Source organism: Hakea prostrata, chromosome 6 (genome assembly GCF_041222555.1).
Source record: "Hakea prostrata isolate BN-2017 chromosome 6, UWA_Hpros_2, whole genome shotgun sequence".
NCBI lineage: Eukaryota > Viridiplantae > Streptophyta > Magnoliopsida > Proteales > Proteaceae > Hakea > Hakea prostrata.
In genome coordinates, this window is record NC_142605.1 from 27396266 (window position 1) to 27512923 (window position 116658).

Consider the following 116658-nt stretch of genomic DNA (forward strand, 5'->3'; position numbering starts at 1 on the left):
TTAAATTTCAAATATTCAAATGTAAGTAGGTGGCATTAAAATGAGGTGCACTGATACTCTTGACTATGACAACTTCAGCGAAGACAACGTATGAGATATCAAGGTGCATTAAGTTTACATATATATATAACATAGAAAGTAATATTTGAGAAGAGAAAATAAGAAATATTTTTGTTTTACTGATGTACCTGACATGAAAAAAATATATCCTCTCTCCTCCCTTTTTGCAGTGATCGATGGATGCCGCTAGCTTTACAAAGAGCTGTCATACCGAACCCTCTTCCAATTCACAAACAATTTGTTAATTAATGTACCATCAAATTTTAATTGAATGACATTTGTTTTAGAATTTCTCTTCTTAAAGTTTTCCTTCTAAAGTCATGCAATTTTAACCCGAACATCTCCTAAAATGTCCAGGAGTGGCAATATGAATTTTTCCTACAGCTAACCATGTAGCAGGTTATTTAGATCTCAGAAATGTATGGTTGAGTTTCTTCTCTCCGCATTCTTGAGCAAATTAAATAACTCTACAAGTCATCTATTTTTGTTTAATGTGTTTGCTTTGGAAAGTTCCTAACATCCCAAATTTTACTAAGTTAGGAATGTGAAGAAAACAAGTGGTCTACAACCTTTTAAAAGGGTTAGGCTTGGAGGGTTGAGATCCCTTGGGGAAGGGTAAAGCCATTGTCCACAGTCCTACAGAAATCCCCACTTAACCCCATTCTCTAAATCTATATAAATTCAAGCACCCCATTCCTTTCCATGCAACCCAATCGAGCTCATTTCGTTCTCCATTTCATTTTTCCATGACACATCCTATTCTGTTGCTTAGTCTTCTGTTACTAGCAAACTTCAGCGTAAGAATGATAGTTTTTTCTGTTTGTTTCAAGTTGGTCATTGTTTTTCTTAATATATCTTTCTTATTTGGTTTTTATTTTTATTTGTTTTCTCATGAAATGATAGGTTTTTCAAGCTGAAGATGCGTTCTTACAGTACTGGGAGGAGCATATTGCTCTTCCACACCCTCCAGATTGGATGGCTGCAAAAGCTTCTCCATTAAGCCTCCATCAGACAACAATGTTTATGAAGCTTATAGAACAAAATGAACTGTCTTCTCACCTGTCTTCGTTTTGTAGACAGGCTAATGTTGCTTGTTCTACAAATGCAGTAATAAAGAATGCAATGATTAATACAACCCTACCACCATTAGCACCATTTAGTGGTGAAAAAAACAAGTATGATGACCTTCCAAATGAAATTCCCTTAACAATTGCTAGCCAGGGGGGTTTGCCATATTTTCGACTGTCAATGGTAAAAGAGAACGGTTCCATGCAAATTGCTGATCTAAGAGACTATGTATCATATAAATCATTCTTGCCACGGATTCTAGCATCAAAAATCCCATTTTATTTTTCCCATATTGAAGATTTAAAGAAGCTTTTTGGTGTGGTAGATGAATCAAACATGGATAATTATATTAAACGCAGCCTTGAAATTTGTGAGATGAGTCCAACACAAGGCGAGCAAAGAATTTGTGTTACCTCTGCTGAAGATCTCATCGATTTTGTTGTCGACAAGTTTGGCCACCATGTAAACATATGGAGTACTAAGAATATTGAAGGATCTCGTGAGAATGTCACAATTGGAGCTTTGAAACTTATCCATGAAAATCTCTCTCAACCACCAGCTTTATGTCATAGCATACCATTCTTATTTCAGATCTACTATTGTCATGTTTTACCAAAAGTAAAAGTATATATGGTTGATATACATACTAGAAAGAAAATGAATCATGTAATCATGGCATGCCACTATGATACCTCAACTTGGACTCCAAACCATCTTGCTTTTAAGTTGCTGGGTTTTGGTCCAGGCCTTATTGAAGTTTGCCATTGGATAAACGAAAATGGAATTATCTGGACAAAGATATTCTAGATTGGGCAGCTTTTCCAAATTTTTTTTTTGGGGAGTTACACTGTCATGTTCAATTAAGGTTAAATAAAAACATTTTTTCTTGCTTATTATGTCTTTTAAGCTTCAATATAATTCTATTATTCAACTTCCTAGGAAAAAGGATGACAATGAACTTAGTTTATATATATATATATATATATATATATATATATATATATATATATATATATATATATATATTCCTACCATAGAATGATTTCTATTATGTATATCCACTCCCTTATATTTCATCTTACATATTAATTCGTCTGATAATAATATGTTGACTGATGATTCAACTTTGAATTTTGAAAAACCCATACCATTTTTACTTTGAAAAATCCTTTAACTTCAGATTTTTTTCAGAATAAAAAAGCTGCATAGTATGTTTCTTCTTCCTAAATTGCATGTTAGTACGTGGCCCTCCCGCTGAGGAGATTATTATAGCACCATCTTCTTTTAAATGTCAGAATTGTTCCTTCTAATTTTTCACTAATATTCCACATTCAAGGCATAAAACTAACTTCTGTTTTTTTTCCGAGGTGAACTTCTGTGCTATGATTAGTTTATATATATGTAAGAAAGAAAATAACAAAAAACTTTAGAAAACTTTTTTTTTTTTAAAGAAAAAAAAAACCTACTTTTCAAGAAGATTGACTTAGATTATGATCTTACTTTTAACAGCTGAAATTGCATGTGTCCTAAGGCATTTTAATTTTTAAATGAGAATCAAAACTGGGGTTAAAAATATGTCATTTTAAACGAAAGTGATAATTGTCGCTAATGATATCTATCCGTCTCAACGGGAACGTTAGGGTTTCGCACCTCTACCTAGCGGCCGAAAGTGTTGCTAACACTTCCGTTTCGTCGCCAAAGAAAATCGGGAAGAGGGCGACTCAGTCCCAAGATTCTCGAGTAAGATTCCGAAAATTGAGAACGCAGAAATACATAAAAAAAAAACATGCATGAAGGAGGAGTAGCATCATCCATAAGACTAATCCTTGGAAAGCGCTTTGAAGAGGATAATGAGGACCCTTCACCTTCCTTTTTCTCAGGAAGACAGTAGTTATGAGAACATTCATAAGCAACCATTTCGTTTTCATGGTTAATATAAGTAAATTAAGCTCCCTTGTAATGGATAAGGTGTTTTTCATATGCCGGGGTAGGTTACGTTGGATACTGACCCCTTACTCTTCTATTTATCAGGAAGTCATGAGTTAATGAATGCCTATTTGAACACTCATGTTGCAGCTTCCCCTCTCAAGTTTCTTTACCACCATATACACCATCATTTTCGTTGCATGAAGAGGTGTTTGAAGAAGTTAAAACGTTTAAATACCATACAATAACAAGAGATAACTTGAAGCCTAACTTTTTCTGCAAGGTGCCTCTCTCTCTCTCTCTCTCTCTCTCTCTCTCTCTCTCTCTCTCTCTCTCTCTCTCTCTCTCTCTCTCTCTCTCTCTCTCTCTCTCTCTCTCTCTCTCTCTCTCTCTCTCTCTCTCTCTCTCTCTCTCTCTCTCTCTCTCTCTCTCTCTCTCTCTCTCTCTCTCTCTCTCTCTCTCTCACACACACACACACATGGTTGGCTTTACTGTCTATTGATTTCAGGCGGGTAACGGTTAACCCATAGTTATCATTGAATTGTCGATATTGATTTTGTTGGTTGAGCATGCATTTGTGATGAGGATAAAATAACACCAAACCGGGTTCAATCATGGTCAGGTCAAGAAACCTAGTTGAGACCGGTCCAAACTCCAGAGTTTGAACCAATGAGTAACGTAAGAGCGAAGGAGCCTTAACGGTTACTAGAGACGTGATCCTGTGAAATTCGGGATACACAATCAGGCCATGAAAGGAAACTACCATTAACTCCGAAAGAATGGTAAAAACCCTAAAATCAAACGGCTACGAAGGAAGGATCATGAACTAATCCAATGGTCAAGAACAAGAGGTAAACTCTATATAAACTAAAGGTTCACACACAACTGAGGTATCTGAATCATTACCCTCCATTGTCGCTTTTAATTAAAGCTCTGCAACTAACCAAAGCTCTATGGTGATCCATTACTGACTTAGGCCTCGGAGGTGGCCACCCGACGGTGCAGTCGGGCCACATCTAACTCTATTTTGCAAGCCAGCGTGGAAGGATTTGAAGGTTAAGTGGTTTTTGGACGCATCATTCGGCACCGTCTGTGAAAAATGCTTCAAAAGGCCATAGTAGACACCAAATCTACGATTCTAAAGAATCATAATCAAAACCTTCATCCTCCTCCAAGAGAAAACCCACCTGAGGATAGCCGTGTTCATGAAGAAGAAGAGATAGCCAAAGAAGTTCATCTGAATGACGAGAATAACAAAGTTTGAATGGTTCCAGTCATTCAGGAACAGATGAATCAGATGCAAATCCAATTTTAGGAGATGTAGCAGATGCTTCAAACGGTGGCCAGATGCCTGGGAGCTCCAAGACACCCTAACCTCCATGAACGGGAGGAAGCCCAAGGATGAGCACAAAGGGCTGAGGTAAGAAATTCTCCAGCCAAGGGCGTTCTCCTTGGAGAAATAGACAACAGACTGAGGGCCAGAATTTCCAGTAGGAAAGAAACCCAGGACAACAGGGGTACGAGAAGAGAGATTGGGGATAAGAAGGACTGGAGAGTTGCCTAGAAGATATGGTCAAGAGGTTCGGGATCATGAACAAGGGAACCAAACTGGAAATCTTACTAGGCTCAAACGTAGAGTGTGAACGCACACTATGACATAAGCAGAATTATTGAAACCTTCCAATATACCTCGCAAAAACCTAGGCATCACAGGGAAAAACAGCCATCTAAGAAAAATTAATTAAAAAAAATTTGAATAACACATATTCATATGGTGATTGTTGCAGTGAATGAGAATGGAGAAAATTGGAGCTGGGTCAAAGGCTATTAGCCTATTTAGGACGAGTATTGCTCAAAAAAAAAAAAAGGGTTAGTACTTGATGAAGCTACTGTCTCAGTGGATACTGCACCCGATCATCTAATTTAACAGTCTATTAGGCAACACTTCTCAGAATCCACTATCATAACAATCGCACATAGAATAACATCTATTCTGGACATCAATCCTTGATAATGGCTAGTAGCTGATAAAAAGTAGAAAACCAAAAAAAAGGATTCAGCTGAGTTTTGCAATGTGACGTCTCATCCTTTTTCTTGTACATTTTTAATTAGAACGACTTTTTTTTTTCCCTTTTGTGTAATACAAGTCTTGTATTGGAATATGATTTCCCATCCAAATTATTAGAGAACAAGTCTTCATCATTTATACTCAACGATGCAACTCTTTAATTTAAAGAACTGTTTGATTTTTGAAAATTTAAATGTAAGGAACTTGAACTATTTGCTATCATTTCCTTACTTTTCTCTACCATCAATATTTTCTAGAATGACATCTTAACCGTGTTTTCTATTTCTAAATTTTTGTGACCAATCTAGCTAGGATTAAGCTTGGCCTATTAAAGTTTTCTTTCCATGGTCGTACATTTTAATTCAAAATTATCAAAAAAAGTTCCTGAAGTGGAAAATTTTGAATTGTTCATATAGCTAACTATATTGAGAGGTTATTATCATCTAAAATATGTATGGTTGAGCTTCCTCATTGAAAAGAAAATTTCCGTTAATAAATTAAACTACAATGACAAACTTACTTACTTTCTTTTTTACTAGCATCCCAATTTTTAGGTAGGGATGTGGAAATTTAAAAATCAGTGATCCTGAAACCTTTGAAAAAGGAAGCTTGGTCCAATGTGCTTTCTCTAGTAGTATTTTCTTATTTCTTGCAAGTGCATTTTTGGGTGAGTAATACTTGTTGATTTCTTTATTTTGGCTTATGTGTAATTCTTTTTCCTTTTGGTAAAAGGCTTATGTGTATTAGGTCATTGCTTTATGGTGTAATTGTAAAACTGATGAAACTAATTAGATGTTAATGGAGAATATTTGGATTCAATTCCACGCCCTTTTATTTCTTAGTAGTATAACATTTTTCTCTATATAAATCCAAATACCAACCCCATTCCATTCCATGCAATAAATCACTCTCATTGCATTCTTCATTTCATTTCTCCATGACGAGTCATATTGTGTTGCTTGGTCTTGTGATGGTTGCTTACTTCAGTGTAAGTGAAGTGTTTATTTTCCTTATGTTATTATTCTCAACTTGTTTAATGATTTTCTTTTCTTCTTCTTTTTTCCCCATTTATCATCTTATTTGGTTGTTCATTTTCCCCTGTGAAACTATAGGTTTCTCAAGCTGAAAATGCGTTCTCACAATATTGGGAAGAGCATATTGCTTCACATCCTCCGCATTGGATGGCTGCAAAAGCTTCTCCATTAAACCCCCATGAGGTGACAATGTTTGTGAAACTTATAGAAAAGAATGAATTGGAGTTGCACCTACCATTGTTTTGTAACTTGGCTAATATTGCTTGTTCTACGAATGCATTGATGAAGAATAAGATAGTCGACACGACCCTACCACCAATAGCCCCATTTTTCGGTGAGAAAAATAAATATCATGACGAACCAAATGAAACACCCTTGTCAATAGATAGCCAAAGGGACTTGTCTTATTTTCGACAATCAATGGTGAAAGAGGGTGGTTTCATGCACATTGCTGATTTACGGGACCACGTATCATATAAATCATTCTTGCCACGGCCTTTGGCATCAAAAATTCCATTTTCATTTGCCCATGTTGAAGAATTGAAGAAGCTTTTTGGTGTGGTGGATGAAAAAATGGATGATTATATTAAACGCAGCCTCAAGATATGTGAGATGAATCAAACCCAAGGCGAGCAAAGAACCTGTGTGACTTCTGTAGAGGATCTCATTGATTTTGTTGTCGATAAGCTAGGGCACCACCTAAACACATGGAGTACTAAAAACGTTGAAGGATCTTATGAGAATGTCACGGTTGGAGCTGTGAAACTTGTTCATGGAAACTTCTCTGAACCACCAGCCTTATGTCATAGTATACCATTCTTATTTCAGATCTACTATTGTCATATTTTACCTAAAGTGAAGGTATATGCAGTTGATATACATGCTAGGAAGAAAGTGAATCATGTAATCATGGCATGCCACTATGATACATCAACTTGGTCTCCAAATCATCTTGCCTTTAAGTTGTTGGGTTTTGGTCCAGGCCTAATTGAAGTTTGTCATTGGATAAATGAGAATGGAGTGGTTTGGACAAAGGTTCCCTAGGCTATGCAACATTGTAAAGTTCTATTTTCCTTGGATTTCTTGTTTGTGTTACGTTGTACTGCTTAAATTAAGTTATTCAAATGCTAGATAACTTTTTTTTTTTTTTTTGGGGTAGATATATTTCTTCCTTATTATTCCTCTCAAGTTTCAATATAATTTTATCACTTACACCTTGCACTTTCGCTGAATCTAACGAGGCTCAGGTGCGGAGCCTTCCACTGTGGACCTCCCTGTAGTCCCAAAGCAGAGGAGAGAGTTTGTTTATTTAATCATCCACCAAATTGATAACAAATTTATATTGAAGAAAAACCAACTTAACCCTACCAAATTGAATGCCTACTACAAGAACAATTCTCTACCATCTAAGAAAGAGACTCTTACATGCATTCTCGCAAGTTGCAACCACATCCTTGCCCTATACATCTCCAAGATCACATATATGTTAGTACCTCTTCACCTGCAGAACCCACAGAGCTTGCCTCACCTTTGAGAACATCATGAAACTCCATGGGTTTTGAAACTGCAAACAGTAGGTCACCTGAACCATCCCTGCAAATGTACGCAACACTACTGCTCCTTGTGTCTGGGCTAAAACCAGCATTGCAGTTGCACTTCATATGACCAGAAACCGGCTTTTGTAAAACGGCAACCTGATTCACTTAATGAATACACCTGCAAAGAACTAAAGTAAAGCTGAATTTTGCTGCTGCAATGGTTTCCTCTGATCTCCAAGTAGGCAGAACAATGACTAAATCATTGCATGCATGCAAGCCTGAGAAACCAACATATAAAGGTTCGAATCAAACAAAGTGCTCGATACTAGAGGAATCTTTCTGTAGTTTCATTTAGTTTAAGTTTTGAAGTAATTTGATTTTCCTTATTTCTCTCATCTGTCGTAACTACCTGGCTGTTGTAAGTACTTGAAACCACACACCACTTCTACACGTACGTTAGGTGTTATAGAAGTTCATATAAAGACAAATACTCCTCACAAGAACTCGATTTAGCAGCCTTTCAACTGAAATTTCAAAATTTTATTTTTCCAGGAATAATTTCAAGCTCAAAATCCAAATCTACAACTGTGAATCCTGCAGGGTTGTTGAATTAACACAAATGCCACTGCTGAACCAAACAGCCCGTGCATGGTTACAAGCCAACTGAATATGGGAAGGTGCTTCCGAGGCTCCACAGAGAATACAGGCTGAGTCAGTGTGTTATTGTTTCCCCATCAGCATTTTCAGCGAAAACATACGGTAATAAAGGCGATGAAAAAGCGTGGCTAATGTGCTACTTATAGTCGCTAAAGGAAAATCTCGCAACCACCTCTTTTTTTATGGGGCTGGGGAGTATTACGTTTACCATTAGGGAGACTTTAACCTTGAATTCTTCATTAAGAAGTGTTACCAACCAACAATCCAATGGCTTGATGATCAAACCATTGAATTTTTTTTTTTTTATTATCTTTTGTCCAAAAAAAAACATTGGATTTCAGGAGATAGTTTAATGCATGGGCTGAGTTACATTGGGGCCACGGAGGTCATGCATAAAAATGGGAAATGCCCTACACCTGCAAAATGCCTTACCTCTGAGTGCGGATTTACGTAATTGAAAGTAACCAATTAGGTTTACAATGAAACCTAAAAATCGATCATTGATCCAATTTGAGTACCTTTATAAGATAGACCTCAACAAAAAACTGAAGATTAATGGCCACAAGTGATTTAGTTCAGTGATTCCTTCCTATCAAATTATTGACTCTAGAAATATGGTAATATGAAAAGACAAAACAAATTGTTTGAAGCACCAACAGAACCAATAGCCCCCCCTTGTTCTAGCAGTGGTAATTCTAAAGATCCTCTGGGGGGAAATTAGAGATGTCTCCTACTTTACCCTTAAATGTGGAAGTATCAACATAATTTCATAGTCATTCAGTCTGAATGCTCCCCCCCCCCCCCCTCCCTCATTTTTTTAAAATTTTCTTCTATAGTCATCTTTCCATGTGTGAAGTATCAACAGTTAATTCTTGAACCCCCCCCCCCCCCCCCAAATTTTTTAAAAATTCCCCCACTCCCTTGCCAAAAATTAGAAATTTCTCCTCTGAACCTCTTTTCATATATGAAATATCAATACTTAGCTCCCAACTGGAGAAAAGTTTTAACAATAAAAATAATAAATAGAAAATTCTTTGTGTTATGTGTGAAATATGGGCATTGGTCCCTCGCTCCATAGTTAAATTTTGTCTCCAACCCCTGATTTAATGCATAGGTAAAATCCTACTATTCACGTGATTTTCATTCAATGACCCAAAGGACAGCGAGCACTACAATCTTCCAGACGCACTCGATAGGATTAGAAATCCATAAGATAAATCCTTGGAAAGCGCTTTGAAGAGGATAGTTAGGACCCTTCACCTCCCGTTTTCTCAGGAAGGCAATAGTTACGAGACCAAGTCATAAACATCCATTTCCTTCATCACTTCATGGCTAATATAAGTAAAGCTCCCGTGTTACTCTCCTATTTCTCAGGGAGTCATCGGTTAATGAATGCCTATTTGACCACTCATCTTAAGTTGCATCAGGTGGTGTACAGAAACAAGAGAAAACTAGAAGCTTTCTTTCTCGTCAAGGTGCCCCTCTCTCCTATTAGTTTAGCTTCCAGAGAATTCAGAGAAGGCTGGTTTTGTTGTCTATAGGCGGTTTTATCCATATTTATCATTGAATTGTCTATATATTGATTTCGTTAATTGAGCATAGATCTAATTAGACAAACTAATCATTTGTTTACTTCTTGGTTTGTATGCAAAACTTATGGATTCTTTTTCTCTTTATGCATCTTTCATGTAATTTTTGTTCTTCATTGATTCACAGGTTCAACTACATCTAAGGACAATTTGACACTCCCAACATTGGATCAAAATTTTTTGCAACATATAAGATGGAAATTGGAAGGCATCTAGATGCTAGAGTTTTCGAAACATTTTGGGAACTACAATGGTTGAAGATGTGATAAATTTATTTTGTACTGGAACTATCTAAACTCACACCAAATTACGAATCAAAGAAGAGCAACTTTGCAAACATGGATGCTTTTGAAGAATCTAAGAATCATATCTTGATATTCGTTGCACAGCCTTCTACAACCATTTTCCTACATGGGTTTTCAGCTTCTTCACACTTGATATTTTTACTAATTCTATCTATTTCCTGGGTTTGCAAGAGACGCACGATAATTACTCTTGAAAATTCAAATAATACAAAGTCCTTATATTATTTGTCAGTCATTGCATCTTCTGTGGGTCTTTCTTTCTGCGGACTTCTCCTATCTGTATTAAACTACCTGCAGGGGTATAGACATGGTTGGTCTAATCTAGAGCTTGTTGCCCAATTAGATTTTTCATTTAGAGCTCTCACTTGGTTTTTAATCTCTACTTACTTACACTATCAAGTTTCTCATTCAAGTGACCATAAGTTCCCCATTCTAGTCAGGAATTGGTGGGCTTTCTACTTCCTAATGTCTTGCTCTTATCTTGTTATACATCTCGATTTACATTGGAAGCTCTCATACTTACAGTTCATACTATGGATTTCGGATGTTGTATCCATCAATATTGGGTTGTGCCTTTGTTATGGTTGGTTGTTTCGTAAGGGTCACCAAGGTGATTTTTTTAATCTCTCAGAGCCTCTTCTGCAAACTGAGTATGATAGAAAAGATAGTGATGATGGACAAGAATCAAGGGTTGCTGGAGAGAGTGCATATGCAAATGCAAGTCTCCTTAGTATATTCACTTTCACTTGGATGGGGCCTTTGCTTGCAGTTGGCTATAAAAAAACAATAGACCTTGAAGATATCCCTCAGCTTCCCAATTATAATAGTGCTCATATGGTCTTTGCTCGTTTTAGAAACAAGCTCAAATGTGATGGTAGCGATAGTGGTGATGTTACTCAAGTAAGCACACTCAAGCTAATGAAGGCCTTAGTTCTCTCAACATGGAAAGAAATTTTATGGACGGGCCTATTCTCTATTATAAGCACATTGGCTTCTTATATTGGACCATACCTTATTGGCACATTTGTCCAATATCTCAATAGCCCTGACCAAATAAAGTATAAATGCTACATGTTAGTGTTTATTTTCTTTCTTTCAAAGCTCGTAAAGTGTCTTTCCCAGAGGCATTTGCATTTTCAGCTGCGAGTCATGGGACATAGTACCCGTGCTGCATTGTTCACAATAATTTTTAAGAAAAGTCTCAAGCTTTCAAATTTATCAAAGCAAGGGCATACTAGTGGGGAGAACATCAATCTGATGAGCGTTGATGTGCAAAGGATTGGCTTTTTCAGTTGGTACTTGCATGATATATGGAGGGTGCCTCTTCAAATTATTTTAGCAATGTTAATCTTGTATAAAAATCTTGGGAATGCTTCAGTTGTAGCTTTGGTTGCCACAATGATTTTGATGTTAGCAAATTTTCCACTAGGAAAACTAGAGGGGAAATTTCAAAGAGAATTGATGGATTCAAAGGACCAAAGGATGAATGTGACGTCTGAGGCTTTGAGAAATATAAGGATTTTGAAGCTTCAAGGTTGGGAAATGAAGTTTTTGGCTAAAATAATTGAGCTTAGAAAGTTTGAAGCAAGATGGTTAAAAAGGTTACTATATACATCAGCTGTGACTGGTTTTTTGAAGTTATGTACTCCTCTATTTGTATCTATGGTTACTTTTGGGTTTTGTGTGTTTATGGGAACTCCATTAGAGTCGGGGAAGATTCTATCTGCACTTGCGACATTTGACATACTACAATGGCCCATATATAATCTCCCAGACACAATATCTACTATTGTTCAAACTAGAGTTTCCCTTGATAGAATAGCCTCATTCCTCTGTCTTGATTATATTAATCCGAATATGGTTCAAAAACTCCCAAAAAATTGTAGTGACATCGTAGTTGAGATCATCGATGGAAATTTCTCCTGGGATATTTGTTCATCAAATCCCACCTTAAAAGATCTTAATTTACGAGTATACCAAGGTATGAAAGTGGCTATTTGTGGTTCTGTTGGATCAGGCAAGTCAAGTCTACTTTCATGCATATTGGGGGAAATGCCAAAGCTATCTGGAATTATTAAGTTGAACGGCACGAAGGCTTATGTTGCACAATCACCTTGGATACAAAGTTGTAAGATAATAGACAATATATTGTTTGGTAAGGAAATGGACAAGGAAAGATATGAAATGGTTCTTGAAGCATGTTCAATGAATAAGGACTTAGGATTATTTGCATTTGGGGACCAAACTCTTGTAGGAGACAGAGGAGTCAATTTGAGTGGTGGACAAAAGCAAAGAATCCAAATTGCACGTGCTTTGTACCATGATGCTGATATCTATCTACTGGATGATCCTTTTAGTGCAATAGATGCTCATACAGGGACTCATTTATATAAGGTAATTTATGTTTAACCTTCACTTATGATGCTTTCATTCTTTAAATTACAACTATTTTAGTACAAATTGGATTGATTTATAATTAGCGTAAGAGAATGGAATTTGTGATTCTTTAACAAAAAAATTATGCACAAATGTCATTTAAAAATGCATGCTCTTGTAGAAAACCTCTAGTTCAATGTTAGGTATTATTCTACGATGCAAATTATAGTAGTATGTATAACTATTTGGTTCTTTTGAGTAAATATAATCTTTTGTAAGCGGCTAATGTGAATTTATGAACTTTTGTGGCAGGAATGTTTATTGAAACTATTGAGTTCAAAAACAGTAATCTATGTTACACATCAATTAGAATTTTTAACTTCTGCTGATCTTATTCTGGTGAGAATATTCCAACCTTTTCTTTCCAAACATTAAATGCTGTAACCTAGTTTGAGAATGATTATTTATCTCATCTTATTTGGTAGGTTATGAAAGATGGTAGGGTTACTCAATCTGGAAAGTTCAAAGAAATTCTCAGTGAAGGCAGTGACTTTATGAAGTTAATGTATCCACACAAGGATGCATTGGCAAAACTTAATTTTATTGAGCCTAAAGACAATCTAGTTAATGGTGAAGATACCGGTAATACATTATGCAACGAGAGTTCAATTCAAGATGACGAGAAAATAGAAGCCAACGATGACAAAACAAGAGAACCTGTAGAACCACAAGGACAACTTGTCCAAGAAGAAAAGAGGGAAAAGGGTGAAGTTGGTCTTTCATTTTATTGGAAGTATATTACTATTGCTTATAAAGGAGTTTTTGCACCATTAATAGTGATGGCACAAATTCTTTCTCAATTTCTTCAAGTAATTAGTAGTTATTGGATGGTGTCAGTGACTCCTGATTCAGATGATATGAAGCCTTATATTAGTGGATCCACTATCATCATTGTTTTTGTGTCTTTGACACTTGGAGGCTCTTTTTTCGCACTTATAAGGTCTATGCTTATTGTTACCATTGGATACAAGACATCCACTCTACTCTTCAACAAAATGCATTCATCTATTTTCCGTGCTCCCTTGTCATTTTTCGATTCAACTCCGAATGGGCGAATTTTAAATCGGGTTAGTTTCATCTTGTTGATTCTTGAGTTTAAGTGATTTTAGTTGACCAAGATAATGTTTGTTTAAATTTTTTTTTTTTTTTTTTATGTGCAGGCATCTATAGACCAAAGTGCAGTTGATACATATATTCCACATCAATTTGAAGAAGTTCTCATCTCATTCATATCATTCTTGACACATATAGCTGTCATGTCACAAGTTTCATGGCAAATGTTAATAGTTTTTATTCCTATGACTATGACATGCATCTGGTACCAGGTTATTCTCTAATTACTTCGACTATTCATAATTACATGAACTTCCAAAAAATTTTCACTATGCTTAGCAAGTTGGTTCAAGCTTGCTTTAATTCTTGAGTTATGAAAACTTAGAACTGATTTGGTGGAGGACAAACTTAGTCATAGGCGTAAAGTAGTACTTTGAAACTTTTTCCTCATGAATGCATAAGGAATATATGTAAAATTCATTTCATGTATACTAAAGTTAAAATTGTAAATCTTCTGCTTTCATGGTTCTTTCGAAAAAATGGCTACTAGTAAGCATGAAGTGAAACAAAAGTAGCATGAAAATTGGATGCAACTTCATTGGTTGATTTTTATATGTGAGAGTTTCTCATCTTAAACCAAGTAGCTATAACTAGGTTGTGCTACATTGGCTTTCTTCTTTAATACTAAAATTACATTCATGTACTTTTAATGATAGTAAATGTTAGGTTTATCCTAAGCAATATATGGGCTTGGATTAATTACTGAGGTTAATAATTGATAATGGTCTCAACACATAGGGCCAATGCACTGCTATTAGGTTTGAGATGGGACAAACCGGTCCATTGTGGAAATGGACTAGGGTTTGGGATTACTATTATAAATAGCTATAATGGAGTCCCTCCAATCTCTCAAGTTCTTTTGTTCTCTCTCCACAAGAAAGAGATACAGTAGAAAGACAAGGAGATTGGAGTTGGCTTCGTCACTCTGCAAATTTAGAGATTCAAGGTTTGCATCAATCTTCTTCAATATACGTCTGGTGTAACGTATGCCTAATACTTCCTAACATATTATATTGCATTTTAGTTCTTGCATGGTTTTATTATTGTTTAGGGTTTTGAGGAAAATCCTATAAGTTCTAACAATTGGTATCCGAGCTTTCCCTGCAAAACTAAAATCGATCATTCGTATTTGGATTGGATCCAATGGGAGAATCCAGGGTTTAATTGAAATACTAAATCATTGTGAAACTAGATTCCATCATTTTGATTTTTCATTGGGAACCAAATGGGAGGATTGTTAATCCGTGACTTTTTTTTTTTTTTAGTATCTTGGTTTTTTCGTGAAGTTTTTAATGATATGGGATGATGAGACCTTGAATCTTGGCCTGTGTGGGTGTTTTAGGTTCGTTTTTGTAGAAAACAAATTTTTTCCTTCGTCCAGACGAAGCGCCGTGTTGTTCGAAGTGGAAGTCCATTTGGCCTTAGTTGAACCCCACCCCGTCTGGTCAAAATAGACTAGACGAACATCCATCTGATCATAGAGGACCGGACGGATTTTCCGTCGAGCACAAAGGACCGGGAGGGACGTCCTTCCTGGCCATAGACCCCCCCCCCCACCCCAAAAAAAAAAAAAAAAAAAAGGGAGAGGAAGAAAGAAAATTTTAATTGTGTATTAAACCCCTTAGCTGGTTGTGCTTTATATTAATATATTGTTCATATTTTCATTTTTTGACTACAAATTTTGGATGGAAATAATAAGAGGAATGTAATCTACCAAAATAACATCTCCTCCTTCTTATTGTTTGCCGTAGTAGTCAAAGTTTGGTGACATTTGCTCAAAGATGATGTCATCTAAGTGATATTGATATATGCACTCAAGTGGTAATGAATAATAATTTAAGGAATTTCATTTATCCAAAGGCAATGAGATTTTCGAAAATTATTGTTGCATTCAATTTTTTAAAAGATGGGTTAATACATTATTATGTTTTGGGAAGCATAATTTATAATTTTCTTATCACCCAAAGGTGAAAGGAATTTTCGAAAATTATTGTTATCCGGCGGTATTTGCAAGTTACATGTGAAACCTTGTATATTCTAACCCAAAGGTTGAAATATTACTTGGTCAGCTCATATTGGCTAAGGTTTCTGTCTTTAGCATGTTTGATATGGTGTGATTTCATAAATTTCTTATCACCCAAAGGTGAAGGAATTTTAGAAAGTCATTGCTATCCCGCGGTATTTGCAAGATTACATGTGAGGCCTAGTATATTTTAACCCAAAGGTTAAAATATTACTTGGTCGGCTCATGTTGGCTAAAGTTTTTGTCTTTAGCACGTTTGGTATGATGTGATTTTCATACATATATATCTGAGGGTGGCGTGTGATTCTCATAATATGATCATGATATAATTGTTTGAATGTTTGCTCTCACTTATGTTGCTCATTTGAACTTTTTTCTCCCCTTAAGAAGTATGCTCAAGCTAATGCTTTAGCTTCCATCCCTACTCTTTTTGGGAAAAACTATAAAAGATGGGTAGATGAAATAAATGCTACACTTGGATTGCTTGACTATGATGTGGCTCTTAAAGAGCCAAAGCCTGTTGATCTTTCTGCTGCAAGTACACTTGAGGAAAAGCTAAAGCATAAAGAATGGGTGACAACCAACAATAAAAGTTTAATTATAATGAAAAAGTCAATCCCTGAGCCAATCCTTGACATTGTAGAGATGAAGGACACTGCAATAGAATATCTTGCAGAGATAAGAGTAGTGTTTGAGTTATCACAAAAGGGTGAGAAAGGATAACTGATGTCCAAGCTGATTTCATCTACATTTCATGGTACGGGAAGTGTTAGAGAATATCTTCTAGAGATGTGTTCTACTACAAATAAATTAAAAGATTTTTGGACAACAATTGATGATGAATTTCTAGTTCATTTTACTATCAAATCTCTTGTTGAGTCATACGCTATGTTTAGAACTTTGCTCAATGCGCAAACAAAGGAAAAGACCATGAAAGATCTCATTTCCATGTGTGCTCAAGAAGAAAGCGACAAGAAAATGACAAGAATCAAGACTATAAATCTGATTGAAGACAACAATGCATCTGCTAGTGGGTTTCATAACTAAACAAAATTCTTTCAAGAAAAACAAGTATCATCCATATAACAAGGAAAAGAAGAATCATGGTAATATTACGTGTTACTGGTGTGATCAAAAGAGACATTTTAAGAGACTGTAATGCACGTAAATCTTGGCTTGAGAAGAAAGACACTAAGGATGGAAAGAAAGAGTAATCTAGGAGATGAAGCATTTTTCTCTCAGTAGTTCTTATATTTTGATTATTGAACTTATACACTCATATCACTATTATTTGGTAGTTTGATTGATCTTATGATTTGTTCTTGATTAAATTTATGCTTGTTTAGTGGGAGAACTCAGTAGGAGTTAATGAATTGATATGATGAAGGAATTATTTTTCTTATGGATGATCTGATGCATGCATGCATTTAATTGTACTTCATTGTTATAATGTTTTGGAAATGGTAATTTTACCGTTGTCCAAATGTGGTTTTAGTCATAATTGACAGATTGACTATTGACCAAGGCCTTTGGCCTAAATGTGTGTTGGCCTTGAATGTGATGGTGTTCAAGGCAACCCATGAATATAACGATTCAGGGGTATGACAAAGGATCAACAAGGAATAACATTCTTTATGTGATCACAATTGTTGAATATTCTTTGTTCATCTCATTTTTGTTCATCTCATTTCAAATTAGTTAGTAAGTAAATTTTTGTTGTGACTGATAGAAAGAAATATGTCGTATAATGAGACATATATTCTACTATTGTCCGACATTAGTGAACTTGTTAACTGGATTAAGGATTAATGGCAAATTTTGTGACTGCAGTTCCATTGGCACATCAATTTATCGTAACAGAGTAATTAATCTAGCCCAAGTGGGAGATTGTTAGGTTTATCCTAAGCAATATATGGGCTTGGATTAATTACTGGGGTTAATAATTGATAGGGGGTCTCAACACATTGGGCCGATGCATTGTCATTAAGTTTGAGATGGGTCAAACCAGTCCATTATGGAAGTGGACTAGGATTTGGGATTACTATTATAAATAATTATGATGGAGTCCCTCCAATCTCTCAAATTCTTTTGTTATCTTCTCTCTCCACAACAAAGAGGTACAGTAAAAAGACGAGGAGATTGGAGAAGGCTTCGTCACTCGGCAGATTTAGAGATTCAAGGTTTGCATCAATCTTCTTCAATATACGTCTAGTATAAAGTATGCCTAATACTTCCTAATATATTATATCGCATTCTAGTTCTTGCATGGTTTTTATTATTGTTCAAGGTTTTGAGGAAAACCCCAGAAGTTCTAATAGTAAAAAGCCCATAACCCTTTAGCATCATCCATAAATTTATATTTAACAAAAAAATTTTGGATATGAGCTAATATGTTTCTCAATAAATTTAAAATTTGATAGCATGTTGGTTAAAAAGAAACAGAAAAAACCAAGAAATTTTTTTTATATAATTATGTTCATGTTAAGTAACCAGTGTATCTAAGTTTATTGAGGATCAAATGTCAGGATATGACACAAAAGTACTTAACCCAATGAAATCTTGATAAACTAAAATATTATAACCATTCCAGAGGAAAAGGCCAAAATAACTAAATTCCAATGCTATATTTTCTTATTTTCTTAATAAAATATATTTATAACGTACTTTTTACATTGTACTAACTTTTTGTTTACGACTTTGTTCTTCTAGCAATACTACATATCTACAGCACGAGAACTAACACGGCTTGCTGGAGTACATCAGTCTCCAATTATTCAATATTTTGCTGAATCTAGTTTGGGTTCATCAACAATCAGATGTTTCAATCAAGAAGAGAGGTTTATGAATACGTATCTCAAACTGGTGGATGGGTATTTTCAAACTAAATTTTATTTGTCCGGTGCAATGGAATGGCTATGCTTCCGTATGGATATGTTAGCATCCATCACGTATGTTGCTTGTATGATTTTCTTGATCTCAATGCTAAAGGGAGTACTCAATCCAAGTAAAATTTTAAACTTCAAATCTTATAAAATCTTTGTTGACGATATTCATAATTGATTACTCACATAAATCACAATTTCAAATTTATTTGTTTTGTTTTTCTCTCTTTGAAGGTTTTGTAGGCTTAGCAGTTTCATATGGACTTTCTTTTAGTATGCATGGAGTCATATGGGATCTTAGCAGTCTGGAGAAACAAATCATATCTGTTGAGAGAATGCTACAATATGTGTGTATCCCTAGTGAACCCCCTCTGATAATTGAAGAAAATAGACCGACTCTTGAATGGCCATCTCAAGGAAAAGTTGATATTATTGATTTACAGGCACTCCTTCAAATTGCCTATTAATATTCTCTTCTTATAGAATAAACTTTTAGAATCCTAATGTTATCATATGGTTTTTCTCTTGGATATTGTTAAGCTTAATGATATGAATTATTAAATACATTTGTAGGTACGGTATGCCCCGCACCTTCCTCTTATCTTGAGAGGTCTTACATGTACTTTTCTTGGCGGCATGAAGATTGGCATTGTTGGGAGAACGGGAAGCGGTAAATCAACACTCATACAAACTCTTTTTCGTATGCTTGAACCTGTAGCTGGTCAAATTTCAATAGATGGTATCGATATCTCCAGTATTGGCATTCATGATTTGAGGTCAAGACTGAGTATCATCCCACAAGAACCAATAATGTTTGAGGGGACTATAAGAAGCAATCTTGACCCTCTTGATGAATACACTGATAAAGAGATCTGGGAGGTGAGGATACTTCTCGATCATTTGATTAATATTCTTTAATCAATTATAAAGATAGAATGAAAATAATCTTCTAACTTTTTATTGACAAGGAGATTGCTAACTGGAGGGATTATAGAAGGTAGTTGCATCAATATCATCATGAAGCTGGAATACTTAGCCTATTTCTCCAAGTAGTTCTTGATCCATAGAATTACGAAGAGTTTTTGAAACAATGTTACTTATACAGTATTGATTCGCACACAAAACAAACAGCATGCAATTCATAAGGGATAGAAACTTCAAATTCATTCCTCCTCTTATGGAAACCTCTCCAATAAAATATAAAATCATTTGATTAGTGCATTGGAACAGCTTATGCCAATTTCATGTGACACCCCCTTGCTTAACCAGATGATTTTCTTTAAAAGAAAAATCATTTCATCTTTGATAATCATTCAATGTTATCTTAAAAAATAATTGAGCAACATGGCAAGTTGACATGGAATTTTTGTGGTTTTAGGCATTAGACAAATGCCATCTTGGTGATGAAGTTAGAAAAAATGAGAAAAAGCTTTATTCAACAGGTTGGTTTGTATTTGATTTTTCTTTTAAACAGTATGTAAGAAAAGTTAATGCAAAAAAACTTAAATTTTTATGGTGACTATTGCAGTAATTGAGAATGGAGAAAATTGGAGCATGGGTCAAAGGCAGTTAGCCTGTTTGGGGCGGGTATTGCTCAAAAGAAATAAAGTGTTAGTACTTGATGAAGCTACTGCATCAGTAGATACTGCGACTGATCATCTAATTCAAAAATCTATTAGGCAACACTTCTCAGGATCTACTATCATCACAATTGCACATAGGATAACATCAATTCTTGATATTGATAAAGTTCTCCTTCTTGATAATGGTTAGTAGCTTAGAATTACAAGTACAACAATTGGACAACAGATTCAACAGAGTTTCATAGTGTGGCATCCATTGTCTGTCTTGTTCTTTTCTGATTGGATTGACATGTTTTATTTTGTTTTACAGGTCTTGTGATAGAATATGATTCCCCATCCAAATTACTAGAGATTAAATCCTCATCATTTGGGAAGCTTGTTAAGGAGTATATTCAAAGATGTAGCTCTTAAAATAAAGAATTATTATGATTTTTGAATATTTAAATGTAATGGGATTGTACTAAACCGAAATGCCTTAATATTTTGTGTGTGGGTTTTGGTGCAACGATAAGATTACTCATTTGTGACTAGGCGATCATACATTCATCTTTGGAAACAACCAGTTTTTGAGACAGTATTTCCTCAATCACATTTTTGTTGTCTTTTCTATTTTTAAATTGTTGTGACCAATCTAGCTACGATCAAACTCGGCCTCTAAACGTTTTCCTTTCATAGTTGTGCATTTTAACTCAAAAATCTCAGAAAGAAAAAGAGAGAGAGAGAAGAGGGGGACACTAAACTACCTAAAGTGGCAATTTTTGAATTGTTCGTATAGCTAACCATATGGGAGGTTATTATCATCTAAAAAATGTGTGGTTGAGTTTCTTCACAAAAAAAGAGATCTTTCATTATTAAATTAAACCACACGATAAACTTTTGCTAATTTGTATTAGGTTACAGCTTGAGTGGGACATGAAACTAATTAAATGTCAATGAAGAAGAGTTGGATTCTATCCCTGCGCTTTTATTTCTTATCAGTATAACTCTTTCTATATAGATTCAAACACCAACCCTATTCCTTTTTCCATGTAACAAATTACGTTCATCAATTTTTTATTTCAATTCTCCATGGCAAATCCTATTATGTTGCTTGCTCTTGTGATGGTAGCATACTTCAGTGTAAGTGAAATGTTTCTTTTGCTTATCTACCCATTCTCAACTTGTTAAATATTTTTCTTCATTTATCATCTTAATTTTTTTCCCCACGAAATTATAGGTATCTCAATCTGAAAATGCATTCTCACAATATTGGGAAGAGCATATTGTTTCACATCCTCCACATTGGATAGCCGCAAAAGCAACTCCATTAAGCCCTCAGCAGGTGACAATGTTTGTGAAACTTATAGAAAAGAATGAATTGGAGACCCACCTATCATTGTTTTGTGACTTGGCAAATATTGCTTGTTCTACAAATGCATTGGTGAAGAATATGATAGTCGATAAAAACCTACCACCAATAGCCCCATTTTACGGTGAGAAAAATAAATATGATGACGAACCAAATGAAACACCCTTGTCAGTAGATAGCCAAAGGGACTTGTCTTATTTTCGACAATCCATGGTGAAACAGGGTGGTTTCATGCCCATTGCTGATCTAAGGGACCACATATCATATAAATCATTCTTGCCACGGCCTTTGGCATCAAAAATCCCATTTTCATATGCCCACTTTGAAGAATTGAAGAAGCTTTTTAGTGTGGTGGATGAAAAAATGGATGATTATATTAAACGCAGCCTCAAGATATGTGAGATGAATCAAACCCAAGGTGAGCAAAGAACCTGTGTGACTTCTGCTGAGGATCTCATTGATTTTGTTGTTGATAAGCTAGGGCACCACATAAACACATGGAGTACTAAAAACGTTGAAGGATCTTATGAGAATGTCACAGTTGGAGCTGTGAAACTTGTTCACGGAAACCTCTCTGAACCACCAGCCTTATGTCATAGTATTCCATTCTTATTTCAAGTATATTATTGCCATGTCTTTTCCAATGTAAAAATATATGCAGTTGATATACATGCTAGGAAAAAAGTGAATCATGTGATCATGGCATGCCACTATGATACTACAGCTTGGAGTCCAAACCATATTGCTTTTAAATTGCTGGGTTTTGGTCCAGGCCTTATTGAAGTTTGTCACTGGATAAATGAAAATGGAATTGTCTGGACAAAGAAACACTAGGTTATGCAGCTTTCCAAACTTTAGTTTGTCTTAGTTTCTTTTTTGTGTCACATTATACTGCATAACTAAATACTATCATATACTTCTTGCTTATTTATTATGCGTTTCAATGTTTGAACATAATTTCGCTATTCAAATCGTCCACCTAAAACATGACAACTTAAATTTATAAATAAATAACTAACCAGCTGATCAACCCTATCCAATTGAATGCCAACTACAAGATCAATTCTACAGTATAAAAGGAAGGCTAGACTGATGCATAGAAATTACGAGAAAAAGTGACTCTTAGAATATGCACTCTTTGCATGTTGCAACAACCACGTCTTGCCCAAGTCATTAGGTCTCTGAATCATCCCAGAAACTGTATGCAACACCTCTGCTAGCTCTTAGTGTCTGGGCTAAAAAACCAGCAGCATCGCAGTTGCACTTCACATGACCAGAAATCTGTGATTCACCGAATGCAAAGAGGAACAACCCTGAGGAAATACACCAGCAAAGAAGTCAGTTATAGGCGAACTTTGCTGCTGCAATGATTTACTCTCTTCTCCAAGTACTGCACATTACCATGCAGCACTGAAGTCGAACCGCCAAACAAAGACTATTATCATTGTATGCATGCAGGCCTGGGAAAGGGAAACCAACATATATAAAGGTTCCAAATGAAACAAGAGCTCGATACTCATTCTTGCCCAGCGCTTGGAAACATTTCCAACTCAAAATCCAAATCTACAACTGTGAAATCCTGCGGAGCTGTTGAATTAACAGCAATACCACTGCTGAACCAAACAGCCCGTGCATGGTTACAACCGAGTAGAACGTGGAAAACTGTTCCCAATGCTCATAACGAAAACAAGCTGAGTCAGTGTTACTGGTTTTGCCACGGGCATAGGCAATATAGCCACACGCTAGCCAATTTGCCCCCCAAAAAAAGGGTTCCGGCATTGATGCTCTCCGTTGGTATAGACTTTAGGGCTGACCTATCAAACTGGATATGGCTAATTCCTCAACATGTTTCCCTCGCTAAATATAGAATATATCCAAAGAAATTACGCTGACATCTCTCGAGTTATCCCATTAGTCCCCTGTCATTAGTTTCAGGAGTAATGCTAGAAGGTTATTATAACACTCTCCCTCTCCCAAACAAGCAAGTGATTGCAAACCAGCCTGTTGAGTCAAAATTTTTATTACTATGTTAATGTATTTATTTAGAATAAATAAATTACATACATACATCTAGACTTTATATATCATTACGTTTATATCTCCTATCTTTCAGATTAGCATATATTATATTTTCCAAATTCCTTTGTTGCCCTCATTTAACCACAAACTCATTTCAATATGACCTTTAGGAAAAGAAAATAAATGAAGAGGGGAACCTATTTATATCCTTGGAGGACTACACCAATTTATTTTTCAGTGAATATTCAATTTTTTCTGGATAATAAAAAAAAAATCAATTAAGGGTAAATATATATATTTAACTAATAAAACTAAAGGGGTTACGCATATGGGGTGTTTGTAATACAGACAAATTTTAGGAATGTAAATATCAATTTATAAACACAAAAATATATAATTTGTTCTATTATTTATTATGTTGAACAACTAAAGAAAATAAATTTTATTGGGACTAGAAAGAAATATAAAAGAAACCAAAACAGGAATTTGTTTATTACTCAGATAACATAAGCAGCAATAACACTTGCATGGATAATTATCAAATCTTCAAATATTGCTCAAGGTAGAGTCTTTGTCCAGAGTCTCCAGACTACTCCATTCTCAACAATCCAATGACATACCTCAATTAAGCCTGGACCAAAACTCAGCAGCTTAAAAGTAACATGGTTTGGATTCCAGGTTGATGTGCCATAGTGGTACACCATGATTGCATTATTCACTTTCTTCTTGGCATGAATATCAACTACAAATAATTTTAGTTTTGGTAGAACATGACAATAATAGACCTGAAATAGTAACGGCTTACTATGACATAAGACTATTTGTTCATGAAGATTTTCATCGATGAGTTTTATAGCTCAAATTGTGGCAGTCTCGTATGATCCTTCAATGCTCTCGGTACCCCATGCACATACTTGGTGCCCTAATTTCTCAGTGACAAAATCAATGAGATTGTCAATAGAAGTTGCACAAGTTCTTTGTTCACCTCTAATAGCAGGCATTTCGCACACATCAAGACTATGTTGAATATACTTATCCATTTCTGATTTATCCATGACACCAAAAAGCTTCTTCGAATTCTCAACTTGAGCTAGGGAAAATGGGATTTTGACTGCCAAAGATTGCGGCAAGAATGAAACATATGCAATTGAATCTCTTAGACCAGGAACAGCTATCACACTACCTCTTTCACCATTAACTCTTGAAAATATGGCAAACCCCCTTGGCTCAAAACTGACAAGGGTGTTTCCTTTGGGTCTTCATCATATTTCTCTTCATAACTGTTCCAGTGGGCTATTGGTGTTACGATTGTAATCATTTTTCATGTTCTTCGCCAATGTATTTGTAGAGCAAGCAGCATTAGCCTGCTCACAAAATAACCTTAGGTGGGAAACTAATTATTTTTTCTCTATAAGTTCGCCAAACATTGCATCTTGATGAAGGCTTAGCAGAGAAGCCTTAGCAGTGAGAATGTGGAGGGTGTGAAAGACTAATGTGCTCTTCCCAATATTGCGAGAAGGTATTTTCAGCTTAATACCCCTGCAAGCTGATTTAAAAGACCATTTCTCATATAAATCATTTTTGCCTCGTCCTTTGGCATCAAAAATCCCATCTTCATTTTCTCATGTTGAAGAATTGAAGAAATTTCTGGCATGGTGGATGAAAAGATGGATGATTATATTGAACGTAGCCTCAAGATATGTGAGATGAGTCAAACTCAAGGCTAGCAAAAATCATGTGTGAATTTTGTTAGGGCCTGTTTGGTTACATGAATCCAGAGATTTCAAATCTCTAGATTCATGAATCTAAGAATTATACCCGTTTGGTTGTAAAAATCTCTAGATTCATGAGATCTGGAGATTCACCTTTTTACACTAAAAACGTGAATCTCTAGATTTATGGGTAAGGGGTGAAATCCAGAGATTTCAAAAAAGTTATACATTTGCACATTCACAAAAATCACGTCGATTAAATAGTTTTTTAGGATGAATCCACAGATTTCATTCCACAACCAAACATCTAATTTTTTAAATTATAACTCCATAGATTTGAAATTTATAGATTTGAAATCTCTAGATGTTTGAAATCTCCAGACTCATGTAACCAAACAGGCCCTTAAGGATCTCATTGATTTTGTTGTCGATAAGTTAGGCCACCGTCTAAAACATATGAAGTACTAAAAATGTTGAAGGATCTTATGAGAATGTCACAATTGGAGCTGTGGAACTTATCCATGGAAAACTCTCCAAACCACCAGCCTTATGTCATAGTATACCATTCTTAATTCAAATCTACTATTGACATATTTTACCTAAAGTGAAAGTATATGTAATTGATATACATGCTAGGAAGAAAGTGAATCATGTAATCATGGTATGCCACTATGATATTATCGACTTGGTCTCCAAATCATCTTGCCTTGCCTTTAAGTTGTTGGGTTTTGGTCTAGGTCTAATTGAAGTTTGTCATTGAATAAATGAATATGTAGTGGTCCGGACAAAGGTTCCCTAGGCTATGCAACATTGCAAAGTTCTATTTTTCATGGATTTCTTGTTTGTGTTACTTTGTACTGCTTAAATTAAGGTATTTGAAGGTTAAATAACATATTTTTCTTGCTTTTTTTTTTTTTTTTTCTTTTTCGGGTAGAAATTTTTCTTGTTTATTATGTCTTTCAAGTTGTATATAATTTTATTATTCAATCATCCACCAAAAGGACAACAAATTTATATCAAAGGAAAACCAGTTTAACCCTACCAAATTGAATGCTTACTACAAGAACAATTCTCTACCATCTACGGAAGGGAAAACTGATGGATAAAATTTGAAGAGAGATAGAGACTCTTACATACATTCTAGCAAGTTGTAACCACATCCTTTGCCCTATACATCTCCAAGATCACATAGATGTTAGAACCCCTTCACCTGCAGAACCCACAGAGCTTGCCTCACCTTCGAGAACATCATGAAACACCATGGGTTTTGAAACTGCAAACAGTAGGTCACCTGAGCCATCCCTGCAAATGTACGCAACACCACTGCTCCTTGTGTCTGAGCTAAAACCAGCATTGCAGTTGCACTTCACATGACCAGAAACCTGTTTTTGTAAATCAGCAACCTGATTCACCTAATGAATACACCTGCAAAGAACTCAGTTAAAGCTGAATTTTGCTGCTGTAATAGTTTCCTCTGATCTCCAAGAAGGCAGAACAAAGACTAAATCATTGAATGCATGCAAGCCTGTGAAGCCAACATATAAGGGTTCGAATCAAACAAGTGCTCGATACTAAAGGACTCTTTTTGGAGTTTCATTTAGTTTAAGTTTTGAATTAATTTGATTTTCCTAATTTCTCTCATCTGTTGTAACTACCTGGCTGTTGTAACCACACACCACTTTTACAAATGCTCCCCACAATAATTTGATTTAGCAGCCTCTCAACTGAAATTTCAAAAAAAAAAAAAATTTAAATTCCACGAATAATTTCAAACTCAAAATCGAAATCTATAACTGTGAATCCTGCAGAGTTGTTGAATTAACACAAATGCCACTGCCGAACCGAACAGCCTGTGCATGGTTACAACCGAACTGAATATGGTAACGTGCTTCCGAGGCTCCACAGACAATACAGGCTGAGTCAGTGTTATTGTCTCACTGTAAAAAATGCGAGAAAAAAGCGTCCCTAATGCGTAACTTATAGTTGCTAAAGGAAAATCTCGCAACCACCTTTTATTTTGAAACCATTGGATTTCTTAAAGGGGTGGGGAGTATTACAGTTGCCATAAGGGAGACTCCAACGTCAAAGTTTTTAGTAAGAAAGTGTTACCAACCGAATAATCAAATGTCTTGATGGTCAAACCATTGGATTTTTTTTTCTTCTGTCCGAAAAAACATTGGTTTTCAAGTTAAAGTTTTATGCAAGGCTGAGTTACATTATGGCCACGGGGCCATGCATGGAAAAGGGAAATGTTCTATGACTGCAACATGCCTACTTTTGAGTGTGGTTTGAACTATTAATTTATGTACTTGGAAGTTATCAATTAGGTTTAGGATGAAACTTAGAAATTGATCATTGATCATTGATTCAATTTGAGTACCTCTATGAGATAGTAGACCTCAACAGAAAACTGAACAGTAACGGCAGCAAGTGATTGAAGTAGTTCCTCCTATCAAATTATTGACTCTAGACATATGGTAATATGGAGAAAACAAAACAAAATGTTTGAAGCGACAGAACCCCAAAAGCACCTGTTGTTTCAAAGAAATGACAGTTTACTCACATTTCCTTTGATGGTCAAACGAGAATTAAAAGCTAAGCAGTGGTAATTCTAAAGATCCCCTAGGGGGAGAAATTGAGACGTCTCCAACGTTACCCGTAATGTAAAGTATGACGTGATTTCATAAAGTCATTCGGTTTGAATACTACCCACTCCAACCCCCACCCCCCATTTTTAAAAAAAATTCCTATGGTCATGTTTCTATGTGTGAAATATCAGCACTTGATCCACCTACTCCAAATTTTTTTGAAAATTCCTCCTCCCTTCCCAAAATTTAGAAACTTCCCCTAACCCTATCTTCATACCTGTAATATTAGTACTTGGCCCCTGAATCGAGAAAAGTTTTAACAATAAAAATAATAGATAAAAAATTCATTGCATTACATGGGCATTGGCCATCCCATATTAAATTTTGGCTCCACCCCCTGATTTTATGCAAGGTAAAATCCAACTATCGACGTGGTTTTCATTCAGTGACCCAAAGGACAGGGAGCAAAAGTCTTCCAGACGCAAACGATAGGATTAGAAATCCATAAGACAATCCTTGGAAAGCGCTTTGAAGAGGACCGTTAGGACCCTTCACCTTCCGTTTTCTCAGGAAGGCAGTAGTTACGAGACCAAGTCATAAGCCTCCATTTCCTTCATGGCTAATTTAAGTAAAGCTCCCGAATAATGGATAAGGTGCTTCTCATGATGTTGGGTTAGGCTATATTGGATACTGACCCCATACTCTGCTATTTCTCAGGGAGTCATCATTTAATGAATGTCTATTTGACCACTCATCTTGAACCTTCCCCTCTTAAGTAGCATCAATTGGTGTACAGAAACAAGAGATAACTTGAAGCTTCTCTTTTTCGTCAAGGTGCCTCTCTCTCTTTCCTATTAGTTTAGTTTCCAAAGAATTCAGAAAAGTCAGATTAGTTATATTGTCTATTGATTGCAGGTGGTTTATCCATATTTATCATTTAATTGTCTGTATTGATTTCGTTAATCTAGCATAGATCTAATTAGACTAACTAATTATTTGTTATGGATTCACTGGCTCTTTATGCATCTTTCATATAGTTTATGTTCTTTCTTGATTTACAGGTTCAACTACATCTAAGGACAATATTGACACTCCCAACGTTGGATCAAAATATTTTGCAACGTAGAAGTTAGAAATTTGAAGACATAGATGCTAGAGTTTTCGAAACATTTTGCGAAATGGGGCTTCAGAACTGTCTAAACTAACGCCAAATTATAAATCAAAGAAAACCAATTTTGCAAAAACATGAATGCTCTTGAAGAATCAAAAAATCTTTTTTTCATATTCTTTGGGCAGGCTTCTACAACCATTTTCCTGCATGGGTTTTCGGCTTCTTCACACTTGATCTTCTTATTAATTCTATCTATTTCATGGGTTTACAAGAGACGTCGCAGGATGATTACTCTTGAAAATTCAAAATCAATTTTGAATGATACAAAGTCCTTCTACTATTGGTTAGTCATTGCATCTTGTGTGGGTCTATCTTTCTGTGCTCTTCTCTTATGTGTATTAAACTACTTCTATGGATATAGACATGGTTGGTCTAATCTAAACCTTGTAGCCCAATTAGATTTCACATTGAGAACATTCACTTGGTTTTTTATCTCTACTTACGTACACTATCAAATTTCTCACTCAAGTGATCGTAAGTTCCCCATTCTAAGTAAGGAACTGGTGGGGTTTCTACTTCCTGATGTCTTGCTCTTATCTTGTTATACATCTCGATTTACATTGGAAACATTCATCCTTACGGTTGATACTATGGGTTTCCGATATTGTGTCCATCAACACTGGGTTCTTCTTTTGTTATGGTTGGTTCTATCGTAAGGGTCAAGAAGGTGATTTTTTTAATCTCTCGGAGCCTCTTTTGCAAACTGAGTATGATACAAAAGATAGTGATGATGGACAAGTATCAAGGGTTGCTAGAGAGAGTGCATATGCAAATGCAAGTCTTCTTAGTATATTTACTTTCACTTGGATGGGCCCTTTGCTTGCACTTGGGTATAAAAAGACAATTGACCTGGAAGATGTCCCACAGCTTCCCAATTGTAACAGTGCTCATGTGGTCTTCGCTCGGTTTGGAAACAAACTTGAATATGATGGTAGTGACAGTGGTGACGTTACTCAAGTAAGCACACTAAAGCTAATGAAGGCTTTAGTTCTCTCGACATGGAGAGAAATTCTATCGACAGCCCTATTCTATATTATAAGCACATTTGCTTCTTATGTTGGACCCTACCTTATTGACACTTTTGTCCAATATCTCAGTAGCCCTCATCAAATAAAGTATAAGTGCCATATGTTACTGTTTATTTTCTTTCTCTCAAAGCTCATAAAATGTCTATCACAAAGACATTTGCACTTCCAATTGAGAGTTATGGGAAACAATGCTCGTGCTGCCTTGTCCACAATAATTTTTAAGAAAAGTCTCAAGCTTTCAAACTTAGCAAAGCAAGGCCATACTAGTGGGGAGAACATCAATTTGATGAGCGTTGATGTACAGAGGATTGGCTTTTTCAGTTGGTACTTGCACGATATATGGAGGGTGCCTCTTCAAGTTACTTTAGCATTGTTAATTTTGTATAAAAATCTCGGGCATGGTTCACTTGTAGCTTTGGTTGCCACAATAATTTTGATGTTGGCAAATTTTCCACTAGGAAAACTAGAGGGAAAATTTCAAAGGGAATTCATGGATTCAAAAGATCAAAGGATGAACGCGATGTCTGAGGCTTTGAGGAATATACGGATTTTGAAACTCCAAGGTTGGGAAATGAAGTTCTTTGCTAAGATAATTGAGCTTAGAAAGTTTGAAACAAGATGGCTAAAAAGGTTACTTTATACGTCTGCTCTGACTGGCTTTTTGAACTTGTGTACTCCCCTATTTGTATCCATGGTTACTTTTGGGTTTTGTGTATTTATGGGAACTCCATTAGAGTCGGGGAAGATTCTATCTGCACTTGCGACATTCGATATATTACAATGGCCTATATATAATCTCCCAGACACAATATCCACTATTGTTCAGACTAAAGTTTCCCTTGATAGGATAGCCTCATTCCTTTGTCTTGATTATATTAATCCAGATGTAGTACAAAACCTTCCAAGAAATTGTAATGATATTGTAGTTGAGATAGTTGATGGAAATTTCTCTTGGGATATCTATTCATCAAATCTCACATTGAAAGATCTTAATTTTCAAGTATACCGTGGTATGAAAGTGGCTATTTGTGGTTCTATTGGGTCAGGCAAATCAAGTCTACTTTCATGCATATTAGGGGAAGTGCCAAAGGTATCTGGAGCTATTAAGTTGAATGGCATGAAGGCTTATGTTGCACAATCACCTTGGATACAAAGTGGTAAAATAATAGACAATATTTTGTTTGGTAAGAAGATGGACAAGGAAAGGTATGAGATGATTCTTAAAGCATGTTCAATGAACAAGGACGTAGAATTATTTGCTTTTGGGGACCAAACTATTATAGGAGATAGAGGAGTCAACTTGAGTGGTGGGCAAAAGCAACGAATCCAGGTTGCACGTGCTATGTACCATGATGCTGATATTTATCTACTAGATGATCCTTTTAGTGCAACAGATGCTCATACAGGAACTCATTTATTTAAGGTAACTTCTCTTTACCCTTCGCTACTAAAGCTTTCATTTGTTATATTATAATGTTTTTAGTAGAAATTGGGTTTACTTAAAATTAAGGTGGGACAATGGAGCTGTGGTTTTTTTTTTTTTTTTTTTAACAAAGAAATGCACAAATATGATATTTAAAATGAATGTTCTTATAGAAAACCTCTATTTTGATTTTGTATTGTTACACACAACACAAAATTTGGTTTTCTTACTATCAAAAAAAAAACCTATTCGGTTTTCTCGAGCAGGTAGAATACTTTTTTTAGTGCCTAATTGATGTGGATATTTGAACTTTTGTGGCAGGAATGTATATTGAACATATTGAGTTCGAAAACAGTGATCTATGTTACACACCAGTTAGAATTTTTAACTTCTGCTGATCTAATTTTGGTGAGAATATTCTAGCCTCTTTTTTTTCTTTTTTCTTTTGTTTCCCTTAACAATAAATCCTCCAACATAGTTTGAGAGTAGCTATTTTATGTTATCTTATTTGGCAGGTTATGAAAGATGGTAGGATTACTCAGTCTGGAAAGTACGAAGAACTTCTTAGTATGGGAAGTGACTTTATGGAGTTAATGTCTCCACACAAGGATGCGTTGGCAAAACTTAATTTTATTGAACATAAAGATTTGGATAACTTAGTTAATGGTGAGGAAGATAATTACAATATGTTATGCAATGAGAAGTCTATTCAAGAAGATGAGAAAATTGAATCCAACAATGACGAAACAAAAAAAGTAGCAGAACCACAAGGACAACTTGTCCAAGAAGAAGAGAGGGAAAAGGGTGAAGTTAGCCTTTCATTTTATTGGAAGTATATTACTATGGCTTACAAAGGGGGTTTTGTACCACTAATACTGATAGCACAAATTATCTTTCAATTTCTTCGAGTAATTAGTAGTTATTGGATGGTGTCAGTTGCTCCTGATTCAGAGGATATGGAGCCATATATTAGTGGATCCACAATCATTTTTGTTTATGTTTCTTTGACACTTGGAGGCACTATTTTTGCACTTATAAGGTCTATGCTCATAGTTACCATTGGATACAAGACATCCACTCTACTGTTCAACAAAATGCATATGTCTGTCTTCCGTGCCCCCTTATCATTTTTTGATTCTACCCCGAGTGGGAGGATTCTAAATCGGGTTAGTTTGATCTTAATTGCTCTTGGGATTAAATGATTTTATTTAACCAAGATACAATATTAATTATTTTCAAAAACAAATTTCCATGCAGGCATCTCTAGACCAAAGTGCAGTTGACACATCTATTCCACATCAAATTGAAGAAGTTCTCATTTCATTTATTGCACTTTTGGCACATACAGCTGTATGTCACAAGTTTCATGGCAAATGTTAATAGTTTTTGTTCCTATGACTATGACATGCTTTTGGTATCAGGTTACTCTCTAACTTCTTAGACTATCCAAAATTACATGAAATTCTAGTATTTTTTTTTTTCTTCCATATTTAATAAAGATTAAATATAAGTCGATTCAAGCTTGCTGTAATTTCCGAATTATGATAAATAAATATTGATTTGGTAGAGGACAGATTTATTCTTGGGCGTAAAGTAGTGGTTTAAAGTTATTTTTTCCTTGTGAATTTATAAAGAGTATATGTAAAAATTTTCAGGTATGCTACTGTATAGTTGTTAAGAAAAAGGATATGAGCTGATGGGTTTCTTGATAAATTTAAAACTTGCAAACATGGTTTAATTAAAATGGCTAAAAGAAATAGAAAACCATGAACTTTTTAATATAATTATGTTCATGTTAGTTAAAGAGATTATCTAAGTTTATTGAGAATAAAAATTTAGCATATGACTGACAGAAAAGTATTTAATCCAACCAACTTCTGATAAACCATAAAACTATAAGCATTATTGAGAAAACTTAAGCTTCAGTGTTATATATGTTTCTTTCTTTTTTTAAAACTATGTTTTCATAATGCATTTTTTACATTTCATTATTTTTATTTTGTGATTTTTTTCTTGTAGAAATACTACATATCTACGGCGCGAGAACTAGTACGGCTAGTCGGAGTACATCAAGCTCCACTTATTCAATATTTTTCTGAATCTAGTTTGGGTTCATCCACAATCAGATGCTTTGACCAAGAAGAGAGGTTTATAGATACATACCTCAAGCTAGTGGACAAATATTATCGAATTAAATTTCATGTGTCGGGTGCAATGGAGTGGCTATGCTTCCGTATGGATATGTTAGCATCCATCACGTATGTTGCATGTATGGTTTTCTTGATCTCAATGCCAAAGAAAGTACTCAGCCCAAGTAAAAATTTAAACTTGAATCTTATAAAATCCTCCTTTTTGTTTAACGGTAACTGATTACTCACGCAGATCATGAATTTAAATTTATTTGTTTTGTTTTTTTTTCTCTCTGAAGGTGTTGTGGGCTTGGCAATCACCTATGGACTTGATTTTAGTATGCATGCAGTCATATGGGATCTTAGCAATCTGGAGAAACAAATAATATCTGTTGAGAGAATACTACAATATGTGTGCATCCCTAGTGAACCCTCTCTTACAATAGAAGAAAATAGACCAATCAGTGAATGGCCATCACAAGGAAAAATTGATATTATCGATTTACAGGCACTCTTCATTCTAATCTGCTTATTAATCTCGTCTTTCTTACCAACCTTTTAAATCCTAATGTTATTGCCTAGTTTTCCTGCCCTATTGGATATTAGTAGGTTTAACGATCTGAATTATTAAATATGCTTGTAGGTTCGATATGCCCCACATCTTCCTCTTATCTTGAGGGGTCTTTCATGTACTTTTCATGGCGGAATGAAGATTGGCATTGTCGGGCGAACAGGAAGCGGTAAATCAACACTAATACAAACTCTTTTTCGTATGATTGAACCTGTAGCTGGTCAAATTTCAATAGATGACATCAATATTGCCAACATTGGCCTTCATGACTTAAGGTCAAGACTGAGTATTATCCCTCAAGACCCAATAATGTTTGAGGGAACTATAAGAAGCAATCTTGACCCTCTTGATGAGTACACTGATGAAGAGATTTGGGAGGTGAGGATGTTTCTCATTTGGTTAGTATTCTTTAATCAATTATAGATAGAATGAAAATGTCCACTAATTTTTTTTTTTTTAATTGACAAAGAGATTACATTAGTTAAAAGAGAACTATAGAATGTGGTTACATCATTATCATAGTGAAGCTGGATATACATTTCTCCTCGTAGTTTTTGGTCAATGGGCTACATGTGCATGCGATGGATCATCTTAGGCCAGCTTTACTATTTTTACCAACCTTGTTTTCCAATTTCATGCGGCACCCCCTTGCTTAACCATTTGATTTTTTTTCCCTTTTTTTCCCTAAAGTTTACTCATCTTTGATAATCATTCAATGTCATTTTGAAATATCAACTTTCTCGTGGTTTTAGGCATTAGACAAATGCCATCTTGGTGATGAAGTTAGAAAGAAGGACAGGAAGCTTTATTCAGCAGGTTAGTTTCTATTTGACCCTCTCTTTTTTTTAATAAATAATCATTAAAAGAAAATTTTAACAAAATGAAATCTTGAATTACTCAAATCATATGGTGATTATTGCAGTCGTTGAGAATGGAGAAAATTGGAGTATGGGTCAAAGGCAATTAGCTTGTTTAGGGCGGGTATTGCTCAAAAAAAGTAAAGTGCTAGTACTTGATGAAGCTACTGCATCAGTAGACACTGCGACTGATCATCTAATTCAAAAATCTATTGGACAACACTTCGTAGGATCTACTATCATCACAATCGCCCATAGGATAACATCAATTCTTGACATTGATAAAGTTGCCCTTCTTGATAATGGTTAGTAACTAATAATTAAGTACGTACAGCAACAAGGAAATGGATCCAGCTGAATTTTATTGTGTGACATCTCATCATTTTTCTTGGTCTTCTTTAATTTGACTGACATGTTTTATTGTCGTATACAGGTCTTATATTGGAATATGATTCTCCATCCAAATTATTAGAGATTAAGTCATCATCATTTGCAAAGCTTGTTAGAGAGTATACTCAAAGATGTAACTCCTAGATTTGAAGAACTAATTGATTTTTTTTTGGGATAATTACTGTTGCCCCCCTGTACTCTGATTTTATTACTACTTTATCCCCTCTACTTTTTAAAATTGCTAATCCAACCTTTAACTATGTCTAAAATTACTAATGCCCCCTTCCGTTAAGCTCAGTTAGTTTACTGATGATGTGGCATCTATATATTTTTTCAAAAACCCAAAAATAACCTTACAGTTATCTCTTTACTTATTTACTCTTTTGCAAGTTATAATGCTATCCTTAATTAACTATAGAGAAAAATTAACTTTAAATTAAATTTTCTTTTCTAAAAAGAAACTACCGAATAAAGAAAAGACTTGATTTTTCTTCTCTAAAAAGAATTCCCGAATAAAGGAAATATGTGATTAAATAAAACTTAAAATAGAAACTAAAATATTAGGAAATATCAAATGTAATTCAAAGTTGAAAATTGAAAATCTCCTAATATATGCTAACCAATGTACAAAGTGTGTGGTCCCACCAAAGCCAAAATTTATTGTAAAATATAAGATTTTAAGAATATAATTGACATTCAATATAGTTTCTAAAAATGAGGGTAATATATTTTTAACTTATTAATTTTAATGAAGGGCAAAATAGACATTACATATGTGATGTTAACAACCATTTAACACCGTTAGAAGTGAGGGGGGGCAACAGTAATTTTATAAAGAAAGAGGTTTGATTAGTAATAAAACCAAAGTACAAGGGGGCAATAGTAATTATCCCTTTTTTTTTTTAATGTTTAAATGTAAGGAGGTTGCACTGAACTGGGATGCCCTAATATTTTGAGTGTGGGTCTTCGTCCAATGATGAGGTTGTTAAATCGTCATTAGGTGATCTTGTGTTCTGTTTGGAAACAGCTTCTTTTTTAGAGCAAAGGTGAGGCTGTATACTTCACAATCCTCTGTAGAACCCTCAGTGGCAGGAGCTTGGTGCATTGGGTACGCCAAAAATATATCAGGGCAGCCTCTTACTATCTATATTTCCTTGAATAACATTTTATTTATCTTTTCTATTCTAAATTGTTGTAACCAATCAAGGAAATAGCTAACTTGACCTCTTAAAGTTTTCCTTCAATAGTCGTGCACTTTAACTCAAAAATTTCGACAATTTTTTTCCTTTTCTTTAACTAAGTGTATGAGAGGTTATTATCATCCAAAAAATATATGACTGAGATTCTTCGCAGAAAAGGAAACCTTCTTGATTAAATTAAACTATATGATAAATTTTGGCTTATGTGTATTAGGTTATTGCTTTATCGGTGGAATTGTATAGCTGATAAAAATAATTAAATGTTAATCTAGAATATTTCGATTTCATTCCCACCCTTTTATTTCTTGGTAGTATCGAAGTTTTCTCTATATAGGGTCACTATCCTTTTCCTTTCCGTGCGATAAATCACACATTTCATTTCTCATTTCAATTCCCCATGACAAATTTTACTATGTTGCTTGGTCTTGTGATGGTAGCATACTTCAGTGTAAGTAAAATGTTTCTTTTTTCTTATGTATTCATCTCAACTTGCTTAATGTTTTTCTTGATTTATCATGTTAATTTGGTTGTTCATTCTCTTCTGGGGAATCATAGGTTTCTCAAGCTGAAAATGCATTCTTACAATATTGGGAGAAGCATATTACTTCACATCCTCCACATTTGATAGCTGCAAAAGCTTCCCCATTAAGCCCTGAGGAGGTGGCAATGTTCATAAAATTTATAGAAAAGAATGAATTGGATTCCCACCTAACATTATTTTGCAAACTCGCTAATATTGCTTGTTCTACAAATGCATTGGTTAAGAATGCAATAGTCGATACCACTCTACCACCGATAGCCCCATTTTTCGGTGAAAAAAATAAATATGATGATGCTCCAAATGAAATACCCTTGTCAATTGCTAGCCAAGGAGGATTGTCATATTTTCGACAGTCAATGGTGAAAGAGGGTGGTTTCATGCCCATTGCTGATTTAAGGGACCATGTATCATATAAATCATTCTTGCCACGTCCTTTAGCATCAAAAATCCCGTTTTCATTTGCTCATGTTGAAGAATTGAAGAAGCTTTTTGGTGTGGTGGATGAAAACATGGATGATTATATTGAACGCAGCCTCAAGATATGTGAGATGAGTGAAACTCAAGGGGAGCAAAGATCATGTGTGAATTCTGCTGAGGATCTCATTGATTTTGTTGTCGATAAGTTAGGACACCATATAAACATATGGAGTACTAAAAATGTTGAAGGATCGTATGAGAATGTCACAATTGGAGCTGTAAAACTTATACATGGAAACCTCTCTGAACCACCGGCCTTATGTCATAGTATACCATTCATATATCAAATCTACTATTGCCATATTTTACCTAAAGTAAAGGTATATGCAGTAGATATACATGCTAAGAAGAAAGTGAATCATGTAATCATGGCATGCCACTATGATACATCAACTTGGTCTCCAAATCATCTTGCTTTTAAGTTATTGGGTTTTGGTCCAGGCCTAATTGAAGTTTGTCATTGGATAAACCAGAATGGAATAGTTTGGACAAAAATTCCCTAGATTAATTAAGCATTTTACTATAAAGTTTTATTTTTCTTTAGATTTCTTGTTTGTGTTGCATTATGCTGCCTAAATTATGCTATTTGAAGGCTAAATAATAAAATCTCTTTGTTACTTTTTATGTTGTTCAAGTTTCAGTATAACATTTTTATTCAATTTTCCACATTATTAAAAGATGACGGCAAAAAATTTGATAAAAAAAAAAAATTGCCCAACTCGACCCTATCCAATTTTCTACCAAGTAAAATCCTATTCCAACTGAGTGCCTACTAAAGCAAATTGTATTATAAAAGGAATGCAAAACTTGTGCCATTTTGGGAAAAACCCTAGGGTTTGATGTGACCCAAATAATCGTCGCTAATGTGCATTTGTCACGAAAGAAGATTTGGAATCTGCATTTACCAACCACATTGTTTATGGAACGGCCACAGGCGGAAACCCTAGACTTGTATCTATACAAATAAGCATCGGTAATGTGGCCTTCCATCGCCAAAGAAGGCTTGGGATCACGTTTGGTCACCATGTATTCGAAGGTACAGTCAACACATTAACGATAGAACCGTTGCTAATGTACCCTCTTATCGTTGCTAACGGACCTTTTCCTCTTTAGGGACGGATTCTAAAGATGGTGAATTCGGCAAGAAAACTCTTTAGTTCATGCCAGATGTTTTCCGTTGCTATAGAACATTCAGCTTGACCTATTCACCTAGATATCACTGCATCCATTGCTAAACATCTGCCAACTTCTCAGCATGTGTCCTTTGCTAAATATAGTGTGCACTCAAAGGGAAGGGAAATTACAATGACGTCCCTAGAGTTATCTTCTATTATGGATGCCACACCCAAGTTGATTAAGACAACCATTAGTCCCCTTGTCATTATGTTTTTTTTTTTTTTTGTTACACTATACAAGGTCAATGACCCAAGAAGAGTACTAAAAACGACAAAAAATACGATTCGCCATGAGAATTTCCTCCAAAGCTGAGGGAGCATTCTGAATGAACATTGAAGAAACTCAGGATTAAGTGTCATTTTAGACATCCAATCGGCAGCCTTATTTGCGTCACATCCCACGTGACAACACTTAATGCCATCCACACCATCAAGCACCAAGCCAATCTCATCTATTAACCTGTCAAATCTACTCCGATCCACGCATCCAGAGTCCAAAAGATTCACAGCCTTCAAGGAGTCCGACTCCAATTGAAGAGGCATGAAACCTGGTCATTCGAATACTTTACCCAAGCCACAGCCACAGAGCCAAGGGATTGCAAACCTGTTGACTGAAGATCTTTATTAATTCCCCTAAGTTTGCATATGATTACGTTTATATCTCCTAGCTAACTGTTACACATTATATTGTAATTAAGTGATGATCACTTAGCTTATATTATATTTTCCAAATTCTTTTACTTTTTTCCTTAAACCTAAAAACCGTTTCATTATAACTCGTAAGAAAGAAGGGAAAAAATGAAGAGGGGAAACACTATTCTATATCCTTGGAGGATTACAACAACTGATTTTAAGTAAAATTTTCAATTTTATTTTACTTATGATTTTCTGAAAAAAATCAGTTAAGGATAAACATGTTTTTTTTACAACAACTGATTTTAGTTAAATTTTCAATTTTATTTTACTTATGAAAAAATTCTGAAAAAAAATTCAGTTAAGGGTAAATATGTTTTTTATTAAACTAACGGTGTTATGCACTGGAGGATGTTTGTAATAAAAAAAACTCAAGGAATGTAAACGTTAATTTATAAATCCAAAGTATATGCAATTTGCTCTACTATTCATTATGTTGGACAAATTAAAGGGGGAAAATTATTAAGAACTAAAAAGAAACACAAAAGAAGCCAAAACAGGTATTCTTTTATTACTCAAATAACAGAAGCAGCTCAAATAACATAAGCATTAATAAAACTTCCATGGATGATAATCAAATCATCAAATATAGCGCTCAAGCTAGAGTTTTTGTCCAGACAATTCCATTCTCAATAATCCAGTGGCATACTTCAATTAAGCCCGGGCCAAAACCTAACAGCTTAAAAGCAATATGGTTTCGATTCCAGGTTGATGTATCATAGTGGCACGTCATGATCGCATGATTCACTTTCTTCTTGGCATGTATATCAACTGCAAACAGTTTTACTTTTGGTAGAACATGACAATAATAGACTTGAAATAGGAATGGTGAACTATGACATAAGGCTATTTGTTCATCAAGATTTCCATCGATGAGTTTTACAGCTCCAATTGTGGCGTTCTCGTATGAACCTTCGATGCTCTCGGTACCCCATGCACGTACTTGGTGCCCTAATTTCTGAGTGACAAAATCAATGAGATCCTCAACAGAAGCTGCACAAGTTCTTTCTTCACCTCTAATAGCAGGCCTTTCGCATGCATCAAGACTTTGTTGAATATGCTTATCCATTTCTGATTTATCCATGACACCAAAAAGCTTCTTCAAATCCTCAACTTGAGCTAAGGAAAATGGGATTTTGGTTGCCAAAGATCGCGGCAAGAATGAAACATATCCAATTGGATCTCTTAGATCAGGAACAGCGATCACACTACCCTCTTTCACCATTGACTCTCGAAAATATGGCAAACCCCCTTGGCTCAAAATTGACAAGGGTGTTTCCTTTGCTTCATCATATTTCTCTTTTTTATCATTCCACGGGGCTATTGGGGGTAGGGTTGTATCATTTGTCATCTTCGCCAATGCATTTGTAGAGCAAGCAGCATTAGCCTGCTCACAAAATAACCTAAGCTGGGAAACTAATTGTCTTTTCTCTATAAGCTCGGCAAACATTGTCTCTTGATGAAGGCTTAGCGGAGAAGCCTTAGCAGCGAGAAAATGTGGAGCATGTGAAAGACTAATGTGCTCTTCCCAATATTGTGAGAAGGCATTTTCAGCTTGATAACCCTGCAATTTCATTAGAAAATTAGCAACTAAATAAGAAAGTCTAAACAAGAAAAACAAACACTAAGTCAACATGTGTATAATGAAAAACTTTTAACTCGAAAAAAAAAATAATAATAATAATAATATATTTTACTTACATTGAAGTATGATACTATCAGAACTCCAAGCAAGAGGATGGGATTCATGGTAGGAGTTAAGTCTCTGCCTTTGTAGCAATGAATATGGTTTAATGCATGGAGAGGGTCTGTTGTGTTTGAATTTATAGACCTTACAAATCAATGTGCCTTTTTTTTCATAATTAATTTTTCTAAAATAGAAGCTTGCATGTCTGGCTACCAAAACTAAAATTAATTTTCTTGAGTAAAATCTATATTATTGCATGCTAGTAGTTATAATTTGAACATGGTGGTCACACTGTTGGCGGCGTACCAAACTTTTCCTAGTAGTTATTTTATACCTAAATTGTTCTTACCAATTTTAGTTTAAGATTAAATTTCTCCTCTTAAGTTTTCTCTTATATGGTCATGAGTTTTGATATGAAGATCTCAAAAGATCTTTTAGAGTGGCAATTTGAATGGTACCCTTAGCTAATCATATGGGAGGTTATTCTGATCTCGAAAATGTGTGGTTGAGTTCTTCACAAAAAATAAATTTTCTTAATCAAACAACACTTCATGAAATCCACTTTTTGATTAATGTGTTGTTTAGGAAAATACTAACATCATTTTGGTTATTAGTTAGGAATCTCAAAGAAAACAAATGGCAATAAACCTTACAAATAGGGAAGGTTGGGTTCATTTTGTATTTTTGTTAGAATATGTTTCTCCTTTATCTAATTCTAGTGCCTTAAACTTTTTATGGTTCACTTATTCAAATCATCTAAGATCCAACATCTAGGGGCACCACTCTATTAAAACTGATTGTCTGAATGGAGAGGTATCACTTTTATTAAATGTTTGTGGAAGTTTTCAGTTTCAAGCTCTATATTGATTGTCGTATGATCACGATAATAGGTTTCATGGTTTATATACTTAAATTTTCTTAAATATGCGAAAGTTAAGCTATCAATTAATTTTTGTGATGTTATATTTTCCATGTGAAAATAAATTGAACTACAAGTTTGCAAATGGAACAAGAATGATCATGTTGAGATCAAGTCTACATAAGTTAGATAGGAATTGAAGTCATCTACTTGCTTGTCAAGTTTGGTGTTCATATTAAGAATAATTTAAACCCCATGTCCTTCTCAAGCAAGAAAAAAAAATCTCATTCTGTTGTCCATCTCAAATCCCACTGGGTTGTTTGGTATTCTCTTATATTTTACTAAATTTTCTTCCTATAAAATTACAGTTTCTCAATACTTTCTCATATACTGTTCTTTAATTAACACTTTGACACCTTCCACATTTGATGGCTGCAGAAAAGTTTCTCCATGAAGCCTCCCTAAACTCTCAAAGAAAATAAATTAACACCTAATCCACTGTCATGTTATAAACTAGTTAATATTGTTTGTTCTACGAATGTATTGATGAAGGTGTGAAGAGTAAGATTGTTGATACAACGTATTTGCCTACACTACCTAATGGTCAAGTTCGTAGATGGAGAAGAAGTTCCAGATTAAAAGAAAAATTCCATTAGGAGATTTGTTCATTCAATGGGTCAAAGAATCATACACGCCACTGACTTTGGCTCCTTCTGCTAGATGATCTACTAAGCAATTAATCAACCTTGGAGTATATAGAAGATGTTCCCAAAACGAGGGGCAATTTAAGTAGATATGTGAACAAGACTGGAGCATTTCTGAGTTCGTCAATTTTGCGTTTCTGTTGTCTAATAAGAAGAGCACGTTAAAGGCAAAATGAATTTCTTTATTCTTTTCCTTCTTTTCGATTATCACCGAACCAGCAGTAACTTGATGTGGCAGATGCTTCTCCATCAATAACAGTAGAGATTGCTCGATATTCATGTGAATATATTAGAAAGCTTATTTTGGAAAGTTTATACCAAATTGATAGAATTCACTGAGACTACATATCTCTTACCCAGGCACAATTTTAAATCTGGAAAGGTCTTCAATTTTATTGTCAGAGCAAAGAGAAGAAACTCTCACTCACATATGCCATAACAACATTAAATGGGAGACACTTATATATCATCAGATCAAGTTAAATGTGGATGTGCCCCTCTTCATGAATCGACGAACTGCAAGTTATGGAGGTATAGCGAGAGATTACCAATGACACAAGGTTTTTTTTTGGACGAGGAGTGGAAGCTCAGGATATCCTTAAGGTAGAAGACTTAGCCATTCGTCAAGCACTGATTTGGACTATCGACTTCAACTTATCAAACATTGAGGTGGTATCTGATTACCAAGCGATCATTTTTATCCTACAAAATCCCCTCTGGAATGCACCTTGGAAGGTATACCCAATAGTTGCAGAGATATTGCACCTCAAAGAATCCTTTGAGTCTATCTACACATTCTACGTAAGGCTACTCATTAGCCAAGGATAGTGCTCTTACACAAGAAGCTTTCTTAACCATCAATTCCCCTCCACCTCCTTATTTACTTGCTTTTACTGTTTGATTTTCTAGGTTTAGGTTGTAATAGAGGTTTTCCTTTCAATAAAGTCCTTTATTTCTCACCAACATATATTAAAAACTTGAAATAAGGTTAGACAGTGCGTTGAGTTTGAAAATAAGAGAAAGGAGAGAGATGACATCAAGCAATCTATCCTAAACTAATCTTATCTCAACCCATCAAGAAAAGTTTGAGTTATGATTAAAGTGTCAACAAGTTGTAAAGTTTTTAATATAAAAAGTTAGTAATTCAAATTCAAATATTCAAGTTCTAATTCAATCAATTAATATATATACATCTTCTACTCACGAATTTAAGTGTGTATGATCTATCTCTATCTCAATTGAGCTCTCCTTAAATTAAACTTTAACTCTTGTATTACAAGTTTTGTAGAGTTTGGATTTATAAGAAACATTAGATAAGAGTGTGAGATTACATAAAACATTAATTAGGGTTATACAATCGCTTCAAACACTACTTTAGGTAATGTAAAGCTATTGTAACCTTCATCATCTTGCATGTGTAGATAAGGTAGAGTCTTTGTCACTTTGATGTGCTTTAGAGTTGGTGGGATTAAGATTCAGCCTGAATCGTCATTTTCCCCATAATTTAATCCAAAAAGCCACACAAAGTTTACATTTCCAAAACACATTTAAAACCCCAGAACCCATAATACATTTCCCACACGTTCCACTTGCCTCTCTTCTTAAACAATTGCAGGGGAGGCTACAGAAGTAAAGACACGTTCAATGATTTAATAACTGAATAAGACTTATAAAAAGCTTACGAACAGTTTAATCAAAATAAAATTATTATTTTATTAGTTTTTTTTAACAAATAATATGATTAAGATTGTCGAAGGATAGAAGTAAGGTAGAAATGGTAGTTGAGATAAATACGGAAACCCAGAACCCTAAATCTGTTCAATTTTATTTTTAAGTTTCATTTGAGAAGATATAGGCGAGGGAAATTTTGAAGACTTCATTTGATGTATTCAAATGTCTACAATGCCGAACTGGGATTCCTGGGCTTCTCACCCATACTTATTTGATGGTGATGAATGGGGATGGGAGGTTGTCAATGCAGCAGACGCTCAAAACAGAGGAATCTTGGTTTTTGATGACTATGTTTTTGGCTCTGTTCCTTCTCAGAACGAAGTTGAAGATGCCATCTCCTCTCTTAAACAGTAAAGCTTCTTCTCTCCATTTCTTTCTTTCTTGGTTGGTGATTGGTGCTGTATGTGAATTTTGCTTCTCTGGGTGTTCTGCGATGTCATTTTCTGAAAAGAGGAAAGAGGGGAAAAGTTTTGTCTTCATATATTACTGGGATCATACAGATAAATATTAGCTTGTCTTCTTCTCATCAGAAAAAAAGAAAGAAAACACTCTGCTTTTCCAAAAAGAGGAATCCTAGAATTATGACCTAGGCTTGGCCATCATTCTCATGAAAAGAAACATTCTTTTAGGGTTTCATTAGCCAGCTTTTAGTTGTTACTTTATTTCCTCTGCTTCTGTCTTTATGTGTTAAAATTCAGAAAAGGACCAAAATTGATGGCAGGAAATGAGTAATCTATTGTAATCTTACAACAAGCTAGTAAAAAAAATTCTGGTGAATCAATTAGCTGGTTGCTCATTAAGGAAGAAAACCTAATTTTCTGTTTCTGTTTATGTTTCTGTTTCTGTTCCTGTTGGTACATTTCATTTTATGTTTCTAACATTTTGTCCTTACTTCGAAACTATTTAAGTTCAGTTCATTATAGATGTTTGAATAGGACAGGAATACGCATAAATTCTAACTACTATTGATGGCTTTAAATTTGTAGAACTGTTGCTTCAGCCTTGCCTTCGCAATTCTATGAAGATAGAAGTTCTTATAATTGGAACCAAGATTTAAGTGATCATAGTGCAGATTCAGCCAAGTCAGTGTTGGATTGGAATGAACCCACCATGCACCTTTATGATGAAAGACTCTCTCGATCTCATCAGTATGGAAGTGTTTATGAAGCTTTCCATTTACTGCAGACAGAGCCATCTGTTCAGGCAATTTCTGATATAATCCTTGTTTGTTTATTTGTTTATATTCATATCTGGCACGTTTATTTCTCATTTTTTCCCCCCTTAACATATATTATTTGGAAGTGTCTTTTCTTGTAAACCTGTGGATGGTGCAGTATAAACCTTCTAGATCTGTGCCTTATAATTGTACAGTTGGTCGGTGTTATATTTTGACGGTCTTTCCAGTTGATTGATTGAAAGTGAAGGAGTTCAAAGAGTAGCATTTACTTTCAATAGGGCACTATGTCAGTTGAAAGAAATCAACTTCCTGAATTGTTTAATCAAGCATAATTGGGTGCAATTTGTAAGTTGTTAATGACCAACTAGATTAGTCTGATCTTTCGTTTGATAGTAAATTTTACCACAGTTGATTGTTTTTTTTTTTTTTTGGTAGAAACCACAGTTGATTGTTTGTCCTTATGGGTTGTTGGAAATTGAAAGTATAAAACAGTGTTGTTGGATGGGAGGTGGTTTTTCTCAGGCCAATAGAGTGGCAACATTGTGTTTGAGCTCCATTACTTCTACATGTTTTCTAGCAAAGATTTACCTGCGGTTTGGCAACTATTTAGGGTAGTAAATAATGAGTTCTCTCCGTCCTTTGTGGTTCGAAATTGGTCATGGAAGTTCATAATTGAATCAACCATTTAATATTATATTGACTGTGGATTTGTTCTTGGTGTCAGTTTTGGGTTCTGATTTTCTTTCCTTTTTTTCTGTTTTTTTTTGGGGTGGGGGGGGTGAATATTCTGATTGATTTCTTTTATGTGTCTTGTGGATTTTGTTATTTAGAGGATGGTCACTTCATTATCTTCTGACCAAGCAATCTGGGATGCTGTCTTGAACAACGAGGTGGTGAAGGAGTTCAAAGAGTCATTCTGCATAGGTTGATTATTCCAAGCCCAACAAATGCTATTGTTGATGATGTGTTACTTTAACTGCAGAATGCTGATGTGTTTTATTTTATGTGGCAGCTCAAGATGCTAATTCCCAAGTATCTGTTAAAAGTCTAGAAAGTCCAAAAAGAGCGGCAAACATCCTGGAGTGGGTATTTAACAACAGCAAGACAAAAGTTCTGGAACTAATTGAGAAACTTAGAAATCTTTTGAATGAGATTTTGAAGTCTCCTCAGAAGGGTAAGAAGGCATCAGCAACCAAAGATCTCCTTGAAAGCAGGCTGAGAACTTCTCTTCTACTCACTGTTGTGGTTGTCCTAATTGTGGTGGTTACTCGAGCCCACAGGATATAATTCGCCGACATGAAATTAAGAGTTGCTTTGTTTATTGTACATATCATCAGGCGTAAAAAAAAAATTAGCCTGGACTTCTTTTATGCTTGTAAATGATTGTAGATCCGCCCCCGCTTTCCCTTTTCTCCTTTCATTGGTTATTTTGCACAAATTGTTGCATTAGAATCTGTTTTTTTGGTAGAAAGGAAAGGATTTGTTTTTATCTTTGATAAACAATTACTGCATTATGATAACATGAGCAATATTTTGCTCAATCACTTATAGATCAAATGTATTTGCTCAATATGTCAATTATTTGAATTGCTAGGACTAAACATCCCCAACCAAATACGGTTTATTTGACCTCTGAATAGACCGTTACAGGCTCGCACCTACAATAATACCACATCCGGTAATATATGCCAAAATTTTGCAATAAAACAAGAGATTCTTACAGTACATCCTCCTTTAGTATCAGCTCTCAAATTCCAAAACCTTTCATTATTCTACAGCAGAATTAGATGTCATCCATAGCAATCAAATTCTTGTACCCCCAAAAACAAAAACAGAAACGGAGTCAGAACTCAACGGTTAAAGTTAGTCTCAGAAACGAAAACCAGAATAGTGTACGGAGTTTGTGCTGGCCCCAATGTGAAATGGTAGAAAAGCATTCTCTGCACAAGAAAGTCTCCGTTTGAAATTCTGATATGAACAAGCTTCAAGAAACCAAAAGATCAAGTCATCCAGAATCTGGTGGCCATCAAATCCCGATCATCGGAACCACGGTGTGCAAGCTTCTGAATCTGGGAAGAGAATTCTTCAGCCTGATAAGATTTCCAAAGTGGAGCTTCCGTCAAGGACCAACAGACAAAATATTGAAAAAAATGTATCTTTTATGGTGAAGATAATTCCTAAGACCACAAAACAGGGAAATGCCAGAGGATGCTAGATCTTTTGAAAGTTCTAGTTTGTAATACACATTGACAATCCAAATCAAGTGCTACATCAAACCTGAAACAAACAGACCCCTGGCATGCAAAGTACACAACGGGCATTTACATCATTCTACGACACCTTAGCACCAACAGAACACGGGGCATAATTTGCATCCCACATGCCAAAAATGTGTTGCAAAACAAACTAACCTTCTCATCAATCCACATAAGCGAACTAAGCTGATTGTTGAGAATCCGAACGACAACATCTAATGGGTTCATCCCATCAATAACATCAAGGCCCCCACCCTGGAAAGTCATATGTTAATAATGCAATGTGAAAACATATAGACATGAACTGGGATCATACATTCACACTCTATACCTGGCTGGCATTTAAGTTCTGAATAATCGATTTTATTTGTTCCGTCATCTGTTCCATCTCCCTTTCAATAAACTCAGCCTGCTCATACCTGAATATATACAGAGGACAAACAACAAACTTACTGAAAAAACAGACAAGTCCTTGATAACAATATATAATTCACTAGAATGCCCAAATTGGCAATCGTTTACTCTCCAAAGCATCTAGGTCTCCTCAAAAGATGTAATATGTCTACCAGGTAAACCCTAATCCTTCCTCTTACTTGAGACTACAGAATATTCCTGTGAATTATGCATGTTGTGTTCACTTGGGCCTACTTCTGATAAGAAAGGAATTGAAGGTCAATACTTGAATTGTGAGTGAAAAGAAAAAGGAAACTTCATAATGTGTATAATTTGGAGCAGTGTAAAAGGTTCATTAGACTTTATTTTAAATTTTACTAGAGTTCGCTCCTAACCAAACTGGCCACTCAGGTCTAACAACGAAAACTATCCCCCACTTTGAACAGGTTTTATCTACTGTCCGGTGCTTTGACTAAATTTGAGATCGAACTAAACGGTCCAGGTTAGGGGAAGCTGTATATGAGAAGATTCATAACACTGTTAAAACTTTCATGGGCCATGTCATTGCTCTGTTCCTGTTTTCATAATAATTCTCTATATATATGCTATTTGATAATGGTAATATTCTAAATTAAGCCCCCCCCCTCCCCCCAACCAAAAAAAAAACACTTCTTCTCGTTAATTCAATTTTAGGTATATAAAATGGTAGCTTTGCGAACACCTTTGCATTGCTTCGTTTACTGAAGAACAAAACCATCAAAATCAGAATCAAGCGAAGTTAACTTCTAAAAGACAATCTCTCAGGCAACGGAAGACTAGTTATATATCCTTTAGGTCCAGTCAAATGAAAAAAAGAATTTACTGAACTCACATGGCATCCCTTGTAGAGGCTGCCTCATCTTCCAGTAGTAATGCCCGCTCATCCTTGTAAACACGCTCAGCTTCTTCTTCTATACTATGCAAAGCTTTGTCAACCTAAAAAGAGAATAAAAATTATTTTCAGTAAAATATTTACAACTTCATAAACAATCTAGGGAAACCCAAGTGAGACAGAAACTACAAGTACAATACAAAAGGCTTTACCTACTAAATGAGATGCAGAAATACAAGATAGACAACAGAAGGATAAAAATTGGGACAGGGAAAGATTACACCAGGATCAACCCATCATTTAGCCAAAACATTTCCAAAAATAATTTGACAACAATCGCACCCAAAAAAACATAAGTAACATAAATATTCTGGATTACTTTCACATCTACACATTGGCCCAGGGAACTGTTCACCATATAGCCAAAGCAATTGCAGTCATTGAACCCCTTCAATTATAACTTAGTTCTGAGCAAAAGTCCTATGAGTTTAAAAAGAAAACCACATACAATGTTTCAACAAGCCAGAAACCGATTTTTTTTTAACCAAAAGTAATTGAAACATGGTAGTCTTTTCGGAAAAACTCAACGTGAAAATTGGTCGAAAATACTGAAATTTGTTGAAACCACCAAAACTTGTCGAGACGTTCTGGGTTGATTGAAATTGGTCAAAACATGATATTTCGGAATTATCAGAATTTCTTAAATATTATCAAACCAGTCAAAACTGGGTCTTTTTCTTACGCTCTTCAGATATCATCTTGGTTATTTGGGACACCAAGATAGCTCAGTCGAAATAGAATTTTATGCTCACGCTTATTGATCCTAGATTTAGATCAAAACAACCTAGTGTACTCTTCTTTCAACTGACCCACTTGATATATTTAATCAGAAGTTAGAAGGCTTATAGTATTCGCCTGCCCATGCTAAACAAGACACCTCAACGAGGCATTTACAACCGCTGTAACATTCTGAAGCACATGTGAAACCTCATTGTAAAGCAATTAGCAGGATGCAAGATTAAAACTATCATTACATACTTCTTGTTGGTAAGTTTCAATCAACTCCAACTGTCGCTCCAAATTACCCTGCGTCTCAACCACTTTTGCTACTTCAATCTGAAACAGCATTGTGAACATCAAAATAATCAGAATATGGAGGTCCAAGAAAAACAAGATAGACAAAACATGACAACATAAAAAAAAAACATTCTATAAATAAAACTATCTATCACTAGCAGCCTGCAAACCACCCTTACAATAAGTTTCATGGAAAAAATGAAATGAATATCCAAAGGCCAAATCAAATATCTTTCACAAAGACAGGTTCAAGCACCAAGCTGGACGCTTTACATCAACCTACATACATAGCAGATCTCAAATCTGTGTTTCTTCATTGTATGGCTTGGGTTTATGAATAGTATATTCCCAATAAAGTGACTCCATATGCTGGAGGAAGAGTTGGCGACTAGATACATAAGATCAGTGACAACAAGATCCAACACGGACAAAAACTGGATCTCAAACTCTCTATCAAGCATGAACAGCTTAAGCTGATCAATCATACAGGATATTACTTGAACACAGCCAAAAAGGTACTTTTCGTAAGCAATACATAAATTACTAAATTAAAAAACAAGTGCTCAGCATATTAAGAGAGGCATGACGCTAAAGCGCCAAAACTGTGCCAATTATGGAACCTAAAATATTTCGAAAGACAAAAGCGAAACTTTTCAACACAACTCGATGCAAAAGTTAATTATCCGACAATATGAACCTGAAGAAAGCAGAAATAAAAGCAAAAATGAACTTGTCAGGCAAATAGAATAACATAATTCAGAAGCAACTTCCACAATATTTCTCATCATGGATGAATAGATCACCTCAAGCCTAAGAAGAATGTCTCTATTTTGAAGGATCCTCCTGTCCCACTCAGCTATTGCACAAGCTTGCTTTCGAAATTTCCCACTACGCTCTTGTAGCTCCGAGTTCCATTCTTTTATAATCTGCAAACTTGCAAGGTTGACCCATATTAAGTATTGGTAAAGCAAGTGGAGAAAGTGGGAAGAATTAACTAAGAGAAAGAACCAAAGAATAAAAATGTAACAATCAAAATATATTGACAAATATGTTACCAAGTAGAAACCAACTTGGTTACTACCACTGTTGTCACCTTGCTTTGCCAATAGGATGAAGATGCAGCACCAAATTGGACTCTTTCCCTAATAACCTTTAGTTCATACAGGGGTTGGGCATGGGTTCTCTTAGTAACGGACCTCTTCTATGGGCCTACAGTATCAGTATCAAACTTTGGTACAAAAGTAGGTCAATTAAAAATTTTTAATGTTTGGGGTTTAACCAGGTTAGCTCTGGATCAATTTTAAGCCATCTTTTATTTGGTTTATCTTAGAGGTCATACGATCACTTAAATATCGAATGACCCAAGGTAGAATGTCATTAGGACCCTTACACTGCCCACGACTTCTATGAGAGGTAATCTTATGTTTTAATCAGAAATTGTATTCCTTATTAGATTTAGGAATTTGTTTTGGTGGATCAACACCCTTATTTATAGCCCATAGTGGAAGAATAAGTGGAGATTAGTTAAATAGAATTTGCTTGGGCAAGCTACTGCCTCTCCTCTCCTGCGTGAGACTTGTCTAGTGTTTGAAACCTAGGATGAAGCTCGTGAGTATCACCGAGTAATGTCCCAGTTGCACTCTACTCAATGTAATATCCAATCAGCCAGTTAATAACTAAAATCCTTACTGGAACCAGTCTTCTACCATCATTCCTACCCCTTTTTTCCTCCTTGATTTTGAAGTTTTTTTTCCTGGAAACCTGATCAAATTCTGAAAACCCTAATCTGCTAACCGAAAGTTCCAGATATAGCATCCTTTCTGTCCACAACTTCCTGCAGTGAATTAACCTACAATATACTCCTTCCTATCCAAGATACAGCTTCCCCAATAACTCCATCCAAAACATGTAAGCATGAAACTCTTTTTCTCCCATTCTATTCATCCATATTTGGGGGGACAGCATCTCCACCATAGTCCCAAAGACTCAATCCAAACCTCAGCCCCAGCAACACATAGATCTTCTCAACTGTCCCATTTTTAGAAATTGAGAATCAGCCATCAGTTAAAATCCTAATGTGGACCAAACCCTTCCAACGGTAACTGGTAACACCCCCCTCCGGGTCAAACCTAATTTTAGCCTCAACTGAAATCTAGAAACCCTAAAGTGTTCCCTTTTGAAAACCTATAACCCTTAACCAGAGCTGGTTCTGATTTAACATCCTTACTTCACCCTCAACCATACTGAGGCCAAATCAGCATCCCAACACTGATTCTCAGGATGGGGTTAGTTTTTTGCCATTTTAAAACTAAACCATGTCTACCACAAGAGAAGTGAATCTTCACACACATCAATTTACACTTATGCATATGAGACTTCCAGATGGAATCCACCGTGTGTGAACCATCTATGGTGGAGTCCATCTAGGAGCCTCACATGCATTCCTTTACCTTCATGAATGTGAAGATTCACCAGATTCTTCTACCACTGCAACCTTCTCCATGGCTACTGCAAATCCAGCACCCTCTCTACACACAGAAGCTGTGTCTCACACCTCAAGCCTTCATCCCAACATCGTCTCATACAACATTCTGCTACCAGGTAATATCAAATCCTACTAAATTGATGAAGCACTGATACCCTTCCCCACCACACCCAAAATGACTCAATCATGAAATATCATCATCTCAGAATGCATCCAAGAGCATTAGAACAGAAGGCAGAACCCATTCGGTCCAAATGGTGCAGCTGTACAAGGTCTAATAATTTTACTTTTATGATTTGAAATCCCATGTGATATACAATCTAATGGTACATTTGTGCTGATATTGAGGTTTAATGTTTGAATTTGGGTGTATTTGTTGGTATTAAAATTCTGAGTGAGGATGCATGCAGATCTGTGGGAAAGGGAGGGGAATTAGCATCATAAATTACTTTATTATTCTAAGTTGGAAGAGGTGGAATTAATTTGCAACTGTTTCAACAATTTTACTAGAGATGTTTTCAGACCAACAAACCTAGATGCACGACAGTTCTGAATGAATTTGGATACAACTTGCAACTTTTATAAACAATGGAGTTGGAGTATCCAGAGAGTACAGAGAAAGGAGGGGGTCTAACTCATGATTAATGAGGAGAGGAAGAAGAAAAGAGTAGCAGCAACATCACAAACCAAGGGAAGAATGAAAGAAGGTGGAAAAGTTAGTCTAACATGTTATTTGTCTGCCCAATAGTGTAATGCATTTTTACAGACTGAGGAGCCAGGGTGAAGGTTTTAACTCCAGACAGAGAATGGGATTCCACTCATGGTTCAAACAGAGTGAGGGAAGAAGATAGCAGCAACCTGGAGTCGACGAAGGAAGAGAAAAAATAATATATGCTGCAAAGGAAGAGGAAAAACACATAATGCTATCAGGCAACCAAATTGAGGTCACAAATTCTGCTAGAAACCTGCTTGCTTACATAAAGATGTACCCAAACATGACAGTTTTTCCTGAAACACATTGCTCTAAATCACGCCATATAAAGGGCGGGCCATGACACAAAGGTTGGTGGTAGCCTGAGGTCAAGGCAGTGAAACAGCCTCTCAGCAAAAATTGTTGGGGTAAGGTTGCTTAGGAGCCCCCTCCCACCGCCCCGCGGAAGACTTCAGCACCAGGTTTGCCCTTTCAGATTGGTCTAAATCACTATTTGATGCTTCAAAAGAAAATATGGATGAACATTCAATCAACTCCTGGAACTTGTACAGTCAATTAGCTTTGAACCAATTTGAAACCACAGAAAATGTAAAAAGTAAAGATTACCTCTTCGACAGTTTTCCCAGTTATCTCAGATGGTAATTTAGGTGTGGGAGATATCGTTGTACTAACAGTTGACGATGCAGTCCTGGAATCAAAGCAACATAAATTGGCATCGAAAAACAGATATCTCAATCATAAAGTACATTAGTGGGGAATCTTCAAAGAAGAGCAGAAAGGAGAAATATCAAAGATCAAAAATCATAAAACCAAAAAGACAAAAGGTCACTTCTTTTGGTTTCCTTGTGCATTTAGACTTTAGCATCAAAATATCAAGCTATATCTGACATTTTTCTTCTCATGCTTTCTTGCAGGAAAAATATCAAGGAAGGCATTCAATTAGATAAAATACAATTATTATCCAATAACTTTGTAATTAGTATACATATTTCAAATTTATGAGAGGAAGTTCAACGGTTAAGTTGCGATATTGCAACATGTTGGTTAGGGTTTCAAAACTTGGAAACAAAATCTTCTACAATGCAGCAGGTAAGGCTCTGTAAATTGCCTCTCCAAGACCTGGCAATAGCCAGAGCTTCATGCACTGAAATGTTCATAGAGAGGGCTCAACTCTATCCTTGAAAACAATCCACAAACTTATACAAAAAGTCAGTAGCAAAAGTGAGGGATTTCAGTGGTTGGCATCGCTTTGGTTTTACAGTCAATCTTCTGGGAAGCAACCTTAGATTCTTACTTTCTTACGAGTAATCCTTCAATAAACAGCCCAACCGACCCCACACCCCCACCCCAACAAAAAAGGGAGAGAGAAGAATAAATAGAATTATGCAGAAATATAAGAATAACCTCAAACTACGAAAAACCCTTTAGAGTTGCACTGGGGAAAAAAACCAGACAAGTCCTCCATAAAAGTCTGAACTGAACTCCCATCACAAAATCAAAGATTTAAACAATGAAGGAAGGCAATAAAAAAAAGTACACACCCACTACTGCTTGCTACAGCAACAGAAGTTGTCAAGGCTGCACTGCTACTGGCACTGGCAAAACTGAATTTTGGTGCAGCATCAGTTGATGCACCAGCAGAAGTTGAAGCAGAAACACCTGCAGGGAAGAAGAAAAAAAAATTACTGAGGCAAGAACACGTTAACTTCAGTAACAAAACATTCTTAACCACTAAATCAGAAGATTGAGGGTATAGAACCAATCAAACATGGGAACCATGCTAACAAGCACCACCTAGACTGGAAATATGGGGGGGGGGGAGTTTGACCATAACTTTCTGTGGTAACCAGGAATAACCAAAGAAGACACTCCAGTTTAGACATTAATTGTTAACCTTCAGGAAGGAGCTCATGGTACATGGTAACACTAAGCATAACCTGTCAAAACCAAAACAAGTTACAGACCTTCCACAAACATTATTAAAGCAAAGTGATCAAGATCAACTGTATGGTCTTATCGTCTTGACTCTTGATAACGGATGCGATTCAGATAAAACTGAAGAAATGACCTTAAATGGTAAATCTAAAAGGATTATCCCTAATTTATTGAGTTCCTGAGATCGAATATCGGACTCCTACTGATTGGACAGTTCATCTGTAAAGCCAGTAAGAACAAATTTTTTGGCACATAAGGATCATCCCTAGGACCAAGCTTATCAAATAAAATCCACCCAGTGATGGCATGGTTCAAGAACCCAGTTTCAGATCCCAACTCAGACATGGAACATCAATTTCCAAACATCCCCCCTCAAGCAGAGTGTTGTATCATACAAAAGCTTAAGTGAGAACCACTCATAGCAAGATGTCTCTACGAAATCTGCAGACCAAGAAGGCCTCAGAATCTCAATAGCAAACATCCAATTCAAGCTCGATGCAGACACAAATGAAGGGATAACACACCCTGATAATCTGAAATTGCTATAGTGGACGCTTGTAAACCGAATCCAGTCAGGACAACCACCAAGGGACAGAACAGGATAAGCTATCGTTTCTCCTAGACATCTTCACCCAACTAATGTGTAATAACGTTTCCTAAAAATGGAAGTTAAACAGCAAGAAGTACAGCTGCAATGGCTACATTATATTAAGAAATAAGAATTGGAATAACATTTATCATTACTTTACAGTCGTTCAGTACTTCAGTTGAAGCAAAATTGAACAAAAGAATAAGCAATTTGCTTCCAGTCTTCCGGGACTGAAATATGGAATAAAAGTCCAACAGAAGGGAGCAATAATAAAAACTCACCAAAAGCCAATGCTGCAGTGGTTGTTGACTGAGGCTGTGAAGCTGAAGATGGAGCTGAGGTTCTGGGTGACAATGTAAAACTTGGGAAAGGACTTGTTGTAATAGAGGAAGCAGTCGTGCTACTAACTACTGAAGCTGAAGAACTTGGCCCGAAACTAGGAGCAGTTGGTGTAGAATTCGAGGTAGCAGTAGGTTGTGACGAAAACAAGGTTGCAGTTGCCGTTGTAACTGAAGAACCCGCTGTACTGCCTGTTGAGGAAGTGGCAAAACTAAAAGAAGGAGGCGGCCTCGTGACTTGTGTGCTAGAGACTGTAGAAGTAGACGCTGTGTTGCCAAATCCAAATGAAGGCTGGGAGGTAGTCGACGAAGTAGTTCCAAAAGAGAGAACTGGTGACGATGCTGACGTTGCCGCAGGCGGAGTCACGGACGTAGAAGAGGCAGAGAACGGTGAAGCCGCACTGGAACTGGAAGAGAACAGGTTGGGAAAAGAAGGAGCAACGGAAGCAGCAGTCGAAGAAGCTGGTAGAGTAGCTCCTGACAAAGATGAAGAAAATGCCGGTGTAGGAGTAGCCGTAGAAGCTGATGTTGAAGAAATCCCAAACGCCGGAGAAGCAGCAGGTACAAGAGAAGCTGCAGCGGCTGAGGAAGCTCCGAAAAGCGTAGAAACCGAGAAAGATGGGGTAGTAGTTGCTGCAGAACTTGAAGTTGAAGACTGTCCGAACGGTGAAGCTGCCCCAAATAGAGAAGTACCGGTGCTTGCTGCAGGTGTGGAGCTAGCCGGGGCAGCAGATGCTGTAGAAACTGGAGCCGAAGAAGCTCCGAATGGCGAAGCCGCTCCAAAAAGATTCCTACCTGTACTGGCTGCAGATGCAGAACTAGCCGGGGCAGCAGTTGCTGTAGAACCTAGAGTTGAAGAAGCTCCAAACGGGGAAGAAGCCGCCCCAAAGAGAGGCGGAGCGGTAGTCGCTCCAGACGCAAATGGGGAAGAAGGAGCAGACGAAGCCGGAGCAGACGAAGCAGCCGGAGCAGACGTAAATCCAAAGCTAGGGCTCAACGATGTTGATCCAAATGACGATGAAGTCGAGCCAAATGGTAATGAAAAATTTGGGGCAGAAGAGGCATTAGATCCACCAAATAGGTTAGATGTAGTAGAAGCTGTAGTTGTGGAACTTGCAGATGTCGAGAAGAGCGATGTCCCCAGCGAGAAGCCGCCAGAAGATGGAGCGGCAGAACCAAAAAGAGATGAAGAAGGTGATGCGGTTGATCCAAATGTAAACCGTGATTGATTTTGCTGCGAGGAGGAGGCGATAGTGGTGGCGGTGGCGGTGGTGTTAGGGAAGGAAAGGAAAGGAGATGATCCGAACGGCGATGTAGAAGAAGAAGTGGAGGTAGGCAAGGAGAAGGCCTGAGGTTGACTAGATGAAAAAGAGGTTGAGAAAGGGGAAGACGACGACGAAGAAGAAGAAGATGCAGAGGACCCGAAAGTAAAGCCCGACATCGTTCCTCTGCTTTCAATTTTCCCTCGTTCCCACGCCTCCGGCCTCTGAGTGTAAGAGTTAAATTGTTGCTTCTCTTCGCGGCCAAACGCTCTTCAACTTTTTTGCACTTTCACCCTTTCAGATGATTGATTGAATTGACGAATATAACCTAAAAGGCGTCGGCTACTGTATTTGGTTAGGGTTCTTTGTGCAATTTCGAAAAAGAGCGAGGGTTTTAAAATACGGAATCGGTTACTAACGACTCTGATCTGGATAACGAATCAAGTCTAACGTGCTGGAATGTAGTTAAGGTGGGAAGGTTCTTTAAAAAATCAAATTTTTTTTATTTTTCTTTTAAATCCTAAAAGTATACATGTTTAGTTCCTTAAATTTTGAAGGAAACTTGTCCGACAATCCAATTTTTTCACTCTAAACCTTTTTAAAATTCTATAAAATATATAAAACATTTTCTTTTTTCTTCCTCACCCCATTTTACATAAGACCTACATGTTTTTTTTTTCACTCCACCTTTGTAAACAAACACGACTTAGGTGGAAATTTTTTAGTTCTACCATGCACAGTGGAGTAAAAAAAATAAACATGTGAAGACCCATATGTAATGAAATAAGAGAACACAAAAGAAAATTAAAAGATTTTATAAATAAATTTTATGAAGAAAAAAAATTTTAATGTGAATCACATTTTATTGTTTTTTACATTTTTTCACAACAAATTTTGAAGTTTTGAAAATCAATGGGAGTGAAAAAATTACAAACCTCCTTTGCCAACTTTCTCATTCCTGTAAATCAAACATGCTACACTTTGGGATTTAGTTGAAAATTATATATTTTCAAATTTTTCCCTCCCCACTTATCTAGCAAATAAATGGAATTCTTTTTAGTAAAATCAACTCTAATGGATTGATTCTCTGATCTAAAAACATGTAGGACATGTTTGATAATAAATCCAAATCACCTCTCTAGCTCTCCATTTACCCTGATCCTTTTTCACCACAAGTATGTGTGGGTCTCATAAAAGATTCATGAGAGATCTCACCTTTGAATTATTTTATTAGTATCCAAAATGGGTCACAAACTATATATGTGATTATAAAACATCAGGAAATAGTTATCCGGAATATTTGATAAGCTATTGAAAACATTTCTAGGTGTTTTTGCATTAAAAAAAAAAGTGTAAGATAAATTTCTTTTGTTTCATGTATATTTTGAAATATAAATTAAAACTTATGAAATTTTCTACTTCAACAAATGATTTTGATGCAAAATGGTTTGTTTCACAAAAATTGAGTGTTGGCTGTGATCATAAAAAAAACTTTGGTAGAAGTATAACTATTGTGGTAATGTTTTCAAAGCAAGTTTTATTATTATTATTATTATTATTATTTTTAGTTAACCAAATGCAAGTACGCTTTATTTCAAAAGTAGATATGAGAAAATAAAAAGAAAATTAGAAGATTTAGCAAAAATACTTATGTGGAATAAGTGAGAATGTGTCAATGCTGAATTGGTAGAATAGTAATATCTATATTTCTCTGTGGATAAGTCAACTTGCCCGGATGAACTTAAAAAAAAAAAACAAAAAACTGGGGATGGGGTTGGGAAGACAAGGTTGCTGCCCACTTTCCATTGAACCAAACAAGATATTCATTTCATGAAAAAGCAAATTTTCAAATATTTTCTCACAGATTCAGTAAACAGCGCAAATAGACGGTGCCTTGCTATTTCTGTTAAGAGTTCGCGCCTTTGGTTCTCCACATTCCAACCAACCCAAGTTGAAAGCCTGAAACGATGGTAGCTCTCTGACTCTCTCTCTCTCCCCCTCCCACGTTCACATCTCTTCTGTTTTCCGCTTTGTTTTTCATTTATTGCTTGTTTAAAATCAACCAGATTCCGGAGGAAATCTGTTTTGCATTCCTTTTTGAGTTACTGCACAATACTGGTAGTTAAGCACCAGCATTACCAAAAAGAGACAATCCACAATTAGCTATTTTCCCTTTTGTTGATCCACCAATATAGGCAAGGGACGCGTCATCGTGTTTGAGTCATCATAATGTTTTTTTTTTTTAATTTATGAAAGGTTTTTTTCTTGATCAAAATAGGATCTTCTTCTTCTGGATTGCTTTCTATGTTACTGCTGTGATGGGTTCCTTTTCCTGCAAATTAACGTAAACTGTTTCCCTCTTTTGGCTGCATCTTCCAATCTGTTGCTTTTTTATGTGGGTGTTGGAGTTCAAACTTGTGATTCTAACGACAGAGGACTCAGACTTTGGTGTCGTTTGAGACCCAGTTCATCTACAGGGGGAAAAAAATAAATTCTGCAACCAAATGGTCAATGTTAGTTTTAGAAATTCGTCTGGTTTATGGGATCAATATGGTCTGCCAGAATGTCAGGTTCTGGTGGTGAGATGACGAAATTATTGCAACTTACCTCTGCCACTCTAATGAGATTAGTCAGACGCAAACGTCTAGGTTACAGACTCAATTGGAGAAAGCTGTTCTTTGTTTCTGTCATCATGATGACTATAGCTGGTGCTGTGTATCAGACATACACACTCCCTAATCCTCTTACGATTTGGGCTCTCATGCCACCAGGAGCAGTTTCATCAGAGAAAGCCTTGATTAGTTTAGGGCAGGTGAATAAAGGTCCTCTTGCAGGGACTGTAAAGATTTTATCGCTTCCAATTTCACCTCCTACTACTCTGAATTCTACTGGCTCAATACAACCAGTAATAGGCATGGAAAAGGATCCCAAAAACCCAGCAGACAGAAATCCTAGAAGAAAAAGAAGAAGAACGAATGCTAAGAAAGGAAACTCTGATGCACCGGTGCTCCCACCTCCTCCTCCTAAAACTGAGCCCTCTGCTTGGCAGGTAGAGTCTTGTGGGGTTTTCTCCATTTCTTTTTCTTCTTCTTTTCCTTGTATAAGAAGGGGAGTTTGTTGATCTTATCACGTTTGGTGTTTTTTGGTCTGAACTGAGTAGAGATATGTATGGTCATTGCCGCCTGATGAAGCATTTGCTTATGCCAAGAAAGAGATAAAACATGCTCCAATAGTTACTGAAGATCCTGATCTACATGCCCCTTTGTTTCGGAACATTTCTATTTTTAAAAGGTGAGACGAATAAAATTCCATAAGCACCTTTCTCCTGCCTAGTAGTTTTCTTTGAATAGAATTGTGGAACTGATCTGAAATATAAAGTGCATTTTTTTTTGGAAGGTTTCAGATGATCAATATGTATCTGTGGCCCTTATTCTCTTGAATGCTAGTAATCGAAAACACATGGTTTGTTATAGTTTTCTTGTTGGATGATAGGAGATAGAGTTAGTTGGTGTGGTGTTACATCCATTCGGTTTCTTGTCTACCAGTATCCACTGTGGCATATAAGGTACACCAGAGTTGGTTATTATGTACTGCGTGGGCGTGCCAAATAAGACCAATAGGAGTTGCTTATTGCAATGTTAAAAGTTTCAGGCTACATGGATAAATAAGGGCTGCCATTTCCCACAAAAATTGCCAAAGTTAAAATACTGGCTCCAAACTCAGCTTTCCAGGACCTGCATAGGCAGGACTGCTACAAGGTAATGGCTTTTTTGGTATGTAATGATCTTATTGGTGGGTCTTGTTAAGTTTCAGGACCTTGTAAAGTAAAGGGGGAACCCATCTGTGTGCCCTTTATCACCCCCCCCCTAAAAAAAAAAAAAAGAACACCCCAGTGTCTTAAGAAATTCTCAAAAGGAAAAGTTAGTTTTTCCCTGAGTATCCTTTTGATTGTTGATCACTTCCACATGAATCCTAACAACTTTTGTAGCTTAAAAATACGTTATGAAACTTGTAGGAGCAAATCAGTATAATGAAGGTAAATGAATATGAAATTTTCAATCATGATCATTTCCTTTATCAGTTTCATTTTCTGTAAAGTCATATAATTTGAAAGATTCAGATAATAGAGATGCAGTTAAGTGGATGACTGAAGTTTTACTTGAGATTTATCTAACATTCATAATCAGATCACACATGAAGGAATTAGTAAAACAGAGAGTATGCTAGATGGAGATATTGAGCAAACATGCAACATGTTGGCTGATGGGTTATTCTTAATCTCCTCCTAAACCTTGATAATTCTCTCATGTTAAAGGGACACTTGAAAACCTATAATCAATCCATTTAACTGCTGTAGTTTTTTTGGATAAAAACTTCACTCACCAGAGGAGAGAGAGTAAGGGGTAGGGAAAAAGTACAAAGTGAACCAAGGGCAAAGCCCAGGCAAAGCGAACTAGAAAACAGAGGTCAATAATGGGCACCAAGTCTTACTTTCACACACTCTCCTCCTGAAACTTTCCTGAATATGCGTATCTCCCCTCCAGTGCAACCAATCCATGGATTGGTATGGGAGATGCCATTTATGCAATTGGCATGTAGATCCCTTGACCTTGGAAGGAATTCTGACAAATATGGCTGTAACTGAGATTCAAGTGCAAGAAAAGGAAGTTGACACTACTGTAACTTGTAGTCATTTATTTACTCAGCAACAAATCCTTTTAGACTGAGGCATAATGAAATGTCTAGCATAATGAAAACTGCAGCATTTCTACATGGTACATTTCCTTATAGAGTTCTTGTATGCTTGCACAAAAGAAACTGGAAATGATTCTTGAACATCTACACTGTCCTTGGTAATATTTCACCACCTTTCTCTAAAATCTTGTGCACCCTAGCTGGGATGATGGGCCGACTGCTGTTAGTGTTTGTCATCTGCAATTGAATTTTCTTTGTCTCTAGGTGTTTCTCATATCAGAACTGTGACCTATTTCCTTATAATCGAGACTTCCACATCTCCAGCTGTTTCCCCCTCTTCTTTGACTTTGAATGTAAATCTAGATTAAAAATTAGCCATCACACTTCTAAGTAATTGGATAGTACTAAATCATGACTCTATTTGTGAACCAGTTTCTGTGTAACTTCTACTTTCCTTCATGGTAATGTTTCACCCTGTGATTATATTTTACAAGAGAAAATTATTAACAAGCTGGTTGCATCCTCAAACAAAATTGTTATATTCTCTGAATTTTTTTTCCTCTGGAAATTGTTACATTTGAAGGTGATTCTATTGTACAAGAGAAAATTATAAACAAGCTGGTTGCATCCTTAAACAAAATTGTTTGATTCTCTTCCAGTCTTTCCCATGGGTTTTTTTTTTTTTTCAGGAGCTATGAATTGATGGAAAACATACTTAAGGTTTATATCTATCCTGATGGAAAGAGGCCAATTTTTCACCAACCAAATCTGCAGGGCATTTATGCTTCCGAAGGATGGTTCATGAAGTTAATTGAGCAAAACAGGCAGTTTGTCACGAAGGACCCGAGAAAAGCTCACTTGTTCTATCTTCCATATAGTGCACGCCAGCTGCAGGTTGCTCTTTATGTACCTAACTCACATAATTTACAACCCTTATCAAAATATCTGAGGGACTATGTGAACATGATTGCTGCAAAATATCCTTTCTGGAACCGCCATCAAGGATCAGATCATTTTCTGGTTGCTTGCCATGACTGGGTATGGTAGTCTGCTATCTCTACTGTCTTCTTAAATGTGCCTATTTTACTTTTCTAACCGTGTAGGTTCTTAACCTGATTGGGCGTAACCCAAGTATCCTCAGCTGGGTTAGGTTAGAGACTTCAGGTTCAAACTTCTTGGGCACAAACTCAACCATCCACAACTAATAGATATATGTATGCATGTATAATATGTTAACACATTATAGGATAACCATCTAAAAGCAACAAACATTTGTTAATTCAATATAATCTCTAGGGAGTTATACAACTATGGCTTATAATCCCTAAGGATTATAGTAGGTTTGAATCATCACATATGAGAGGATGCAAGTGTATAGTAACTTAGAGGTGACAAAAATAGGCCAGCTGATCAAATCTGATCCTTCCCTCTCCTTTCCTTTTTTCCATGGTGAGAGGATTAGGTGGACCAAATTAAGAGGGGAAAACTTTGTTCAGATGTTGGATTGGATGTTAGGTTTGAGAGTAGTGATACACTTGAATGGTCTAGGGCTGACTTAAGCTGGACCAATCTGGTTTTGATTGATTTTTTTTTTTTTTTTTTTTTTTTGATCATTTCCATTACCCTTCCCAAATCCTGCTTGTGTCGAATCTGTCTATCCTATGCAATTGGTATACCAACCTTCAAGGCAATACGTAAAACTTGTGCAGTTCTTTTTCCCACCTCAAAGCTTCATTAAATTTTTTTTTTCTTTCCTACACCAGATTCTGAGTTATTTTCTCACCTAATTTTAATCTTGTGCAGGGTCCATACACTGTGACTGAACACAAGGAACTAGCCACAAACACCATAAAAGCTCTCTGCAATGCTGACCTATCTGAAGGAGTCTTTGTTGCTGGAAAGGATGTTTCCCTTCCAGAAACCACAATTAGAAATCCCAGAAAGCCTCTCAGGAATGTTGGAGGAGGGAGAAGAGTTTCTCAGCGCCCAATCCTTGCATTCTTTGCTGGAAACATGCATGGTAGGGTCCGCCCCATATTGCTTAAACACTGGGGTCAGAATAAAGATGAAGATATGAGAATATATGGGCGTCTGCCAGGCCGTGTCTCCAAGAAAATGTCTTATGTTGAACACATGAAAGCAAGCAAATTTTGTATATGTCCGATGGGGTATGAGGTGAACAGCCCTAGAATAGTTGAAGCTTTCTATTATGAGTGTGTTCCGGTGATCATTGCGGACAATTTTGTACCTCCACTCAATGAAGTGCTAGATTGGAGTGCTTTCTCTGTGATTGTGGCAGAAAAGGATATAGCAAACCTGAAGGAGATTCTCCTAGCTATACCCATGAGACGCTATCTTTCTATGCTAACAAATGTGAAGATGTTGCAGAAGCATTTTTTTTGGAACCCAAGACCAATCAGATATGATTTATTTCATATGATTTTGCATTCAATTTGGTTCAATCGACTGAACCAGATTGAACTTTCACAGGAATCTTGAACTTTTATCTGGGTCATTAGTTTGACGTGCAACTTCATTCGCTAAAACTGACCATCTTGCAGAAGATGGATGACCTTGAAGAGGATGAGAGGGCTTCAATCAGGTATAATAATGTTCTCAATATTTGAGGGGAAGGGTGTATTCCTGGTATTTTATTTTACATATATACTTTTTTGAAGCCCAAGGTGCCAGTACTTCATCTAGTTGGAAGTGTACAGTTTTATATACAGGGATTGCAAGCATTGATGAGTATCCAAACGGAAGAAACGGCGGTCGATAATTTTGTATTGTACGTATACCCTCAGTTCACTACGCTAACATGCAAAGTTGTTCTATACCATCAGTCCATGATCAAACTTAGATATTATTATTATATATCTTAAACCAAAATGTTGAACCCTTCAAGAACTTATAAATTTAGCACAGTTTTGAAGTTAAAAGTAGTAATGTGAGCAACCATGCTAAGAAGTCTATGGTCTTATTATTAGAATTATGGGACCAAGCTTTTTCTTTTTGGGGTGGGGGTGAGGTGTGGTTGATGAATGATTAGGTGTCTCTGTTCTCCAAGTTAGATACATCAGTCTGGAATTAGAAGGGTATGTTACATGCTTGAACTCCAGGTTCCACACTGATCACTGAAAGGGACTAAACAATGGGATATTTCATCATCAATGATAGTAAGAATGCATGAGATAATGAGAGAAAACTGAAATTATTACAAAAGATGTTGGAGTTCGTTGATGCATGATGTCTTCTTATTTATATTATCATTTTCCTCTGTACCTCTCAAATTCTAAAAGTTACTTGATCCTCAATTGCAGGGAAAGCAAGGATTCTCCATAGTTAGCTGGTAATGTTACCAATTACTTCATGTAAATGAGGTCCCTTATGTTGGAGAAAAAGAAAGAGAGAAAGAGAGTCCATCGTTTTTTACAGGATCCATTTTTTTAATCTTTGTATGAGTAAATTGGTTAGTTCTTGAGGCAATAAAAATTGCTTTAGTTTTGGGGTGTTTGGGCCGTTGGGGGTGTGTTGGCAGCACTAGTGCAGGTGAACCATTTTTGGAGACTTTTCAAGGGCTATATTTTCACCACTGCAGACAATCCAATAACTATACTGAGACAAGTATTACAGATTTGGTTTCCCCTCCCCCATCCTTATTTTTTATTCCAATGGTTTTGCATGTCATTATAGAAACAGTTCAAGGTCTATAACCAGTCATTTTGAAGATTTTGAACAAGACCAATCGCTTATTTTACGATGGCCAATGTCGAAAAATGTCCATTCTGATGTGTTGAGGCCATGAAACAGGCCCTGGAAATTTTTACAGGGTGAAAGTCGTCACCACAACGCCTGCTGATGCCCAATTCTTTGGCCCTAGCTAGTTTTGAGAGTGAGTGAGATTGCCCTTCCTCTGACCCTCATTGTCCAGCATGAGAATGAACAGAATTCAAACAGCCCAAACATACTTCAGGGCTGTGCTGTTCATGGAACTGATTAGATCAGCTGGAGAGAACCCTACTTTGATTATTAATGAATGTCACACTGGAGGCAGTTCTTTTAAGGTCCTGTCATGGTCACACTTCACATGCTGGTCCCCTCACCCAGTTCCTTGCAATCTCTAGGCGGCCAAAGCATCTTATGAGGTGTTTGGATTCTGATTTACAACCAGCTACAGTTTTATTACATTCATCTTTTATCAAGACAGAAATAAGTGCTATTTATTGTGAGTGTCCTACTCTCAACATTTTCTTACACTGATCGATTTCTACTAGTTTTGGATAATAAATCCATTAGTTAAAAGAGGCTGAAGAAGATAACAAAGAGAATTTTCATGAAGACCCATAGAAGCACTCGTCTAGTTCAAGAAATTTCCTCAGCCACTCTAAATTAGAAGATGCTTCGTTTGAGAAATCAAATAGCTCCTCGAGGTTAAAACGAGTCTCAGGCTCACCCTGGAAACTTTGAGTGTCTTTGCTCGAGGGACAAAAGAGGTCTTCTGCTTCAAGTGACTCCTCTGTATTAAAACTAGTCTTTGTATCTCCACTTTCTTCCTTTACCTCACTCTTCCAGTCTTCCGGTTGGGATGTTCTTGAGACCTGTGTCTCCTGCTTCTGGTTTATTTTTTTGCTTAAATGAGAATTCCAGTAGTTCTTGATTTCATTATCAGTACGATCTGGTAGCCTTCCAGCAATCAGAGACCACCTACATAGGAGACACTAGCAGTTTAACTGAAAGAAACACTAGCAGAGAGAAATGCTAAAACTGTACTCATTTTGATCCTCTAACCTGTTTCCTAGTAATTTATGGAGCCGAAGTATCAGGTCCTCTTCTTGGTCAGAGATATTGCCTCTTTTGATATTGGGTCTTAGATAATTCAACCATCTCAACCTGCAGCTCTTCCCACAACGATTCAGGCCTAAAAGAATGGAAGAAAAAAAAAACCCATCAAGCTAAAGTTCCAGGATTAAACTCCAACTTAAAAGCTTATAGAAACTGATGGATCTGAGCTGTGCTAGAAGACTCAGAGCTCACCTGCTTTTGATGCAACCTGCTTCCACTTCTTTGCACCATGGACTTCAATATATTGAGCCAACTTTTGGTCTTCTTCGGCTGTCCATGGTCCTTTTGTGTGTTGATTGTTCTTTGGAGCCATGAGAGTTCTTGGGAAATTCAGCAATACAACAAGAGCAATAGACAGAGAGAACTGTCCAATACTATTGAGGTTGAGAGACACACTGTCTTGTGTGTGTGTGTGTTTTAAACCAAAGGTCTCCTTATGGTATGGGTGATGGTGGAAGGTGCAAGGGATGGGTCCGTCCTTGCATCTATCTACCATTCTTGAAGAACTCAACTAACATTATAGAGGTGAAATAGACCTGAATTTTAACTTTTCTTCGAAAGGGGTGAAGAACCAGACTTTAAATTGGAATTCATTCACCGGTTTTGATTGGTATATGACGAAAATGTCATTACTTTTTTACTTTCAAGTTTAAACAATTCTAGCAGCCACAAATCCAATAATAAAAATTTGAGTATTTTTCACGCTGTGGTCCTTTAATTCAAAATTTTCATGGTTGCATTTTTTTTCTAGAATTTCAAGTTACCCATCATTTTTAGCTGTCAAAGATTTGACAGTTGAATTTATTAATCAAGTGACTAAAATGACTAAATTGTCCTCATATCAGTTTGCTTCTTGTGTCTTCACGAATAAGCTAATACGAGTGACATCCACCACCGCATCTCCTACTCCTACTCCGGCAACCGCACGGCGAGAACCTTCGACGAACAACATCCACCACTGCTCCTCCTCCTCCTCCTCCTCCTCCTACTCCGGCTACTGTAAAGCCCCTAAAAGTAACCCCCACTCTCCTTGGCCATTCCTTTGTTTCGACCATGCCCATTTTGTAGGCCAGAAAATGGTCTTCTACGACTCTACTCTGGTTTTATTTCTAGTTTTAAGGCTGCCAATCATTTCTCTTGTTTGTTTTTGTAATAGAATTTCATTTTTCCAAAACACTTTTTTAGTTCTTCCTTTATTCTTCCTGAGTTTACTCATTTCTTTATTATATCTGGGAGTTTTCAGATTCCTCCCAGTCACACTGAAAAACCCATCAGCCGAACTCCATTTTTTTCATCGTTTTTGGAGGTGGGTTTTCTTGAACAGTGGCTTTGCTTTTAGTTGCACTCTTCCTTCTCCATTTGAATGAGTTTTTATTAGCTCTCTTCATTGATTTCTTCTTTTTGTCTCGACAAGCTTCAATTCTTAACCTTTATATTGTAGCTTATTTTGATCCTCCTCCTACCATTTTCTTTCCTTTTTCTCAAGTTTGCCTTGAGAATTTTTATAATCTTATTCTCCATTTACGTGTATTAGAAATCCTTACTCCATAGTTTTCATCAAATTACAGTTGAAATCCCTGCTCTACTTGACTTTTTTTCTATAAAATAGTTCGATTTGAGCGATGATTCGAAGGAGCTTGTGTTTCTTCTTAAAAAGAAATGCTGCTCGGCCAAACCTTTCGTGGATCCTCTTGCTGAAAATCTCATGCAAGAAGTGTTGAAGCTTGTCGAGCATATAGAGAGAAATTGTTCCTGAGCAATCGAAGCTCGAGAGCTTGTTTGAGAAGTTAGGATTTTTGCTATTTTAAAAATGTTGCAAAATAGAGTGTCTCGATCTAATGCTGATTTCTAGGTTCAGGCGATCTTTAATTGAGCGGAGTGAAAGTGATATGAGGACATTTAAGTCATTTTACAACTATAGGTGTATTTTAGTCACTTGACCAATAAATTTAACAGTTAAACTTTCGACAATTAACAGTCGGTAACTTGAAATTTTAGAAAAAAAATGCAAAGTAGGCACACAGTTAAAAATTAAAGACCTACTTAAGTGGATAGTATGAAAAAAAAAAACTCTAAAAATTGAAAACCCCAAATAAGGAACGCATGATTTTCTTTTAATATTTTTAAGTGAAAAAAGAGAGGATGCAATAGTAGCAACTTTGCACCCCTAAACGTTAAAGTTCGACCCATACAAGTATTAACCCTGTGACACCTATTAGCGTAGACCCATTAAAGGCCTATTATAATTCATAAAAGTCAGTAACAATTCTATGTCCAGGTCAAAGAGTACACAATTGTCTAATGCAAAGATTCAAACCCGAGACAGGGGACCCACCACACCCAGTGGGTTTAGAAGAAATCATAGGGGAAGATATAATCCGATTGTCTTCTTATAATAAATGAATCCTTAAAAGGTGTAGGAAAACCAGAAAGTGGCTTTCGTTCTGTGGTTTTCACAGCACGTGAAGAACCAAGCTGTGAGAAAAAACATGCATGAAGACAAAGAAGAGAAATGAACGAGAGCTGCTGAAGAAGACAAGAAATGATAAAAGTCAAGAATCTTGTCGTCTTATTCTATTCTCAACTGTTCTGAGGCCTTAGATTAATAGAATCCTTCTGCACTGAGTTTGAGCCAGACAATTCTTATCTCATCTATTACTGAATATTCCAATTTCCAAGATGAAATCTTGCAAAAATTAGTGAACTAGAGACAGACAACGAACGAACGCACAGTGAAGACCAAATTCAATGGAGGAGAAGGAGGGTGACATTATTAGCAGGTAACGTGTTTAGAAAAGAGGAGATTAGTTGAATTACGGATCTTAATCCTCAAAATTTGAATTTAGTAAGGATTTGAGACTTGGCGAGCTCTTTTTCGTGAGGGTTGGTAAAGAGGAACAGGGGCTGAAAATGATTGGTTTTCTGGAAGTTGCAATGAAATGGGGAAATGTCACTATGGTGATGTTTTCTTGGGTATTTGTAATTGTTTTTATAGGACTTTTGATTCCAAGCAAGGTGCGGAACAAGACCGATCTGCTATGCTTACCTCATGTGTGAAGAAAAAATATATCTATATATCATATGTCAAGACATGAAAGCTAAGCTTTAGGTCGTGTTTCTTTGCAAATGTGGGGTGGGAAAAAAGGGGTGAGAAAAAAAAAACATGTGACCCCAATGGAGTGAGGGAGAAGGAAAGGAAAAGAAAGTGTTTTTTGTAGAAAAATGATAGTAGTGGGTTCCACTTTTTACTTTTCCAAACTTTTCCACAAAATCCCATCAAATATGTAGGATTTTAAAAAGCCTTGGGGTGGGAAAGTTGAGCTGCTACCTCTGAAGAATTTTTCCACCCCTTTTTTCCCACCCCGTCTTTATTCCAGTAAACAAACGAAGCTTTAGGGTTACAGGGATTTTCTTTTCCCTTTTTCTGTTTTTTGGGTAAAATTCTGGGGAAACCCACAAGTTACTGGTAAAGAACATTATATAGGGTGTAAGCAAAACCAAAACCATGCACCCTTGAAGAAGTTAGGGTGTGATTGTTAGTTCATACAATTTATGTGCCAAGGTAATCCAATGTATAATCTTTTACATGTCACCCAATATAATGTGGTGAAAAGTGAAACTTAAGGTTTTTAACTAAAACTCTAAGGTCATTCACTTTCAATATTACAAGGTGTCCATTGTTAAGTTTTTAACCTAGATTTTATTAAGTGATAAGTAAAATACTTCTTTTACGCTCGTTGGACAATAAAATGACTTAATTACCTTTACTTAGTACATTTCTATGCAAAATTCATAGTTGGATTTAAAAAATTCTCCCTTCACCCATCTTTTACTTACACTTTGTCTAAAATTATCCATCTTTATTAAAAACCACCACACCATTGTTGAAAATCTTTCTACCAACCTTACTCTCTTGCCATTTTTTATTTGTTTAAGAACAACAAATAAATTTCAGAAAGTTCACAAAATGAATTTCAGGAACTTCACAGCCAAAGCCAGCATTATTATTTATTTATTTATTTATTTATTTTGGGCAAGCAAATCCAGCATTGTTAATGCAAGTTTAGAGAGAGAGAGTGAGAGGGACAGATAGAGAATGATGCATTATAAAGATGAGCCCACTGAAACCCTTCAACCTTTGCTGTTTTTGCTTCTCTTGAAAGTTGAAACTACTTCTATCTCTGGAGAATCCATTAACCACCAAATCGAAACGCCATGAATATGGAGAGTTAGAAAGAAGAAGAAAAAAAATCCCAATTCTTAGCATGTTGCTTTCTACAGTTTAGCGAGGAGAAATGCAAGAGTTGACTAACTTTAGGTGAAAGGTAAAGCAGTTATTCAGCTACTTGTAAATACCATATAAGAGATGAATATGGGAAGATATAAAATAGGAGTAATTAAATCATTTTATTACTTAAAGGAAATTAAGGTCATTTTACTTAACAGATTTGAGGTCAAAACTCTAACCATAGGTAGCTTGTAATATTGAAAGTGGGTGACGCATAATTTTTAACCACTACACTAAGGAACCTTGAGTTTCACTCCGTTATAGTGAGTGATGTGTTAAAAACTCTATAATATATCATAATAAAATGAAGAGAGGATCCCATGAGACACCAATTTAATTTCAAACCATATGAAATGTTACTGCACATCCACATGGAAAAGAATATGAAAGATGGTGTCACACTGGATACCACATTTCATCATGTGAGAGAACACATGACCCACATAAGCTTATTTTTTTCCAAGAAGATAAAACCTAGCAGTTGCATTACTGTTGAGACCAATACCCAACATGTGCATAGACATCCAAGGAGAGGGGCAAGGTAGCCATTTCACCACATGCGAGAGGGTAATGTTGGGCAAAACTCCTCCCCCCACCCTATATAGCTTCCTTTGATAGTTAGAACACTTCAGCAGCCTTCCTGGAGCTTCAGAGAATACATGAATATGCAAGAGACTCTAATCAACTATATATCAGTAAGTAGTATTACACATTCATGTTACTGTGCAACATACAACCCAAAGCAAAGATTCAATATGTACACATACAGCTTCCCTTTCTTGTTGGTTTGGTACTTCATTGTTGACATTGTTGCTAGTCCTGCCAGTCCTCCCAGTGTTTTAAAGCATTTGTTGCTATACAAAAAGAGGTCTCCCCCTCCTCTAAGACAGAGTCTCAACATTTGCAATCAAGTCTGTTTCTAATTCTTGTTTGGGAGTGGGTACTATGCTAATCTAGTTCAACCACCTTATTTACAAGGGAATCGACTTCTGGAGTCACGACTACATGCTTATCCAGTTGTCCAAGGACACAGCAGTGCTTATCATCAGTGTTGATCGCTACAACATCCTCAGAAAACCCACGAGGAGTACCAGGTGAAACCTGCAGCATTGACAAGGCCAAAATTTAGAGCACCACAGAAAATTCTCTCGTAGAACTTACTCGACATTTTTACAAGAACCAAGCATTGGGAAGATAACCAAAGGTTTAGAAGGATTTTGCGCATCCTCCGAGATGGTAGGAGAACCATCCTCCGCAGATGGAAGCCAAATTTGTTCTCTATAGAGATTTTAAGAACTCAACATTTCAAAAGAATCTCGCAATGCCCTATGCCACTACTCAAGTAATGACTTGCATAGAAACCCCAATTTATTAAGAGAGAGAGAACCATTATGAAATCTTGTGGGGTTTGCAATTCCAAATTCTGAATTTCTCTGTCAATTTTACTCCAAAACATAGAAGTTAGCGAACAAAAAGTCAAGCCTTAATGGATCACCCAGTGAAAATTTTACTGGTCAAGAGCTAGAATAAAAAATATGCATTAGCATGCAATAGTACAATACACAGGAACGACTGTTTTAAGTTTGAAAACAATCTAAGTCATGTATCTAAGTAGAGTTTCTTGATATTTGAAAACTGTGTGCCTCAATTATTTGTTTCTCATAGAATCTATCTGAAAGTGCTTAAGCAAGCATAAGTTTAGCTACTTTAATTAACAAACTGTTATTAAATACTGCATGAATATCAAAATAAGTATTGACCACAGGTATTAAGCATGTGCAATGACAGCCACATACAACACAAGAAGCAATTTGAAATCTCTTAGGGTGCCTTATGATTTTTCTGTGCCATAACAGACAATGTCTTCAGAACTTCCCGTATCTGCGAAGGGTGGCTAATACAGTGAAGAACATTCTGCATCTGTGTGTCCAAATTGGAAGGAATAACCAAGATCATTCGAAACAGACTGAATATTTAGACATCACCATAAGATAGACTGGGGAAAAGTTGGGGGGAATGGTTTAGATGATAATGATGATGTTGATGACTGATGAACGCTAGGAGTTGGATCAGAGACTGACAACTATGTTGCATCTAGTCATAGATGCCTTCTGTTTCATCCAGTCAAAGACCAGAAACTTAATTTTATTCAAAACTAAAGGTTAAGAGAGAGCAGAAGACAAAAATGAAGGTCCAATGATTTATAAAGACACGCACTCACATCATAAAGGAAGTCTCCAAGCTTCAGCTTGATGCTGCCACTCTTGTAAACCAGCATTTTGCCCATTAAACCTGCTGGTAACTCTTCCAAACTGCAGCCCTTCTTTGCAGGATCCCCACTTTTGGATGAGTTTGATGCTGCACCCATCTCTGCCAATGCCCCATCTGATCTCTTAACGTGAGGAAGAGAACGCGGCAGTTGAAGAAACAACATTCTTGGTTCCCCATTTTCCTCCTGCCATCCACCACAATGACTTCTCTCAGAATTGTTGGTAATAATATTATTGATTGAAATTGCATGAAAACAATATCAACCATCAGATCCAGCTCCACTGCTGGATTTATAGCAGTCTCATCATACTCCAAGTTTGCTGCAGCCTCTCCGAATTCCTCTTTATCAAGAACCTCTGCAGACAATAAAAACAAGTCATATGTAGCAGTAAAAACATAAATAAAACTTGAAAAGAAGGTAGCAGCGGCATGGTATTCTGCAGCGAAGGTGGAGGAATAGAACACAAAATTAGAAAGAAATTGGTCCTGTGACGCCAGTTACATGGATCACCATATAAGGATGTGATAAATAATTTAAATTTTGAATTCTTGTTAAGTGTCAGTTATTATTGAGGCAGACTAAGATTACTACAAAAATATACCTGGATCTCCTGAACCTGGCCTCCTCAGAGGAAGAATAACTGGAGGGTAACTGGAAATATTCTGCAGGAACATCACCAGGGGGAAAAATCATATATATAACATACATTTGTGTATGAGAAAGAGAAAGAGAGAGAGTAATGGATTTTTACATACCCAGGGCTCAACATATCCCTTAGTGAAATTTTGGTCTGATACTGGGGAAATATCTGCAGAATCTATGTACATGGGTTATATCCATCAGAGCCATTTGAAAAGACACTGCTATTTTCCAGCAATGAAAAAGATAATTATCTTACCATGAGAATCGAAAAATTTAGGTTCTGATCCGTTTTGACTATCACCGCTACTCTCTCCCTTAGGAATGTTATATGTCCTTAAAGATGGAAGCGCAGCAGGACCAAATGTGACTTGTGCTGCAGCTGTAGATTCAAACAAACATAAGGCATTATACATAAAGAGATGTACAATCTAAATGCATAAATTAGTTAATTCGGTCAATAGCATTCATCCCAATGAAATGGAATGCTTTCATCTTACAAAAATGAATGTCAATCCCCAGTATAGCCACACCACTACTGTAAATGGCATACCAATCCAACTTTCATTTAATTCTATCAACTCCTTAGACACTTCTGCATTACGATCTTCCAGAAAAAAAAGTTATATGAAATGCTTACAAAACTAATTAATTTTGACTTGGATCAAAATCAAAGCACAAGACCACACACAAATTGTATTTGGCTTCTTCTTTCTCCTTTTCCCCTTTCATCTCAGAAAATATGGCCGATTTTCAAAATGTTGGGTACTTTCTGATCAAGGTCAATGGAATTAATGAACTTATATATAAATTAATAAAAATTGTTTGACTGGAATTTCCAGTAAACAAGTATGTGGAGGATCCTTGTCATATGAACTGAAACAACAGGAAAATCAGTGCTCCACTGCTCCCTCCATCTTTCTACTTCTTATGTGTTCAATCAATGGAAAGAAGATCTGACTCAATTCTTTTCTAGGGGTGAGACAATCAAAAATATTTTTTTTGAGGTAAATATAAAAAAAAATATTAAAGCTATAAATTGGAGAAATGTATATTTGTACAAAGAGGAAAATGTTAACTGATTCAAAATGTAAAGACACGTATCAGGCTTGTAGAAAACAGGGCCATACAACTCATCAATAAGGAGCTGGTAGATCGAATATAGAGAGGGAACCCATAAAAAGGCAAGAATAATAGTATTACCCAAAGATGAAGAAAGTAATGACATGAATCACTTGCCAGAGCTGTAATGTTAGATTATGGTGGGAAGCTTTTTACAAGTTCCTCTTCTGTCTTCCAAGATATGGGGAACACATGCTTCAATAGGAAATAAGTTTTAAAAGAGGCACAGCAACACATCCAAATGGAATTGATATATTGAAACCTAATTTTGCCACATGTTTCTTTGACTTGCTAGTAGGAAAATTGCCCCCTCAAACTCTCCTTGTGTGAAATCCTTCGTCATCGGGTTCGCCATTATTTAGTTCCCAAAAATAAAAATTGAACTTTTACCCTCACTTGTCGTACGCCTAGGTGATTCACAAACACACTAATTTAAAACAAATAAATAAAAATACATTTAAGTTTGACATAGTTTTGCTACAGGTACCTAAAATAAGGGTATAAGCTAAGCAAAGCCCAAGATTGCAAGACAGAATTTAATAATTAGAGAAAGTAATAACTCCCATCCCCGCCCCGGGGAAAAGGAAAGAAACCAATAAAAAAGATTAAAGTTTCAATCCATTTTTTATGTCCACATGCTTGTCCATGCAACCTAGCATTGATCTTTTATCTTTACAATAATTTGGTACACATGAAGTTGTATCTTCTCCTAACTCAAGAGAATAAGGGTCCTTGTAATATGAACTGAAACGAGGAAAAGCTAGCAATTATTCCATCTTTCTTCTATTTATTAGTCAATGAACACAAAACTCCCAAGCTGGCATAAGTATATTCCAAGACATACCACATGGGATCATATTCATCAACCATACATGTAAAAATCAAATAAGTTCTGCTTCTCCACCAATATAGTTAATAGATGGGACATAATTTTTCGTCCATGGGCTATCTCTGGTTTGGGTATAGCCTAGAAGAAACAAACGTAATGCCTACAAGTTGGGAGAATTTAAAGTCACCTTGACTATTGAGTTCCAAATGTTTCGAACCCAAACTTCAACAACGGGTACAGAGCTGTTCATTCCACTCTAGTTGCATAACCAATATATAAATTGGCTTTGGATTCATGTCTATAATTTCAGGTGGTTAGGCTACAAGCTGTCAACAACATCTAATTTCTTTGCCTTTTCTAGGAAGAGAACAAGGTAAAGAAACCCATATAATTAACAGAACAAGCTAAAGAATCAGGGAAAATTTTCAGAGAAGAACAGAAAGAAAAGAGAGTGGGAACTGGGAAGTCACCCTTTTTTCCGGCTTTAGGCCCTCGTCTCGTTGAAGCTTCCTTTGAATACAGAACAACAATTCCAAATTCATGAGAATAAAGGCGAGACAGAAATGTAAAGCCCATACAACTTTTTAAAAATCAGAAAAGGGGGAGAAATAAGGAAGAAGATGAAGAAGAAAGACAATCAAAGCAGTACATACAGTGACACGCTGCAACAATTTCCTGGTCTTCTCAGCTTCTGCATCCTGAGCGACTTCACTGCAAAACCCAGGAATAAAGTGGAACAAACCAAGAATCTATCAAGTAAGCCCAGAGTATAGAGGCGTTGTTACAGCACAAAATTGCAAACTCTGACATAGGAGATAGAAATAGTACGTTTTAATTTCTGCGGGTTTGGAAGGTCTGCGAGGTGGGACTCTAGGGGGAAATCTCACCTGCAAACAGAAGAACAACAAATACTCTGCGCTGAACAATACTGCAAATTGCGAATTGGGGTAAGAAATAAGCAGCTGAAAGCCTGAAAGTGAGGAGAAAAACCCAAACCTTCCGAGTAGAAGTAGCCGAAGTGTCAGGAGAGGCCTTTTCGGGCTCCATTTCTGTAATATTTTGTGAAGCCGAAAACTGCGGAAACTGTGGAATCGCAATTCGCAATTGTAGGAGACAGGATCATAGAAACTCGGAAAGGTAGTAGAAGGTTTTTCTGTTTAAATAGAAGAAGCTCGAGAGTTGAGACTTGAGAAATATGCTCGTTTGACGATGATTATTAAATTTCTACCCAAAAAAACAAAGAAGATTATTAATTGGAATTCATTAAATTTAATCTCCGCATGGATAATATATTATATATGGCATTTTTTCCATTGCAGTACGGATATGGATTTAAAACATCCTCTTGTCTGCACAACTTAAATTCCAAATAAATGACTGCGAAAACAAAAACTCTAAAGACTATTCAGGATTTTTTTAATTGAAATCAAACTTTAATCAGAGCCTTTTTAGTAGGGGGTTTTTTTCGTCTTAGAATCATTTCGCTAGTGGTACTATAATTCGTAAGATCACTTCTGACTTTTGTAGACTTATATTAGGCTTCTTATAAGGTTACGTGCTAGTACTTACGCTGGTAGTTCACGAAACTAATGCTTATATAGGTCAAATTCGGAAGTCTAAACATTGTATAATGAGGGATGCAAGGTCGCCACTACTGCAAATTTTATTTATCGAGTTTATTCAAGTTCAGGTTCTTATCATGTGAGAGATATAATCTTGATAAATCTTATCATCAAAACCGTTCAGTCTCTTGTTGTGAATGGTTCTAGGCTAGAAATTGAATGCACTTTTTCTTCTTTTTTTTGGTAATCAAGAAATTGAATATAAATGGAGGATTAGAAATTGATAGGATAATTTTCGTACATGTCACTTTACTCATCTGAGAACGGTACCTTTGTTTTCAAATTTCTTAACAGAATCAAGTTTAACAAGATTGGGGAACGAATAATTTTCCAATTTGTTGGAATCAATTTATTTATTTCACCATAAATCTTTTCACTTAAAACGAGAGAGCCATCAAGCATTCCAAATCTCCATTTAAGATTTTTACTTCTCTTAATTTCCAGATCTAGTTGACCAGCTACCCCAGAACAGAAGACCCCGTCCATATCAAGGACGTCTTGACAGAATTCCACTCCTAAATCCAATAGGAAAAAATAAAAATAAAATCCCCTGTATCCGACAGCGTCGCTCATTGAAATTCTCTCTCTATCATAAAAGAAGTTCCACAACCGCATGTTTCTCTTAAAGAGGTTGAGAAAATTTTATGTCATTTAGGTTCTGATCCATAAAATCTCAGCTCAGGTAATTATAATTATAAAGAAGAAGAAGAAGAAGAAGAAGAAGAAGAAGAAGAGCCCAGTACAGAAAGACGACAATTCATAACCGTTGCTGCTCGCCGAACCGAATTTTCGTAATTTATCAAAATCAACGTAAGCAGGAGGTGCCGAGAAGACATCAACCATATTGATTTCATTGGAACTTCCATTCTAACCATTCAAGCTTAATTTGCTGTTTTTGGTTCTCTTGAAACTACTTGTACAGTTTAGCGGGGAGAAATGCAAGAGCTGGCTAACTTTAGGTGAAAGGTAAAGCAGTACTTATTCAGCTAATTGTAAATACCACACTCATCAGATGAATATGGGAATTGATATAAAATAGGAGTAATTAAGGCGTTTTATTACTCATCAAAGGACATTAAGGTCATTTTACTTAACAGATTTAGAGGTCAAAACTCACTCTAACTATAGGGGAGCTTGTAATATTGAAAGTGGTTGGGTGACACAGTAAAAATTTTAACTACCATACTAGGGAGTAGGGAACCTCCATGAGTTTCACTCGAGGATCCCATGAGACACCAATTTAATTTCAAACCATGCATATGAAATGTTACTGCACATCCACATGGAAAACAATATGAAAGATGATGGTGTCACAGTGGATACCACATTTCATCATGTGAGAGAACACATATATGCTAGAATGAATCTACATTCCACCCACTTAAGCTTCTTTTTTTCCAAGAAGATAAAAACCTAGCAGTTGCATTACTGTTGAGACCAATACCCAACATGTGCATAGACATCCAAGGAGAGGGTCAAGGTGGCCATTTCACCACCACATGCGAGAGGGTAATGTTGGGCAAAACTCCCCCACCCACCCTATATAGGAAGAGTTCAGCAGTTGAAAGGCTGCCTTTGAAAGTTAGAACACTTCAGCAGCCTCCTTCCTGGAGCTTCAGAGAATACATGAATATGCAAGAGGCTCTAATCAACTATATATCGATCAGCAACTAGTATTACACATTCATATTGTTACTGTGCAAAACACAACCCAACCCAACCCAACCCAAAGCAAAGACTCAATATGTACACATACGGCTTCCCTTTCTTGTTGGTTTGATACTTCATTGCTGACATTTTTGCTAGTCCTGCCACTCCTCCCAGTGTTTAAAGCATTTGTTGCTATACAAAAAGAGATCTCCCCCTCCTCTAAGACAAATTCTCAACATTTGCAATCAAGTCTGACTCTAATTCTTGTTTGAGAGTGGGTACTATGCTAATCTTGTTCAGCCGACATATTTAAAAGGGAATCAACGTTTGGAGTCACCACGACTGCATGCTTACCCAGTTGTCCAAGGACACAGCAGTGCTTATCATCAGTGTTGACCGCTACAACATCCTCAGAAAACCCACGAGGAGTACCAGGTGAAACCTGCAGCATTGACAAGGCCAAAATTTAGAGCACCACAGAAAATTCTCTCGTAGAACTTACTCGACATTTTTACAAGAACCAAGCATTGGGAAGATAACCAAAGGTTTAGAAGGATTTTGCGCATCCTCCGAGATGGTAGGAGAACCATCCTCCCCAGATGGAAGCCAATTTTGTTCTCTATAGAGATTTTAAGAACTCAACATTTCAAAAGAATCTCGCAATGCCCTATGCCACTACTCAAGTAATGACTTGCATAGAAACCCCAAATTATTAGAGAGAGAACCATTATGAAATCTTGTGCGGTTTGCAATTCCAAATTTTGAATTTCTCTGTCAATTTTACTCCAAAACATAGAAGTTGGCGAACAAAAAAGTCAAGCATTAATAGATCACCCAGTGAAAATTTTACTGGTCAAGAGCTAGAATAAAAAATATGCATCAGCATGCCATACACAGGAACGATTGATTTAAGTTTGAAGACAATCGTAGTCATGTATCTAAGTAGAGTTTCTTGATATTTGAAAACTGTGTACCTCAATTATTTGTTTCTCATAGAATCTATCTGAAAGTGCTTAAGTAAGCATAAGTTTAGCTACTTTAATTAACAAGCTGTTATTAAATAGGGCATGAACATCAAAATAAGTATTGACCACAGATATTAAGCATGTGCAATGACAGACAGCCACATACAACACAAGAAGCAATTTGAAATCTCTTAGGGTGCTTTATGATTTTTCTGTACCATAACAAACAAGGTCTTCAGAACTCCCCGAATCTGTGAAGGGTGGCTAATACAGTGAAGAAGATTCTGCATCTGTGTGTCTAAATTGGAAGGAACAACCAAGATCATTCAAAACAGGCTGAATATTTAGACATCACCATAAGATAGACTGGGGAAAAGTTGGGGTGAATGGTCTAGATGATAATGATGATGGTGATGAACGCTAGGACTTGGATGAGAGACGGACAACTATGTTGCATCTAGTCATAGAAGCCTTTTGTTTCATCAAGTCAAAGACCAGAAACTTAATTTTATTCAAAACTAAAGGTTAAGAGAGAGCAGAAGACAAAAATGAAGGTCCAATGATTTATAAAGACACGCACTCACATTATAAAGGAAGTCTCCAAGCTTCAGCTTGATGCTGCCACTCTTGTAAACCAGCATTTTGCCCATCTCACCAGCTGGCAACTCTTCCAAACTGCAGCCCTTATTTGCAGGATCTCCACTTTTGGATGAGTTTGATGCTGCACCCATCTCCTCCAATGCCGTATCTGGTCTCTTAACATGAGGAAGACGATGCGGCAATTGAAGAAACAACATTCTTGGTTCTCCACTTTCCTCCTGCCATCCACCACAATGACTTCTCTTAGAATTGTTGGTAATAATATTATAGATTGAAATTGCATGAAAACGATATCAACCATCAGATCAAGCTCCACAGCTGGATTTTTAGCAGTCTCATCATATTTCGAGTTCGCTGAAGCCTCTCCGAATTCCTCTTCATCAAGAACCTCTGCAGACAATAAAAACGAGTCATCTGTAGCAGTAAAAACATAAATAAAACTCGAAAAGAAGGTAGCAGCAGAATGCTATTCTGCAGCGAAGGTGGAGGAATAAAACTAAAGAACAGAACACAAAATTAGAACAAAGTTGGTCCTGTGACGCCAGTTACATGGATCACCATATAGGGACGTGATAAATAATTTGTCTTTTTGGTTTCTTGTGAAGTGTCAGTTATTATTGAGGCAGACTAAGATTACTACAAAAATATACCTGGATCTCCTGAACCTGGCCTCCTCAGAGGAAGAATAACTGGAGGGTCACTGGAAATATTCTGCAGGAACATCACCAGGGGGAAAAATCATATATATAACATACATTTGTGTATGAGAAAGAGAAAGAGAGAGTAATGGATTTTTACATACCCAGGGATCAACATATCCCTTAGTGAAATTTTGGTCTGATACTGGGGAAATATCTGCAGAATCTATGTACATGGGTTATATCCATCAGAGCCATTTGAAAAGACACTGCTATTTTCCAGCAATGAAAAAGATAATTATCTTACCATGAGAATCGAAAAATTTAGGTTCTGATCCGTTTTGACTATCACCGCTACTCTCTCCCTTAGGAATGTTATATGTCCTTAAAGATGGAGGCACAGCAGGACCAAATGTGACTTGTGCTGCAGCTGTAGATTCAAACAAACATAAGGCATTATACATAAAGAGATGTACAATCTAAATGCATAAATTAGTTAATTCGGTCAATAGCATTCATCCCAATGAAATGGAATGCTTTCATCTTACAAAAATGAATGTCAATCCCCAGTATAGCCACACCGCTACTGTAAATGGCATACCAACCCAACTTTCATTTAATTCTATCAACTCCTTAGACACTTCTGCATTACAATATATGCATTACACTTCTGCATTACAATATACCTGGATCTCCTGAACCTGGCCTCCTCAGAGGAAGTTTAACTGAAGGGTAACTGGAAGTATTCTGCAGGAACATCACCAGGAAAAAAAATTATATATATAACGTACATTTGTGTATGAGAAAGAGAGAGAGAGAGAGAGCTATGGATTTTTACATGCACAGCTCTCAACATATACCTTATTGAAATTTTGGTCTGATACTGGGGAAATATCTGCAGAATCTATGTTCATGGGTTATATCCATCAGAGCCATTTGAAAAGACACTGCTATTTTCCAGCAATGAAAAAGATAATTCTCTTACCATGAGAATCGAAAATTTTAGGTTCTGATCCATTTTGACTATCACCGCTGCTACTCTCTCCCTTAGGAATGTTATATGACCTTAAAGATGGAGGCACAGCAGGACCAAATGGAATTGATACATGGAAACCTAATTTTGCCACATGTTTCCCTCAGACTCTCCTTGGGCGAAATCCTTCGTCATCGGGTTCGCCATTATTTAGTTCCCAAAAAATAAAAATTGAACTTTTACCCTCACTTGTCGTCCACCTAGGTGATTCACAAACACACTAATTTAAAACAAATAAATAAAAATACATTTAAGTTTGATAATAATATATAAGCTTTCCATAGTTTTGCTACAGGTACCTAAAATAAGGGTATAAGCTAAGCAAAGCCCAAGATTGCAAGACAGAATTTAATAATTAGAGAAAGTAATATCTCCCACCCCCGCCCTGGGGAAAAGGAAAGAAACCAATAAAAAAGATTAAAGTTTCAATCCATTTTTTATGTCCACATCATGCTCGTCCATGCAACCTAGCATTGATCTTTTATCTTTACAATAATTTGGTACACATGAAGTTGTATCTTCTCCCAACTCAAGAGAATAAGGGTCCTTGTAATATGAACTGAAACAAGGAGGAAAAGCTCTAGCGATTATTCCATCTTTCTTCTATTTATTAGTCAATGAACACAAAACTCCCAAGCTGGTATAAGTATATTCCAAGACATACCACATGGGATCATATTCATCAACCATACATGTAAAAAGCAAATAAGTTCTGCTTCTCCATCAATATTCAAGATAGTTAATATATGGGGCATAATTTTTCGTCAATGGGCTATCTCTGGTTTGGGTATAGCCTAGAAGAAACAAACGTAATGCCTACAAGTTGGGAGAATTTAAAGTCTCCTTGACTATTGAGTTCCAAACGTTTCCAACCAAAACTTCAACAACGGGTACAGAGCTGCTCATTCCACTCTAGTTGTATAATTAACCATATCTATATTGGCTTTGGATTCATGTCTATAATCTCTGGTGGTTAGGCTGCAAGCCGTCAACAACATCTAATTTCTTTGCCTTTTCTAGGATGAGAACAAGGTAAAGAAACCCACAGAATTAACAGAACAAGCTAAAGAATCAGGGAAAAGTTTCACAGAAGAAGAGAAAGAAAAGAGAGTGGGAGTCACCCTTTTTTCCGGCTTTAGGCCCTCGCTCGTTGAAGCTTCCTTTGAATACAGAACAACAATTCCAAATTCATGAGAATAAGGGCGAGAGAGAAATGTATAGCCCATACAATTTTTTAAAAATCAGAAAAGGAGGGGAAATAAAAAAAGAAGAAGAAGAAGAAAAGAGAAAAAGAAACAGAAGATGAAGAAGAAAGACAATCAAAGCAGTAGATACAGTGACACTCTGCAACAATTTCCCGGTCTGCTCAGCTTCTGCATCCTCAGCCACTTCACTGCAAAACCCAGGAAAAAGGTTGAACAAACCAAGAATCTATCAAGAAAACCCAGAGTATAGAGGCGTTGTTACAGCACAAAACTGCAAACTCAGACATAGTTGATAGAAATAGTACGTTTTAATTTCTGCGGGTTTGGAAGGTCTGCGAGGTGGGACTCTAGGGGGAAATCTCACCTGCAAACAGAAGAACAACAAACACTCTGCGCTGAACAACACTGCAAATTGCGAATTGGGGTAAGAAACGAGCAGCTGAAAGTGAGGAGAAAGAATAACCCAAACCTTCCGAGTAGAAGTAGCCCGAAGTGTCAGGAGAGGCCTTTTCGGGCTCCATTTCTGTAATATTTTGTGAATGCAAGAACTGCAGAAACCGTGGAATCGCAATTCGCAATTCGCAATTGTAGGAGACAGGATTATAGAAACTAGGAAAGGTAATAAAAGGTTTTTCTGGTTAAATAGAAGCTCGAGAGTTGGGACTTGAGAAATATGCTCGTTTTACGAGGATTATTAAATTTCTACAAAAAAATAAAAACAAAGAGGATTATTAATTGGAATTCATTAAATTTAATCTCCGCATCGATTATATATTATCTATGGCATGTTTTCCCATGGCAGTACGGACATGGATTTATCGATTTATGGAGAAACATCCTCTTGTGTGCAGTGCACAACTTAAATTCCAAATAAATGACTGCGAAAACAAAAAGTCAAAAGACTATTCAGGATTTTTTTTAATTGAAAAATCAAACTTTAATCAGAGCCTTTTCAGCAGAGGATTTTCTTTTCTTTTTCTTTTCTTGAATCATTTGTTAGTGGTATTACAATTCGTGAAATTCCTGCTTACTTTTAGGGACTATATTAGACCTCTGAAAAGGTTACATGCTAATACTTACATTGATAGTTCACAGAAGCTAATGCTTGCATAGATCAAATTTGAAAGTTTAAACATTGTATAACGAGGGATGCAAGGTCGCCACTACTCTCATCTCCTATCTTTTATTATCAATTTTTTTTTTTATTATCGAGTTTATTCAAGTTCAGGTTCTTATCATGTGAGGGATATAATCTTGATAAATCTTATCATCAAAATCGTTCAGTCTTTTATTCTTTGCAAGGGATTCAACCGAATACAATAGAAGATTATAATATTCCCTGCTTTATTCTTTGCAATGGATTGCCCAGGAGGATTTGGAATCATCGATTCCAATGCAAAATTGTTTGGTGAGTGATGGACGTCTTCCCCAACGGAACCTACGACGACGTCTTCACCAACAAACCCAGAAAAAAAAAATTGTAGCAGAAGGAAGAGTCGCCTCCTGTGGGATAAAGAAAAGATATTGCAGCAGCTAAAGAGGGGATAGATCGAAAACCTTGACTGATACCATGTTAATTGTATAATCAATATAAAATCAATGAAGAAGATGTGAGATTTAAAAGGAACAAGAGAAGATTACGTGGTTCGGCCAGAGGCCTACGTCCACGGGAGAAAGGAGGCTGCTGTTTTCATTAAATTTCAGGGTTTTATAATAATCCACAATTTATAGGCTTATTTCCATTTCCTTACCTTCTTTGCCTGGGTACGGGTTATGACCCGACCCAATACAATTTAACATCAAACATGGTTCGTCGTGAGTTTCTTCATTTTCATTTAGTTGAGAGATGAACTTTCTGCAATGTAGCGATCGCGATCGCTGATGTAAACAGGTTTACAGGCCGTCTGAAATTTAGAGGTTTACTCTCGAAGAAATAAACAACTGAAAATTTTCCATACCAGTTCCCTTACCTTGGTTATATCTGCCTTCAGGGGCGGACATATGAAGGGGCCAGAGGGGGCCATGGCCCCCTCCGGATTTTTTAAAATTTTATGTATATTCCCCTAATTCCTTTAATTTTTTTGATTTTTTCTCTTTCCACATGTGAAATGTCACTATTTGGCCCCCCCCCCCAATATTGTGAACAATTTTAAAGGTAAAATGATGGGTATAAATGTCATTCCTAATAAAAACTAATCACAATCCCATTTATTCTCCCCTCTCTTCTCTCATCTTTCTTTCTATTAATTCTCTCCTTCTATAAACGGGTTAAAGGAAATTTTGAAAAAAAATCTTATTAGATATTCAAAATCAAAATATTATTTCCAATTAAAAACTAACCTCAATCCCTATTTATCTCTATCTCCTCTCCTCTATCCTCTTTTCCTATTTATCTCTTCCCTCTATAAGCGGGCTAAGAAAATTTGGAAAAAATCTACCCACAATTAAGTCCGCCTTCAAAATGTTCTTTTTTTTCTTTGTTATTCTTTTAATTGATTTATATCTATGTTCTTATTCGCAATTTTGTTATTTGATTTTGTATTGTGAATAAAATGCCATAGTAGTAGGTAACAACTACCATGATTTGCACTCTTACCTAAATTTTTTTTGATTTACATCTCCTACCAAAGAAAATTTTGGTTTGCATTTAATTTTTTAGGGTTGAAGTTATGTGTATATTTTTTTTATATTGTTGCTTAATTTTACCTATATTTTGTCGAAAAAAATATATCATTATCAATAATTTATCATTTTTTCAAAGTGTGGGTCCACAAAATATAGTGGGTCAAAAAAAAAGGACCAAATAGGAAGGTTCCTTTCATTCTTGGCCCCCCCTATGCATCGCTTGCCTTGTTCCCTTCCTTGCGTCATTAATTTCTAGAGAGTCTGAAATCGAAATTGGATTAATCGACTTTGATAATGTGATTCGGGGCCTGGGGATGAGGGTAATATTACACTGATATAAGTGTTGTCTCCACCTTCCTGTGATTGTATTTAATCCATTATGCTGGTGAGAGAAGATTGTTTCATTAAATAGATCGATCGTATCAGTAAATAGAGAGACGCTTCAAATTATGAAATTAAATTGGTCTTTATCATATCTACCTGTTCCTTGGAGCTAAGAACCTAACACTACCCACTGATTTTTCTCTCCAAATTAAATATGGTCTATCTTTGTCACTAAAGCTATCAAGAGTTCAATATAGATGTTGATTCAGTAATATTTGATAGTTTAGTTTTTTAATGACTTAGTATAGATTTCTTCTTGAAGCTTTTAAATGCTTTAACTACATGGAAAATGTCAAAATGATATTCCAAAAAATGTATGATTATTAAAAAGTATTTAATTATATATATATATATATATTTTTTTTTTTGGATATGAGGTTCATCCGGGCCAAACCCAAGACCAGGGGCAGAGCCAGGATTGAACATGGAGGGGGCCGAATGTATCTGGGCTAATGTGGGATCCACTGTAAGTCCCATCTCAGAATATATTATTATATTTTAATGTAGAGTCTACATTAAAAATTAGGTAAATTAATAGAAAATTCGTGAGTGTGAGAGAGAGAAAGGAATAATTTGAGAAAGAGAGAGTGAATACCTGATGTGGAGAAGATTTAGGAAAATTTCAAAGTTTGCTAACTACTTCAATATTTTGTGAGATGTGTGAGAAAAAAAAAAAGAGAAAAAATAAGAATTAAAGAGGAGATTCATGAGAGAACAAATATAAATGAAAATAGGAGAGAATATATAAGGAGAAATTCATAGATCGTTAGTTAGTTTTTAAATTAGTTTTTAATTAGAATTTAACCTTTTATTCCTTAAAACTAGGGATTTAATGACAACCATTAGATAGAGATTATGAATGACATTTGTACTCATCATTTTTATCATTAAATTTTAATTTTAATTTTTGGAGGGGGCCAAATAGTGGTATTTCACATTTAAAGATAGAGAAATAAGGAAAAAAACAAGGATATTTACAATTTCAAAAAATCCCGGGGGAGGGCCATGGCCTCCTCCGTTCCCAACGTGGCTCTGCCACTGCCCAAGACCTTCCATAGGGAGGTTGGGCCTTTAACCACTTTACTAACCCATCATTGGCACAACATCAACATGGTTATACATGTTTCTCAATAAATTCTTATACCAATAATAGTTGATAAAAAGCTTTTATATTTGTAATCTAAAAACACAGTAACTGTCTTGGAGAAGTAATAAGTAAATTTCTTCCACAATGATACTGGAACTCTAGCAATAGAGTTCTATTCGAACTCTAATACTGCACTGCACATTTAAGGTAACTTTTCGTAAAATCTATAAATACCCACATATTCATCATTATCAGGTATACACTCTTGAGTTATTGAATATATTAAGAGATTGAATTTGCTTCGTCAGGCTTTCTAGCCTTCTCCATTCCTCTCCAGTCCAGTTTGCGTAGTCGATACCGTCTTTGCATCACTGATGGCTTCTTCGATGGCTTTGCGTAGAGTCTCTGCTTCGGGGCTTATCAATAAGCTCATCGATCCTTTTCGCTCTGTAGCAGCAACACCATCTGTAGCGGGTCGTTACTTCAACACCAACACTCGTATGCCTCCGTTCGAGAAGCACGAGCCAAGTCTCGATTTAAAATCAATTCCGAGTTTCGGAGGTAGTTGTTACTTATTTGCCGAACTGTTCTTGTTTCAGATCTTACCTCGCAAGCTTAGTTTGTCCTGTTTCTGATTCCTCTGGTTTTGTTGAATGTTTGCAGTATTTGATCCGTTCTTCTCACCATCGAGGGCTCTTAGTTTGTTCTGTTTCCAGGCTGGCGGAATGAGAGTTAGAACGATGGAAGGATGGGACGCAAAGGAGGATGAAGAGGATGAAGATGCTCTGCAAGTCCTGAATATGGTGGACGCAACGGAGGATGAAGAGGATGAGGATGAAGATGCTCTGCAAGTCCTGAATATGTTGTACGCAACGGAGGATAAAGATGCTCTGCAAGTCCTGAATATGGTGGACGCAACGGAGGATGAAGAGGATGAGGAGGATGAAGATGATGAGGATGAGGATGAGGATGAGGATGAGGATGAGGATGAGGATGCTCTGCAAGTCCTGAATATGTTGTACGCAACGGAGGATAAAGATGCTCTGCAAGTCCTGAATATGGTGGACGCAACGGAGGATGAAGAGGATGAGGATGAGGATGAGGATGAAGAGGATGAAGATGCTCTGCAAGTCCTGAATATGTTGTACGCAACGGAGGATAAAGATGCTCTGCAAGTCCTGAATATGGTGGACGCAACGGAGGATGAAGATGCTCGGGTGATGAAACTAATGAATGACAATCCTTTCCGGTATATGGAATTTATGTTCGTGAGGATCAACGGTAAGGAGGTGATGGTAGAGCTGGAAAAGGAAAGTGGAAGGAGATACAGTAGCAGTATTTATCTCCCAGATGAGCTGTTAGAGCTCAATGAGATTAAGGCTAAGGCGGACATAGAAAATCGTGTGTTGACGGTGATCTACTAAGATGAAGGAAGAGCACAGGAAAACCCAACAGAACGGTTCATCAGGTGAATATTATTGAGAGATATAGGTGCTGGTTGTTTAGAAAATCCCAAATAGTTTTTGGTGGGTTCCTTCATTTTGTTTATTGAGGTACTTTTGATTGAATGATATAGTTACGGTGCAGAGAATAGAGATGGTTTGTCGCGAGTCTCTTCGTTTTCATTTAGTTGAGACTTGAGAGAGGAACTTTCTGCAATGTAGCGATGGCTGATGTAAACAGGTTTTTAGGCCGTCTGAAATTTTCCATACCAGTAGTTCCCTTTCCTTCGTTGTATCTGCATTGTTCATTGCTTTGTTCCTTTCCTTTGCCTCATTAATTCATGAATTTCTAGAGAGCCTGAATTATCCTTTCTTTTTTTTTTCATTCTTTTTTTCTTTTTTTCTTTTTTGTGGGCGGGAAGATATTGAAAGCGATTTACCGCCCCAATAACATAGATATTGATCGCCTGGGCCCGCAAGGAGAGCAGATAAAAACAGTTAGTTTTATATTTTATTTATCCATGATGATGCTTTTTTAGTTTTTGGTTGAAATATCAATGATGATGTTGCTGCTGCTATGTCAAATCCCCGGAGTCATGTAACCAAACAGGCCTTAAAGGTGTTGTTTATTTGCCTTCTGTATTTATGGACATGGCCCAATGTCTGATCTTGTGGTGGAGGTTTTTGAGTTGGGAGGTTCTCTCTTGGTTTGTAAAGGAAAACACTAGTCTCACAAGTTACAAAGAGTGTCAATTTGCAACTTCAACAGTTAAAATCGAATCTTAATAGCCTGTGTTTGGACTGAAGGGGCGAAACCCGAATAGTTTAAGACTAGTTTCAGCCAACCCGTTAGCCCAAATCAACCTGTTAGTGAAGTACCACTCGAATTTAGTTCTATATTCCAAATTTGAAAGTGGCTTTACTTTTTTTCTTTTTTATGTTTTCTATTTCCACCATTCTAATTTCTTTCCCCAACAATACTGTTCGTTTCCATCATTCTAATTTTTTATTCTTTCTTCCAATGTCTCTCTTATATTTCATATTTGAATTCAAGGGGAGGAGAAAAAAAAATAAAGGGTAATTTTCATCTGGACCCCTTAAGGTTTGATTTAGGTCAAATTTAGTCCAAAGAAAACCATACTTTTAATCTGCCTCTCCTATGGTATTCAAAAAGGTCATTTAAGGACAGATAATCACTTTTGCGACTAAAACACCCTTACATTCTTTAACCGTTAAGATTGCGCCACACATACAACAAAAATCAATGGCTGTGAATGAACATGTAGGGTTGAAGTGCAAATATTAATATTTTAATTTACATCATGAGATCTTCTAATTTTTCAAATTTATGGTTTCAAACCCAGAGTCGACCTTTCGTTCTCTCTGTCTCTTTCTTTTGTCTTACTGTTTTAATTTCACTTTGCAAAACCCTTTTTTTTTTCTTTCCTGTTTCGTCTTGAATCTTTTGATTTTTCAGATCAAAGATTTTCTGTTAAAAGTTAAAAAATATGAGATTTCTCCGTTTTCAGATGTGCAACCTTCGAGCTATTTGTAGTGAATCCTAGGATCTTGTCTCGCTTCCTGATTTCCCAAAATTTCTCCTCCATTGCTTTATCTCTTAGATTCCACTCGATCCTTCTTCTTGCGTTTGAAAAGTAAATTTGAAAAATTAGAAGATCTCACGATCTGGTAGTTTGCTTAGTTTCCAATCTATAACCCACAATCTGGTAGTTTGCGGTGAATTTAGAATTTAGAATTCTATCTAGTTTGCTTTATTGGAACTCAACTTGTGAACCACTCACCAGATAAAAAGAGAGAGACAGAGAAAGGGAGACAAGGAAACTGAAATGGGAGAAGAAGTGGTATTGTTTTTGGAGGATTCAATCTCCCCTTCTTCAATTTCTCATTGTAGAATCTGTGTCATGATGAAGAAGATGGGAGCTTTTGTATATGCATCCTCTGTGTGCAAATTGAAAGTAGTCAAAACAAACAACGGTCATGAGTTTGAAGAAGAAACAAGAAGCCTTAAAATGAGATAAGAACAAATTCTCCACCTTTACGGTTCTAGAACAAGAAGGAAGCGGAACAAGATCCTAGGATTCACTGCAAACTCGAAGGTTGCGCATTTGAAAGCGGAGAAATCTCAAATTTTTCTCTTTTAACAGAAAATCTTAGATCTGAAAAACCAAAAGATTCAAGACGAAACACGAAAAGGAAAAGGGTTTCGCAGAGAGAAATTAAAAACAGTAAGACAGAAGAAAGAAACAGAGAGAACGAAAGGTCGACTGTAGGTTTGAAATCGTAGATTTGAAAAATCAAAAGATCTCATGATGTAAATTAAAATATTAATATTTGCACTTTAACCCCACATGTTCATTCACAGCCATTGATTTTTGTTGAATGTGTGGCAAAATCTTAACGGTTAAAGGATGTAAGGGTATTTTTGTCACAAAAGTGATTATTTGTCCTTAACTGACCTTTTTGAATACCACAGGAGAGGCTGATGCAAAAATGATTTTCTTTGAACTAAATTTGACCTAAGTCAAACCTCAGTGGTCCAAGTGAAAATTAGAAATATGAAAATCAATAAACCGTTACCCATGGAACAACCTTTATTGTTGACTAATTAGTCCACACCAAAACCGTTATTTTACAAAGGAATGTGTTTGGCCCAAATCGAAACCTCCCCAACCACATTGTTGGCACCCCTAGTTTTAGTTAGTTTTGTTCTAAGGAACTCACTTTTCATCACTTTTGCTAGAGCACTATGTACATCAACAGAAAAAATCATGTGAATATACTTTTAACACAATGGTAGCAACCTCATAGATAGAAGTAGTAAATCTATGGAGATCGGTATTGAGTTCAAACCTCTTTCCTTCAACACCTTTCCAGCTTCCTCCTTCCCCTCTAGGCTTATGGGTCACCAGTCGTTATGAATTATAATTGCCTTGAGATGACCAAAAACCCCTGAAGAAAAAAAAAAGCATGAAAAAATTATATGATTAGTTACTTTTTATTTTTATTTACATAAATAATCATTCAATATTTCGATTAATAAAACTAATTAAAGTTGAGTTTAGATTTACAAAACTAATTGCATAATTTTCTTTAAAACCATTGCCTTGATTTCTCGTCCTTCTAAACTACATGGATCTGTGGGTAGAATCGTTGTCCCCTTCTTTTATCCATATGATCATAGATTATTGAAGAAATAGAACTTTCTTTAGGATCTACATATCTTATTTAATAATATATATAAAATTTTTAGTTCACCATTTTGATTACATGTGTTTTTGGTAGAACACCATTTTGATTACCATGAAGATCTTCCTTACTTAAATAGCTAGATTTGATAAGAATGGATTTGAGAAATTATTGATAAAAATAATGAGAAAATGAAAACTACTGCACCTTGTGGAGCTAGAAAGGCTAGAACGTTCCAAATCAATTGGCCCCAAGGGCCCCAGAGATTGACTTGTTTGTCTAAACAACTTTCTTATAGCTTATCACTTATCAGAGCGACTTCCAGACTAGTTCTAATATAATCATTTCCAATATTATCCTTCTTAATTTTGCCACAAATCCATCTTAGTATCTCCATTTTTGCAACACTGGGTATATCTACATGATGCTTCTTAACCCAACACTCTAATTACTGGTCGTATGACAATCCTATACAATTTTCATTTAAGTTTTAAATGAATTTGTAGACACGCAAGACCTAGACACACCTCTGTACTTAATCCATCCTATTTTAATTCTTAGAGATTCATCATCCGCTATGTCACATTTTTTTCTTATTTATAATTGTGCCAAGGTACAAATAATCATTTTGTGGGGTCTCTTTCTCATTAGGTTTCACCACCTCATCATCCACTCAATCACGACCAAAGTTACATATTAAATATTATGTCTCCTTCTACTTAGTTTAAAGCCTTTTGATTCCAAAATTGATCTTCATTATACTAACTTGGTACTAATCTCTGCTTGTATTTCATGTATGAAAATAAATATCATTGCAAAAAGTATATACCAAGGAACCTCAACTTGAATGCCTTTGGTTAAGAGTAATGATTAGTGAGTTCCAAAAGTTGCAAGATTACCTTCAACAACAAGGTGTTTCGATATCTATCTATTACGTGCTTTAAGCGTGTGAACTCCTGTAACCCACTCATGTATGTTTGATGTCACCTAAAGGTAGGTCTCAGAAACCAGCAATGAATTGAAACAGCATTGGATTGGTACCAAACTCAGGTCGAAGGCTTCCTTTTAACAACACAATCAGATATCAGAAACAGGATTGGGAGAATTTAAAGTCTCCTTGGATAAATTCAAGGAAAGAAGAAAAAAAATCCTCTGCTGACAAGGTGGCCCTGATTTGACTTACAATTGAAAAATCCTGAATATTTATCCTGCAAGACAATTTGACACCCGAATCATTCGTTAGTTACTGATATTAAAAATTAATTAAAAGTAAACAAAAACCATTCAATCCAAATTTACCACGTGCTATGATTCTAGCCTAGACATTGAATGTAAATATTTTGTTTTGTTTCGTAACAAGAAATTGACCGGAGAGTAAACAAAAACCATTCAATCCAATCTTTTCACTTAAAACACGAGAGAGAGAGAGAGAGAGCCATCAAGCATTCCAAATCTCCATTTAAGATTTTTGCTGAACGTTTTGACCGAATTCCGCTCCTAAGTCCAATAGGAAAAAATAAAAATAAAATCCCACAGGAAGCTGTACTCCTGTAATCTGTATCCGCCAGCGTTGCTCATTGAAATTCTCTCTATCATAAAACAAGTTTCACAGCCGCATGTTTCTCTTATTAAAGAGGTTGAGAAATTTTTTATGTTCTTTAGGTTCTGATCCACAATATCTGAGAAAATTATAAAGAGGAACCCACTGAAAGAAAACAATACTCGTTGCTGTCAGAAGGTGGGGATGAAGGTTTAGATAAGGTGCCAATAATCAATGAAGAAGATGTGAGATCTAAAAGGAATAAGAGGAGATTCTGAAGCCTACGTCCACGAGAGAAAGGAGGCTTGCTGTTTTCATTAAACAGTAGGGTTTTACAATAATCCACAATTTATAGGCTTATTTCCACCGCCTTACCATCTCTACCTAGATACGAGTTATGACCCGACCCAATACAATTTAACATCAGAGATGGTTCGTCGTGAATTCGAAATTGGATTAATCGACTTTGATAACGTGATTCGGGGCCTGGGGATGAGGGTAATATTACACTGATACAAGTGTAGTCTCCACCTTCCTGTGATTGTATTTAATCCATCATGCTGGCGGGAGAAGATTGTTTCATTAAATAGATCGTATCAGTAAATAGAGAGACACTTCAAATTATGAAATTAAATTGGTCTTTATCATATCTACCTGTTCCTTCGAGCTAAGGAACCTAACACTACCCACTGATTTTTTCTCTCCAAATTAAATATGGTCTATCTTTGTCACTAAAGCTATCAAGAGTTCAATATAGATGTTGATTCAGTAATATTTGATAGTTTAGTTTTTCAATGACTTAGTATAGATTTCTTCTTGAAGCTTGTAAATGCTTTAACTACATGGAAAATGATATTCCAAAAAAATTATTATTATTAAAAAGTATTTAATTATACGTAGGGTGTCAATTTTCAACCCAAATCGTTAAAACCCAACCGAACCGGCCTGTTATAGCCCGAACTGGCCCGAAGCGATCCTTAATGGGCCGTAATTGGGCTGAGGGTCCTTAGCCCGAACAGTTTTGGGCTAGCCCGGCCTAGCCCGTGTGCGGCCCCGCAGCTCGTTAATCGTTTACATAAATAAAATTAAAATATTAAATGTAATTAATTTTTTTTTGTATTGTTTAAATGTAATTAATGATCCATAAATTTCGGTGTTTGAGACGTTGAGACTCGAGTTTGAGTAGTTGAGAGTTGAGTGTTAACACGTTTTACGGTTTAAGTTTTAAGTTTTAACTTTTTTATTTTCAAATTTCATTTAGTTTTATTATTTTTAAATTTAAAAGTCTTTAATTGATAACTCTTAAGTGTTAATCTTAATTGTTAACTTTTTAATTTTTAAATTTCATTTAGTTTTATTATTTTAAAATTTTAAAGTATTAATTGATAACTCTTAACTCTTAAGTCTTAATCTTAATCGTTAACACTATTTCACCGTCTACACATGATATAAAAATTTAAATTCTTTAGTTTTTGAGGGTGGAGGGTGGTTTGGATCAAGCTAATGCCATCACTTATTGTTGGATCTACTTGGAGTCTTCATCCTCTATCTTTTGTAGTTTTGTGTGTGAGAAATTAGGATTTGGAGTTGAGGAAAAATAAATTTTAATATTGATTTTTAATTTAGTTCAAACTGTTAGCCTAACCGAATCCAATCCATTAAGCCAAACCATTAGTCAACCCGAACCGAAACCGCACCCGAAACCGCACCGAAACCGTTATCTTTTAAATGGGCTGGTTTGGACTGGGGGTTTTTCAGCTCGAAACCACTCCAAACTGCACCTGACACCCCTAATTATACGTTTTTTTTTTTTTTTTTTTTTTATTTTTTTAATACGAGGTTCATCCGGACCAAACCCTTGGGCCTTTAACCGCTTTACTAACCCATCATTGGCACAACATCAACATAGTTATACATGTTTCTCAATAAATTCTTATACCAATAATAGTTGATAAAAAGGTTTTATATTTGTAATCTAAAAACATAGTGAATGTGTTGGAGAAGTACTAAGTGAATTTCTTCCACAATAATACTGGAACTCTAGCAATAGAAGAGTTCTATTCGAACTACAGTACTGGACAGTTAAGGTAACATCTCCTTAAATTTATAAATACCCACATTTTCATCATTATTAGGTATGCACTCTTTGAGTTATAAAATACATTGAAGAGTTCTATTCAAACAATAATACTGGAACTCTAGCAATAGAAGAGTTCTATTCAAACTACAGTACTGCACAGTTAAAGTAACATCTCCTAAGATCTATAAATACTCACATTTTCATCATTATTAAGTATGCACTCTTGTGTTATTGAATACATTGAGAGATTAAGTTTGCTTCCACTAACTTTCGTAAGGCTTTCTAGCCTTCTCCATTCCTCTCCAGTCCAGTTTGCGTAGTCGATACCGTCTTTGCATCACTGGTGGCTTCTTCGATGGCTTTGCGTAGAGTCTCTGCTTCGGGGCTTATCAATAAGCTCATCGATCCTATTCGCTCTGTAGCAGCAACACCATCTGTAGCGGGTCGTTACTTCAACACCAACACTCGTATGCCTCCGTTCGAGAAGCACGAGCCAAGTCTCGATTTGAAATCAATTCCGAGTTTCGGAGGTAGTTGTAACTTATTTGCCGAACTGTTCTTGTTTCAGATCTTACGTTCTTGTTTCAGATCTTTACCTCGCAAGCTTAGTTTGTCCTGTTTCTGATTCCTCTGTTATGTTTGCAGTATTTGATCCGTTCTTCTCACCATCGAGGCCTCTTAGTTTGTCCTTTTACAAGGCTGGAAGAATGAGTGTTGAAACGATGGGAGGATGGTACGAAAAGGAAAAGGAGGATGAAGATGCTCTGCAAGTCCTGAATATGGTGGAAGCGACGGAGGATGAAGATGCTCGGGTGAAGATCCGAGTCCTGAATATGGTGGACCGAAAGATGGACATAAGGATGCTCAATCCTTTCCTGTATATGGATTTTATGTTCATGAGGATCAACGGTAAGGACACGATGGTAGACGTGATGGTAGTGCTGGAAAAGGAAAGTGAAAGGAGATACAGTAGCAGGATTTATCTCCCGGAGGATCTCGTACATCTCAAAAAGATTAAGGCTAAGGCGGACATACAAAATCGTGTGATTACGGTGATCTACTAAGATGAAGGAAGAGCAGAGGAAAACCCAACAGGAAGAACGTCATCAGGTGAATATTATTGGTGAATATTATTGAGAGATATAGGTCCGGCTGGTTGTCTATAAAATCCCAAATAGTGTTTTTCGTGGGTTCCTTCATTTTGTTTATGTTTAGTGAGTATGTACTTTTGATTGATTGAATCGATAGTTGCTTGCTGTGTAGAGATCAGAGATAGTTTGTCGCGAATCTCTTGGTTTTCATTTTTAAAATTCTTATATAAATTTCTTTAATTCCTTTATTTTGTTAGTTATTCCATTTGGTCCCCAATATTGTAAACAATTTTTAAAGTTAAAATAATAGACACCCATGTCATTTCTAATTAAAAACTAATTTCTCAATCCCTATTTATTCTTCCCACTATTCTCTCTTATTTTTTTTCTTATTTATTATTTTCTATTTCTATAAACCTGGTTAAAGGAAATTTTTGAAAAAACTAGGCATTCAAAAATCAAAATGTCATTTGTAATTAGAAAGTAACTCTTCAACCCCTATTTATTCTGTTCTATTTCCTCTCTCCTCTTTTCTTCTTATTTATTCTCTTCCTTTTCTTTCTTTCTATTTATTCTCTTCACTTTCTAAAAGCCAATTAGGTATCCTTTCTCTTTCTCAATTTATTTATCGTTTCTCTTTTTCTCTTTTTTTTTTTAATTCTTTTTATTTGATTTTATATTCTATGTTTCTTTATTTCTTCTGCAATTTTTGTTATTTGATTTTGAATTGTGAATAAAATATCTATAGTTAGTAGGTAACTAATTGCCATTGATATGTTTCTCTTATCTAAAAAAAAAATTGGTTTACATCTCCTACCAAAGAAAATATTGGCTTGCATCTAACTTTTTAGGGTTGAAGTCATATATATATATATTATTGCTTTAATTTTACCTATATTTTGTCAAAAAAAAAATATCATTATCAATAATTTACCTTTTTTTCCAAATATATGTGGACCCCACAAAATATATGTGGGTCACTATTTAATATAATAAAATAATTTAGAGGTGGGACCTCAAATGAATCTTATAAGGGCCCACATAATGGGTAAAAATCATCTGTTGTTCACAGCAGTGTAGCACCACAGTTTGACACGTGGAATATTCATAATAAATGGCTCAGATTAGCAGACAGTGTTTTAAGTGAAAAATAACCATTTTGTGACCTGTTTTAGCCAAAACCTACCTGTTTTTAAGACCCGATTTTAAAATCGTAGTATCCCATCATTTTTCTTTCAATAACTTTCCTCCATCTCACATTAATGGAGAAGCACCCAGTGGTTTAATCACAATTCCCCATTCCCATTTGTGAAAACAGGTATCAGCTGTTGTAATGGAAAAGACAACCTCTGTGGATCAATAGCAAACAGGGTAAGAAGAGACAACAACAAATCCGAATAGCCTGTCGTGGGTTCGCGATAGAGAATTTTTTAGAAACACAAAATGTAGGAGCTCGCTTGGGTAGGCGTTTCATATGAAATTCACAATAATCCAAATAAACTCCAACAATGAGCAAGGATGGTACCTTAAGTCGATGCATTCGGATTGAATTCTTTTTCTTCTTCCTTCGGATTTGTATCAGAGAATAAGCAATCGACATAAATATTTGCTTGTAGAACAAATTCATTCAATCAAATTTATCAAACTATCAAAAGCATTCATCACTGCTAAAAACAGAAAAAATAGAGAATATTTTTCCTTTTAACAGTAGAAGATGACGATAAGCCATCAATCTGGTCTTTTGTTTTCCTATTTTGGAAGAACAATTTATTCAGTTATGTTTTTGAATAAATGGGTTAGTAATGAAATTGAAGTATTACAGTCCCTAAAGAAAACCTTCCATGAAACAAAGAATTAACAGAAAAAAAATCAGTTGAATGAACTCGTTTCATTTCTTCCAGGCATAAACAAAAAATGAAAACCCATATTGGCTCTGCAACTTGCCTTCCTCTGTACTTGTCCATTCCATGACAGATCTGAAGAAGCCGAAGACATCAATGATGACGAGCTCCCCATCTTTAATAGACTCTTCTTTATCTTCTTTCACTCGAAGTCGTTCATCCCAAACCTACAAAGCTGCTGTGGCAACACAATCTTCATCCTCAAACTCCTCGATCTTCTTGAACCTAAAGATAAACATAACATACCCATCCCTGCAGCATCCTCCATCAACAGATCAAAACCCTAATTATCCAGGCTTAAAGTTGAAAGCAGGTGAGGCTAGTTTGCTTTGTTTTAGGGGCGTTAGGGTTTTTCTCTGTAAGGGTTAGTCTGTATATGGATCGTAGCAGATAGCAGAGGAGGAATCAAGAGAAGACGATGACGACTTCATTGAATGGTCTTGTTTGTCGGTTTTGGCTAAAAACGGGTCGGTTTTGGCTAAAACGGGTCACAAAATGGTTATTTTTCACTTAAAACCCTATCTGCTAATCTGAGCCATTTATTATGAATATTCCATGTGTCAAACTGTGGTGCTACACTGCTGTGCACAGCAGAGGATTTTTTTTTTCTTCCACATAATATGTATAACAAAAAAGCATTAGTGTTTCCTTAACGGGAAGGTTATCTGGCTTTCGTTCTTCGGCCCCCCAATATTTCATCCTGAGTCCACCCCTGCTTGAGAGACAAACTTTCTGCAATGTAGCTATGATGGCTGATGTAAACATGTAAATAGGTTTACAGGCCGTCTGAAATTTAGAGTTTTACTGTCGAAGGAATAAACAACTGAAAATTTTCCATACCAGTAGTTCCCTTTCATCTGCATTGTTCATTGCCTTGTTCCTTTCCTTGCGTCATTAATTCATTAATTTCTAAGAGAGTCTGAATTATCCCTTCTCTTTTTCTTTTTTTCTTTTATGTGGGCAGGAAGATATTGAAAGCGATTTACCGCCCAAATAACATAGATATTGATCACCTGGCCCGGCAAGGAGAGCAAATTGGATTGAAAAACAGTTAGTTTTATTTATCCATGATGATGCTTTTTTATTTTTGGTAGAAATATCAATGATGATGTTGTTGCTGCTATGTCAAATCTCTGGAGTCATGTAACCAAACAGGCCTTAAAGGTGTTGTTTATTTGCCTTCTGCATTTATGGACATGGCACAATGTCTGATCTTGTGGTGGAGGTTTTTGAGTTGGGAGGTTCTCTCTTGTTTTGTGAAGGAAAACACTAGTCTCACAAGTTACAAAGAGTGTCAATTTGCAACTTCAACTGTTAAAATCAAACTAAATCGGCTCGTTATAACACAAACTAATCCAAATCGAATCTTAATAGCCTATGTTTGGACTGAAGGGCGAAACCCGAATAGTTTCAGACTAGTTTGAGCCAACCCGTTAGCCCAAATCAACCTGTTAGTGAAGTACCACTCGAATTTAGTTATATATTCCAAATTTTAAAGTGGCTTTACTTTTTTTTCTTTTTTATGTTTTCTATTTCCAACATTCTAATTTCTTTCCCCAACAATACTGTTCGTTTCCATCATTCTAATTTTTTATTCTTTCTTCCAATATCTCTCTTATATTTCATATTTGAATTCAAGTGGAGGAGAAGAAAAAATAAAGGGTAATTTTCATATAGACCCCTTAAGGTTTGATTTAGGTCAAATTTAGTCCAAAGAAAACCATACTTTGCATCTGCCTCCCCTATGATATTCAAAAAGGTCAGTTAAGGACAAATAATCACTTTTGCGACTAAAATACCCTTACATTCTTTAACCGTTAAGATTGCGCCACACATACAACAAAACTCAATGGCTATGAATGAACATGTGGGGTTGAAGTGCAAATATTAATATTGTAATTTACATCATGAGATCTTCTAATTTTTCAAATTTATGGTTTCAAACCTAGAGTAGACCTTTCGTTCCCTCTGGCTCTTTCTTCTGTCTTACTGTTTTAATTTCTCTCCGCAAAACCCTTTTTCTTTTTCCTGTTTCGTCTTGAATCTTTTGATTTTTTAGATCTAAGATTTTTTGTTAAAAGTTAAAAATATGAGATTTCTCCATTTTCAGATGCGAAACCTTCGAGCTATTTGCAATGAATCCTAGGATCTTGTTCCGCTTCCTGATTTCCCAAAATTTCTCCTCCATTGCTTTATCTCTTAGATTCCACTCGTTCCTTCTTCTTGCGTTTGAAAAGTAAATTTGAAAAATTAGAAGATCTCACGACGTATTTTCCAATCTAGAACCCACAATCTGGTAGTTTGTGGTGAATTTAGAATTTAGAATTCTAGAATTCTATCTCCTTTGCTTTATTGGAAATCAACTTGTGAACCACTCACCAGATAAAAAGAGAGATAGAGAAAGGGAGACAAGGAAACTGAAATGGGAGAAGAAGTGGTATTGTTTGTGGAGGATTCAATCTCCTCTTCTTCAATTTCTCATTGTAGAATCTGTGTCATGATGAAGAAGTTGGGAGCTTTTGTATATGCATCCTCTGTGTGCAAATTGAAAGTAGTCAAAACAAACAAACGGTCATGAGTTTGAAGAAGAAACAAGAAGCCTTAAAATGAGATAAGAACAAATTCTCCACCTTTACGGTCCCAGAACAAGAAGGAAGCAGGACAAGATCCTAGGATTCACTGCAAATAGCTCGAAGGTTGCGCATCTGAAAGCGGCGAAATCTCAGAATTCTCTTTTAACAGAAAATCTTAGATCTGAAAAACCAAAAGATTCAAGACGAAACATGAAAAGGAAAAGGGTTTCGCAAAGAGAAATTAAAAACAGTAAGACAGAAGAAAGAGACAGTGAGAACGAAAGGTCGACTCTGGGTTTGAAATTGTAGATTTGAAAAATCAAAAGATCTCATGATGTAAATTAAAATATTAATATTTGCACTTTAACCCCACATGTTCATTCACAACCATTGATTTTTGTTGCATGTGTGGCAAAATCTTAACGATTAAAGAATGTAAAAACTCTTTTTTTGTAAGAAAAATCAAGACTCATATCAATGTTAGAATGAAGATCAAATTAGGGTCAGGATCAGAGCCAAAATCAAATAGATGCTTATTACATTGGTAATGAGGTTATAATTTATTTTTATTAATTTTCTACAAAACATGATCATGTTTCTAAAATTTGACACGTGTCAAGTATCCACCCATATGTATTACAATTAATTCCTCTCCATGTGGGTGGAGGGTCCAGAGTCTTTAGACTCAAATAAGAGCCAGGATCAGGGCTAAGATCAGGGCCAGGATCAGGGCCAAAATCAGGGCTAGGATCATGGCCAAAATTAGGGCCAAGATCAGGGCTAGAATCAGGGCCAAAATCAGGGCTAGGATCATGGCCAAAATTAGGGCCAAGATCAGGGCTAGAATCAAGGCCATAAATATTTTGGCCCTAACCCAAGGGCCAAAATCTTTAGCCCAAGCCCTATTCAGGCTCAGGGCGGGTCAGAGCCGCCAGGGCCAAACTTGCACCAACGGTTCGAAATATCGCTTGAAAAGGGGGTGTCGGTGGCTGGCGAAACCATCAACACCCCGAGATGTCGGCGACATCTCCACTAAGATATCGTCATATCGAGGTTTCAATTATCATGTGTTTATACTTTTATAATTTATTACCAAATAATATATAATATACGAATATCAAAACATTTAAATGTTGTAACTTGTAACTTGCGCACACGTGAAGCCATTATAGCGGGACCCACAATGCAATTGATTTTCAACCTTTTTTTAACTTTTAGTGGTAAAGAGGAAGGTGCTATTGAATAAACTTCAGAAATCCCTATCGTTTTTTCCTTCACCGCCCAGAGAGCAGAGAGCAGAGCTGCAGAGAGAAGAGAAAGACGGTGACGGTGAGTGGTTGAGAGAGACAGAGAGAACTGAGAACTGAGAAGACGAAGAGAGCGAGAGTGAGAACTGAGAAATCATGAGCGACTGGGAGAGCCGGAGAGATCTGAGAAGTCGGAGACTATGCTGGAGCCTGTGAGAGAGAGAGAGAGAGAGAGAGGGATCAGAGAAGGCTGCATTCTGCGAGCTGTTCGGAGTTCTCTTCTTCTCTTCCGGCGTTCAACAGCAGTAGCAGTTGCCACCGGCGGAGAAATCGTCGATTTTTTTCCCGATATTTCGTTGGTTTGTCGATTTTTCGGCGAGTTTTCGTCGACTTTTTGTTGCTATCGTTTCAACTACTGTTTCGTGTCGCCCTGTGAACGACATGGCGATTTTTCGCCGAAATGTCGCGCATAATGTACATTGCTTGCACCCCTACACGAATCCGGATCCTCTCCCCCATGGCTTCCTGACCACAAAAACCAGTGGGTCCCACTGATGAAAAAAAAAAACCTTTTTTTTATTTTTTCCAAAAAGAGTTTTTCACCGTGGGCCCCACTGATGTTTGTGGTCAGGAAGCGTTGGGGGAGCACTTTGTTCATAACTCAAACCGAGGGTTGGGTTTTTGTTTCTTAAACATCACATTATTCCTTTCTACCCATAAATAGGAACAAATAATACTAAAACAATAAAAGAACTAGCGAGAGGTTTCTTTGTCCAGTAGTGTACATGTCAGCTAGAAAAGAAACACAAAGGTGTAGTATCAAATCTTTGATGGTTAAGTGTTGAGTTCAAGTCCCAAGGGTCCTGCTGCCAAGATCCTCTTGGTCCATTCGCATGATATGAACAAATGCCATAGAGTCTCTGTCTTATCTCCGCATAGTTCACACACAAGGTCCATTTTCGACCATCAGGCAAGAATAGACTTAACTGGCAATCATGCATTCAATCGACGCCAAAAGAAATATTTAAACTTTGGGTGAACAGGTAGCTTCTAGAAGAATTTCCGCCAATGTGTCAAGGTATTACAACTGATTAGGTATTTTTGTCTCTACAATGCTCACCCTGCCAACTTAACAGAGAACTTGCCACTGGAAGAAACTTTTGATAACCACCTATCATTAGGAGAAGTTAGTGAAAAATTGGATAAGACAGAAGAAGGGAAATTAAAAGTTGAAAGATACTCCCTATGGACCATGTCAGAAATGGATCTAATAAAATTCCCTCCTTAACAACCCTCACACAACGTGAATAACTCCACTCCCCTTGAAAGTCTACTTTGCCTCTCTAGCTATTTTTGGATCTCTCATACTAAAAGTAAAAGGAAAAAAGAAAAGAAAAGACGTAGGTCCCCCATCTTTATTTATCTAGTTGAATATTTGAAGAAAGCGAGGGGTAAGCTTGTATTTGTACATTGGCTCTACGCTTGTTTTTTCTGTTTTTTCCGCCCAAGACATTTTTAGTCCTTCTATCGTCCTTTGAGTAGTTGAGTGTTACGTTGTTATTTTTGCTGGTTAACACCTTTATTGTTTTGTTCACGACGATCGAGTTCAAGACTTCAAGTTCTAACATCTACCATTTTTTCTTCTTCTAAATTTATCTAAAACAACAGAAAATCTAAAATGAGAATCACACAATCACATTACCCATATTCAAGTCCTACCTGCATGAGACCCACTTCGTATATAATTGGCTTTAATTTTCACTTTAATCCAAACTGATACAGGACAATGACGACTCATGGGGCTTGCCCTGACAACAAAGGACAGTAATCCAGAAGAACCTGATACATCCTTAGGAAAGAAAACATAATGATAACACCATCTCAAGCAACACTACTGAGAGCTTGGAAAATAAAATCAATAAAGGTTAGGTTGAAACTGTACAAGCTAGCAATGTATACAACTTTCAAAGATAAGAAGCTCTCGGGATCTGCTAAGCATAAGGACTAAAAAGATGTATATCAGCTTACAGCTTTGTCTCATAGATCCAAAAATATGTAGAAAATAACTGCCACTTGCTTTCATAGACCCAATATCTGCTTCAAGCCTTCAAGTATGGTAGACAGATCGAACTAAAGATCGACTTGACTGATCATATGAGAAGACAAACCCTAAGGAAGGAGAACCGGACCCGATAAATCTCTCTATCTTACCTTCTCACTTCTAGAGAATGAACCCTGACTGAAAAAGAAATCCTCGATTTCTTTTCACAGGTCTGGGGACACCCAATTGAAAGTGTATATGTCCATCAGCTCTTCCTGGATCTTCACACACTTCCGGCGACGATCCACCGAACCTCGAACCTCGCTCTGATACCACTTTCGACGATCCATAAATCTCTCTATCTTACCTTCTCATTTTTAGAGAAGGAACCCTTGACTGAAAAAGAAATCATCGATTTCTTTTCACAGATCTGGGGACACCCGGTTGAAAGTGTATATGTCCATCAGCCGAACGGGGGAATACCCCTGTTTGGTAATCACATTCAAATCTGATTCAATAGTCGAACAGATAATGCGAGAATCTGAACTTCTTACTTTGATCGTTCAGGCAAATCTTTGTGGTGTAAGCGATATATCTCCAAGAAATAGGCACAGTGAAGGTTAGTTCAGCTCAAGAGGATACAATGTCCTGTTTAAATTAAATTCTCTTGTGTGTTTTGCTTGTGTTCTTCTCTGTTCGTGGTTTTGCATCCATTTTCACTAACAAGTGGTATCAGAGCGAGGTTTGGTGGATCGTCGTTGGAGATGTGTGAACAAAAACATTCCTTGAGGGGAGAGCCATAATATCAAGAGACTGTACTTCTCTTCAAGATCCACTTACAGCTGCAGCGAGAACTCTGCAATTTTCAACTAGAGCATATGAGAAGACAAACCCTAAGGAAGGAGAACCGGACCCGATAAATCTCTCTATCTTACCTTCTCACTTCTAGAGAATGAACCCTTGACTGAAAAAGAAATCCCCGATTTCTTTTCACAGATCTGGGGACACCTAGGTGAAAGTGTATATGTCCATCAGCCGAACGGGGGACTACCCCTGTTTGGTAATATCACATTCAAATCTGATTCAACAGTCGAAGAGATAATGGGAGAATCTGAACTTGTTACTTTGATCGTCTCAGGCAAATCTTTGTGGTGTAAGCGATATATCTCCAAGAAATACGCACAGTGAAGGTTAGTTCAACTCAAGATGATAAAATGTCCTGTTTAAATTTTTTTTCTCTCTTTGAAAGAAATTTTAGTTAAAAATCATTGGTGATTCTTATTAAACAGATTCTATCAGCTCCCTCCAAAAAGATTTCCTTATTGTATTTCTTGGATTTCTGCAGTAAATTTACAGAGACTATGGCTATGGATGGAGGTATTGTTTATGTATATTTGATTGAAGGTGATGTTGGCTAGTAGGATTTGGACAATGGCTCAGCAATATGGTGATCGTGTAAGAGAGGTTTTGTTTTGTTTTCATATAATTCTACAAGTGTTCGTTACTCCAGTTAGTTTTAGATTACAAGAAATGGTACAGAGAGGAAAGAAGCAATATAGATTAGTTGAAGTGCATACAACCATATTATTATAATTCCTAATCACAATGAAATAAATGAAACTGTTATGTGCCTCTTGAATTCTTGTACCAGTTTTTAGAAGTTTCCCACTCCTGATATTTTTTGTGGGGACTCAGAAATGGAATTTGTGAAGTTTGTTATGGTAGAAGAGGGGTCAAGTTTCATAATTTATAGTCAGGTTCATTTTACAAATTTCTTACAGATTGCCATTGATCACTTAACCTGGATCAATAAGTAAATCACTTAATCTGGTTTCAAAGTTTCAACCTCCAAATTGAGTTTTGGTATTCCTAGCACACTAATGAGAAAGCTAGCATTGGGAACAACTTATATTCCAGAAACAGATAAACTATTTGAGCCTTGCTGATGTGAACCCAATTCTTCGGTTTGGGTTTCTAAGAGAAATTCCTCAGAATTGAAGATTTGCCAAGAATCTTCCTGCAAACAATGGTAAAATACTATGCAAAAGTTTTGGAATGCTTTGTGAGATCTCTAAGAAATTATGGAAAACCTTAGGGACAAGGTAGGATTATTGACAAATCACCCAAGGTGAGACAAATATGGAATGGGAGGGAAATTGGGGTTCCTAAATAGAATTAGGTTTGAGAAGGGATTTAATGATGGATATTTGAAGGGAAAATTCTGGAAAACTTTAGAGGGAAAGCAATTCAAGTAATTAAAGATCTTGAGCAACTTATCTTCTTCTTCTTTCCTTCTTTCCTTTCTTTTTTTGTCTTGTCTTCTTTCTTTCTGTTTTCTGCTTTTTTTCTGGTTGGCAAGTAGAAGAGAAGAGAAAAAAAAAAGGGGGGGGGGGGGGGGGGGCTGGGATGCTGGGATGCTTGCTGCCAAGCTGTGGCAGCAGGGGAATGGAGGGCACTTGCACAGTATAGGGAAGGGGCCTAGGGCCTAGAAGAGCTGGGGGAAGGTTAGGATGTTGCTGTAATTACAGGGGAAGGGGATGGAGGGGGCTGCGATGGTGGGGTAGGGGTTCTCTTAGGGCCATTGTGGGGGGGGGGGGGGGAGGCAAAGGGAATCAGCTGTGATGGAGATTGAAGGAAGGGGCAGGGCTGGATGCGTGTGTACTTATTTGATGGAGGCTGTTGGAACTTGAGAATGGTTGCTGATTGTTGATGAAGAATGCTTCAAAATCTGCCGTAGCCCTTCCAAAGAGAACTATGACCTAGTTTCTCACAAACACTTTAATTTTATTCAATCAGACTTAAGAATAGACCTTAATTTATAACCTACTAAAAGAACTAGACACTAAGTGAGATTCCTTTATAGATTTGGATCCCACCTCATAATCTCAACCACTGAAATAAAAATAAACATCTTAAGGGTCCCTAATGGACACATGCTGAAATAAAACTTTACTTTACTTAAAATTCTAATAAGCACATGCTAATTTCTTATTTGATTAAAACTCTAATTTGTCACATGTGCTAGAGTTTTAAGGAACTAAGGACCCAAGAGCTAACTCAACTACTAACTAAAAACAAGACTCCTTAACCAACTCGGACTCTAGAATTGGAGTTAAGTTCCAAGAACTCATTAGGGCATAAAATGCCCAAAATACCTCTCCTAAAGGGTTTGGCCAGCCTTGGGGGTTTCTTAGAGCCATCTTATGGGCCCCGCTTAGGGTTTTGGCTAGGGTCCAAATCGTGTTCACATCAATTGCTCTCAGGATTTGAGTTGGTGGATTTTGGTGGCTATGTAGGGCTTGAGGTTGCTTCTCTGAATGCGTGATCTTTGCCTTGTGGTATTACAAAGATAAGTTGGGTATGCTAGGTTTTCGGTTCCTCTCCAGTATGGGATGATGTACGGTCCACATCTGATGGCTTGAGAACCGCAACACACATCAGCAGACATGGCAACTTGTGTGTGTGGCTCTCTAGCCATTAGATGTACACTGCACACGGTCTTGCACTAGAGAGGAGCCAATTTCAGTATGCTAGTCCTATTACACCTATGTCACTCAGTTTAGGCATGTCTTTGGGAGTAAGGGTAGTAGGGCATGTCTTTGGGAGTAAGGGTAGTAGGTTTCTAACCTTTTGGTATGGGTCTTGGCTAATTTGGATCCATCAACCTAGCTCAGTGCCACATTATGCAAATTAATGATGTGCAATAACTTCCGAAGCAAATTTCATTGCTGACATAAATCATTGATATTTGAACTGAAAGTCAACCTAAAAGCAGGAGGCGGAGTGAATACTTGAGACTAGTGAATTCACCTTGTTCTCACAATTAATTAAGGGTAAGTATCACTTACCTCCCCTCTTAACTAGACAAATAGCACTTACAACCCCTCTTAGTTGGATAATATCACTTACCTCCCGTCTTACCTAACAAATATATCAAACACCTCCCCTTTGTTAATTTTCTCGGTTAAATTTAACTTTTACCGTTAATTTTTTTTTAAACCCCAAACTACCCTTGGCTAAAAATATGTATTTTTTAAACCCTAAATTACCGTAATCACCCTAACAGTTAAAATACTAAATTATCCTCAATTAAAATAATTGTTAAAATCAAAATACCATAATTAAAACCCAAATTATCTTTAATTATTAAAAGCCCAACATACCCTCTCTTTTTTTATAATAATCAAAAAATTAAAAAAACCCAAAATAGTAATACGTGTTTAATTTTATCAACATACCCTTTTTTTTAAATTGCATTTTTAATTTTACTTGATAGTAGTACGTGTTTTTTTAATTGTTTGGAAAAAAAATTTTAAAAAGGGTATGTTGGGCTTTTAAAAATTAAAGATAATTTAGGTTTTAACTATGGTGTTTTGGTTTTTAATAATTATTTTAAATGAGGGTAATTTAGTATTTTAACTGTTATGGTGATTATAGTAATTTAGGGTTTAAAATAAAAAAATAGATATTTTAGCTAAGGATAGTTTCGGGTTTTAAAAAAATATTTAACGGTAAAAGTTAAATTTAACCGAGAAAATTAACACAGGGGAGGTGTTTAATATATTTGCTAGGTAAGAGGGGAGATAAGTGATATTATCCAACTAAGAGAGGGTGTAAGTGCTATTTGTCCAGCTAAGAGGGGAGGTAAGTGATATTTACATTTGTTTTATTAATTTCTATTATTCGAAGGGTTTAGCATAAACTATAATGTTTTTTTTTGTTTTTTGTAGGATGCTTTTTTTTTATCCATTTATGATTTGTGACCACAAATAATTTGCTAAGACTCATGTCTTTGATTTGTATTTGTTGTGCTCCAAATCAAAGGGTGATTCGGTAAAATTAATCCTTTGATGGAATTTTTCAAAATTCCAAAATCTCATGATGGGTCTTCTTTTAGATTGCTATCATCCAAGTCGGCATCAACAAACTCTCTTATACTTGTAGATGCTCACCGGTAATGTTGAGCTCGATGTATTAACCTTTTCATGCAGTTAATTCCATGCTTTATAGAATTAGGAAAAGCCATCCATTCACTATAACTTCTCTATGGTGGTTTTGGATTAGACTAGGGTTCCATTAGCTATATGACAAGGGTGATGTTGTTTGTGCATGTCAACTAATATCAATCAAATGCCTAAAAGACCTTGGTTTATTTGACACTCAAATAAGTCTATTTGCATATTTAGATACATGATGTTTGAATAGGCAGGCAAAGCCAATGAAATTACAGTTCTAACCATTCTCTGAACTTGTAGATAATTTGGTGCTTCAGTGTTAAAATGGGTGATTGCATCTTATGTTAAAGAGTAAAGCTATACGTTTATAGTTGGGGCCGATACTGGCTTTATATTGTAGATTTGGTAATTTGAAAGATGTTTATCTAGGGGTCTGATAAGATCAATAATAAAGATGTCACAACTTGAACTAACATTAACCTAGAAGATTTTTACCTTTTACCTGTGACAACTTTTGGGTATTGTTGTCTTTCAAGAACTTCATTTAGCTACAGATGCTCTTCCGTTAGCTCTTTTTGCTTTTGTTCGGGATGATGCTAACGGTAAAAAATTATTCGGAATGTAATTTTATTGTCTTTTTTTCCCTTTATTTAATCAAAGCTCTCTTTCTCCAAAAAAAAACATTATTTATATTGTAATTCTCTAATTTTGTTTGTTTCTTATGTATTAAATTATGCATGACCAACCTCTCATGGGGAGGTTGACAATTTTGTATTCATATTTCCTTATTTTTGTTGTTTTGCTTAAAATTTTATAAGGTATTGTTGATACGGAATCCTGCTCGTTCTTTCCTGCCACAATCCTCAAACACATATGCTCCACCGTGTGTAGTCGAGGTACATTTCCAACAAGCAAGTCAGTACCAATGAGATATGATCACAACTACTTAATAGAGAATTCAAGTAATTGATCACACAGAATCTGAATACCTACTACTATTTTTATGTAGGTTTGTTTTTTATTCCACTTTTACTGGCAGCCAAGCAATCTCCCTACACTATTGTGTGTTGCAAATTTTGTAACCATTAGTGTGATGATTATAACAAGGAGATCATGGATGGAGAGGCCCTGGGTGAGAGACCCTGGATGGAGAGACTCCCAAAAGCCCCATCCCCTACTTCCATATCCCTTTCTGCTTCTTCCAATCCATTTGTGTTCTTCATTTCTTCCTCAATCTCTGCATTTGACGAAAGACCTAACGACTTACCTGGTCCAACTAGGAAAGTAAACAACCTAGTCTAACTATAAAATGAAATAGAACAGTACAATAATTAAGTAAACTCGATTGCTCAGCTTTTGACAATAGGATTCTACTCCTATCATGGTACATAACAAACAACCCCTGTTGTATATATCTTAACACTTGACAGCTTCATCATTAAACTCCAAGTGAAACACCCAGAGGTGATATGACCTTGGGGTTGAACCCTAGTTTTGGCTCGCTATTGACGCTCTTGATTTAATAATATAGTGATAACTTTGATTTATCGAAGTTTAAGGGAGGGGTCTTTCTTGTATTTCTAATAAAGAATGCAATAATGAAACTATGTAAGTCGATCAATTAAATCCATCTACCGTCCCCGTATACTTTGCTTCCGGAGAGCCGGAACCAGGGACGAGATATGAGGCCACCTCTCCTAGTCTCAATTGGGATTCCCATCGTTCAGTGAAGGCTCGAAGCCATCTCCTTATTGATCCCCATCAGCTGCCATTGACCCCTACTATTGAAAAGGAGTCAGCTATTGGTGTGAATCACCTTCTTCTAGGCTTCGCTGGATGACACGGCATTCTTGTTCAAATATAGGCTGGCCATACTTGTGATGGTTCCCAAGGATCCAATATGACCACTTAGGTCTACGTTGCCACGATATTGTTCTATGGAAGCGGGCGGGCTTGGCTTAGAAGTTCGATCATTGGCCATAATATTTACTTATCATTATCAATTTTAGGGTTTTAAAAACGTATTGAAACTCTATCAAAATTCTAGATCTTCGAACACTAAAAAAGATTGTACTTTCCTTTGAACAATGCTTCGAAGCTCAACTCAACTATCCTGACCAACCGGAGCAATTTGCCAATTCTGAAGCGGCTCGTTTGCGAGAGGACAAGGTTGTTGCGGTGGCTATCGGGGAAAATTAAAGTACCAGAGTGATAGCAACAAACAGCAAGCCCCGAAGCTGCGAGGATAATATAATCATAACACCCCTTAAAGGACATTACCATCCCTTCGTTCAAATTTCTTAACAGAATACAGGTTAATAACAGTGGATAACGAATAATCTTCCAACTTATTGGAATCAATTCATCACAGATCTTTTAACTTAAAACAAGGGAGCCTAAATTTTCAACCCCAATTGAACGGCCCAGCGGTAAAAAGCTCTTAAAGCATTTTATTTTCCTGGAAACTTATCTGAAAGATACACCCACCACTATTGCAATTTTCTCAACAGTATAATGACCATCTTCAACGACTAAATTCTGTCAGTCTTCTTCTTACACGAGATCTTCAGCGCCTGTACAGCTTGAAAAAGCACCACAAAGAGTGACACAATCGATGTGCAATGGCGGGTGGCATCCACAAAGACCAATTTGGGTGAACCTCGACATGTTAAACCTATAAAGTCCATTTTTGTAGACCATTTGTCCGGCAATATTCTTGTACTCATCAAGATTCAACGACCAGCTTTCTTAACAGAACATCCACACTACTTTGGCGCAGTGAAAGACCAACCAAGAGCAGAGCAAATCACAGAGGAGAGAGAGAACCTTTGACCATCCAAAGAGCTAATAGATGGTTTGTCCTTGGTTTTTTCTGGATACCACACAGAATGCAACATGTCACATTTTTACTTAAACATTATTTAGACAAAATCTGCGGAGTCAAAATAAAAATTACCAAAAATATTTGTTTTAAAATGCTAATAGTAACTTTAGTATCCACCCCTAGCAACAGCCACCCCAAAAATGTTTTCAGACAAAATCAAAGGAACGAAATTCTAATTCGATTTCCACCCTAGTTGTTCGGTTATATAAGTTCTACATGACGCCCTTCTGCACAATTGGCAAGAATCTTACAATACTCTATTGAAGCTCCAACAGGATTCAGCGAGGTTACTTAAGACATCAAGCATTCCAAATCTCTCCTTAGGAGCTGTATTCCAGATCTGATAACAGTACAGCTGACCAGCTGCATCAGAAGACCGTCCATATCAAGGACGTTTTGACCGAACTCCTCTCCTAAACCCATTAGGAGGCTGTGTCCGCCAGCGTTGCTCATTGAAATTCTCTCTACCATTAAAAATGCTTCACAACGCGTCTCTCTTAAAGAGGTTGAGAAAAGTTTGTCATTTACCTAAGATTTACACCCTGTCTGACAATGAACATGATTAGTTATTAAATTTATGTGATCTGATATGTTACTTTGCAGCAAAACCAACTTTCTTGTAAACCCATTGACGCCGTTTAGTTTCTGTATGCGTTCCATATGTTAATTCGCTATTAGAGTTCACTCGAGCTAACAGTGTACGCAAGTCCAGGATCGATCCTGAGGGATCAAAATCTTGAAAGATCTTATCAACAATAAACAAGTTACTCTTTTGGTGTAAAGAGTTGGATCATGTTCATTTTTCCCAACTTGTACCAGCTCCTCCCAACATTGAACAATGGTGCGTAGCTTGGAAATACCACTTTGCTCATCTTAGAACCAGTCGAATGCTAGCTCATTGCTTTCAATGCATGGCTTCTGGTGACATTGAACTTCCACACCTGTTCAACGTCAGCTAGTTTGAACTTTGAAGTTGCAAAACATACGAAACATAACAAACCTATAAATTTAGACGAGCACAATAGCAAGTGGGGAAATGGTGGTGTTCTACAGTACTAGTACCTTTGTTTACAAAACATCCAGCCATTTGACACCTAATACCCACAACTTGTACCAGCTTTCCCCTATAAAGCTTGAACAAAACAAAATCTAAAGACCATGGAAGAAAGAAAGAAAGAAAGGTTATAATCAAACAGGTTATATTGAAGAGAACTACACTTCATAGTGTACCTGATGATGGATGGCATGAATCTGATCTGGGACCAACATAGCGGTTAGAAAAACAGATCAAATAGATTAGGTGGAGCAAAAGTAATAAGAGACTACTAGTGGCCATTAGAAATTACAAGACTATATATGAACGTCAATAACAGAATACCTAACATCTATTATGCTTATCAGACCACCACGTTCTATAAGCGGTGGATGCTGAAAAAACATGGCTAGTCATGAAAGAGGAAAGACGTAAAACACCCTTCTTAAATTTCAGACCTCTTTCCATATAATTATTTCACCAACATAGAACCTAGCATCATTTCAAACCTAGGAAATCAGGCTGAGGTGACTGTCTATTCTGTATAAATGCACAAAAACAGACACAAATGAGACTTTCCCCAACAGTATAACCGACACGGAAGAGGACCCGCAGTAGGTAGCATTAGCATCAACTGGCTAAACATACAAAATAGTATCATGTATGTTGCAATACACCATCCTGATCCTGGTCTGTATTACATCAGCCAAAACCAGGCAAAAAAGAAGAGCATTGCCACACCACCAATCTTACTGTGCTTGACAAGATTTAGGGAGATAAACACTAACAGAAACATTTGAAAAACAAAAGGCACATGGGGGGAAAAAAGGGAGGCTTCAATACAGAAGATACGTTAATTAAGGCTTGAAGTGATGCATATGTGGAGCATCTTCTAAAACCGTAACTGACATAGTCATGACATGTGGAGGAGGCCTATGGTACAAAGCCTACATGGACAACATGGTAAACAACCTAAAGCTGCAAGACTGTCACTTGACAAAAGAATCTTACATGAACATAAAGCCAATGTATAGCTATCCAACAAACAACATGCATTTACTCACTAATTCTTCAAGTAAAGGTAAGCTAAACCTGCTACTACATTAAAGACAACTAAGAAAAATATGCTTCCAATGGATCTTATTATACGCAAGGTAAATCTCCTTTCCGCTTTCCCACCATCATCATCATAAAGATAGTATAGCTATCTGACAGCTTATAATCCCTGAGGTTAGAGCATATTGCTGGCATCCAAAATTCAGGGAAAAGCTTTCCATGTAAACCAACACATCCCAATCAGGTATTCAGCCCAAATGTATTTTCAAAATAGGTGAGGTAAATTTCCAAAAACAAAGCCAAACTACAGACATCAAAGTAGAAACCTTGACAGATAATAAGGTAAGAGAATTGATATACCATGTACAGCTGCGATGGCACCTCAAATTTTTATATGTTGGCAAACCATGTGATGGAGATCTAGGTGCAAAAGCCAAGTCAGATTGCTTATGGGTTGAGTCGAATGAATTGATCCCAAAGGAGCATTGCCAAAATTTGTAATCATGCTGAAACACTGGTACCACCTTTTGTTAAGAAAACAAAATCAAGGGTGCACAAGTAAATAAGCTGTCTTAGGGTTTGGGGGTGAGGGTGAGGGGAGGGAATGGAATAAGAATTCTAAAACAACGGAATAAAACAGATTTTAGAAAAATGTGGTGCCTCTCTCTAACTGTCACAACATTTTGCGCTCAAGTTGCAATTACTTAGAAACCCTCTTCTGAACCCTTCAGTACTCAACCACCAAAAGAGGAAAACCAGTGGGTGTTTCAAATGAGGCATCTCACGCATGCAGGTCTCATTCAGGTTAAAATTTAAGGACTAGGCTTTTCTATCCCCCCCCAGGTGTGCAATCAACCATCAGCAATCAAAGAAACCAGAAGTTGGAAACCAAGGGTCTTCCTGAGACCGCCCCTAGCAATAACACAGCGACCAGATTTGATTACAGATTTGTAATTCACAGTTTTGAGAGGTTTTCAAACTCAACTTCCAGGGGGGTGGTTTGAAATTTGGATCGACTAACGGGAGGAGAATCATTTCAAAAGGATGAAGATCAAAGAGGCTGCTGGGCACTTCATGAGGCTACTACTCATCCAAACGAAATAGAAGATGACTAGGGGAAGAAATCTAGAAAGAATGATGAAAAGAATGAACCATTCATGAATCAACAGGACCAGAAAATCAGAATGACCAGAGCAAGAATACAGCTCTAGGCGGCAAAATGTTTAGCACCTTCTTTCACTTGCATCCAAGACAATCCAGATCCCAATCTTGAGTTAGTAGGCTGTTTACAAAATTAAACCAAAAAGAAATAGTAATACAATTCCAATTCTGAAACTGAAATAGAGTTTCACTCTTACCTTGAACATAAGTGAAACTAACTCTGTCTGACTCTACCAAAAGATAACATACTAAAAGAAAATTACAAGGAGGGTA

General features: G+C 36.4%; 10 protein-coding genes across 11 annotated transcripts; 6 read left to right on the plus strand and 4 right to left on the minus strand.

Moving 5' to 3' along the window:
* Positions 1 to 10221: 10221 nt before the first annotated feature.
* Positions 10222 to 20693, plus strand: LOC149012987 (ABC transporter C family member 3-like). Its single transcript, XM_089159707.1, has 10 exons — positions 10222 to 12639; positions 12934 to 13020; positions 13107 to 13748; positions 13842 to 14006; positions 18527 to 18821; positions 18934 to 19142; positions 19273 to 19578; positions 20078 to 20141; positions 20228 to 20467; positions 20593 to 20693. Exons 1-10 carry the CDS (start codon positions 10279 to 10281, stop codon positions 20691 to 20693), a joined length of 4470 nt encoding a protein of 1489 aa, XP_089015833.1. The 5' UTR covers positions 10222 to 10278.
* Positions 20694 to 29642: 8949 nt separating this feature from the next.
* On the plus strand, positions 29643 to 35662 carry LOC149012988 (ABC transporter C family member 3-like). Its single transcript, XM_089160082.1, is given in 11 exon segments — positions 29643 to 31571; positions 31893 to 31979; positions 32087 to 32737; positions 32829 to 32901; positions 32904 to 32992; positions 33591 to 33885; positions 34000 to 34208; positions 34344 to 34649; positions 35024 to 35087; positions 35194 to 35433; positions 35562 to 35662. Coding segments are annotated over 11 exon segments (4044 nt in total).
* Positions 35663 to 37147: 1485 nt separating this feature from the next.
* Positions 37148 to 38238, plus strand: LOC149012989 (polygalacturonase-1 non-catalytic subunit beta-like). Its single transcript, XM_089157691.1, has 2 exons — positions 37148 to 37165; positions 37273 to 38238. The coding sequence occupies exons 1-2, from the start codon at positions 37148 to 37150 to the stop codon at positions 38236 to 38238; spliced, it is 984 nt and encodes a 327-aa protein (XP_089013817.1).
* Positions 38239 to 44693: 6455 nt separating this feature from the next.
* Positions 44694 to 47270, plus strand: LOC149012990 (uncharacterized). The gene is made up of 4 exons (XM_089158582.1): positions 44694 to 44934; positions 45571 to 45787; positions 46592 to 46685; positions 46774 to 47270. The coding sequence occupies exons 1-4, from the start codon at positions 44747 to 44749 to the stop codon at positions 47046 to 47048; spliced, it is 774 nt and encodes a 257-aa protein (XP_089014708.1). The 5' UTR covers positions 44694 to 44746; the 3' UTR covers positions 47049 to 47270.
* A 7-nt stretch (positions 47271 to 47277) lies between these two features.
* EMB2766 (structural constituent of nuclear pore) lies at positions 47278 to 57949 on the minus strand. Its single transcript, XM_089158581.1, has 9 exons — positions 56360 to 57949; positions 55096 to 55213; positions 54161 to 54242; positions 51161 to 51283; positions 50319 to 50396; positions 49281 to 49384; positions 48348 to 48435; positions 48173 to 48271; positions 47278 to 47851 (listed from the first exon to the last, which is right to left on the minus strand). The coding sequence occupies exons 1-9, from the start codon at positions 57855 to 57857 to the stop codon at positions 47762 to 47764; spliced, it is 2280 nt and encodes a 759-aa protein (XP_089014707.1). The 5' UTR covers positions 57858 to 57949; the 3' UTR covers positions 47278 to 47761.
* Positions 57950 to 60217: 2268 nt separating this feature from the next.
* LOC149012992 (putative glycosyltransferase At5g03795) lies at positions 60218 to 65077 on the plus strand. Its single transcript, XM_089159633.1, has 4 exons — positions 60218 to 60727; positions 60839 to 60969; positions 63063 to 63411; positions 64177 to 65077. The coding sequence occupies exons 1-4, from the start codon at positions 60218 to 60220 to the stop codon at positions 64870 to 64872; spliced, it is 1686 nt and encodes a 561-aa protein (XP_089015759.1). The 3' UTR covers positions 64873 to 65077.
* A 1037-nt stretch (positions 65078 to 66114) lies between these two features.
* On the minus strand, positions 66115 to 67631 carry LOC149012993 (transcription factor WER-like). Its single transcript, XM_089158816.1, has 3 exons — positions 67408 to 67631; positions 67162 to 67291; positions 66115 to 67077 (listed from the first exon to the last, which is right to left on the minus strand). The coding sequence occupies exons 1-3, from the start codon at positions 67526 to 67528 to the stop codon at positions 66705 to 66707; spliced, it is 624 nt and encodes a 207-aa protein (XP_089014942.1). The 5' UTR covers positions 67529 to 67631; the 3' UTR covers positions 66115 to 66704.
* Positions 67632 to 72167: 4536 nt separating this feature from the next.
* Positions 72168 to 77573, minus strand: LOC149012994 (uncharacterized). 2 transcript variants are annotated; one of them, XM_089159772.1, is made up of 10 exons: positions 77362 to 77573; positions 77194 to 77252; positions 77019 to 77076; positions 76836 to 76875; positions 74674 to 74796; positions 74531 to 74583; positions 74377 to 74437; positions 74039 to 74130; positions 73725 to 73958; positions 72168 to 72604 (listed from the first exon to the last, which is right to left on the minus strand). In XM_089159772.1, exons 1-10 carry the CDS (start codon positions 77410 to 77412, stop codon positions 72452 to 72454), a joined length of 924 nt encoding a protein of 307 aa, XP_089015898.1. In that variant the 5' UTR covers positions 77413 to 77573; the 3' UTR covers positions 72168 to 72451. The 2 variants fall into 2 exon arrangements, with proteins under 2 accessions (XP_089015898.1, XP_089015897.1); XM_089159771.1 differs by having other exon boundaries at positions 74531 to 74592.
* A 2016-nt stretch (positions 77574 to 79589) lies between these two features.
* LOC149012995 (uncharacterized) lies at positions 79590 to 85189 on the minus strand. The gene is made up of 12 exons (XM_089157692.1): positions 85159 to 85189; positions 84548 to 84687; positions 84384 to 84442; positions 84209 to 84266; positions 83995 to 84033; positions 82527 to 82587; positions 82148 to 82270; positions 82005 to 82066; positions 81853 to 81913; positions 81501 to 81592; positions 81187 to 81420; positions 79590 to 80079 (listed from the first exon to the last, which is right to left on the minus strand). Exons 1-12 carry the CDS (start codon positions 85187 to 85189, stop codon positions 79924 to 79926), a joined length of 1116 nt encoding a protein of 371 aa, XP_089013818.1. The 3' UTR covers positions 79590 to 79923.
* Positions 85190 to 96798: 11609 nt separating this feature from the next.
* On the plus strand, positions 96799 to 97507 carry LOC149012996 (uncharacterized). Its single transcript, XM_089157693.1, has 2 exons — positions 96799 to 96973; positions 97089 to 97507. The coding sequence occupies exons 1-2, from the start codon at positions 96799 to 96801 to the stop codon at positions 97505 to 97507; spliced, it is 594 nt and encodes a 197-aa protein (XP_089013819.1).
* The last annotated feature ends 19151 nt before the right edge of the window (positions 97508 to 116658 follow it).

Excerpts from the sequence above, each read along its gene's own strand:
- LOC149012987 (XM_089159707.1), top strand. The coding sequence starts at position 10,279 with ATGGATGCTTTTGAAGAATCTAAGAATCATATCTTGATATTCGTTGCA. Across the intron at positions 13,749-13,841 it reads ATGGGCGAATTTTAAATCGG|GCATCTATAGACCAAAGTGC; the intron begins GTTAGTTTCATC and ends TTTTATGTGCAG. Across the intron at positions 20,142-20,227 it reads GAAAAAGCTTTATTCAACAG|TAATTGAGAATGGAGAAAAT; the intron begins GTTGGTTTGTAT and ends TGACTATTGCAG.
- LOC149012990 (XM_089158582.1), top strand. The coding sequence starts at position 44,747 with ATGTCTACAATGCCGAACTGGGATTCCTGGGCTTCTCACCCATACTTA. Across the intron at positions 44,935-45,570 it reads GCCATCTCCTCTCTTAAACA|AACTGTTGCTTCAGCCTTGC; the intron begins GTAAAGCTTCTT and ends TTAAATTTGTAG. Across the intron at positions 46,686-46,773 it reads CAAAGAGTCATTCTGCATAG|CTCAAGATGCTAATTCCCAA; the intron begins GTTGATTATTCC and ends TTTATGTGGCAG.
- EMB2766 (XM_089158581.1), bottom strand. The coding sequence starts at position 57,857 with ATGTCGGGCTTTACTTTCGGGTCCTCTGCATCTTCTTCTTCTTCGTCG. Across the intron at positions 54,243-55,095 it reads GCTGTAGCAAGCAGTAGTGG|GACTGCATCGTCAACTGTTA; the intron begins GTGTGTACTTTT and ends CTTTGATTCCAG. Across the intron at positions 48,436-49,280 it reads GCCTCTACAAGGGATGCCAT|GTATGAGCAGGCTGAGTTTA; the intron begins GTGAGTTCAGTA and ends GTATATATTCAG.
- LOC149012992 (XM_089159633.1), top strand. The coding sequence starts at position 60,218 with ATGGGATCAATATGGTCTGCCAGAATGTCAGGTTCTGGTGGTGAGATG. Across the intron at positions 60,970-63,062 it reads AACATTTCTATTTTTAAAAG|GAGCTATGAATTGATGGAAA; the intron begins GTGAGACGAATA and ends TTTTTTTTTCAG. Across the intron at positions 63,412-64,176 it reads TGGTTGCTTGCCATGACTGG|GGTCCATACACTGTGACTGA; the intron begins GTATGGTAGTCT and ends AATCTTGTGCAG.
- LOC149012993 (XM_089158816.1), bottom strand. The coding sequence starts at position 67,528 with ATGGCTCCAAAGAACAATCAACACACAAAAGGACCATGGACAGCCGAA. Across the intron at positions 67,292-67,407 it reads GCAGGTTGCATCAAAAGCAG|GCCTGAATCGTTGTGGGAAG; the intron begins GTGAGCTCTGAG and ends CCATTCTTTTAG. Across the intron at positions 67,078-67,161 it reads CATAAATTACTAGGAAACAG|GTGGTCTCTGATTGCTGGAA; the intron begins GTTAGAGGATCA and ends TCTCCTATGTAG.
- LOC149012994 (XM_089159771.1), bottom strand. The coding sequence starts at position 77,412 with ATGGAGCCCGAAAAGGCCTCTCCTGACACTTCGGCTACTTCTACTCGG. Across the intron at positions 74,438-74,530 it reads AGGGATATGTTGAGCCCTGG|AATATTTCCAGTTACCCTCC; the intron begins GTATGTAAAAAT and ends ATGTTCCTGCAG. Across the intron at positions 72,605-73,724 it reads TTGGAGACTTCCTTTATGAT|GTTTCACCTGGTACTCCTCG; the intron begins GTGAGTGCGTGT and ends TCAATGCTGCAG.
- LOC149012995 (XM_089157692.1), bottom strand. The coding sequence starts at position 85,189 with ATGCAAGCATTAGCTTCTGTGAACTATCAAT. Across the intron at positions 82,067-82,147 it reads TAAATTTTTCGATTCTCATG|ATTCTGCAGATATTTCCCCA; the intron begins GTAAGATAATTA and ends CCATGTACATAG. Across the intron at positions 80,080-81,186 it reads TTGGAGACTTCCTTTATAAT|GTTTCACCTGGTACTCCTCG; the intron begins GTGAGTGCGTGT and ends TCAATGCTGCAG.
- LOC149012996 (XM_089157693.1), top strand. The coding sequence starts at position 96,799 with ATGGCTTTGCGTAGAGTCTCTGCTTCGGGGCTTATCAATAAGCTCATC. Across the intron at positions 96,974-97,088 it reads ATCAATTCCGAGTTTCGGAG|TATTTGATCCGTTCTTCTCA; the intron begins GTAGTTGTAACT and ends TTATGTTTGCAG.